This window comes from Hyla sarda, assembly GCF_029499605.1.
Source record: "Hyla sarda isolate aHylSar1 chromosome 1 unlocalized genomic scaffold, aHylSar1.hap1 SUPER_1_unloc_2, whole genome shotgun sequence".
NCBI lineage: Eukaryota > Metazoa > Chordata > Amphibia > Anura > Hylidae > Hyla > Hyla sarda.
This window is the reverse complement of record NW_026607581.1, coordinates 423,274-567,452: the sequence shown is the minus strand read 5'-3', so window position 1 is coordinate 567,452 and position 144,179 is coordinate 423,274. Positions and strand designations below refer to the sequence as shown.

The following is a 144,179-nucleotide window of genomic DNA, read 5'->3' as shown; positions in this document are numbered from 1 at the left end:
CCGGTGATCCCTCCAGGTGGCGTCCTCCACCTTGAGGGATCACCGGTCATATCCTCTGCTGACTATAGTGACCTTCTTTATTGCGCTGTTACACCTTTTATTACTATTACAACAATCATCCAGTACCTATCTGATATCTGATTGGTTACAGTGTCTATTGTTTAATGCTATATGTTACATCCTCCTTGTCACTATTCCTTACCATCTGACCGCATTACTGACTGCATACGACAGTGCCTGACTGACCTAACTTGCTTTCTATCCTATATGTGTTACTGGTCATTGGTACCAGATCTTGAATATTGATAGTATTACCAATTTATGTCTACTCCCTGATGAGTCCTGCACATTACAGGATGAAACGCGTTGGAGTTCTGCCACCATCTGCTTTTAATTCCCTTACCCTATCCACATTATATTAGGAAGGGCCCATTGTAGGTAGCCAAGACTAGGTATTCACCTGTACCCTTTTCCCCATTCCCCCACATTGATGGTGATATTATGGTAACCTTATATTTGATTTATTTTATGTTTTGATTTATAAGTAAAAGTTATGTTTTATTCATTTACCTAATTGGTCTACTCTATTTGTGGATATAATTTGATTTTACACCAAGGGTGTGCATTATCTGTTAGGGCATTAGAGGGACCCTTATTATCTTCCCTTCTATATAAGATTTTAGAATAAAGAACTCAACTGAAAATATCTGTTTAAAGGACACAACAAACTCTCTGTAGTCGTAGATAATACGTTTATCAGTCTCCAAAGAGGATTCACCCGGGATAGAGCGTTATCAGTAAGGAGGGAGATCAGGAATCCTACCTTACTTCTATCATTAGGACAGGACTGCGGGACCATTTCCAGATAAATGCCCACTTGGTTCAGGGAGCCTCTACATTCATTAGGATCGCCCCCATAATGCTGGGGAAGCGGGGCAGATCCAGTAAACCCACAGGAGGCAATGGCTTCTATGGCAGCAGAAATAGTTGCCGGAGCAGGAGGGTAGGTGGCTGCCGGTTGAGGCACAGGAGGCTCTAGGGGAGACGTACGATTCTAAAGCGTCTGCATTACAAGTGCCAATTGCTCAATCCTCTGATCCTGCAGATCCATTATAGTGAAAATGTTTGGTGCTGGTGGATTGTCTGCATCATCCGGATTCATGGCCCTTGTGTAATGTCAGGAACCACAAAACCAGATGGAGATGATCAGAACAAATCACCTTTATTATATTCTCAACCGTCTCACATTCTCATCATTTATAGTTTATATTCTGACTGAATAAAGGAATATACAGCAGAAAAGACTGACAGGACACAGGGCTTAAAGGGGTACTCCGGTGGAACACAATTTATTTTATATCACCTGGTCCCCAAAAGTTCAAAAGGTTTCTAAATTACTTTTATTTAAAAATCTTAATTCTTCCAGAACTTATCAGCTGCTGTATGCTCCAGAGGAAGTTGTGTAGTTGTTTTCAGTCTGACCACACTGCTCTCTGCTGACACCTCTGTCCAAGTCAGGAACTGTCCAGAGTAGGAGACACTCCCTATAGCGAACCTCTCCTGCACTGGACAGTTCCTGACACGGACAGAAGTATCAGCAGGGAGCACTGTGGTCAGACTGAAAGAACTACACAACTTTCTCTGCAGGATACAACACCTGATAAGTACTAGAAGGATTAAGATTTTTAAATAAAAGTAATTTACAATTCTGAATAATGTTCTAGAACCAGTTGATTTAAAAAAAAAATAAATTCTATCGAAGTGCCCCTTTAAAAAATGTAATAGACAATTATTAAAGTCGGTGACTGAGCAGAATCTGTGACTGTTCTCTACATTTAGTGGTTACTACTCACCTTGGTGGTTACCTGTAAGAATGTCCTCCACATACTGCTCATCACTGCTCACATCTGTCTCTTCTTCCTTTTTGTCTGTAGCATTACTATAGATAAGATCTTTCCCCGTAGGAATGTCCTCCTTATACTGCTCATCACCGCTCACATCTGTCTCTTCTTCTTCCTTTGTGTCTGTAGCATTAATATAGATCAGATCTTTCCCTGTATAAATGTCCTCCTTATACTGCTCATTACTGCTCACATCTGTCTCTTCTTCTTCTTCTTTTACTATTATGTTTAAAGCATTAATATAGTTCAGATCTTTCCCTGTAGGAATGTCTTCTTTATACTGCTCACCACCGCTCACATCTGTCTCTGGAGCATTAATATTGTTCGGATCTTCACCCTGATTCATTAGATGTGGAAGAAATATTGTATGCTGTAAAATGTCCCAGCATTCCCAGCAGTGTCACCTCTCCAGTCATCACCAGACTCCTCCATTACTGTATAATATCCCAGCAATGTTACCTCTCCAATCATCACCAGACCCCTCCATTACTGTATAATGTCCCAGCAGTGTCACCTCTCCAGTCATCACCAGACCCCTCCATTACTGTATAATGTCCCAGCAGTGTCACCTCTCCAGTCATCACCAGACCCCTCCATTACTGTATAATGTCCAAGCAGTGTCACCTCTCCAGTCATCACCAGACCCCTCCATTACTGTATAATGTCCCAGCAGTGTCACCTCTCCAGTCATCACCAGACCCCTCCTTTACTGTATAATGTCCCAGCAGTTTCACCTCTCCAGTCATCACCAGACTCCTCCATTACTGTATAATGTCCCAGCAGTGTCACCTCTCCAGTCATCACCAGACCCCTCCATTACTGTATAATGTCCCAGCAGTGTCATCTCTCCAGTCATCACCAGACCCCTCCATTACTGTATAATGTCCCAGCAGTCTCACCTCTCCAGTCATCACCAGACCCCTCCATTACTGTATAATGTCCCAGCAGTGTCACCTCTCCAGTCATCACCAGACCCCTCCATTACTGTATAATGTCCCAGCAGGGTCACCTCTCCAGTCATCACCAGAACCAGACTCCTCCATTACTGTATAATGTCCCAGCAGTGTCACCTCTCCAGTCATCACCAGACCCCTCCATTACTGTATATTGTCCCGGCATTCCCAGCAGTGTCACCTCTCCAGTCATCACCAGACCCCTCCATTACTGTATAATGTCCCAGCAGTGTCACCTCTCCAGTCATCACCAGACTCCTCCATTACTGTATAATGTCCCAGCAGTGTCACCTCTCCAGTCATCACCAGACTCCTCCATTACTGTATAATGTCCCAGCAGTGTCACCTCTCCAGTCATCACCAGACCCCTCCATTACTGTATAATGTCCCAGCAGTGTCACCTCTCCAGTCATCACCAGACCCCTCCATTACTGTATAATGTCCCAGCAGTGTCACCTCTCCAGTCATCACCAGACCCCTCCATTACTGTATAATGTCCCAGCAGTGTCACCTCTCCAGTCATCACCAGACTCCTCCATTACTGTATAATGTCCCAGCAGTGTCACCTCTCCAGTCATCACCAGACCCCTCCATTACTGTATAATGTCCCAGCAGTGTCACCTCTCCAGTCATCACCAGACCCCTCCCATTACTGTATAATGTCCCAGCAGTGTCACCTCTCCAGTCATCACCAGACTCCTCCATTACTGTATAATGTCCCAGCAGTGTCGCCTCTCCAGTCATCACCAGACCCCTCCATTACTGTATATTGTCCCAGCAGTGTCACCTCTCCAGTCATCACCAGACCCCTCCATTACTGTATAATGTCCCAGCAGGGTCACCTCTCCAGTCATCACCAGACACCTCCATTACTATATAATGTCCCAGCAGGGTCACCTCTCCAGTCATCACCAGACCCCTCCATTATTGTATAATGTCCCAGCAGTGTCACCTCTCCAGTCATCACCAGACCCCTCCATTACCTTATAATGTCCCAGCAGTGTCACCTCTCCAGTCATCACCAGACCCCTCCATTACTGTATAATGTCCCAGCAGTGTCACCTCTCCAGTCATCACCAGACCCCTCCATTACTGTATATTGTCCCAGCAGTGTCACCTCTCCAGTCATCACCAGACCCCTCCATTACTGTATAATGTCCCAGCAGGGTCACCTCTCCAGTCATCACCAGACACCTCCATTACTATATAATGTCCCAGCAGTGTCACCTCTCCAGTCATCACCAGACCCCTCCATTACCTTATAATGTCCCAGCAGTGTCACCTCTCCAGTCATCACCAGACCCCTCCATTACTGTATAATGTCCCAGCAGTGTCACCTCTCCAGTCATCACCAGACCCCTCCATTACCTTATAATGTCCCAGCAGTGTCACCTCTCCAGACATCACCAGACCCCTCCATTACTGTATAATGTCCCAGCAGTGTCACCTCTCCAGTCATCACCAGACCCCTCCATTACTGTATAATGTCCCAGCAGTGTCACCTCTCCAGTCATCACCAGACCCCTCCATTACTGTATAATGTCCCAGCAGTGTCACCTCTCCAGTCATCACCAGACCCCTCCATTACTGTATAATGTCCCAGCAGTGTCACCTCTCCAGTCATCACCAGACCCCTCCATTACTGTATAATGTCCCAGCAGTGTCACCTCTCCAGTCATTACCAGACCCCTCCATTACTGTATAATGTCCCAGCAGGGTCACCTCTCCAGTCAGCAGCTCCATCATCTTGTTGATGAGTTCTCGGATCTTCTGTTCATCAATTTCCTCATGTATCAGGGAGTGAGGTGGGGGCCCCGGGATTGGGCTCAGGGTTCTTCCCCATTCTTCATACACAGGGGCCCGACAGCGCCCACTAGAGGACTTCTTCACTACTGTGTAATCCTGTGTATGGAGAGACACATTAATATCACTACATACACTCCCAGAATCCCTCACCTCTCCAGTCATATCCATCTGTTATTACATAGATAAGAATGAGGTCATGTGAACATCACTCCCAGAATCCCTCACCTCTCCAGTCATATCCATCTGTTATTACATAGATAAGAATGAGGTCATGTGACATCACTCCCAGAATCCCTCACCTCTCCAGTCATATCCATCTGTTATTACATAGATAAGAATGAGGTCATGTGACATCACTCCCAGAATCCCTCACCTCTCCAGTCATATCATCTGTTATTACATAGATAAGAATGAGGTCATGTGACATCACTCCCAGAATCCCTCACCTCTCCAGTCATATCATCTGTTATTACATAGATAAGAATGAGGTCATGTGACATCACTCCCAGAATCCCTCACCTCTCCGGTCATATCCATCTGTTATTACATAGATAAGAATGAGGTCATGTGACATCACTCCCAGAATCCCTCACCTCTCCAGTCATATCCATCTGTTATTACATAGATAAGAATGAGGTCATGTGACATCACTCCCAGAATCCCTCACCTCTCCAGTCATATCCATCTGTTATTACATAGATAAGAATGAGGTCATGTGACATCACTCCCAGAATCCCTCACCTCTCCAGTCATATCCATCTGTTATTACATAGATAATAATGAGGTCATGTGACATCACTCCCAGAATCCCTCACCTCTCCAGTTATATCCATCTGTTATTACATAGATAAGAATGAGGTCATGTGACATCACTCCCAGAATCCCTCACCTCTCCGGTCATATCCATCTGTTATTACATAGATAAGAATGAGGTCATGTGACATCACTCCCAGAATCCCTCACCTCTCCAGTCATATCCATCTGTTATTACATAAATAAGAATGAGGTCATGTGACATCACTCCCAGAATCCCTCACCTCTCCAGTCATATCCATCTGTTATTACATAGATAAGAATGAGGTCATGTGACATCACTCCCAGAATCCCTCACCTCTACAGTCATATCCATCTGTTATTACATAGATAAGAATGAGGTCATGTGACATCACTCCCAGAATCCCTCACCTCTCCAGTCATATCATCTGTTATTACATAGATAAGAATGCGGTCATGTGACATCACTCCCAGAATCCCTCACCTCTCCAGTAAGCCGGAAGAGTATCTGTAGGGTGAGGTTTATGATCCTGTCGGCCATCTTGTTCCTGTCTCTCTCCATGGTTGATGGGTCATCCAGGAGAATTCTCTTATATAGAAGATATCAGCAGAGGATCCTGGATTGGAGAAACCTGAAGGGAAGAAGAGGAGACGATGAGAAATGGCGGCTGCTAATAGAAACAACAACAGAGAAAGAAAGAGACAAATACACAGAAAGTTCTGGATCTTGTGATCTTCTTCGTTAAGTCATAAAATTTTGTAGACCTGAAGGGGTTAATAGAAATGTCCCCTCCCCCAGCGTTCCTGATGTCACCACAACCGTATATACCTCCACCTGCAGACTGTACAGGAGCCGTGAGCTTACAGGACCTGCGATGATGTCACCGTCATGCGATCAGTCACATGGAGGAGGAGGAGTCACATGATCAGGGGCTGCTGCTCTAGGCTCCTCTGCTCAGTGTATGCAGGACTCTGCTGTGCTGGTTGTGATCGCTGCTGGATGAGCTGAAGTTATGTGTATGCAGCAGAGCTGTGTGTGTGTGATGTGCGTGGTGCAGAGCTGTGTATGTGTGTGTTATATATGTCTGCAGCAGAGCTGTGTGTAATGTGCATGTAGCTGAGCTGTATGTGTACACAGTAGAGCTGTATATGTGTAATGTGCATGTAGCTGAGCTGTATGTGTACACAGTAGAGCTGTATATGTGTAATGTGCATGTAGCTGAGCTGTATGTGTACACAGTAGAGCTGTATATGTGTAATGTGCATGTAGCTGAGCTGTATGTGTACACAGTAGAGCTGTATATGTGTAATGTACATGTAGCTGAGCTGTATGTGTACACAGTAGAGCTGTATATGTGTAATGTACATGTAGCTGAGCTGTATGTGTACACAGTAGATCTGTACATGTGTAATGTACATGTAGCTGAGCTGTATGTGTACACAGTAGAGCTGTATGTGTAATGTACATGTAGCTGAGCTGTATGTGTACACAGTAGAGCTGTATATGTGTAATGTGCATGTAGCTGAGCTGTATGTGTACACAGTAGGGCTGTATGTGTGTAATGTACATGTAGCTGAGCTGTATGTGTACACAGTAGAGCTGTATATGTGTAATGTACGTGTAGCTGAGCTGTATGTGTACACAGTAGAGCTGTATATGTGTAATGTACATGTAGCTGAGCTGTATGTGTACACAGTAGAGCTGTATATGTGTAATGTACATGTAGCTGAGCTGTATGTGTGCACAGTAGAGCTGTGTGTAATGTACATGTAGCTGAGCTGTATGTGTACACAGTAGAGCTGTATATGTGTAATGTGCATGTAGCTGAGCTGTATGTGTACACAGTAGAGCTGTATATGTGTAATGTACATGTAGCTGAGCTGTATGTGTACACAGTAGAGCTGTATATGTGTAATGTACATGTAGCCTGAGCTGTATGTGTACACAGTAGAGCTGTATATGTGTAATGTACATGTAGCTGAGCTGTATGTGTACACAGTAGAGCTGTATATGTGTAATGTACATGTAGCTGAGCTGTATGTATACACAGTAGAGCTGTATATGTGTAATGTGCATGTAGCTGAGCTGTATGTGTACACAGTAGAGCTGTATATGTGTAATGTGCATGTAGCTGAGCTGTATGTGTACACAGTAGAGCTGTATATGTGTAATGTACATGTAGCTGAGCTGTATGTGTACACAGTAGAGCTGTATATGTGTAATGTACATGTAGCTGAGCTGTATGTGTACACAGTAGAGCTGTATATGTGTAATGTACATGTAGCTGAGCTGTATGTGTACGCAGTAGAGCTGTATATGTGTAATGTACATGTAGCTGAGCTGTATGTGTACGCAGTAGAGCTGTATATGTGTAATGTACATGTGAGCCTGTATGTGTACGCAGTAGAGCTGTATATGTGTAATGTACATGTAGCTGAGCTGTATGTGTACAGCAGTAGAGCTGTATATGTGTAATGCTACATGTAGCTGAGCTGTATGTGTACACAGTAGAGCTGTATATGTGTAATCGTACATGTAGCTGAGCTGTATGTGTACACAGTAGAGCTGTATATGTGTAATGTACATGTAGCTGAGCTGTATGTGTACACAGTAGAGCTGTATATGTGTAATGTACATGTAGCTGAGCTGTATGTGTACACAGTAGAGCTGTATATGTGTAATGTACATGTAGCTGAGCTGTATGTGTACACAGTAGAGCTGTATATGTGTAATGTACATGTAGCTGAGCTGTATGTGTACACACTGTATATGTGTAATGTTCATGTAGCTGAGCTATGGGGCGCAGGGTGTAAATGTACCACATGTTCTTAAAGAAGTTCTGTAGTAAAAAAATAACCAACATATAGGGGACAAATTATAGATCGCGGGGGTCTGACTGCTGGGACCCCCTGCGATCTCTTGTACGGGGCCCCGACAGTCCGCAGGAAGTGGGCGTGCCAACCCCTGCACAGAGTGGCGGCCAAAACGCTTCGGTGCTTTAGCAGCGGCTTCCTGTGGGGGGGTCGGATCGCCTGCTTCCTGCAAACTGATGGGGCCCCGTACAGGAGATAGCGGGGGATCCCAGCAGTTCCACCCCCGCAATCTATAACTTATCCCCTATACTTTGGATAGAGGTTGTCACTGCAATAGTCTTTTAAGGGTTAATAACAAACATCCCCAATAATCCTGATCTGATGGTGACCGCACACACATACCTGTATCTGTAGAGGAGCCGTGTGCTTACAGGACCTGCGATGATGTCACCGTCATGTGATCAGTCACATGATCAGGGGCTGCTGCTCTGAGAGATCCCCACACACAACAGCAGTGACTGTCCCACCAGGACCTGCTCTGTATCTGTTACATGCTGGAGGTGTAGGACCTGTGATGATGTCACAATCATGTGACCAGTACATTTGGGGGGGGGAAAGTTTAGCAGTAAAGAAGTGACTGTGGCTGAAGGACCTGTGTGACATGAGTGGGCGGGGCTCAGCAGAGTTGTCGAGAAGATATTGTAGTTGAAGGACCTGTGATAATGGTCATGTGACAGTAGAGTCCTGCATACACTGAGCAGATGAGCCTAGAGCAGCAGCCCCTGATCATGTGACTCCTCCTCCATGTGACTGATCACATGACGGTGACATCATCGCAGGTCCTGTAAGCACACGGCTCCTCTACAGATACAGGTATGTGTGTTCTCTCCCTGTCAGGATTCTCTTACCTCCCTCCAGCAGCACAGATGGTATATTCCTCCCCCCGCACATTGGTATGACCCATGCATTGTACTGACAATAAAACCTTACAAGGGTTAATCGCACCCCCTCCCCTATATAGAGGCCGATCCCCTCATCCTGTGATTTCTCCTTTGGGGATTATTTTTATGTATTTTTGTGTTTTTTACTTTAATATTATTTTATCTTTGCTCCTGGTGATAGAAGGGTTAATATATTGTCTTGTTTCTGCTGCTGTTTGTGTTATTCCGCCATCTTTACTCATTTCCTATATCTCCGCCCAGTTGGCCCCCAGCTAGAAGCCCCGCCCTCCTGTCCTTGTGGCCCTATTCCTGTTATGTCTTTACCTCTAATATGTCAGGTTCTTCTTCTCCTTCTGGTTCTCTCCCCGCGGTGTCCACATGTCTCCCCGGCCGCCGCCATCTTGTAGAAGGAGGTTTATGGAGAACTGGGCCGACTCCTCTATGGATCCAGGCTCTGCCGACACCCCCCCTCCCATAGACATGAATGGAGGGGGTGTGGCTGTGACATCACGAGGGTGTGTGGCTGTGACGTGACACAATGAACCCCTATAAAGGTGACTCCGCCCCCAGACATCTTCTCCTCTCTCTGGGGGAGGGGACAGACATTGATCTATAGATAAAATATAGTAAAATGATACATTAACCCTTCATCTCCCACATCCTATAAATCTTCCCATCTCCTCCGGCTCTGGTGTCCAAGGTGATAGATTAGTCGCCATCCATGAGTCTCATGATAGATTCTACCAGACGTGGCCCCCGTGGATGTGATTCCAGGATACTGTGGAGTCGCCGTCCTGTTGTGTCCTCCAGCGTGTTCTCTGCTATATTGCTGGGTCATGTGATTGGTCGTCCATTCCCGCCTTATGCTCCTCCCCCCCTTGTTTCCCTTCACCCTCTATCCTCCCTTTTCCTTCTCTTTTCTTTACGTTTACCTTCTTGTCTTTCTTTTCGTGTTCTCGGTGTTTGTTGTTCTGTATTTGATTTTTTGCCGCCAAAGATTCTGAAAGATTTTCTGGTAATTTCCGAGGACGTCATCATAGAGGAGAACTCATCCGAAATCATTGTGACTATAATGTCTCCTCAGATGTTTCCCCAGATTATTTCCAGGAAATGGATTTTATTTCTCCATAGAATCTGGTGCGGTTTATCATCGTCTCCTCTTCTTCCCTTCAGGTTTCTCCAATCCAGGATCCTCTGCTGATATCTTCTATATAAGAGAATTCTCCTGGATCACCCATCAACCATGGAGAGAGACAGGAACAAGATGGCCGACAGGATCATAAACCTTACCCTACAGATACTCTTCCGGCTTACTGGAGAGGTGAGGGATTCTGGGAGTGATGTCACATGACCTCATTCTTATCTATGTAATAACAGATGGATATGACTGGAGAGGTGAGGGATTCTGGGAGTGATGTCACATGACCTCATTCTTATCTATGGAATAACAGATGGATATTACTGGAGAGGTGAGGGATTCTGGGAGTGATGTCACATGACCTCATTCTTATCTATGTAATAACAGACGGATATGACTGGAGAGGTGAGGGATTCTGGGAGTGATGTCACATGACCTCATTCTTATCTATGTAATAACAGATGGATATGACTGGAGAGGTGAGGGATTCTGGGAGTGATGTCACATGACCTCATTCTTATCTATGTAATAACAGATGGATATGACTGGAGAGGTGAGGGATTCTGGGAGTGATGTCACATGACCTCCTTCTTATCTATGTAATAACAGATGGATATGACTGGAGAGGTGAGGCATTCTGGGAGTGATGTCACATGACCTCATTCTTATCTATATAATAACAGATGGATATGACTGGAGAGGTGAGGGATTCTGGGAATGTATGTAGTGATATTAATGTGTCTCTCCATACACAGGATTACACAGTAGTGAAGAAGTCCTCTAGTGGGCGCTGTCGGGCCTCTGTGTGTGAAGGATGGGGAAGAACCCTGAGCCCAATCCCGGGGACCCCACCTCACTCCCTGATACATGAGGAAATGGATGAACAGAAGATCCGAGAACTTATCAACAAGATGATGGAGCTGCTGACTGGAGAGGTGACCCTGCTGGGACATTATACAGTAATGGAGGGGTCTGGTGATGACTGGAGAGGTGACCCTGCTGGGACATTATACAGTAATGGAGGGGTCTGGTGATGACTGGAGAGGTGACACTGCTGGGACATTATACAGTAATGGAGGGGTCTGGTGATGACTGGAGAGGTGACACTGCTGGGACATTATACAGTAATGGAGGGGTCTGGTGATGACTGGAGAGGTGACACTGCTGGGACATTATACAGTAATGGAGGGGTCTAGTGATGACTGGAGAGGTGACACTGCTGGGACATTATACAGTAATGGAGGGGTCTAGTGATGACTGGAGAGGTGACACTGCTGGGACATTATACAGTAATGGAGGGGTCTGGTGATGACTGGAGAGGTGACACTGCTGGGAATGCTGGGACATTATACAGTAATGGAGGGGTCTGGTGATGACTGGAGAGGTGACACTGCTGGGACATTATACAGTAATGGAGGGGTCTGGTGATGACTGGAGAGGTGACACTGCTGGGACATTATACAGTAATGGAGGGGTCTGGTGATGACTGGAGAGGTGACACTGCTGGGACATTATACAGTAATGGAGGGGTCTGGTGATGACTGGAGAGGTGACACTGCTGGGACATTATACAGTAATGGAGGGGTCTGGTGATGACTGGAGAGGTGACACTGCTGGGACATTATACAGTAATGGAGGAGTCTGGTGATGACTGGAGAGGTGACCCTGCTGGGACATTATACAGTAATGGAGGGGTCTGGTGATGACTGGAGAGGTGACCCTGCTGGGACATTATGCAGTAATGGAGGGGTCTGGTGATGACTGGAGAGGTGACACTGCAGGGACATTATACAGTAATGGAGGAGTCTGGTGATGACTGGAGAGGTGACACTGCTGGGACATTATACAGTAATGGAGGGGTCTGGTGATGACTGGAGAGGTGACACTGCTGGGACATTATACAGTAATGGAGGGGTCTGGTGATGACTGGAGAGGTGACCCTGCTGGGACATTATACAGTAAATGAGGGGTCTGGTGATGACTGGAGAGGTGACACTGCTGGGACATTATACAGTAATGGAGGGGTCTGGTGATGACTGGAGAGGTGACACTGCTGGGACATTATACAGTAATGGAGGGGTCTGGTGATGACTGGAGAGGTGACACTGCTGGGAATGCTGGGATATTATACAGTAATGGAGGGGTCTGGTGATGACTGGAGAGGTGACACTGCTGGGACATTATACAGTAATGGAGGGGTCTGGTGATGACTGGAGAGGTGACACTGCTGGGACATTATACAGTAATGGAGGGGTCTGGTGATGACTGGAGAGGTGACACTGCTGGGAATGCTGGGACATTATACAGTAATGGAGGGGTCTGGTGATGACTGGAGAGGTGACACTGCTTGGACATTATACAGTAATGGTGATGACTGGAGAGGTGACACTGCTGGGACATTATACAGTAATGGAGGGGTCTGGTGATGACTGGAGAGGTGACACTGCTGGGACATTATACAGTAATGGAGGGGTCTGGTGATGACTGGAGAGGTGACACTGCTGGGAATGCTGGAACATTATACAGTAATGGAGGGGTCTGGTGATGACTGGAGAGGTGACACTGCTGGGACATTATACAGTAATGGAGGGGTCTGGTGATGACTGGAGAGGTGACACTGCTGGGACATTATACAGTAATGGAGGGGTCTGGTGATGACTGGAGAGGTGACACTGCTGGGACATTATACAGTAATGGAGGGGTCTGGTGATGACTGGAGAGGTGACACTGCTGGGACATTATACAGTAATGGAGGGGTCTGGTGATGACTGGAGAGGTGACACTGCTGGGAATGCTGGGACATTATACAGTAATGGAGGGGTCTGGTGATGACTGGAGAGGTGACACTGCTGGGACATTATACAGTAATGGAGGGGTCTGGTGATGACTGGAGAGGTGACACTGCTGGGAATGCTGGGACATTATACAGTAATGGAGGGGTCTGGTGATGACTGGAGAGGTGACACTGCTTGGACATTATACAGTAATGGAGGGGTCTGGTGATGACTGGAGAGGTGACACTGCTGGGACATTATACAGTAATGGAGGGGTCTGGTGATGACTGGAGAGGTGACACTGCTGGAACATTATACAGTAATGGAGGGGTCTGGTGATGACTGGAGAGGTGACACTGCTGGGACATTATACAGTAATGGAGGGGTCTGGTGATGACTGGAGAGGTGACACTGCTGGGACATTATACAGTAATGGAGGGGTCTGGTGATGACTGGAGAGGTGACACTGCTGGGAATGCTGGGACATTATACAGTAATGGAGGGGTCTGGTGATGACTGGAGAGGTGACACTGCTGGGACATTATACAGTTATGGAGGGGTCTGGTGATGACTGGAGAGGTGACACTGCTGGGACATTATACAGTAATGGAGGGGTCTGGTGATGACTGGAGAGGTGACACAGCTGGGACATTATACAGTAATGGAGGGGTCTGGTGATGACTGGAGAGGTGACACTGCTGGGACATTATACAGTAATGGAGGGGTCTGGTGATGACTGGAGAGGTGACACTGCTGGGACATTATACAGTAATGGAGGGGTCTGGTGATGACTGGAGAGGTGACACTGCTGGGACATTATACAGTAATGGAGGGGTCTGGTGATGACTGGAGAGGTGACACTGCTGGGACATTATACAGTAATGGAGGGGTCTGGTGATGACTGGAGAGGTGACACTGCTGGGACATTATACAGTAATGGAGGGGTCTGGTGATGACTGGAGAGGTGACACTGCTGGGACATTATACAGTAATGGAGGGGTCTGGTGATGTCTGGAGAGGTGACACTGCTGGGACATTATACAGTAATGGAGGGGTCTGGTGATGACTGGAGAGGTGACACTGCTGGGACATTATACAGTAATGGAGGGGTCTGGTGATGACTGGAGAGGTGACACTGCTGGGAATGCTGGGACATTATACAGTAATGGAGGGGTCTGGTGATGACTGGAGAGGTGACACTGCTGGGAATGCTGGGACATTATACAGTAATGGAGGGGTCTGGTGATGACTGGAGAGGTGACACTGCTGGGAATGCTGGGACATTATACAGTAATGGAGAGGTCTGGTGATGACTGGAGAGGTGACACTGCTGGGACATTATACAGTAATGGAGGGGTCTGGTGATGACTGGAGAGGTGACACTGCTGGGACATTATACAGTAATGGAGGGGTCTGGTGATGACTGGAGAGGTGACACTGCTGGGACATTATACAGTAATGGAGGGGTCTGGTGATGACTGGAGAGGTGACCCTGCTGGGACATTATACAGTAATGGAGGGGTCTGGTGATGACTGGAGAGGTGACACTGCTGGGACATTATACAGTAATGGAGGGGTCTGGTGATGACTGGAGAGGTGACACTGCTGGGAATGCTGGGACATTATACAGTAATGGAGGGGTCTGGTGATGACTGGAGAGGTGACACTGCTGGGACATTATACAGTAATGGAGGGGTCTGGTGATGACTGGAGAGGTGACACTGCTGGGACATTATACAGTAATGGAGGGGTCTGGTGATGACTGGAGAGGTGACACTGCTGGGAATGCTGGGACATTATACAGTAATGGAGGGGTCTGGTGATGACTGGAGAGGTGACACTGCTGGGAATGCTGGGACATTATACAGTAATGGAGGGGTCTGGTGATGACTGGAGAGGTGACACTGCTGGGAATGCTGGGACATTATACAGTAATGGAGGGGTCTGGTGATGACTGGAGAGGTGACACTGCTGGGACATTATACAGTAATGGAGGGGTCTGGTGATGACTGGAGAGGTGACACTGCTGGGAATGCTGGGACATTATACAGTAACACCACTGGAGGGGTCGGGGTGATAACAGTATCATTATGTGTCAGGTTCCTATAAGGTATCAGGACGTGGCGGTCTATTTCTCCATGGAGGAGTGGGAGTATGTAGAAGGACACAAGGATCAGTACAAGGATCAGGTCATGATGGAGGATCAGCAGCCCCTCCCATCACCAGGTAATAGACATGACTATATACACACGTCCTCTCATTATTTGTATGTAAAGAATGAATTCAGTCTCTGTATGTGTTCCCTACAGTCAGATCCAGTAAGAGAACAGCACCAGAGAGGTGTCCCCGTCCTCTTGATGAGAAGAATATGGAGGACATTCCTACAGGGAAAGATCTGGCCTATATTAATCCTACAGATATAAAAGATGAAGATACAGATGTGAGCGGTGATAAGCAGTATAAGGAGGACATTCCTACAGGGGAAGATCTCATCTCGTTTAATGCTACAGACATAAGGGAAGAAGAAGAGACAGATGTGAGCAGTAATGAGCAGTATAAGGAGGACATTCATACAGAGAAAGATCTGATCTATATTAATATGACAGATATAAAGGAAGAAGAGTCAGATGTGAGCGGTGATGAGCAGTTTAAGGGGGACATTCCTACAGGGAAAGATCTGATCTATATTAATGCTCCAGACATAATAGTAAAAGTAGAAGAAGAGACAGATGTGAGCGGTGATGAGCAGTATAAGGAGGACATTCCTACAGGTAACCGCCCAGGTGAGTAGTAACCACTAAATACAGAGAAGGGTCACAGATTCTATTCAGTCACCGGCTGCAATAATATTTTTCCGAAGTATTAGTGTAACTGGAATCTTTGGGACTTCAGGGCAAACAGGTGACGTCGTTCTCTTTCCTTTTGTATGCTGAGTGGATGCATTTTGCAGTAACGCCACATAGATTCCATGTCTTTAATTGTCCTGGACACTTTCTTCTGCCCCAAAGACCCCGAAAAGCCTTAGTTCAGTTAGCCCAGCTATAGGTCCTACCAGGGGTCAGTCAGCGACAAAGAAGCTGCAAACTTATGTCCGAACCGCTACACAAGATGGCGCTGGTACCTTCCAAAGAATCCTGAGGAGAGGGGATAAGTGTCTGATCGTGGGGGGTCCGACCGCCGAGTGCAGGGATTACTGTCGACCACTGCACTAAGAGGTGCCCGACATGTCTCTCCATAAATCTCTATGGGAGAGCCGGAGATACACAAACAGGATACCAGGATGGAGATCGTGGGGGTCTCAGTGGTCGGACCCCAGTGATCAAACATATATCCCCTATCCACAGGATTCGAGGCCACCGTAGGACACCCAGCAAGTTCCATGCATGACCCTTCTTCTGATGAATGGTATGTGCACTGGCCTTTAAAGGGTTACTCCGCCTCTAATCATCTTATCTAAAGGATAGGGGATAAGATGTCTGATCACAGGGGTCCTGCTGCTGGGAGAACTATGGAAGAGCCGGAGATACATGGCCATACCCCCTCCATTCCTGTCTATGGGAGGGGGTGCGACAACACGAGAGGGAATGGCCGTGACGACACGACCACTGCTCCAGGAATCTGCCTTTTGTTTAGAATGGGGAGGTGCTGCGGGAGATTCTGGGGGCCCCAGCAGCCGAACCCCCGCAATCAGACATCTTATCCCCCATCCTTTGGATAAGATGTCTAGCAGCGGAGTACCCCTCTAAATCCCTTCATTCTTTTTCTCTGATACAGAAATGTTCCGGTTCGGGTCACCTGTGTGGGTCCAAATGGAGGTATAGGTGCGGCTGGCGAGCCGAGAGCAAAAATCATTAAAAATAAAGGTTCCCCTTTTAACTTGGTTCCTGGAAAACTTCACTAACGTTATTAGGACATAAGTCTTTCTATACGTGTAAATAGACAAAAGACAAACATTTTATACTCTCTGCCTAGACAGGATAGGTTATAAATCACGGGGAGTCCCACCCTTTGGACTCCCCGTGATCTCCTGAATGGGGCCCCAGCAGTCTGCCGGAAGCGGCCGTTCTGACCCCCACAGGATGCTGCGGCAGACATACCCCCTCCATGTATCTCTATGGGATACTTTGAGGGGGAGTGTCAGCCGCCGCTCCATGCAGGGTTTGGTCCGCCCCCTTCAAGCAGACTGCCAGGGCCCCGTTCAGGAGATCGCAAGGAGTCCCAAGCATCGGACCCCCGTGATATATAATGTATCTCCTATCCCATTGGTTCTTTATTTGCCTGAGTGCCCCTTGACAGCCCATTCCCCAAAAATTACACCCCCATATTAGAGACATTTTGTAATGATTATAGTATAATTCATATGCTTCACTTTCCTCTATAACAGACCCCTGTTCCTTTCCCTATCCCCCCCAGTCCCCCGATTTACAGGTGACTTCATCTCTAACCGGAGTTGTTTTCTTATCTTCACTATCTGGCCTAGACCGCCATGAAGATTTCTCCCATACAAGATGTTTTCACAGAACCAGACAAACAAACATTTTAGGCTCCTTTCTGCAGTACAATATCCATCTATTTACAGACTCCCCATGTTTATTGTCACACACAATAGGACCCGCTTTGCGTCCCCTTAAAGTTGTAATGCGCCCTCTGTACCCCCAAATATAGCTGTAGGCCCCAAACTGTCCCCATATATAGTTGAAGGCCACTCTCCCTCTTTGGTGTCCACTGCTCCTCTGGTCTGGGGACCTATTCCTATGGCTCAGAGCAGTAGGTCCCCGATCTGCAGGGACAGTGGAGCAACAAAGCTGATGGTAGTTCCTGCCCACAGCACCCAGTGCCCGCGCTTCCCCTTTACTGTCCTCCGCTCCTCTGTGCAGTGACGTCAGCCGACCATTTCTTACAAGGTCATCCTGACCAGTAACCAGTGGCTGTGGCTGCCATTACTGATTTTTTTTCAAGTACCCCCTGGAGAATTGCTAAGTACCCCTGGGGGAGAACCACTGCCCTATGCTTTGCCTGAATTCTCTGGCTGACATGAGGATTATAAAGGGGGCGGTTTGGATGACTGCCCCATTATAACCTGCGGGGTCAGGTGGATTGGGGGGCACAGTCATTTGGTCCCTGATCGGGCCCCATAAGTGATTTTCCCTGAGGCTGTGTCCACATGATTGTCCATGACGGATGTCCCTGCTCCTTGTAAGGCAGTGGTGTCAAACCCAGATCTTGCAAAACTTCAGCTCCCGGGCATGCTGGGAGTTAAGTTTTGCAACATTTGGAAGGCCGCAGTTTCAAAGCCACCGCACTAAGGGATACCATGAGAGGGAAGCCTTGATTTACCTTTCGAGGACAGTGTGCATCCTCTAGAGGAGGCAGACAAAACTTTTGGTGTCCAGGCATGCTGGGAGTATAAGTTTTGCAACATCTGGAGGGCCACAGTTTGATACCACTGTTGTATGGCTGCTCCGCTATCATAGCAAATATCTTTCTCCAGTTTTGCAGTAAATCTTATTTAAAAATGAAGGGTACAAAGTACTATTGCTTAGAAATGCAAAAATGTCCTGGGTTGTTAAGGAGTTAATTCTGAGAATAAAATCTGTGTTATTCTCTGCAGATTCTTGTAGCAGGAGATCAGAGGAGAATCTTCTATCTTCAGATTATAAAGCAGATGATGATATCACACAAGATACATATGAAGAACATTCCATTATCCCAGATACACCCTCAGCCCTTCACAGCCAAGATCTGTCATCTCATCCTTATATACAGGTCCTGTCTTCTCAGTCATCACAGAAAGGTCACAGAAAGGGTGTTGGACATCAACGAGCTCATACAGGAAGGAAACCATATTCATGCTCAGAATGTGGGAAATGCTTTATTTCTAAATCAAGTCTTGTTAGACATCAGAGATATCACACAGGAGAGAAGTCATTTTCATGTTCAGAATGTTGGAAATGTTTTCCTTTTGAATCAGGTCTTATTGTACATCTAAGAACTCACACAGGGGAGAAGCCATATTCATGTTCAGAATGTAGAAAATGTTTTACTCAGAAATCACATCTTGTTCAACATCTAAGAACTCACACAGGGGAGAAGCCATTTTCATGTTCGGAATGTGAGAAATGTTTTACTGATAAAGCAAATCTTTTTAAACATCAGAGATGTCACACAGTGGATAAACCATTTTCATGTTCAGAATGTGGGAAATGTTTTACTGAGAAAGCAAATCTTCTTAAACATCAAAGAACTCACATAGGGGAGAAGCCATTTTCATGCTCAGCATGTGGAAAAAGTTTTACTTACAAATCAACTCTCGTTGAACATGAAAAATCTCACACAGATAAGAAGCCATTTTCATGTTCAGAATGTAGGAAATGTTTTACTAAAATATCAAATCTTAAAAAACACCAAAGAACTCACACAGAGGAGAAGCTATTTTCATGTTCAGAATGTGGGAAATGTTATACTCGGAAACCAAACCTTATAAGTCATCAAAGAACTCACACAGGAGAGAAACCATTTTTATGCTCAGAATGTGGGAAATGTTTTACTTGGAAATCAGCTCTTCTTCAGCATCAAAGAACTCACACAGGAGAGAAGCCAATTCAGAGCAATAAATGATGCAGATAACACATCTATATATTAACCATGTACATAGGATATCTGACATTTATACATATATCATATACTGCATCTCCAAACTTGTTACCAATTGTTAATAAACATTTTCTTTTAGAACGTAGTCACCGATCCAGCGATGTCATGTCATACAGCTCAGCTCAGCTACATGTGTGTATATATATATATATATTTTTTTTTTTAAGTATTAACTTTTTTGTTTTGCATACAATAAAGAAATACAACAAGAAAGTGTAACAAGTAGAGATGAGCGAACTTACAGTAAATTCGATTAGTCACAAACTTCTCGGCTCAGCAGTTGATGACTTATCCTGCATAAATTAGTTCAGCTTTCCGGTGCTCCCGTGGGCTGGAAAAGGGGGATACAGTTTTAGGAAAGAGTCTCCTAGGACTGTATCCACCTTTTCCAGCCCACGGGAGCACCTGAAAGCTGAACTAATTTATGCAGGAAAAGTCATCAACTGCCGAGCCGAGAAGTTCGTGACGAATCGAATTTACTGTAAGTTCGCTCCTGTCTAGTAACAAGCAACAGGTGCCTCCGGAGGCCCACAGGTTAACTCCAGCACAGTGACCGGGATATCATAAACGGGAAAGGCAACTAAGCACATAAGGAAAGAGAATCCCCGGTACCTTCCAGAAGAGTCCCACACCACGAGACAAGCATTCATTCACACCCACACATCCCAATGACTCCAAAAGCCCCCCTATAATATTAATATCCTGTTATAGGGAACCTAATGGACCACTCTAGACGGCTGGTCAGCTGAAACATCCAATAAAAGCCATGGAGTCCACACCCTGTCTAATTTCTTCGGGCACCTACGAGTCATATACAAGGCTTGTTACAATGGGACAAATGTATTTACCAGGTTCAGCCAGCGAGACAAAGGAGGAGGTGAAGCATCCTTCCAGGTCATTACTACCACTTTACAGGCACAGAATAGCAAGAATCGGATCAATATACGTCCATGCAAACCAGAGACTCATTTATGACTCCCAGCAAGCACACCACCGGGGTAAGCAGGAAGGGAAAATCTAGATTATCTGCCAAAAAACCCATTACTTCCCTCCAAAAAGAGGCTATAACTGGACACTCCCAAACCGCATGCAGGAAGGTACCTACCTCCACAGAACAACGAAAACATAAGTCAGACAGGGAAACCCAAATACATTTAAGCTTAGCAGGGGTTTAATATAACCTCAAAACATACCGAGACTGAATCTACAGATCCCTACTACTCACCACCGGGGAGTAACATGAGCCCTCAACTTCCTTCCACTGGCGCTCAGACAGATCAGGAATATCAGCCACCCATTTATGATAAGCATTCGAGAACGGGCTAGGCCCCAGTGTCTGAAGGAGAGCATAGGACTGGGTAAGGGGTTTAGTGAGATCTGCAGTGCCCAGGAGAATCTCCACCTCAGAAAACACAGGGGTAAATGTCAGGGAGCCAAATTATGCTTGAGCCGCCTGCCTCCGCTGAAGATACCTATAAAAGGCACTGCCAGGGACACCATAACGTTCTTTCATTTCCGCAAAGGACAAGAAATCCTGATCCTCTCGGAGCAAGTGAACCACGAACCTGACTCCATGAGAACCCCAGAATCTGGCCTCCTGTAACCCATGAAAGTGAAGTAAATGTACATTCCCCCACAGGGGTGCCCTAGGAGACAACAAAGGCTGTGGAAATTTACTCAACACCAGGGACCACACTTTAGCTATAGTTTGCAAGGGAAGAGGATAAGAGGAACGAGAATGGTACCTGTATAGTAAGTTAGTGAGAGCTTCATATGAACCCATCAGTGCTCCAGGCAAGGCAGTCATCGAGTTTGACAGATCCTGGTCAATCCACCACGCTGCACAGACCAACTGAGAGGCAAGAAAATAGTTATAGACATTGGGAGCAGCCAAACCACCCCTCTGTTTAGGAGCCTGAAGAAGAACCCGACCAAGTCTGGGAGACTTCCCCTGCCAATAGAAGGATCCCAGAGAACCACACAGTCTATTAAAATATTTCTTAGGGGGGGAGGGAGTCACAGGAGCCAGATGGAAGTAATAAAGAAATTTAGGGAAATAAATCATTAAAAAAATATTAATCCTTCCAGCTAGGGAGAGAGGACCAGGCATTCAACCGTTCAACTGTGGAGGTCAAGAACGGGTCTAAATTCAGGGTCATATATTCCTCTATAGTTGCAGAGACCTCTATCCCGAGATACCTGAAGCAGGAGACTGCCTGTACCCCTGCCGGGAGAGAGGAGGGAAGTACAATATCAGGTAAGAGTGCCATGAGAGAGGATTTAACCCAATTTACCTGCAATCCTGAAACAGAGCTAAACCTATCAAGTAGGTTAATTAAAGAAACAAAGGAGCCCTCTGCATCTGCTAAATACACCAATGTGTCATCAGCATCTATAATGGACCCCCTGGGAATGCCACAGATTGTGGGATCTCTACGTATAGCCGCCGCCAAAGGCTCGATCGCCAGCGCAAAAAGGAAGGGAGATAGTGGACACCCCTGCTTTGTCCCAGAAGGAAGGAAGCCGAAACATCTAGGTTAGTGCGAATACGAGCCCTAGGACAATCAGACAACAAGCGGACCCAGGCACAAAACAGAGGGCCAAACCCAAACATGATTAAAACTTCACTTTTAATAGTAGCTAGTAAAATAACCAAAAAAACAAACAAACAAAAGATCTAGTGCACAAAATATTAACGGACCGCCACCATTAATAAGAGATATCGCTAGTAGAAGCTCAAATATCTGCTATTGGGCAGTCCTAGAAAAATGAAGGAGTACTGTAGTCGTAGGGCTCTCCTCCAGAGGGAGGCAGAATGGACCTTTAGATTAGATACTGTCAAGCCAAAAGGGCTTAATGACTTCATTTCATATGCCTGTTTTATATAACACCTCCCCTTTCTTGTCTCTAGGCTTACCAATAGCTATTATATCTTACTGAGACAAAGATGACGAGGGCAGCAGACACTCATGGATAAAAACAACAATTTAAATGTGAAAAACAAATTAACTAATACTCAAGTGTCTTGCAATTAGTTACAAATTTAATCTCTAGATGTCACTTGCAAAGAACTAGAGTGCTGAAGTACACATATGGTTAATATATACCTGTTTGAGTAGACGGTCCCGATCGGCATCAATATCGAGATCTGAAACGCAAACCACTGGTGTCTATAGTTTCCCAAGTCAGAACGAGGTGTGAAGCGCTACCTGACGTCACATACCTCCTCCCTTTACAGCGTGATATCTCAGATCCTCGGGATGGGTCAGGGGCGCGCCTATGACGCGTATGACCCAGACTGAGGGAGTCATGTGATGTAGGGGGAGGAGCTAACCAGCTTAAAAAACAGCGCGAACGAGATATTCTTTGTACGGCCGCCACCAGAGTCGCACATACAGAAATGAGCACATGGATCAAACTATAATAAAGAGCCAAGACGTCGGTCCCTGATGATTGATGGCAAAGGAAACGCGTAGGACCCCTGCTCTGGACATGATAAGATATGTAACTATGCTGCTTTATTAATGCATTTGTTATTGGATTAGATGAAGGACAGCTGCAGCACATAGGGCTAAGTGCAATGACTATGGATGGATGTTGGAACCAATAGCTTGTACTGCTGCTTACTGCAAGTTATCTGCAGCTACTGAATTAAGTGCAATATATAACTGCTGCACAACTGAAGGGCTAAGTGCAATGATATCAATTTTGCTTTGGTGCCAACTCTATAATCTGCTGCTATATATCACTGCTGCTATGTTGGAAAGTGCAATATCTACTGTTGCAGAATTGAGTACAATGACGGTATGCTGCTAAGATATGTGCTATCTATTGCTGCTTGTTGACGCTGCTACCAGTATTTCTGCTGCTATGCTGGAAAGTGCAATACTAATTGCTGCAGAACGGAGTGTTATGATGATATGCTGCTAAGATACGTGCTATCTATTGCTGCCTATGTATGCTGCTATCAAGGCCTTGTACCACTGGGATATAGTGACTAGCAGAGTCATTACTGCACTATGACAACCACTATTTATGCTGGAAGACGCACCTTATGCATATGAATTATGGTAACATGCACCTTTGTTGAAGGAAGATCAGCAGTAGTGATCTAGTGACTATTGATACATAGTAGCCCTACGACTACAGTACTCCTTCATTTTTCTAGGACTGCCCAATAGCAGATATTTGAGCTTCTACTAGCGATATCTCTTATTAATGGTGGCGGTCCGTTAATATTTTGTGCACTAGATCTTTTGTTTGTTTGTTTTTTTGGTTATTTTACTAGCTACTATTAAAAGTGAAGTTTTAATCATATCTGCAATATAAGGTTCCCTTTCGCTTTATTGGAAGAATTTTTTTGGGAGACCTAAACCTTTAGCTAGAAGCTATATCAAGTATACCCAAACCCAAACATGCCCAAGATTTCCCAGACAAGGAAAAAGTAAAAAAAAAGGGCTCCAGTTGCGCAATAAGTCCCCTTAAGTGCTATAAATGCACTAGTCAGTCATGTACAGTAAAAAAGCTACATTTATTAGTCCATAACAAGCGCTTTCGGAGTCTGAACAACTCCTTCACGTTCAAAGACTATGATACACAAAACTCTAAATACAGAATATATACACATACACATTCAGAAAACAGCAGAAATAAAAACAATTCATTAGTGTGCACCTTAATCACGGCATTCACATGTATTGCGGCGTCCGCATGCATCGACAATTCACCAGAAGTGTGCTAGAGAAGGAGGAACTACGGAAGTTACATCACTACTCAATCATAGCAAAAATTTACATGATTCTCAAAATGCCTTAAAAAGTATATGAATCCACACGACAATGGTGTCTCATTGTATTCGCACCACTATATTTGGAATATACAAAAAAACATGACAGTGGTGCGAATACAATGAGACTTCAATTTTTGCTATGATTGAGTAGTGATGTAACTACTCAATCTACCCCCCGTAGAGGGATTAACGTATAATAGTGTTGTGGCTAACCCACAACCTATACAGGTGAGCACCCTGTTTATATACATCATATAGCTGTTTTCTAACGAAGGATAATATTCTATGAGGCGCTCCGTGTTCTCTTTTTTTGTCTTCCATATGACAAGATTTCCCAGAGATATGGCCACAGTACAGAATCAAATGCCTTATAAATATCTAGACTAAACACCATCCCTGTAGGAAAGTCTTCCCCCACCGCTGCGATATTCAACTGAAGGAGATTCACGTTAACATCAGTAGCCCTGCCCGGCATGAACCCGGTTTAGTCAGGATGAACGATAGAGCCAATGACCCCATACAGGCGAGAAGCCAGTATTTTAGCAAAGATCTTAATATCAACATTTAATAGGGAGATAGGTCTGTAACGTCAGGTAGCAACGGATCCTTCCCAGGCTTATGGAGTACCACTATCAGAGTCCGGAAGGTAGTCAGCCTCAGCCACCGAATGAAATAATTGAAGGAGTATAGGGGCCAAACGCTCCTTGTTCATCCCATACCAATCACCTATGAGCCCGTCCAAACCCAGGGTCTTCCCACTGGGAAGCTCCCTAATAGCCTGTTTCACCACCTCCAACGTAAAAGGGGTATCTAACGCATTTGCCTGAGTACGACTAAGCTTTGGGAGGGATAGGTTCTGTAGAAAAAACAGAAGTTCCCCCTGACAGGGTCTAGAAGGAGCAGATTATTGGGAGGAGTAGAAATCCCTAAAGATAGAGTTAATTAACTGAGGGTCAGACAATATGGAACCATCTAACCCCTTAATACAAGGAATAGAAGCGGCAGGGCGACTAGCCTTTGCTAGGTACGCTAGGTAGCTTCCCATTCTTATCCCCGAATGCAAAAAGCGCTGCTTCCGTATTTGCAAAATTCAATTGAATCCTATCCTTCTGGACAACCAGCAGAGATATTGTGTAGGATCCCGAATATAAGCCACCTCAAAAGCACTAACATCTTGAAACAACGTATTCTTCGTGGCCGACCTAAGCTCCCGCTACCCCCGCTATAAAAGCGCCCCTAATCCTAGCCTTATAAGCATCCCACTGAACTAGAGGATCAGGATAAGAAGCATTATGCTCCCAGTACTTACTATGGGCAACCCCTAAAGCCTCCACCACTGCCTCAGCCCTTAGCCAACCAGGGTGCATGCGCAAAATACGGGAGGGGAACTAAGACCTAGATTGAGAACTAACAATACAGCAGAGTGGTCTGAGATCCCCCTAGTGGTGTAGAAAACATCTCTTACTGCCTGGAGGAGATCCTCGGAGGCCAGAGCCAGATCAATGCGGGAGAAGGATCTATGGGCAGCAGAGTAAAAGGAGAAAGCAGAAGACGTGGGATATTTCCACCTCCAGAGGTCAGTCAAGCCCAACGCCTTGCACCAAATATTAAAAGATGAAGAACCAGGGTCAATAGCAGTGGAGCGAGGATCAGGAACAACATTAAAATCTCCTACAAGTAAAACAGGATCAGAGGGAAAAGACAAAATTTTGTTAGCAATAGAAGAATAAATGAGAAGGAGCCCAGAGAACAATGCAAAATGACAAACCTCCCAAAGTGATCACAGGCTACCTGGGAAACCACCAAGGGCAAGGACTTTGTAACTAAACTGAGACACCCCTGGTATAACTAGAATAGGAAGCACGGTAACCCTGAGCCATCCATGCACTCTACAGGGCGAGAACCTTCTGTCCCGTGATGTGAGTCTCCTGTAAGCAGATAGTATGGGGAGACTGGCGTTTCACAAAGTCTAAAAACATAAGGCCCTCTTGAACTTGGAGTTAAGCCCCCGACGTTCCAGCTAAAAACCCTTAATGTCCCAATCACTACTCACAACCAACTATATCAGCAGGAGGGAGCAAAGGAAGGCCAGGAGGAAGAAGGACGGCGCACCAGGACCACACATACCACAAAAAGACAAACAGAGCACAAACACCAACCAACAAAACACAAGCAGCAAAGCATAACAAGCTTAATATAAACATTCCCAAAAACACCCTGTCTAACACTAATCGGGACGGAGAAAATTGTTAGTCCCTGACACAGTGCAGACCTAGACCCTAAATACAACTGCTATGGGCGTTAAAAGAACGCCAAAGACGACTAAATCACAACTACTAAAACTCCCTCCCGCCACCCCCCAAGAAACTAAAGTGGCCGGTAAGTAAGGAATTACCCAGGGAGCTCCTAAGGAGACTGGAACCTGTGGATGTCCTAGGGCTACATGTATATTACATATACAGCTCTACTGTGTACACATACAGCTCAGCTACATGCACATTACACATATACAGCTCTACTGTGTACACATACAGCTCAGCTACATGTACATTACACACATACAGCTCTACTGTGTACACATACAGCTCAGCTACATGTACATTACACATATACAGCTCTACTGTGTACACATACAGCTCAGCTACATGTACATTACACATATACAGCTCTACTGTGTACACATACAGCTCAGCTACATGTACATTACACATATACAGCTCTACTGTGTACACATACAGCTCAGCTACATGTACATTACACATATACAGCTCTACTGTGTACACATACAGCTCAGCTACATGTACATTACACATATACAGCTCTACTGTGTACACATACAGCTCAGCTACATGTACATTACACATATACAGCTCTACTGTGTACACATACAGCTCAGCTACATGCACATTACACATATACAGCTCTACTGTGTACACATACAGCTCAGCTACATGCACATTACACATATACAGCTCTACTGTGTACACATACAGCTCAGCTACATGTACATTACACATATACAGCTCTACTGTGTACACATACAGCTCAGCTACATGCACATTACACATATACAGCACTACTGTGTACACATACAGCTCAGCTACATGTACATTACACATATACAGCTCTACTGTGTATACATACAGCTCAGCTACATGTACATTACACATATACAGCTCTACTGTGTACACATACAGCTCAGCTACATGTACATTACACATATACAGCTCTACTGTGTACACATACAGCTCAGCTACATGTACATTACACATATACAGCTCTACTGTGTACACATACAGCTCAGCTACATGCACATTACACATATACAGCTCTACTGTGTACACATACAGCTCAGCTACATGTACATTACACTTATACAGCTCTACTGTGTACACATACAGCTCAGCTACATGTACATTACACATATACAGCTCTACTGTGTACACATACAGCTCAGCTACATGCACATTACACATATACAGCTCTACTGTGTACACATACAGCTCAGCTACATGCACATTACACATATACAGCTCTACTGTGTACACATACAGCTCAGCTACATGTACATTACACATATACAGCTCTACTGTGTACACATACAGCTCAGCTACATGCACATTACACATATACAGCTCTACTGTGTACACATACAGCTCAGCTACATGCACATTACATATATACAGCTCTACTGTGTACACATACAGCTCAGCTACATGTACATTACACATATACAGCTCTACTGTGTACACATACAGCTCAGCCACATGTACATTACACATATACAGCTCTACTGTGTACACATACAGCTCAGCCACATGCACATTACACATATACAGCTCAACTGTGTACACATACAGCTCAGCCACATGCACATTACACATATACAGCTCTACTGTGTACACATACAGCTCAGCCACATGTACATTACACATATACAGCTCTACTGTGTACACATACAGCTCAGCCACATGTACATTACACATATACAGCTCTACTGTGTACACATACAGCTCAGCTACATGTACATTACACATATACAGCTCTACTGTGTACACATACAGCTCAGCTACATGCACATTACACATATACAGCTCTACTGTGTACACATACAGCTCAGCTACATGTACATTACACATATACAGCTCTACTGTGTACACATACAGCTCAGCTACATGCACATTACACATATGCAGCACTACTGTGTACACATACAGCTCAGCTACATGCACATTACACATATACAGCTCTTCTGTGTACACATACAGCTCAGCTACATGTACATTACACATATACAGCTCTACTGTGTACACATATACAGCTCAGCTACATGCACATTACACATATACAGCTCTACTGAGTACACATACAGCTCAGCAACATGTACATTACACATATACAGCTCTACTGTGTACACATACAGCTCAGCTACATGTACATTACACATATACAGCTCTACTGTGTACACATACAGCTCAGCTACATGTACATTACACATATACAGCTCAGCTACATGTACATTACACATATACAGCTCTACTGTGTACACATACAGCTCAGCTACATGCACATTACACATATACAGCTCTACTGTGTATACATACAGCTCAGCTACATGTACATTACACATATACAGCTCTACTGTGTACACATACAGCTCAGCTACATGTACATTACACATATACAGCTCTACTGTGTACACATACAGCTCAGCTACATGTACATTACACATATACAGCTCAGCTACATGTACATTACACATATACAGCTCAGCTACATGCACATTACACATATACAGCTCTACTGTGTACACATACAGCTCAGCTACATGTACATTACACATATACAGCTCTACTGTGTACACATACAGCTCAGCTACATGCACATTACACATATACAGCTCTACTGTGTACACATACAGCTCAGCTACATGTACATTGCACATATACAGCTCTACTGTGTACACATACAGCTCAGCTACATGCACATTACACATATACAGCTCTACTGTGTACACATACAGCTCAGCTACATGTACATTACACATATACAGCTCTACTGTGTACACATACAGCTCAGCTACATGCACATTACACATATACAGCTCTACTGTGTACACATACAGCTCAGCTACATGTACATTACACATATACAGCTCTACTGTGTACACATACAGCTCAGCTACATGTACATTACACATACAGCTCTACTGTGTACACATACAGCTCAGCTACATGTACATTACACATATACAGCTCTACTGTGTACACATACAGCTCAGCTACATGTACATTACACATATACAGCTCTACTGTGTACACATACAGCTCAGCTACATGCACATTACACATATACAGCTCTACTGTGTACACATACAGCTCAGCTACATGTACATTACACATATACAGCTCTATTGTGTACACATACAGCTCAGCTACATACACATTACACATATACAGCTCTACTGTGTACACATACAGCTCAGCTACATGTACATTACACATATACAGCTCTACTGTGTACACATACAGCTCAGCTACATGCACATTACACATATACAGCTCTACTGTGTATACATACAGCTCAGCTACATGTACATTACACATATACAGCTCTACTGTGTACACATACAGCTCAGCTACATGTACATTACACATATACAGCTCTACTGTGTACACATACAGCTCAGCTACATGTACATTACACATATACAGCTCTACTGTGTACACATACAGCTCAGCTACATGTACATTACACATATACAGCTCAGCTACATGTACATTACACATATACAGCTCAGCTACATGCACATTACACATATACAGCTCTACTGTGTACACATACAGCTCAGCTACATGTACATTACACATATACAGCTCTACTGTGTACACATACAGCTCAGCTACATGCACATTACACATATACAGCTCTACTGTGTACACATACAGCTCAGCTACATGTACATTGCACATATACAGCTCTACTGTGTACACATACAGCTCAGCTACATGCACATTACACATATACAGCTCTACTGTGTACACATACAGCTCAGCTACATGTACATTACACATATACAGCTCTACTGTGTACACATACAGCTCAGCTACATGCACATTACACATATACAGCTCTACTGTGTACACATACAGCTCAGCTACATGTACATTACACATATACAGCTCTACTGTGTACACATACAGCTCAGCTACATGTACATTACACATACAGCTCTACTGTGTACACATACAGCTCAGCTACATGTACATTACACATATACAGCTCTACTGTGTACACATACAGCTCAGCTACATGTACATTACACATATACAGCTCTACTGTGTACACATACAGCTCAGCTACATGCACATTACACATATACAGCTCTACTGTGTACACATACAGCTCAGCTACATGTACATTACACATATACAGCTCTATTGTGTACACATACAGCTCAGCTACATACACATTACACATATACAGCTCTACTGTGTACACATACAGCTCAGCTACATGTACATTACACATATACAGCTCTACTGTGTACACATACAGCTCAGCTACATGCACATTACACATATACAGCTCTACTGTGTACACATACAGCTCAGCTACATGCACATTACACAGCTCTGCTGCAGACATATATAACACACACATACACAGCTCTGCACCACGCACATCACACACACACACAGCTCTGCTGCATACACATAACTTCAGCTCATCCAGCAGCGATCACAACCAGCACAGCAGAGTCCTGCAAACACTGAGCAGATGAGCCTAGAGCAGCAGCCCCTGATCATGTGACTCCTCCTCCTCCATGTGACTGATCACATGACGGTGACATCATCGCAGGTCCTGTAAGTACACGGCTCCTGTACAGTCTGCAGGTGGAGGTATATACGGTTGTGGTGACATCAGGAGCGCTGGGGGAGGGGACATTACTATTAACCCCTTCAGGTCCACAAGGTTTTATGACAATGAAGAAGATCACAGGATCCAGAACTTTCTGTGTATTTGTCTATTTCTTTCTTTCTTTCTTTCACTGTTGTTGTTTCTATTAGCAGCTGCCATTTCTCATCGTCTCCTCTTCTTCCCTTCAGGTTTCTCCAATCCAGGATCCTCTGCTGATACCTTCTATATAAGAGAATTCTCCTGGATGACCCATCAACCATGGAGAGAGACAGGAACAAGATGGCCAACAGGATCATAAACCTCACCCTACAGATACTCTTCCGGCTTACTGGAGAGGTGAGGGATTCTGGGAGTGACGTCACATGACCTCATTCTTATCTATGTAATAACAGATGGATATGACTGGAGAGGTGAGGGATTCTGGGAGTGATGTCACATGACCTCATTCTTATCTATGTAATAACAGATGGATATGACTGGAGAGGTGAGGGATTCTGGGAGTGATGTCACATGACCTCATTCTTATCTATGTAATAACATATTGATATGACTGGAGAGGTGAGGGATTCTGGGAGTGATATCACATGACCTCATTCTTATCTATGTAATAACAGATGGATATGACCGGAGAGGTGAGGGATTCTGGGAGTGATGTCACATGACCTCATTCTTATCTATGTAATAACAGATGGATATGACTGGAGAGGTGAGGGATTCTGGGAGTGATGTCACATGACCTCATTCTTATCTATGGAATAACAGATGGATATGACTGGAGAGGTGAGGGATTCTGGGAATGTATGTAGTGATATTAATGTATCTCTCCATACACAGGATTACACAGTAGTGAAGAAGTCCTCTAGTGGGCACTGTCGGGCCCCTGTGTGTGAAGGATGGGGAAGAACCCTGAGCCCAATCCCGGGGCCCCCACCTCACTCCCTGATACATGAGGAAATGGATGAACAGAAGATTCTAGAACTCATCAAAAACATGATGGAGCTGCTGACCGGAGAGGTGACCCTGCTGGGACATTATACAGTAATGGAGGGGTCTGGTGATGACTGGAGAGGTGACCCTGATGGGACATTATACAGTAATGGAGGGGTCTGGTGATGACTGGAGAGGTGACCCTGCTGGGACATTATACAGTAATGGAGGGGTCTGGTGATGACTGGAGAGGTGACACTGCTGGGACATTATACAGTAATGGAGGGGTCTGGTGATGACTGGAGAGGTGACCCTGCTGGGACATTATACAGTAATGGAGGGGTCTGGTGATGACTGGAGAGGTGACACTGCTGGGACATTATACAGTAATGGAGGGGTCTGGTGATGACTGGAGAGGTGACACTGCTGGGACATTATACAGTAATGGAGGGGTCTGGTGATGACTGGAGAGGTGACCCTGCTGGGACATTATACCGTAATGGAGGGGTCTGGTGATGACTGGAGAGGTGACACTGCTGGGAATGCTGGGACATTATACAGTAATGGAGGGGTCTGGTGATGACTGGAGAGGTGACACTGCTGGGACATTATACAGTAATGGAGGGGTCTGGTGATGACTGGAGAGGTGACCCTGCTGGGACATTATACAGTAATGGAGGGGTCTGGTGATGACTGGAGAGGTGACACTGCTGGGACATTATACAGTAATGGAGGGGTCTGGTGATGACTGGAGAGGTGACACTGCTGGGACATTATACAGTAATGGAGGGGTCTGGTGATGACTGGAGAGGTGACCCTGCTGGGACATTATACCGTAATGGAGGGGTCTGGTGATGACTGGAGAGGTGACACTGCTGGGAATGCTGGGACATTATACAGTAATGGAGGGGTCTGGTGATGACTGGAGAGGTGACACTGCTGTGACATTATACAGTAATGGAGGGGTCTGGTGATGACTGGAGAGGTGACACTGCTGGGACATTATACAGTAATGGAGGGGTCTGGTGATGACTGGAGAGGTGACACTGCTGGGACATTATACAGTAATGGAGGGGTCTGGTGATGACTGGAGAGGTGACACTGCTGGGAATGCTGGGACATTATACAGTAATGGAGGGGTCTGGTGATGACTGGAGAGGTGACACTGCTGGGACATTATACAGTAATGGAGGGGTCTGGTGATGACTGGAGAGGTGACACTGCTGGGACATTATACAGTAATGGAGGGGTCTGGTGATGACTGGAGAGGTGACACTGCTGGGACATTATACAGTAATTGAGGGGTCTGGTGATGACTGGAGAGGTGACACTGCTGGGACATTATACAGTAATTGAGGGGGCGTGGTGATGACTGGAGAGGTGACACTGCTGGGACATTATACAGTAATGGAGGGGTCTGGTGATGACTGGAGAGGTGAAACTGCTGGGACATTATACAGTAATGGAGGGGTCTGGTAATGACTGGAGAGGTGAAACTGCTGGGACATTATACAGTAATGGAGGGGTCTGGTGATGACTGGAGAGGTGACACTGCTGGGACATTATACAGTAATGGAGGGGTCTGGTGATGACTGGAGAGGTGACACTGCTGGGACATTATACAGTAATGGAGGGGTCTGGTGATGACTGGAGAGGTGAAACTGCTGGGACATTATACAGTAATGGAGTGGTCTGGTGATGACTGGAGAGGTGACACTGCTGGGACATTATACAGTAATGGAGGGGTCTGGTGATGACTGGAGAGGTGACACTGCTGGGAATGCTGGGACATTATACAGTAATGGAGGGGTCTGGTGATGACTGGAGAGGTGACACTGCAGGGACATTATACAGTAATGGAGGGGTCTGGTGATGACTGGAGAGGTGACACTGCTGGGACATTATACAGTAATGGAGGGGTCTGGTGATGACTGGAGAGGTGACACTGCTGGGACATTATACAGTAATGGAGGGGTCTGGTGATGACTGGAGAGGTGACACTGCTGGGAATGCTGGGACATTATACAGTAACGCCACTGGAGGGGTCGGGTGATGTCTGTATCATTATGTGTCAGGTTCCTATAAGGTGTCAGGACGTGGTGGTCTATTTCTCCATGGAGGAGTGGGAGTATGTAGAAGGACACAAGGATCAGTACAAGGATCAGGTCATGATGGAGGATCAGCAGCCCCTCACATCACCAGGTAATAGACATGACTATATACACACGTCCTCTCATTATTTGTATGTAAAGAATGAATTCAGTCTCTGTATGTGTTCCCTACAGTCAGATCCAGTAAGAGAACAGCACCAGAGAGGTGTCCCCGTCCTCTTCTTCCCCAGGATGATCAGGTGGTTGGAGATATTCCCTATGATCTGTAGAAGGGCTGTGAAGCTCTTGTGGTCAGTCCCCTCACCCTCCATGACTCCTCATCTCCTGCTCATCTATAACATCCCACGTGACTTCTCCTACTGTCTGATGACTTTTACTATATTTCTTCCAAATCTTATGATCCAGGGAGAAGATATGAACAATATTAATGTTCCAGAGACAGATGTGAACAGTAATGAGCAGTATAAGGAGGACATTCTTACATGGAAAGAAAATGCCACAGACATAAAGGAAGAAGAAGAGACCGATGTTAGCGGTGATGAGCAGTATAAGGAGGACATTCCTACAGGGAAAGAAAATACTACAGACATAAAGAAAGAAGAAGAGACAGATGTTAGCGGTGATGAGCAGTATAAGGAGCACATTCCTACAGGGAAAGAAAATACTACAGACATAACGAAAGAAGAAGAGACAGATGTTAGCGGTGATGAGCAGTATAAGGAGCACATTCCTGCTGGAAAAGATCTGATCTATAGTAATACTACAGACTTAAGAGAAGGAGAAGACACAGATGTGAGCAGTGATGAGCAGTATAAGGAGGTCATTCCTACAGGGAAAGATCTGATCTATAGTAATACTACAGATTTAACGGAAGAAGAAGACACAGATGTGAGCAGTGATGAGCAGTATAAGGAGGACATTCCTACAGGGAAAGATCTGATCTATAGTAATACTACAGACTTAAGAGAAGAAGAAGAAGACACAGATGTGAGCAGTGATGAGCAGTATATGGAGGACATTCCTACAGGTAACCACTCAGGTGAGTAGTGACCACTAAATGCAGAGAACTGTCACAGGTTCTGCTTAGTCACCAACTGTAATAATTTTTTATGGGATTTTTTAAAGGGGTACTCCGAGGGGAATTTTTTTTTTTATCAACTGGTGCTAAAAAGTTATTCAGAATTGTAATTTACTTCCATTTAAAAATCTTAATCCTTACAGTACATATCAGCTGCAGAGAAAGTTGTTTTTAGTTATTATCTGTTTGACCACACTGCTCTCTGCTGTCACCTCTGCCCATGTCAGGAACCGTCCAGAGCAAGAGTTTCTCCTACTCTGGACAGTTCCTGACATGGATAGAGGTGTCAGCAGAGAGCACATCCTGTGAACACAACAGTTCAGTGTGAGAAGTGTGCGGGTGTGTCCCTGTTTGAGCTCTCCAGGACTTCTAAGAAGACTACAGAGGCAGGTGTTCTAACAGCTTTTCCCAGGAGGGTAGCAGACTCCTGGGGAGAGCCTCCTTGCATGGAGCCCCGGAAATCTCGAGCCTCCACTCCCCGTTCTTCCAGGCTGGCGGGGGGTGGAGAGAAAACTGCAACAGCCATTGTTCCGGCCGGAGATAGAAAATCTGGCAGAGTCTGCAGCAATGCAGGCTCTGCTTCCACGGCGACGGGTGCCATCCAGAGATCTGGAGGAAGCAAGGCGAGGAGGAAAAGAGTGGAGATGTGGGCAGAGAGAGGGCCCAAGGAGTCGAGCGATACATACTGCTCCCGCATGGCCGCACGCTTTGCGGAATATGACCAGTGCGGTAAGGAGCTGAGGATGGCCAGGGAGGATCTACGTGTGGCTCAGAATCTGGTGAGCACGGTGTCCAAAAAGAACAGGCCAGAGCTAAGAAAGAGGATCACAGTGAATGGAGACCGGCCATGAAATCCCCAGGTAAGGTGGAGGTGGATGATGGGAAGAGTAGTGGCGGTGAAGATAGTGATGATGGTGGTGAAGAAGAAAAGGAGGAGGAGAGGGTGGAGGAAGATGCTGTGCCTGTGGCGTCCCCCTGTTACATCCAGACCACCCAGGATAGCTACATTGATCCAGCCCAGGTGGCGCTTCCTTCCAGTGAAAGCGAGGAGGATGATGTGGAGAGTGAGGCTGGGGGCTTATTGAGGGCTATAGTCATGCAGGAGTCCCCAGCCCACCTCCAGAATTTCACCTTTGGGGATGATATATGTGATGATGTGGCAGTGAAGAGGAAAGCAAAGAAACAGAAGACACAGGAATCTGTACAGTATGTATTTGTTCCTTTCCAGCAGTCTGGGTCAGCTGCAAAGCTGGTTCAGGCTGCTGGGTCCCCCAGACTGCCAGACCCCGTTTCTGTGGTGGAACGGAGCCAGCATGGGGGGTACAGCATGGCGTCAGTAAAGGCTGTGGATGCAATAGATGTGAAGCCCACCCATCCTGCCGGTAGGGAGGGGCAGGATGGGCTCATGGTGGGCAGCTCTGGCACTACAGGACCGCCCCAGGGTGGCAGGGGGCGTGTCCAAGTGCCAGAGGCGAGCTATGCTGCCGTGTGCTCGGGGGGTGGTTCCCTGAGTGCTGTGGGCACTACCGGTGCTTCAGGGCACTCCCCTGTGAGGGGGGGGGGGGAGTGTCCGGGCGCCGGTGGCAGAGAGTGTTGCATCTGTGTGCTCTGGGGGGCGGTCCTCCCAGTACAGTGTGTTCTGCGGGCGCTGCGGGGCACTCCTCTGTGAGGGGGGGGAGTGTCCGGGTGCCTGGATCAGATGCAGAGCCCGTGCGGTCAGGCAAATTAGGCACTGGCACTGTGGGAGGAGCTGGGGTGCGCCTGGTGGGGCAGTCCCAGATTCAGGAGGAGACATCAGCCATGGAGGAGGAGCCATCAGCGCCTACCCCAGCAGCTAGACCAGGACAGAAAACCTATATTAAACCAGCAACACTACAAGTCCCAGCCAGCCCAGAATTTGTTAGGCAGGATGATAAGAGTGCAAGATGTGAGAATGATGGGTGTAGTAGTGTTGTGGATGAGAGGAATGTGTGTGGGAGTGTCAGTGGAGTGAATGTTGGTGGTAGTAGTGGTATGAATGAAGATAAAGATGATGAGAGTAGTGGTGTGAATGGTGGTGTTAGTGGTTCTGGGTCTGGGTCTGGTCTGGCTGCCCCCCGGTAATGACTATCCTAGGAGCTATGCCAATGTTGCTGTCGGGGGTTCAGGGGGGTCCTCGGCTCTGGAGGCCACTTGCAACAGCACCTCCTGGAGGCTCTACGTAGGGGCGACAGGTCGATCCAGGTAGAGGGAAGGGGTGAGGTCGACCTCTCTTTCTGGATAGAGAGGCACGGTTTGGGGGCTTTCCGAGAGCAGAATGGGGAGGTGGTCTGGTCCCTCCCGACACCCGGGCAGGACAATAACCATAGGAATGTGGTCTGTCTGATTTGGAGGGGCGAGGATGCGTGTCCACCTCGTGCTAAAGTGGTTGAGCTCCTCCTTCAGATGGAATTCAGGGCGAGTGACATCTTTGCCCTGATTCACCCCTACGGTTCGTCTGAGTTTGACGTCAGTTTCGTTCGGCCAGAGGGTCTTGAACTCTTCTGGTCAAACTATTAAATGGCGAAGAACGAGCCCGGCTGGCGGGATTTCGCTGTAAAGGCGATTTCCCGTCAGAACTCAGTCAAGAAAGTGACCGTTTTGACCCGTAACAAGTCGCTTTCTTGTTATGACATCATGACCTGGCTCGGACGGTATGGGGATGTGACGGACATGCCCAAGAAAAACTTTGATGAGCACGGGATCTGGTCCGGGGCCTGGACGATTTCCCTCAAACTCAAGCGTTCAGGGAGTACGGTTGCCCACATTCCGTCAGCCGCCTTCCTTGGACGTGATAGGATCCAGGTCTTCTATCAGGGGCAACCTAAGGTCTGTCACAGGTGTGGCAGCCCCACCCACTTTAGCGCAGCCTGTAATGTGCAGGTCTGCGCTTTGTGTGGTGGGGTGGGTCATCTGGCCGCATCCTGTCAGCAGATCCGGTGCCACCTGTGTGGTGTCCTTGGACACCCTTTCAGCCGTTGTCCTAGCGCCTTCGCCCGTGCAGTGGCCGCTCCAGCTGAGGAGAGCTGTGAAGTTGCCTCGGCTGGGGAGGGTACAGGCAGGGATGGGAGTGCAACAGGGCTAGTGAGGAGGAAAAAGGGCCCTGCCAAACTAAGGCGGGAGGAAAATCTGAGGAGGAGTAGGGAGCTGGAGAGTGCCCAGGTGGCGGATGTAGCTTCAGTCCCTGCTCCTGAAGCTGGCCCTGTAACTGCTGAAGCCCTGGAGGAGAATGTGCTGGATGAGGAGATGAGGAGACTTCACAGAGAGGATGGCAATATGGCCGACCCTTCCGATTCCTCCCACTATGAAAGTGTGGATGAGGAGAGTGGGGTGAGGCCCAAAAAGAAAGTTAAGGGCAAAAGGAAAGGGTGAAAGAAGAGGTCAGAGCCCTCTGAAGCTCCTGGTACTACGGGCCAGGTCCAAAGCGGAAGCCTGGCTGCCCCCCCCCCCCCCCCTCTGATTGACCTGTCAAACCGGTACCTCGTCCTCGATACCATCTCCTCCCCCTCCTTGGAGAGGGAAGGTGAGGGCGAGGTGCCTAGGGAGAAAGAGCCTCTGGGGGAACCTGGGCCCTGTCCTGTTGAGGCACCTTCCTCGGAGGGCAGTGCTAGACCGGGGCCGGAAGGAGACGGGGACCATATGGATCTATCAGAGTCCAAAAAAAGATCAAAGAGTGGTCCTGCCCCCTCATCTTCTTCAGAGGATGAGGGGACCAAAAAGAAAGGAAAGAAAAAGTAAATGGTGTGGCCGTCTAATTCAATCACCCTGTATGGCGGCACTCACCCCATTGACGCTGGCATCTATTAATTGTGCCAGCATAAAGTCAGATACAGCTAGATTTGCAGCCTTTGATTTTCTCGGCCGTGTTGAAGCCGACATTTTCTTTTTACAAGAGACCAGGTTGTCAGATCTAGCCTCTCTGGTAAAAGCCGGAAGAGAGTGGAGGCGCGGTCAATCCCACTGGTCTCTTGCGGCTGAGCCGTATAGTGGAGTGGCGGTCCTTTTAACCGCTTCTGTTGAATGCCGACGGGTTATTGAATTAGAAATGGGAAGGTGATTTTAGATGTCCTCATGAAGGGACAGGAGCTCCGGCTCATTAACATCTACGCCCCACAAACTAAGCAGGGCCGTAAAGATCTCTTTATGAGGATTAAGCCCTTTCTTTTTACAAGTTGGCAAGTGATCTTTGGAGGGGACTTCAATAATGTCACGAGGTCCCAAGATAGGAGATGCTCCAATGGTCCGCTGACTTGCGATTGCTGCTATCTATCTGCTGCTATCCATATTATTGCTGCTATTTGCCTGTTGGTTGTTATTGCTTATTGTTAGCACCATACTGGGTGACCCAGGTAATATTTCCCTTTTTGGGTTGCATGTTCAGGTCCTTGCCCACTTCATTTGCACGGTAATTTTTTGCACTAGTTGTAATTCATTTGAGTGTTGTGTTTTACTTGTTAAATTTTTTTCTGCCTTGGCTATTAATTAACAATTTCATCACATATAATTGGTTGTCCTCACTGGCTGTTGCGTGGTATTTAATTCCACAAGTATTGCACATTTTGTTTGCGCATATCCAACACGACGTCCTTTCCTCTCCCCCCCCCCCCCCCTTTTCCCTTACCTTGTGCATGCAACCCCTGTAGATATTAATTTATTTATAATTATCAATTTATTTATTTATAACCCTTAATTGCAGCTCACTACTAGCACCGTGACATCCCAAGGAACTTTTTTTTATCTCTTCACCTATTCTATTGGCATACAGGCTTTCTCACCCCAGTATCCACCCTATATTTTATTCTTTTATATATATATATATATATATATATATATATATATATATTATTTATTTTTATACTACCCTTTATGAATTGATTCTGTGATTTCATATATACGTATATGTATTTTTTAAACTATATATTTCAATAAAATTATTTTTATACATGATCATACTTGTCATAAGTTACTTTTAACTGGGGTATATTCACCATTTTGTTGTGTGGTCTTCCACACCTGTAGGTTGTTGTTTTAGTTGCTCTTTTAGTGAATAATAAACCCCCTACCCCATCTATATTATATTATTCTATTTTGAGCCCTTGAGGAAAGTTTTTTTCGGTTACACACTGACTTGCGATTGTGTGGCACTGATTAGCATAGCTAGAGAAGCTCGCCTAGAGGACGCCCGCATCCGGAGCCCCTCAGGCCAGGCGGGTTTCACCTATCATCAAGGTAGTCGCAGGTCTAGGATAGATAGGTTTATTTCACCCCTTAACGACCACGGAAGAGTATAGACGTCCAGGTTGGCGGGCGTTCCGGCACCTGGACGTCTATATTCGTCAATTATTCTCGTGGGTGCTGCCCAGTGCACCTACGAGATTGCGGCAGGGACTTGGCTGTATCACACAGCCGGGACCCTGCTGCACTGCCGGGACCGAAGTAAACTTCGGTCCCGGCAGTTTTAACCCTTACAGCCGCGGTCGGAAGTGACCGCGGGCTTTAAGTGTAATGACAGAAGGAGGGAGCTCCCTCTGTCCCCCCTGCAGTACCCTGCAGACAACTTCGGTCCCGGCAGTTTAACCCTTAAAGCCGCGGTCGGAAGCTACCGCGAGCTGTAAGAAGTTTTGACAGAGGGAGGAGGCTCCCTCTGTCTCTCTCCTGTAGCACCCCGCAACTATCGCAGGGCGCTGCTGCTTACCTGGTCACCTGGGGGTCTTTACAACGACCCCAGGTCTGCCCCGGAGGCACGTCCTGATATGCTGCCTGCTAGTGTAAAACTAGCAGGCAGCATATATCTGCAATGCTTTGGAATACTAAGTATTCCAAAGCATTAAGAAAAAGTGAAAAAATAAAATAAATAAAAGTGTATAAAAACAAGAAGTATAAAAAAGAAGTGTAAAAAAATACATAAAAAAAAAGTGTAAACAAAAAGTGTGAAAAAATAAATTAAAAAAGTGTGAAAAAGTGTAAAAAAAATAATAAAAACACATGTATTAAATAAATATAGTAAAAAATAAAAATGTATAATGTGTAGGATCACACGGCGCACATCCCATATTACATGCTGTGGATGCCCGGCAACAGTCACAATAATGAGCTCCCTGCTGCGGCTGGGTAGCTTTGTGTGTCCACTAATAGCGGTGGATTTCCCGCCAGCAGTCATGAGCGGACACACTGAGCTACCCAGCCACAGCAGTGATCTTGCCCTTGTGACTGCCGGGGGCATCCACGGTGTGAAATATGCTGCGGATGCGCTCTATGTGACCCTACACTGCGTCCCATTCATACTGCGTTTCCGCAGTATTAGAGGTATCCTTCAGCATCACGTCAAAAAGAGTGATGCTGACGTATACTGTAGCAGCTCCATTCATTTCTGAAGGAGACTGCTACAATATACATTGGCATCCCTTTTTTGACATGACAACGGACACCGATACTGCAGAAACGCAGTATTCATATAATGATGCCCTGAAAGCCAAAGGGGGCTCCTCTCCTTCTGGGTCCTACCACGCGGCCAAGGGACCAAATATGGCCTAAGCGGGGGTTAATGCATGTGCCTGTTTTTTTTAACCCCTTAAGGACTCAGGGTTTTTCCGTTTTTGCACTTTCGTTTTTTCCTCCTTACCTTTTAAAAATCATAACCCTTTCAATTTTCCACCTAAAAATCCATATTATGGCTTATTTTTTGCGTCACCAATTCTACTTTGCAGTGACATCAGTCATTTTACCCAAAAATTCACGACGAAACGGAACAAAAAAATCATTGTGCGACAAAATCGAAGAAAAAACGCCATTTTGTAACTTTTGGGGGCTTCCGTTTCTACGCAGTGCATATTTCGGTAAAAATTACACCTTATAATTATTCTGTAGGTCCATACGGTTATAATGATCCCCTACTTATATATGTTTGATTTTGTCGCACTTCTGGAAAAAATCATAACTACATGCAGGAAAATTTATACGTTTAAAAATGTCATCTTCTGACCCCTATAACTTTTTTATTTTTCCACGTACAGGGCGGTATGAGGGCTCATTTTTTGCGACGTGATCTGAAGTTTTTATCGGTACAATTCTTGTTTTGATCACTTTTTATTCATTTTTTAATGGTATAAAAAGTGACCAAAATATGCTTTTTTGGACTTTGGAATTTTTTGCGCGTACGCAATTGACTGTGCGGTTTAATTAACAATATATTTTTATGGTTCGGACATTTACGCACGCGACGATACCACATATGTTTATTTTAATTTACACTGTTTTATTTTTTTTATGGGAAAAGGGGGGTGATTCAAACTTTTATTGGAGAAGGGGTTAAATGACCTTTATTAACACTTTTTTTTTACTTTTTTTTTTTGCAGTGTTATAGGTCCCATAGGGACCTATAACACTGCACACACTGATCTCCTATGCTGATCACTGGCGTGTATTAACACGCCTGTGATCAGCATTATCGGCGCTTGACTGCTCCTGCCTGGATCTCAGGCACGGAGCAGTCATTCGCCGATCGGACACCGAGGAGGCAGGTAAGGGCCCTCCCGCTGTCCTGCAAGCTGTTCGGGATGCCGCGATTTCAACGCGGTGGTCCCGAACAGCCTGACTGACTAGCCAGGATACTTTCACTTTCTCTTTAGAAGCGGCGGTCAGCTTCGACCGCTGCTTCTAAAGGGTTAATACCACACATTGCCGCGATCGGCGATGTGTGGTATTAGCCGCGGATCCCGGCTGTTGATGAGCACCGGGACCGACGCGATGTGATGCGGGGTCGCAGCGCGACCTCGCTTCATATCGCGGTAGCCGGCGCAGGACGTAAATATACGTCCTGCGTCGTTAAGGGGTTAAAGTTGATATGGTAAGAAGGGCTTACAGGTGACCAAACTTGGGCCTAAGGTGGTTTGGGTTCAGTATGTATATGTTAGTATGTACAAGTTTGTGTGTAAGTTGGTTGGGAGGAGTGCTAGGTGGGGAGGGTGTTTTTTTTTGTGGGTGGTGGTGTTTTGCTTTTCTTTTGGGGACCTGACATGGATCAGTTAGGGACAGGACTTTGTGTATGAACAGTATGGACTCTGACCCATGTGCAGGAGGGGTGGTGTGGGAGAGGGTACAGTTTTAGTGTAGGGATTTTGGTAGGGTGTTCTATTGTTTTTGTAGGTTTTTCTCTAGTGTATATATTTATTTTTAGTTAAATACTATATTATTATGTTCATGTGATTTTGTATGTATATATATATATATATATATATATATATATATATATATATATATTTTTTTTTTTATAGCATTACAGCAGTTATGGCAGTCGGACCAGTTATTATGTTGTTACGTGGTTTATTTGGTTTATTTCAGTTTATTTGGTCTAGTTTTTTATTTATTTATTTTGTTTTGTTTTTAGGCAGGCAGTGCAAAATTTTATGTTTTATGTTTATAAAATTTCTGTATTGCACCTAAATTTCTGCACCTAAATTTCTGTATTGTATTATTCTAATTGTTACACATCCACACCGTTTATCTGGTGTAGGATTCTATTGTGGCACTTGTAGTCCGCTGCAGGCATCCTCCATTGTATGCATTTTTATGCTGGGGATCGCCCCTAGCAATGGACTACTAGGGCAGGATCTGCTCCCCCAGTATAAATGCATAACTGCATTTGGGGTTGAGCACCTCCAGCCATTTGAGACCACGTTTTTTGTTGTTGTATGTTTATATTTTGCTAAGCCAAGTTGTGCTATTTTTTTTTTTTTTTTTGTAGTGGTGTGCTTGTTATATTTTCTGTCTTGTTTTCTCGTTGTGTTTCCCGAGTATGGATGTTTTTGAGTTGTAGCCAGGTAGTGCTAAATTTTATTTTCATATTTTGATAAGCCAAGTTGTGCTATTTTTATGTTCATTTTGGTATGCGTGTGAGTGTGTTGTTTGGTTTGGTTAGGTGGGTTGGCATATTTTCGGTTTTTGTAAAGCTGGGCTGGCCGGTTAGGCAGGGTTTTGTTTTTGTGTTTTGTATTTCTTATTTATGTTATAGCTGGTTAAGCTTGTTTTGTGTTTTTGTATAAGTTTTGTACTTTTATAATAAAAAAAAGTGTCTGCAGAGAGCACTGTGGTCAGACAGAAAAGAACTACACAACAGCAGCTGATAAGTACTGGAAGGATTAACATTTTTAAATAAAAGTAATTTACAAACCTGTTGAACTTTTGGGGACCAGGTGATTTAAAAAAAAAAAAGAGGTGTTCCACCGGAGTACCCCTTTAAGCCCTGTGTCCTGTCAGTCTTTTCTGCTGTATATTCCTTTATTCAGTCAGAATATAAACTATAAATGATGAGAATGTGAGACGGTTGAGAATATAATAAAGGTGATTTGTTCTGATCATCTCCATCTGGTTTTGTGGTTCCTGACATTACACAAGGGCCATGAATCCGGATGATGCAGACAATCCACCAGCACCAAACATTTTCACTATAATGGATCTGCAGGATCAGAGGATTGAGCAATTGGCACTTGTAATGCAGACGCTTTAGAATCGTACGTCTCCCCTAGAGCCTCCTGTGCCTCAACCGGCAGCCACCTACCCTCCTGCTCCGGCAACTATTTCTGCTGCCATAGAAGCCATTGCCTCCTGTGGGTTTACTGGATCTGCTCCGCTTCCCCAGCATTATGGGGGCGATCCTAATGAATGTAGAGGCTCCCTGAACCAAGTGGGCATTTATCTGGAAATGGTCCTGCAGTCCTGTCCTAATGATAGAAGTAAGGTAGGATTCCTGATCTCCCTCCTTACTGATAACGCTCTATCCCGGGTGAATCCTCTTTGGAGACTCATAAACGTATTATCTACGACTACAGAGACATTTCATCTCCCTGTCCGTTCTCCCTCTGCGGCAGAGCAGCTCATGTCCATGTAACGGGACGAGAACTGTGGCCAAGAATTCAATAGAGTTCTGTATTGTAGCAGCAGAAGTGTGCTGGGATAAGGAAGCGCTGGTGGACACGTTCTCTCGTGGACTCTCCCATATTATACAAGATGAGATTGTGGCCTCCTGGATCATCTGAAAGGGTGAAACCAATGCAGCTCAGGACCACCCCCCTTTCCGTGGAGGAGAAGGAATATATTAGGGGGGAGGGGATGTGTCTTTATTGTGGCCCTTTGCTCGGATCATGCCAAACCTGGTGAGGAAACACTTGGGGTCCTGCTAGAGACAGATATTGGGTGGGCTTTCTTCATCCCCAGAGTTCCACAAAGACAAAGCTATGATTAGGATTATCCTATCATGGTATATTTCCTCTGTGATCACGCAGGTCCTCGTGGTCTCCAGTGCTGATGGGTATTTTAAGGATCATGTGTTTGTAGCCAAAAACTCTATCCCACTCCAGCTTTGGGTCCTCTGGCCATGGAAGTGATTTATAGAAGACCCTTACAGCCCCCTCACCTTATCCATGAGACAGTTCCATTGTCTGTGGTGTTGGGGGCACTTTACCAGGAGACCCTCTAGTCCCAGGTGATTATCTCTCTGCATTATCCTGTTGTGCTCGGTTCTCTTTGTTTCCAGAGACATAATCCCCGTTTGGACTGGGTCACAGCTGAGGTTTGTCTTGGTCCCCTCAGTTTGCTTTTACCTGTATATATAGATCGGTTTGGTTGGTTTGTATCTCCTCGGTCTGTGGGATAATTGTACACGACAAAGATCTTCTCTTCCTAAAGTATACCAGGAGTACCGCAATGTGTTTGATAAGATGTAGGCGGGGGGCACTACCTCCCCACAGACCCCATGATTGTACCATTGAGCCTCAACCAGGTGCTATACCTCCAAAGGGCCGAGTCTACCCTCTGTTTGTGGCAGAGAACCAAACCATAGAGGAGTATGTTACAGATGGACTGTCCCAGGGGTTCATCCAAACATCTAGTTGAGGCCCCTGAGATTGGTGAGTTGGGGCCCCTGGGATTGGTGAGTTGGGGCCCCTGGGATTGGTGAGTTGGGGCCCCTGGGATTGGTGAGTTGAGGCCCCTGGGATTGGTGACTTGAGGCCCCTGGGATTGGTGAGTTGAGGCCCCTGGGATTGGTGAGTTGAGGCCCCTGGGATTGGTGAGTTGAGGCCCCTGGGATTGGTGAGTTGAGGCCCCTGGGATTGGTGAGTTGAGGCCCCTGGGATTGGTGAGTTGAGGCCCCTGGGATTGGTGAGTTGAGGCCCTGTATCAATTGTAGGGGCCTCAATCACATTACAGTCTTATCCAACATAACTTATAGAGAATCTGACCCCTTGTTCTCCACACTAAAGCCAATATACTGGGTTATAGTGGGGTAAACAGCTTTACAAAGAGGGGTCACTTACTCAGAGCCTTTTAGTATATGCAGAGTTCCGGCGCTATAATCTTTAGCTCCCAGCTCTATCTGTATACTGCTGCTGTCTTTATGGGATCAGTTTATATAGAAGTTAAACACCTCCCCATTAGCTCTATCTGTATACTGCTGCTGCTATCTGTATGGGATCTGGATATATAGTAGCTATACATCTCCCCTCCAGCTCTATCTGTATACTGCTGCTGCTATCTGTATGGGATCTGGATATATAGTAGCTATACATCTCCCCTCCAGCTCTATCTGTATACTGCTGCTATCTCTATGGGATAAGGATATATAGTAGTTATACACCTCCCCTGTGTTCATACATTACATATTTTCCATGATTTTCCAAATTTGCTTTAAAAATTATGCTATTCCCATAGTTGCGCAAATTGCAGAAAAAACATGTAACCATGGAAACGTGTGAACTATTCTAAAGACTTCAAATCTACAGAAAACAACTAAATTGTGAATATAGGTAAAGTTTTGCCTCGTGGCGATATTTCTCCAGAAAACACCTTGAATAAGAAAGTGTCCTGATAAGTTCCATAAGGTATGGGGGGGGCGGTGTGGTCCTCCATCCTTACTCTCCCTCGGCTTTCACCTCTTTTCTGTCCTCCTCACTCTTGGCTCCTCCTTTTAACTCTTTCCTCCTCTGTCTTTCTCCTTCCTTTCTTCCCCCACGATCAGACATTTTATCCTTCGGATAGTGGATAAGATGTCTGTGGGCGGAGTACCCCTTTAAGGTTCCCGGTTTAGGTTGTATTGTGTCTGTAGTCAGTGACTGTGTTATGCAGCTGTCCTCACTCTGTACACATCATGCTGTGCTGAATGGGATTTTGTCATAGACTTCCATGGTCTGTACTTACACTGTACGGCTCTTTACTCACTTTTTAGTAAAATAAGTTTAAATAAGAAAAACGGAGTAAAAGATAACACTTTGTTATACATACCGATCGTACCAACCTGATCTATGAGGAGAACAAGTCTATTTTCCGGCACATAACATGATTGCTAGGACTCTGTCACTGCCGGGACTCTGCTATTGATACAGCCTGTCTATGGTCGGATATTCCTGTGATCGTATGGACCGGACTTATATTTTAATGCACAGTTAATACAATGTAAGATCCGTCCCACAAAAAACAAGCTCTAAAATGCAGTGTAAATGGAAAAATAAGAGTTATGGCTATGAGGAGCGGAGGAAAGAATGAAAACACAAAAGCTTAAATTTCCTGGGTTTTTAAGGGGTTAATACTGATACTAAAATCTGTTTTATTCTCTGCAGATTCTTGTACCAGGAGATCAGAGGAGAATCTTATATCTTCAGATTATAAAGCAGATGATGATATCACACAAGATACATATGAAGAACATTCCATTATCCCAGATACACCCTCAGCCCTTCACAGCCAAGATCTGTCATCTCATCCTTATATACAGGTCCTGTCTTCTCAGTCATCACAGGATGTTCAGCATAAAGAAAGTCATAGAAGGGGTGTTGGACAACAACGAGCTCATACAGGAAAGAAACCATATTCATGCTCAGAATGTGGGAAATGTTTTACTAAGAAATCAAATCTTGTAGTACATCAGAGAACTCACACAGGAGAGAAGCCATTTTCATGTTTAGAATGTAGAAAGTGTTTTACTGATAAATCAAGTCTTCTTAGACATCAAAGAACTCACACAGGGGAGAAGCCATTTTCATGTTTTCAATGTGGGAAATGTTTTACTCGGAAATCAAGTCTTGTTCAACATACAAGAACTCACACAGGGGAGAAGCTGCTTTCATGCTCAGAATGCGGGAAATGTTTTACTAAGAAATCACATCTTGTTCAACATACAAGAACTCACACAGGGGAGAAGCCATTTTCATGTTCAGAATGTGGAAAATGTTTTACTGACAAATCAAGTCTTGTTCAACATCAAAGAATTCACACAGGGGAGAAGCCATTTTCATGTTCAGAATGTCGGAAATGTTTTGCTTCGAAATCAGATGTTAATCGACATCAAAGAACTCACACAGCGGAGAAACCATTTTCATGTTCAGAATGTGGGAAATGTTTTCCTGGGAAAACAAATCTTTTTAAACATGAAAGAACTCACAGGATGGAGAAGCTATTTTCATGTTCAGAATGTGAGAAATGTTTTACTAATAAATCAGGTCTTGTTGTACATAAAAAAACTCACACAGGGGCAAAGCCATTTTCATGTTCAGAATGTGGGAAATGTTTTACTAAGAAATCACATCTTGTTCAACATCAAAGAACTCACACATGGGAGAAGCCATTTTCATGTTTACAATGTGGGAAATGTTTTACTCGAAAATCAGACCTTGTTGTACATCAAAGAACTCACACAGGAGAGAAGCTATTTTCATGCTCAGAATGCGGGAAATGTTTTAGTAAGAAATCACATCTTGTTCAACATAAAAGAACTCACAGGGGAGAAGCCATTTTCATGTTCAGAATGTGGAAAATGTTTTACTTGCAAATCAAATCTTGTTACACATCAAAGAACTCACACAGGGGAGAAACCATATTCATGTTCAGAATGTAGAAAGTGTTTTCTTGACAAATCAAGTCTTCTTAGACATCAAAGAACTCACACAGGGGAGAAGCCATTTTCATGTTTAGAATGTGGTAAATGTTTTACTCGGAAATCAGACCTTGTTGTACATCAAAGAACTCACACAGGGGAGAAGCCAATTCAGAGCAATAAATGATGCAGATAACACATCTATATATTAACCATGTACATAGGATATCTGACATTTATACATATATCATATACTGCATCTCCAAACTTGTTACCAATTATTAAAGGGGTACTCCGGTGGAAAACTTTTTTTTTAAATTAACTGGTGCTATAAAGTTAAACAGATTTGTAAATTATTTTGATATAAAAATTGTAATCCTTCCAGTACTTATTAGCTGCTGAATACTACAGAGGAAATTATTTTCTTTTTGGAACACAGAGCTCTCTGCTGACATCACAACCACAGTGCTCACTGCTGACACCTCTGTGCCTTTTATGAACTGTCCAGAGTAGGAAAAAATCACCATAGCAAACATATGCTGCTCTGGACAGTTCCTAAAATGGACAGAGATGTCAGCAGAGAGCACTGCTAGTGATGTCAGCAGAGAGCTCTGTGTTCCAAAAAGAAAATAATTTTCTCTTTAGTATTCAGCAGCTAATAACTACTGAAAGGATTACGATTTTTTATTTTAAGTAATTTGCAAATCTGTTTAACTTTCCGGCACTAGTTGATTTGAAAAAAAAAAAAGTTTTCCACCGGAGTACCCCTTTAATAAAAGTTTTCTTTCTTATATTATTTATTATTCTTATATCCATCTCCGCACACTGGACTTATAATAAATGTAATATTGTCCCTGACGTTGTATATAGGGAATGTAACGCGTCAGTGTTGTCCCCGCCCCCTTCTCATTATGATTATAGAGACTTTAATTCAAGGCATCAGACAGGATCCGCGCGTCTCCCTTGAAGATCGTCTCTTCTGAACATAAGACGCTGCAGATACTTTTATTCATCACAAACCCTAGACCAGCGTTTCCCGTCTTGACGTCTATTTTCGGTCTCAAATCATAAAATCCATTTTTCTATATGAGAAGTCGTCAATATGTCAGCGTCCCCCGGGTTCAGTAAACATCGGTGTAATTATTTTCCTTTTCTTTGTCCTCCCCGGGGTATAAAATCCCTAGAGATCTGATCACATCTGGTACAAGATCTCTTTACTTCACACTTTGCGCCATTATTACACGGATTGAAGACCCAGTTACACGCTCGTAAATTCCCATATATGTCGTGGATTGGAAGGGAAAAGGTTCTTAAATCTTATATTTACCAATAATATTTTATATTTTTACAGTCCGTCCCTATCATAGTTCGGAATTGTTATTTTTCTTCTATCCGATGGTTATTTAGTAATTTTGTTATGATTCAGAAGAGACCACGTGTCCCGTATAGACGCTCACCCTGAAGACATTAGACGGCGGTTTTGTGTTTCCGGATTTACACACTTATTATAAAGCTTTTCCTTCGTCTGGATTATTAGAGCTCGTTCGCTCTTCTTTTTTTCATCCTCCCCTTTATATTCCTCCTCATGTGGATATGGAATTCTCCTCAGTCCCTCCTTCTATAGGGCCCATTTTGTGGCCCCCGCACTCCTCCTTGGCCTCTCTAGTTCTTTCCTCTTTTATATATAACTTTGTCGGTATTACGAGACTGCTCTACGACTGATTCTGATTTCCCTTCTCCCCTAACCCCACTTTCTTTACTCCCTATGGTTATTACTAAACACATTTTCCCTCTTCCCCTTTGTGGGAACGTTTACATTCTTTTACGTTACGAGATTTATATTCTTCTACTAAGACTTTGGCCATAGAGGAATCTCAGGCTTTCTTGGGTTTATAAGTAAATTTATCTTTACTCTCCAATGTTTTAAGCGTTAAACTAACATACGTCCCTGAAATTGGTTAGAGAGATTGTATTTATTTCCTAAATAATAATATCTAAGCTTTATTCTTATCTGATTTCTTCTGCTCCTAATAGTAATCAAAATGCATCTTATATGAGAAGAGGAGCTGAATATCCAACTCGCTGAAGAACAGTGCGGATTTATCTCTAGCGCTCACATGGCTCCTCCCCCTGTATTCGTATACAGGAGAGTTCATATAAGTTATATTGTCGGGGGTATCGGACTCCTCCTCTCCTTTTGTCACATGGTATTCCAGAATCTTCTCAATGTTGGAGGTGTGGGATTGAGTTGTGGACTCTTTTACATATACAGGGGTCTTGCTTGAAAATGTTATCTCTCTGGCGGGAAGATATTTCAATTACCGTATATACTTGTGTATAAGCAAATTTTTTCATGGTGAAAATTCCCCCCTCGGCTTAAACTCGAGTGAAAAAAAAAATTTGCACTGACATCAGTCCAGGCATACAGATGGTGGTGGTCTGGGTCGGCCATCTTCACCCGGAGGCCCCCCTTCTCCGCTTTGGGCTGGCCCTGGACTCATCCATGGTAGGGACTGTCTGCACAGGGACCGTCCGCATACCGGTGGGAAAAGTGAGCTGATCTTGTCCCTCCATCCGGCCCCTGACTAGTGATGTTGGGGTAGGGTCGCCGCCACGCAGGGATTCCCCTGATGTCACGGACCTCTCCCTTTCCCGGCTGCCAGACAACAGGAAAAGACCTGCCGCCGCCGAGAGCTACAACTGGGGAGGTGATTAGACGATAAGAGAGGGGGATGGATGATGACAGGAAGGGGGATGGGTGTTTGTTGCAGTGGGTAATGATAGGCTTATACTCGAATTAATAGATTTTCCCCAGGTTTTTGTGGTAAAATTAGGGGCTTCGGCTTATACTCCTGTATATACGGTATTTTCTTGGTTACAACAAAAAGAGAAATTTTACTCTGGAAATGGTTCTTCTTGCGGTTACTTCTTCGGATTTCTGTCCTATGTCGACTTGCTGAATCACACACCTACTATTGGTGACTAGACGCTTATTCCGATATACTAGAGATCTTCTACCCCCTCCAACCATCGGTGCAAAAAAAGTTCCCAGTTCAAAATTTGAGAAACCTTTTTCATGGCAAAAGTTCTTAAGAAATTCCTTGGAGACTTGTTTTCCTTAGATTACTTTTAGAACCTTTTCATTAAGTAATTATGTTTTATGCTAGACGTCAGGTTTATCTATTTCTTTTCCTATCTATTTCTATCGTTCTTTATTTTTTTTCTAAAGTTCTAAAGAGTTTATTATTTAGAGTTTGTAATTTCTGTATTATTGCGGCAATATGAATATTATTGTGGTGTAACGATGATTTGTTACTATCACGCAATGCAAATTATTTAGGAAAATTTGGGTTAATCTTAAAAGAATTTGTCATATAAAAAATAATCTTAGTTTTACACCGGTGTGGTTTAACCCTAGGTTGAAGGAATTTAATGAATTTCAAGATACTAGTTCTTGGATTAAGGTCGGGGTAAGATTAATTGAACACATTTTTGTGAAAGGGAAAACTTGCACTTTTGAAAAATTAAAAGGGTATTCCAGGCCAAAACTTTTTTTTATATATCAACTGGCTCCGGAAAGTTAAACAGATTTGTAAATTACTTCTATTAAAAAATCTTAATCCTTCCAATAGTTATTAGCTTCTGAAGTTGAGTTGTTGTTTTCTGTCTAACTGCTCTCTGATGACTCACGTCCCGGGAGCTGTGCAGTTCCTTTGAGGATATTCTCCCATCATGCACAGCTCCCGGGACGTGTCATCATCATTGAGCAGTTAGACAGAAAACTTCAGAAGCTAATAACTATTGGAAGGATTAAGATTTTTTAATAGCAGTAAGATTTTTTAATAGAAGTAATTTACAAATCTTTCCAGAGCCAGTTGATATATATATATATAAAAAAGGTTTTGCCTGGAATACCCCTTTGAAAGTAAGATGTAATATCGGTGAATCCTATAGATTCAGATATTATCAAATATATCACATGTATAAATGCACTGTAGATAAAACACTATTTCAGGTTGATTCACATAATATTATTGAATTTTTGGGGAATGGGTTCTATAATAAAAAAAAGATATGACCCAAATATACCAAAAATTATTGGTGGAAATAAAGAGAATTTACATAGAGTAGAAGGGAGGTGGATGAAAAATTTCAGTGTAAAAATGAAGATTTTTGGGGTCGTGTGTTTAAGAATGTTAATAGGGTTTCAAATAATAGGGATCACAGATTTATCCAGTGGAACATTTTGTGGAAAACTCCCCTGGCTCCGGATGATTTGGGGAGATTTGGATATAGGCTTGACGCAGAATGACCAAGATGCCAGCTAAATGAGGCGGATTACACCCATATTATTTGGGCGTGCAGAAAAATTCAGAAATATAGGGAAATAATATATCAAGAACTTAAAAAGAGATTGGGGATAGATATAGCATTTACATTTGAGGTAGTTATTTTGGGAGATAATACGGAAATAAATAAGAATTCAGAACTTTGCTTGAAATTCCTCTTTTATGCTAGATTATTAATTGTAAGATTGTGTCTTTCAGAGGTGGTCCCAGATATAAGGACTTGGATAAATCTAATAAATAGAGAGATATGAGTTACTGGCAAACAAAGGATCCGCTAGGGAAGGGAAAAGACTGGTGGTGACATGGGAGAAATGGACAGATTAAAACAGCATTAAAAGTTTATTAAAATAATTTTTTTCCTTCTCTTTGGTCTCTCTTCGGTCTCTCTTTATGTGGGGGGGGGTTGGGATGTTATGGGGTATTAACATAGAATGTAATTATTGTTATATATGATGTGATAAAAATAAATTTTTACTAAAAAAAAAGCAATGATTTGTAACTTTTTTTAATCTTTTGTTAACAATAAAAGAGACATTGGGAAAACAAAAAAGGTTCTTTTATAACGTAGTCACCGATCCAGCGATGTCATCTCTATAATTTTACATGGGAGGTAAAGAGTCTCATATATGGCTACAAGGTAACAGGACATGAGCAGATTAGACATATAAAATCACTTCTATCTTCTGGCTTCTAGGACATTCTGATCCTATAGGTGTTAGATTAGTGGGGTCTCCTACTCTACACAGGGTCCTTCCTTAGGTTATAGAGGGAAGAATAAGTTGTATTCAGCCGAAGTGCGGAGAAGAATTAACCAGGTGACTCTATGGTTGGTTCCCAGCTCTCTGAGGGGCTGAAGCCAGCTGTGCGCTCTCCGTTCAAGGAAAGGACTTGTAAGACGTCATTTGGTCATTTAAAGCTCATGGCATCTGGAACAACATGGCTGAATAACACATATTCTCTCACATTTCCATCCATAGGTCATGCTCCTCCCAGTTCCCCCATTAAAGGGGTACTCCGGTGCTCCAGCGTTCTGAACATTTTGTTCGTGATCATGACATTACAGCAATGCCCCTTGTGATGTCACGCCACGCCACTTCCATTCATGTCTATGGGAGGGGGCGTGTCAGCAGACATGCCCCCTCCCATAGATATGAATGGAGGGGCGTGGTGTGACATCATGACCACTGCTGCAGGAACCCGGTGTTTGTTTAGAACACCCGGTGCTGCGGGAGATCGCAGAGAGCCCCAGCAGCGGGACCCACGTGATCAGACATCTTATCTCCTATCCTTTGGATAGGTGATAAGATGTCTAGCAGCAGAGTGTCCCTTTTAATGGTCTCACTTTTGGCAAATTCCCACAGTATAACTTCTAACAAACCGAACCGGTGAGAAGGAAAACCACTATTCCCTAAGTTAGTGAAGACAATGTCCTTCTCTTAGTGCATACAGGAATACTTAGGGGATAATAGTATTATAAGTGATAGCCAGCAGGGGTTTACTAAGGATAGTCAAACACGGCAGTAGTGGATCCGCAGGGCCTGTATGGAAGATGATGTGGGCTGTGCCACGGAGCAGAGTCTAAGGTGCTGCTGGTTTTCACCAGAGCCCGCCACAATGCAGGATGGACTTGCTGCGGCAGGCGGCACCCAGCTCGCTACCCCTGGCACAACTCGTCTACACAGGTTGCTGAGATGTAATGTGGTACAGGAGGCATACTGCAACTCGTGGTTAGGATAGCAGAAGGTCAGGGCTGGCAGCACAGGTGAGTGGTCAGGAACGTGGCAAGAGGTCAATAGGCAGGTGGCACTGGAGCAAGGTCAGGTCACGGAACAAAAGGTCAGGAACAACGTATGTCAAAGACAGAATGCTTTCTCTAAAGCACAATGGCAAACAAAGATCCGGCAGTGAGTTGGGGGTGGTGCAGACACTTATAACAAAGGTGCAGGTGTCACTCCTAATTAAGGGCGCACTGGCCCTTTAAATTCTAGAGCACCGGCGCGTGCGCGCCCTAGGAGGCTAGGGCATGCGCGCCGGAGCTGTGAGAGCACAGAAGGGACAGCAGAGAGCGGAGGTGAGTGACGAGCTGGGATTCGCATGCAGGCGCGTCCCACGATGCGAATAACGGCCCCACCGGGTGAGGAGGACAGAGAAGAAAAGCGCTCATGGTCAGCTTGTCTGTCCGGAGCACTGAATGTAACAGAGAGAAGTCAAACCAACCTAATTTGCTTTTATGAAGATGTGAGTAGAAGCCTTGACAGAGGAATGGCTGTGGATATAGTATTTTTGGATTTTGCTAATCGTCTCATAGACGTCTGATAGGTAAGTTAAGGTCTTTTGGTTTCGGAACTGTAGTTTGTAACTGGATTGAAAACTGGTGTAAGGATTTTACCCAGAAAGTGGTGGTCAATGATTCATACTCTGGTCCCCGGTTATTAGTGGTGACCCCAAGGTCTCAAACTCTAATTATCTGGGGGCCACTGGAGGGAGCTGGGTGAGGCTGGGCCGCATGTGTCCCGTACATATAATGCCCCCATTATGCGCCCCTCACATATAATGACCCCATCATGCGCCCCTCATCATCCACCAGCAACATCCCCCACCAGCAGTAGCACCCGCATCATCCACCAGCAACCCCCCCATTCCCCCTACCCCCGTGTGCTAATAGCATGAGCTGACGGTGCTACTTCTGGGGGTTCCCCACATTAGGTAGGCAACAGGTTCCCCACATTAGGTAGGTAGTAGCAGTTTCCCCACATTTGGAAGCAACAGGTTCCCCACAACAGGTAAAAGTAGGTTCCCCACATTAGGTAACATTGTCTCCCCCCCCCCCGACTCTCTCACACACACACAGACAGACACCCAAACATGCACACACACACAGACACACTTACCTGTCCTGCGCTGCGCTTCTCTCTGGCGGTGGCCTGACGAGTGACGTCACTGACATCCTTCTGTGCAGGTTTGCAGAGGGACGTCGCGTACGCAACGTCCCTCATCAGATACAACCGGAGACGCGGAGGAGGGCGGGGTAAGTGAAGCCTTCAGCATTTAGCGCTGCTTGCCCGAAGCAGGGATAAATGCCTGAAGAAACCACCTGCCTGGTGCCCGGAACTGCATGTCCCGGGCGTTGGGCAATACAAATCCCAAATTCCTGGTTCTGCGGGCCGGGAGTTTGAGACTCCTGCATTAAGAGCTCTGTTTCTATCTTTGCAGATGACACCAAGCTTTGTAGCACGGTACAGTCTATAGAGGATGTGTATATAGAGGGGGGCAGTGTATATAGAGGGGGGGGGCTGTGTATATATAGAGGATGGTAATAACAGCTCTGTTTCTATCTTTGCAGATGACACGAAGCTTTGTAGCATGGTACAGTCTATAGAGGATGTGCATAAGTTACAAGATGACTTGGATAGACTAAGTGTCTGGGCATCCACTTGGCAAATGAGGTTCAATGTGGATAAATGTAAAGTTATGCATCTGGGTACTAATAACCTGCAGCATCGTATGTCTTAGGGGGGCTGTGTATATAGAGGGGGGCTGTGTATATAGAGGGGGGCTGTGTATATAGAGGGGGGGCTGTGTATATAGAGGGGGGCTGTGTATATAGAGGGGGGCTGTGTATATAGAGGGGGGGCTGTGCATATAGAGGGGGGCTGTGCATATAGAGGGGGGGCTGTGTATATAGAGGGGGGCTGTGTATACTAATAACCTGCAGCATCGTATGTCTTAGGGGGGATTAAACTGGCAGAGTCACTGGTAGAGAAGGATCTGGGTGACTTGTAGATCACAGACTACAGAATAGCACAATGTCAGGCTGCTGCTTCCAAAGCCAGCAGGATATTGTCATGTATAAAAAGAGGCATGGACTCAAGGAACAGGGACATAATACTCCCCCTTTATAAATCATTGGTACGGCCTCACCTGGAATATGCTGTTCCGTTTTGGGCACCAGTCCATATAAGGGACATTGTGGGGCTGGAAAGGGTGCAGAGACGCGCGACTAAACTAATATGGGGCATGGAACATCTAAGCTATGAGGAAAGGTTAAAATAATTACATTTGTTCAGTATTGAGAAGAGACATTTAACCCCTTAAGGACACATGACGTACTGGAACGTCATGTGTCCGCTCCCGATCTATAACGCGGGGCCACGGCTAATAGCACGCGGCATTGATCGCGGTGCCGCATGCTATTAACCCTTTAGACGCGGCGTTCAAAGTTGAACGCCGCGTCTAAAGTGAAACTGAAACCATGCCGGTAAGCTCAGTGGGCTGTTCGGGATAGCCGCGGTGAAATCGCAGCATCCCGAACAGCTGACAGGACAGCGGGAGGGCCCCTTCCTGCCTCCTCGCTGTCCGATCGCCGAATGACTGCTCAGTGCCTGAGATCCAGTCATGAGCAGTCAAGCGGCAGAATCATCGATCAGTGGTTTCCTATGAGAAACCAGTGATCAATGTAAAAGATCAGTGTGTGCAGTGTTATAGGTCCCTATGGGATAACAATGATCAGTGTAAGAGATCATTGTGTGCAGTGTTATAGGTTCCTATGGGATCTATAACACTGCAAAAAAAAAAGTGAAAAAAAAGTGAATAAATATCATTTAACCCCTTCCCTATTAAAAGTTTGAATCACTCCCCTTTTCCCATAAAAAAAAGCACAGTGTAAATAAAAATAAACATATATGGTATCGCTGCGTGCGGAAATGTCTGAATTATAAAAATATATAGTTAATTAAATCGCACGGTCAATGGCGTGCGCGCAAAAAAAATCCAAAGTCCAAAATAGTGCATTTTTGGTCACTTTTTATATCATGAAAAAATGATCAATAAGTCCTATCAATGCAAAAAGTTATACCATTAAAAACTTCAGATGACGGTGCAAAAAATGAGCCCTCATACCCCCCCATACACGGAAAAATAAAAAAGTTATAGGGGTCAGAAATGACAATTTTAAACGTATTAATTTTCCTGCATGTAGTTATGATTTTTTCCAGAAGTCCGACAAAATCAAACCTATATAAGTAGGGGATCATTATAATCGTATGGACCTACAGAATAAAGATAAGGTGTCATTTTTACCGAAAAATTTACTACGTAGAGACGGAAGCCCCCAAAAGTTACAAAACTGCGGTTTTTTTTTCAATTTTGTCGCACAATGATTTTTTTTTCCGTTTCACCGTCGATTTTTGGGCACAATGACTGACGTCATTACAAAGTAGAATTGGTGGCACAAAAAATAAGCCATCATATGGATTTTTTGGTGCAAAATTGAAAGAGTTATGATTTTTAAAGGCAAGGAGCAAAAAACGAAAATGCAAAAACGGAACCCCCCCGGTCCTTAAGGGGTTAAGGGGGGATATGATCAATGTATATAAGTATATAAATGGCCCATACAAAAAAGTATGGAGAAAAATTGTTCCAGGTTAAACCCCTCAGAGTACAAGGGGGCACTCCCTCCGTCTGGAGAAGAAAGGTTTGGTCTAAAGGAGCGACACGCCTTCTTTACCATAGGAACTTATGGAACAGTCTACCTCAGGAACTGGTCACAGCAGGAACAGTTGAAAGCTTTAATATAGGGTTAGATACATTCGTAGAACAAAATGACAATAATGCTTATACATGCAGAAATATAAAACCCCATCCCTTCCCCTTCATCCCACCATCCCCTTCCATTCCTTGGTTGAACTTGATGGACGTCTGTCTTTTTTCAACCATACTAACTATGTAACAAATCAGTTTTTGATAGAAGGATTTGAATTCGGGATCTCCTCATCTCCTGGTGCCGTACATTCATAGTAATGTTCATTGTTTCCGATGTTCGGCTTATTTAATCGATCGCTTGTTGATTTAGTATCTCTGCCGAGCCCCCAGCAGCAGATTTATTATAGTACAGTAACCTACGAGTATAAATACATTCAGTCCCATCACTATAGCTATGAGTCCCTTCAACCAGGAGAAGATATTCCTCAACCAATCAGGGAGAAGGTCCAAAAGCCAGGACCACCAATCACCGCTTACATCTTGCTTGATACCGGAGGCTGTCTGTCTGTATGGATGTAGAACAGATTAAAGGGGTACTCCACTGCCCCAGCGTCCAGAACATTTATTTCCCAATGCTGGGTGTGGGCTGCGAGGGTCATGATGTAACGGCCATGCCCCTCATGATGTCATGATCATGCCCCTTGTGATGTCATGGCACACCCCCTCCCATAGATTTGCATTGAGAGGGCATGGTGTGACGTAAAGAGGGGCGTGGCCATGACATCACGACCCCCGCATCACGAACTATATGTTCCCAACGCTGGGGCAGTGGAGTTCCCCTTTAAAACAACCCAGGTCCCCTACTTCTTCACGGCCATGGTTATACAGCTAATAATTTCGGGCGGCCCTATTCTTTAGAGCTGCATTTCTATTAGTTTGTATATCAGATAACAATAGAAGTGGGATTAATGCCTCTGATTTTACCACAGGTCATTTACTTCTAGGCCGAGCATTATATACTACACGACCAGGAGGATGGATTCAGGACTCTTTGTGTCTTTGTCCTTGCGACCTCCATCACTATCAATAACTTCTGGAACTACCTACCATATCCTTCACAATCTGCCCTGCTGCCATCTTTACATCGCCATTTCTCCCCGAATATGCCTTATGCCAACCTGAAAAGAGATCCACACACACCAAAAAGTATTCATACCCTCCTCACAAGGAGAGCTGAATATAGTCTATCTGCAGTCGCCAAGACGGGTAAATACGCCACGTTTAGGAGGCGCCGGCACATAATCTATAATAATATCCTAACTGGTAGATAGAAATGTGAGGCCAGACGTGCACCCACATTGGGTCACCTATTGTCACCCAGTCTTTTCTCTATTTCTCCCGAACGTGTCCCCACATGGCTAAGACATACGGACTCATTTACATAATATATAATAACATCTGACAATCCGGTGATGTGATACACTACGGGTTATTTCCCTTATTTCATGTACTGACTGTCAATTCCAATATGGCGGTTGTACCACTACCCCTCTCATAGTTAGAATTAGGAAACATTTCTCCCACACTCCATACTTTACACTGGAAATGTCTCGGCAGTGTCCGCTCACTGTGCACAATATCATTCAGACAATACAACCGCACTACAAGTACAGGGAATAGAACGAGTCAGACTTTACCCAAAAAGTATTATCCCCGGAGATATTGTGGATCATGACTCTTGTACACGGGTCCTGAATGGGCTGAATATAAGAGCGGATCCTTATTACACCACTCATTTCTTCCTGCACTTTAGTCGTATGTTATATATGTATTTCTCTTCTATTATGTATACTACAGTATTTCTAAGAATGTGAAGGGTTAAATGACCTGGTGCAGGTGTTTTCCATCTCCCCCGGGTCATTTTCCTTATTAAACTGGTGAAATTCAGTGTAAACGTTGTATGACTAAGGAGAAGTTTACACTTTTTTTTTATTTTTTACACCTTAAAAAATAGCAGAAAAACCGCCAGTTTTGCCAGTTTTTTCAGGCGTTTTTTCCGGTGAGTGGAAACAGCCAATTTTGTACCCTGTGGCAGCTTTTTTACTGTCTTCAGGTACCACTCTGTGGGTCGGATGCTGAGCACCCGCTCCATGGAGTGTAAGGAGGTGATGAGTGATGTATAGCGTCACTACTCACCCCCCCCCCCGCGGTATAGTATAAAGGGGGCATAGTGTACACGTGTATATTATACAGGAGCCGGGAATACTGTCACCAGACTGATAGGACTCCCTGCTCCTATAGGCCCTTTGGGCGGTATACAGAATATACAGCTATCTATAGAAAACTGTATATAGATGAGGTCCAATTACCTTCCTCACTCCCTGTCCCCGTCGGGTTAGTGTAGCTCCGCCCCCTAGTGATGACGTCTTTATGACAGACGGGAGGCAGAGTAGTAAGTCCGAGGCTCTGTTCACATTGTCCATTTTGTATAATGTGAACAGACCCTTCTGGCAGTGTCTACCCAGACAGGGAGACTCCAGCTGTTGCTAAACTACGACTCCCAGTGGAGAGCGCCAAAAATGTACTAACAAATTTTTTGTGTTTTTTTTTTCTTCTTGCTTCAGATGCGTGTATGTAGAGGATTGCTGTGGATTTGTGGATTACAGCGATGAACTTGATTTTTTTTCTTTTAATAAAATGGCTAACGAGGGCGGTGTGGGAGTGTTTTTTTAAGTAAAATCATTTTTCCAATATTTCCTGTTTTTCTTAAATTGAATTTTCAGGCATAGTAGTTGAATCTGTCTCTTTGACGGAATCCATTACTAAGCTGGAGCTTAGCGGTTAGCCCCAAAAACAGCTAGCGCTAACCTCCAATTATTACCCTGGTACCCACTGCCACAGGTGTGACGGGAAGAGCCGGTATCAACAGGCCCGGATCGTTAAAGATGGTGCTCCTGGGCCTAGGCGGTAACAGGCAGGCATTATTTAGGCTGGGGAGGACCAGTAACAATGGTCCTCACCCACCCTGGTAACATCAGGCTGTTGCTGCTTGGTTGGTATCTGGCTGTGAATAAAAATACGGGAACCCTGTGTTTTTATTTATTTATTTCCCTAGCGGGGAAACACTCGTCTAGGGTTTGTGATAAATAAAAGTATCTGCAGCGTCTTATGTTCAGAAGAGACGATCTTCAAGGGAGACGCGCGGATCCTGTCTGATGCCTTGAATTAAAGTCTCTATAATCATAATGAGAAGGGGGCGGGGACAACACTGACGCGTTACATTCCCTATATACAACGTCAGGGACAATATTACATTTATTATAAGTCCAGTGTGCGGAGATGAATATAAGAATAATAAATAATATAAGAAAGAAAACTTTTATTAACAATTGGTAACAAGTTTGGAGATGCAGTATATGATATATGCATAAATGTCAGATATCCTATGTACATGGTTAATATATAGATGTGTTATCTGCATCATTTACTGCTCTGAATTGACTTCTCTCCTGTGTGAGTTCTTTGATGTTCAACAAGATGTGAATGCTGAGTAAAACATTTCCCACATTCTGCACATGAAAATGGCTTCACCCCTGTGTGAGTTCTTTGATATTTAACAAGACCTGATTGATGAGTAAAACATTTCCCACACTCTGCACATGAAAATGGCTTCACCCCTGTGTGAGTTCTTTGATGTTGAACAAGATTTGATTTCTCAATAAAACCTTTCCCACACTCTGCACAGAAAAATGGCTTCTCCTCTGTGTGAATTTTTATATGTATAACAAAACTTGATATGTCATTAAAACATTTTCCACATTCTGAACATGAAAATGGCTTCTCCCCTGTATGAGTTCTTTCATGTTTAACCAGATTTGATTTGTCAGAAAAACATTTCCCACACACTGAACATGAATATGGTTTCTCCCCTGTGTGAGTTCGCTTCTGTTTAACAAGACTTGATTTCCCCCTGTGTGATCTTTTTGATGTTGAACAAGAATTGATTTCTCAGTGAAACATTTTCCACATTCTGAACATGAAAATGGCTTCTCTACTTTGTGAGTTCTGTGATGCTTAAGCAGATGTGATTGCTGAGTAAAATATTTTCCACATTCTGAGCATGAAAACAGCTTCTCCCCTGTGTGAGTTCTTTGATGTTTAACAAGATCTGATTTGTCAGTAAAACATTTTCCGCATTCTAAACATGAAAATGGTTTCTCCCCTGTGTGAGTTCTTCGATGTTGAACAAGATGTGATTTCTTAGTAAAACATTTCCCACATTCTGAGCATGAATATGGTTTCTTTCCTGTATGAGCTCGGTGATGTCTAACACCCCTTCTGTGACCTTTATTTTTTTTAACATCCTGTGATGACTGAGAAGACAGGACCTGTATATAAGGATGAGATGACAGATCTTGGCTGTGAAGGGCTGAGGGTGTATCTGGGATAATGGAATGTTCTTCATATGTATCTTGTGTGATATCATCATCTGCTTTATAATCTGAAGATATAAGATTCTCCTCTGATCTCCTGGTACAAAAATCTGCAGAAAATAACACAGATTTTATTATCAGTATTAACCTCTTAACAACCCAGATAATTTTAAGCTTTTGCATTTAAATTTTTTTCCCCTCTCCTCAGAGACATAACTCTTATATTTTTACATAATTTGAGATCTTGTTTTTTGCGGGACCGATCTTTCGTTGTTATGACACCCTTCATTCATTGTGTGGTAAAATTATTTTTCAGGTGACTACGATCACAACGATATCTAATTTACATAGTTTTCTTTATGCTTTACTGCTTTTCAATAACAATTACAACAAAAAAATTATTATTGAGGAGGGGGTTTAGTCATTCGATGGCTCATACAAATGAATGCAGCATAAATGCATGCACTGCACTGACCCATTAGATCCGACCATAGACAGGTTGTATCAATAGCAGAGTCCCGGCAGTGACAAAGGCTTCGGGCTGACATAATAATGGATCACATTGCTGTGATTCCTTCGCGAGAAGCCAATTTGGTGTGAGGTGTAAACTTGCGCCCCATGTAAACTTTCTTCAGCTCCTCCCCTCAGATTTCCGAAACTAGAGCTGGGGGGAGGGAAGAGCGAAGACAGAGCGGAGAGATACGCGCCCCCCTCATCTCCCCTCCCTCTGCTCCACCTCAGAGAACGCAGGTTTGCACGGGCAGAGCAGGGGGAGAGATCAGGTACATATGACCCCCTCCTCATCTCCCCTTCTCAGCCCCGCCTGAATTCTCCCGACGCAGGTTTCCATGGGCTGTGAGGAGGTAGTCATATGTACCTCCTCTCTCCTCCTGCTCTGCCCGTGCAAACCTGTGTTTTCCCAAAAACACTTATGGAAATCATCCCCAGTTCTTCACCTCCCTTCCCCCGCTCCTTGATGTAGATTTTGACAGCTGTGAAAATCTCTGTTCAGGGGGCTGTGGGAATTCCTCTCCTCCTAAAGGAGTTGCATGAATATCTATATCCAGGAGCAGGCCTGTGGGAATCCCTCTCCTGCCGGGGGAGGTGCATGAGAATCTACATCCAGGAGCAGGCCTGTGAGAATCCATCTCCTGCCGGGGGAGGTGCATGAGAATCTACATCCAGGAGCAGGCCTGTGAGAATCCCTCTCCTGCCGGGGGAGGTGCATGAGAATCTACATCCAGGAGCAGGCCTGTGAGAATACATCTCCTGCCGGGGGAGGTGCATGAGAATCTACATCCAGGAGCAGGCCTGTGAGAATCCCTCTCCTGCCGGGGGAGGTGCATGAGAATCTACATCCAGGAGCAGGCCTGTGAGAATCCCTCTCCTGCCGGGGGAGGTGCATGAGAATCTACATCCAGGAGCAGGCCTGTGAGAATCCATCTCCTGCCGGGGGAGGTGCATGAGAATCTACATCCAGGAGCAGGCCTGTGAGAATCCATCTCCTGCCGGGGGAGGTGCATGAGAATCTACATCCAGGAGCAGGCCTGTGAGAATCCCTCTCCTGCCGGGGGAGGTGCATGAGAATCTACATCCAGGAGCAGGCCTGTGAGAATCCATCTCCTGCCGGGGGAGGTGCATGAGAATCTACATCCAGGAGCAGGCCTGTGAGAATCCCTCTCCTGCCGGGGGAGGTGCATGAGAATCTACACCCAGGAGCAGGCCTGTGAGAATCCCTCTCCTGCCGGGGGAGGTGCATGAGAATCTACACCCAGGAGCAGGCCTGTGAGAATCCATCTCCTGCCGGGGGAGGTGCATGAGAATCTACATTCAGGAGCAGGCCTTTGAGAATTACTCTCCTGCTAATGGAGGTGCATGAGAATCTACATCCAGGAGCAGGCCTGTGAGAATCCATCTCCTGCCGGGGGAGGTGCATGAGAATCTACATCCAGGAGCAGGCCTGTGGGAATCCCTCTCCTCCTAATGGAGGTGCATGAGAATCTACATCCAGGAGCAGGCCTGTGAGAATCCCTCTCCTGCCGAGGGCGGTGCATGAGAATCTACATCCAGGAGCAGGCCTGTGAGAATCCATCTCCTGCCGGGGGAGGTGCATGAGAATCTACACCCAGGAGCAGGCCTGTGGGAATCCCTCTCCTCCTAATGGAGGTGCATGAGAATCTACATCCAGGAGCAGGCCTGTGAGAATCCATCTCCTGCCGGGGGAGGTGCATGAGAATCTACATCCAGGAGCAGGCCTGTGAGAATCCCTCTCCTGCCGGGGGAGGTGCATGAGAATCTACATCCAGGAGCAGGCCTGTGAGAATCCATCTCCTGCTGGGGGAGGTGCATGAGAATCTACATCCAGGAGCAGGCCTGTGAGAATCCCTCTCCCGCCGAGGGAGGTGCATGAGAATCTACATCCAGGAGCAGGCCTGTGAGAATCCCTCTCCCGCCGAGGGAGGTGCACAGCCGCTCACACAGCCCCGCTCACACAGCCACTGGACGTAGATTTTCACAGCTGTCAAAATCTACTTCCAGGAGCTGGGGAGGGAGGTGCAGAACTGCGTCCTGCACAACTTTGCCTTCCCCCTTCCCCCGCTGTATGTTCGGAAATTTCTGGACAGCTGTAGGGAGGGGCCGACCCAAAAATTTAACCTCACACCGGAACATTGCTCCACCAATGACACTTACTAAAGCTGCATAAATGCTGCTGCTAGCTTTGACAGCAGCATCTAAGTGGTTAATAGCCAGCATCAGAGATTGCTCCGTGTCAGCTATTAGCAGCGGCCCTCAGTTGTTGAATGTAGCCAAGAGTCACCAGGTATAGAGGAGTTTGAGTCCTGAGCCCTCCCCATACACTGTTAAAGGGGTACTCCGCTGCCCCAGCGTTCAGAACATTTTGTTCCAAATGCATGGAGCAAGCGGCGGGGGTCGTAACATAACACCACGCCCCTTGGGATGTCATGCTATGCCCCCTCAATGAAAGTCTATGGAAGGGGGGGTAAGGGACTATAACATGTAATCTTTAGATTGCATACACTGATCAGTGCTTCTCCATAGGAGAACATTGATCAGTGTTATCGGTACTCAATTGCTTCAGCCCAATCGGCGATGTCCGGCATTAGCTATGGGTCCCAGTTGCTGATAGCTTCATACAGCGGGGGCCCGCAGTGGACTTAAATATACGTCCTTTTGCGGTAAGGGGTTAATTTCAGAATCTGATGTGATGATGTTATCCTGTAGTTCAGAGTAAGTCATTAAAATAAATAAACAAACAACTATTTAAATTGGGTATAGTTGTAATCGTGCTGACCCAAAGAATCAACCAGAGTGGATGTCATCCATGTAATCACAATCAGGAACAACAGAAACGCGCTTTGAGATCAGACTGCCTCTGCCTTTATGTGGTCTCTGAACTATTGCAGTTAAATAGCCAGGACCCAGCAGGGAAGGGGCTGGCTGATTATAGGTAGCCAGGGAAATAAGGAGCTATCACTAATATCAGCTGAGGTTTTGCTGTAAATGTGTTATGCCGTTCTCTTATATTCGTTGTATTCCCGCCGCTCTGCCCACCCAAGATCTGTCCCTGGCAGGACCTCAGGTGCAAGTGTTTCCTGACTCGGTTAGGCATAATCCGAGCAAAGGGCCCAACTTGCCATACTAAAGACAAAACCCCTCCCTCCTAATATAATCCTTCTCCACGGAAAGGGGGATGGTCCTGAGCTGCATTGGTTCGACCCCTTCAGATGTTTTGGAACCAGGAGGTATGGGAGGTGAGGGGAGGTGAGAGGGGCATGGGAGGTGAGGGAGGCATGGGAAGTGAGGGGAGGCATGGGAAGTGAGGGGAGGAATGAGAAGTGAGGGAGACATGGGAGGTGAGGGAGACATGGGAGGTGAGGGGGGCATGGGAGGTGAGGGAGGCATGGGAGGTGAGAGGGGCATGGGAAGTGAGGGGAGGCATGAGAAGTGAGGGGAGGCATGAAAGGTGAGGGAGGCATGAGAGGTGAGGGAAAGAATTAGGATGGTGGAAGACAAAAGCTCCTTGAGATCTCTGACCACAATTTCATCTTGTATAATATCGGAGAGTCCACGAGAGAACGTGTCCACCAGCGCTTCCTTATCCCAGCACACCTCTGCTGCTAGAATACAGAACTAAATTGAAAATATCTGTTTAACCCCTTAAGGACTCAGCCCATTTTGGCCTTAAAGACCCATCAAATTTTCCTTTTTGCACTTACGTTTTTCCTCCTCCCCTTCTAAAAACACTTTCAATTTTGCACCTACAGACCCACATAAGGGCTTGTTTTTTGTGTCACCAATTTTACTTTGTAGAGACATCACTTATTTTATAATATCTGCAGCAAAACAAACACAAAACTTATTTGTGGGGTGAGTTAAAAAAAAACTGCCATTTTGTAACTTTTGGGGGCTTCCGTTTCTACACAAGGCACTTTTTTTTGTAAAAATGAAAAGATCTTTATTCTGTAGATCCATACAGTCACAAGGATACCTAATTTATGTAGGTTTTGTTTTATTTTACAAAAAATATAACTACATTCACCAAAATTTTTATGTTCAAAATTGTCCTCTTCTGATTCCTATAACTTTATTATTTTTCTGCATACAGGACTATATGAGGGTAATTTTTTTTGCACCCTTGTCTATAGTTTCTATTGGTACTTTTTGATCGCTTTAGATTTTTTTTTTTATGGTGACCAAAAATGCACACTTTTGGACTTTGGTATTTTTTTACGTGTACGCCATTGACCGTGCGGTTTAGCAAACCTTATATTTTAATAGTTCGGACATTTACGCAAGTGGCGGTACCACATGATTTTACATTTTTATTACATTATTTTATTTAAATAAATGGGAAAGGGACGTGGATTCAAACTTGTATTAGGGTAGGGGCTTATTCACATTCATTATAATTTTTTTTTTTTTTACACTTTTTACAGTATTTTTTGCCCCCATAGGAGGCTATACAATGCAATCTTCTGATTGCATACACTGTTATGTGCCATAGCATTGATCAGTGTTATCGATCCGATCGGACAGCGAGAAGGGAGGTAAGGACCCTCCCACGGTCCTCTCCTCTGATCGAGACATCGCGATTTCGTTATGATAATCCCGATCAGGTCCGTTGAACTGCCGGGTCAGTTTCATTTTAAATGCAGCAATCAACTTTGATCGCAGCGTCTAAAGGGTTAATGCAGGGCATCGGCCCAATCAGTGATGCCCAGCATTAACCCTGGGTCCTGGCTGCTGATAGCAGTCAGGACCCACCGGGTTTAAAGTGTGCTCTGCTGGTGAGCGCACTTTAAACCCCGGTAACAGGACTCGGCAAACATGTACACCCTTAGTCCTTAAGTGGTTAAAGGACACAACAAACTCTGTAGTCATAGATAATGTTTATTAGTCTCCAAAGAGGATTCGCCCGGGATAGAGCGTTATCAGTAAGGAGGGAGATCAGGAATCCTACTTTACTTCTATCATTAGGACAGGACTGCGGGACCATTTCCAGATAAATGCCCACTTGGTTCAGGGAGCCTCTACATCCATTAGGATCGCCCCCATAATGCTGGGGAAGCGGGGCAGATCCAGTAAACCCACAGGAGGCAATGGCTTCTATGGCAGCAGAAATAGTTGCCGGAGCAGGAGGGTAGGTGGCTGCCGGTTGAGGCACAGGAGGCTCTAGGGGAGACGTACGATTCTAAAGCGTCTGCATTACAAGTGCCAATTGCTCAATCCTCTGATCTTGCAGATCCATTATAGTGAAAATGTTTGGTGCTGGTGGATTGTCTGCATCATCCGGATTCATGGCCCTTGTGTAATGTCAGGAACCATAAAACCAGATGGAGATGATCAGAACAAATCACCTTTATTATCATAATGGAAAATACAAAAATAACAAACAATAGAAGAATCCAGGGACCTGGTCAGATACACAGAAAGGGATCAGGACCTAAAGTAGGTAATAAGGAAAAGCCCAAGTCAGGAGAAAGGAAAGAAGTGTAGTCAGAAGTCAGGACCAGGATCAGGAACAATAGTAGATGTTGGACAGCCCAGGGTCATACACAGGTCATCACAATAAGGAACAACAGGAGCATGCATGGAAATAAAAGAATACACAAAGGCAAAGCCTTGCAGTACTGAAGCAGATTAAATAGCCAGGGCCCCGCAGGGAAGATGCTGGTGAATTAGATGGTAGCCAGGGAAACGCAATGCTGCTTATTAATAACAGCTGACGTGTTTTCGTCAGCTGAGAAACAAGTAGTGGAGCGGGGGAAGGGAGAGAATCCTAGTTATGTCACTACATTCATCCTCCAAAGACTCTTCTGTTATCTGGTATATGTCTCCATGTTGTGTATTGTGTTATCTGGTATATGTCTCCATGTTGTGTATTGTGTTATCTGGTATATGTCTCCATGTTGTGTATTGTGTTATCTGGTATATATCTCCATGTTGTGTATTCTGTTATCTGGGATATGTCTCCATGTTGTGTAATGTGTTATCTGGTATATGTCTCCATGTTGTGTATTGTGTTATCTGGTATATGTCTCCATGTTGTGTATTGTGTTATCTGGTATATGTCTCCATGTTGTGTATCGTGTTATCTGGTATATGTCTCCATGTTGTGTATCGTGTTATCTGGTATATGTCTCCATGTTGTGTATCGTGTTATCTGGTATATGTCTCCATGTTGTGTATCGTGTTATCTGGTATATGTCTCCATGTTGTGTATCGTGTTATCTGGTATATGTCTCCATGTTGTGTATCGTGTTATTTGGTATATGTCTCCATGTTGTGTATTGTGTTATTTGGTATGTCTCCATGTTGTGCATTGTGTTATCTGGTATATGTCTCCATGTTGTGTATAATTCGCTGTCCTGTGTGGACAATGACTGAACCGTACCAGGGAGCGGAGTCTAAGATGCCGCTGGTTTTCACCAGAGCCTGCCACATAGCGGGATGGACTTGCTGCGGCAGGCAGCACCCAGGTCACTACCCCTGGCACAATCCGTCCATACAGGTTGCCCAGATGTAACTTGGCACGGAGAATGAAGCGTAGTCAGACGTAGCACGGGTCAGAAGGCAGGCAGCAAAGAAGCGTAGTCGGGTCACAGGCACAAGGTCAGGAGGCAGGCGGCAAAGGAGCAAAGTCAGGTCACAAGCTGGAGGTCAGAAACGCTAATATGGCACACACACAGTAACGCTTTCTCTAGGGCACTAAGCACAAAGATCCGGCACCATGATAAGGAGGTGCCGGACTAATATAGGTTCCACCCAGCAGGGAAACAATTAAAGGCGTACTGACCATTTAAATCTAGCAACGCGGGCACGTGCGCGCACCCTAAGGAAAGTGGATGCACGCGCCGGCTATGCAGAAGACAACGGGTCATTGTGGTCCCACAGCGGGGTAGCCCACAGCGGGGTAGCCAAGGATTTTCCAGAGAGAAGGCTGATGACAAATGCCAGAAGGGTTGCGCTAACAGCTGAACAGAACGGCCAGAGCGTTACCCATAGCAACGCCCAGAACACCCGTGCAGGAGCGTCCCACACCGCGAGTCCTGGAGCCAGAGATGATAGGAGAGAGGCAGCGCTCGCGGCCAGAATGAATGGCCGGAGTGCTGCCCATATCACTACAGTGCATACGCTTTGTGTTACCAGGGGCGCAAGCACGTATATCTCACAGTTGCTCGTTTGGCGCATGTGCTCCATAGGACTACGGGCGCCCATTGCCTAAAGTCGCGCACGCGCATATAGTATGTGTTACTATCCCAGCCGAATACACTATACGCTTGCGCTCAAAGAGATCGCGGCCATCTCTGTTAGGGGCAAAGTTGTACTCAATATAAGTATATACAACCAAAGTATGAGTTGAACGAATATAAGACGCCCAAACACACATACACCCCCAAATCCTAGTATAATACAATTAGTACATAAGTGCTGCATCCATACATAACAATAAATAACCAGCTTCAGATACCATAATAATTACTGCATAAATTCCATTATATTAAATAAGTGCATGTATATAAACGCGCATATATAAAGGTGTATATATATAACCATACCACAAAAATCATTCAAATAATGACATCCTAAACAATTACATTATAGTGAACAAGTGCAGAAATATAAATGTGTTAACCTATTCTGTACTAAAACCACATGATCATTTATGTACAATTTAGACCACATGATCATTTATGTAAACTTTTTATAATAAACATTATACATATAATCACTATGGTTCTTGTAGATACCAGGGAGGCAACAACATATTTTATGAGCACCGGTAGATATATGATTTTATTCTACTACAGGGGATAGATGGCTGTTTGCTGCAGTGATCACTTCAGCTGGGCCCATCACAAGGCTCCTCAATGTACGTGCCTAGAAAATCATATGATCTATATACAATGTAAATTCAAGAATGACATAGAAAAGAAAAGACTTATAAATTGTTAATAAACATGTCTCTCCACCTATATGTCTGGACCCATATGCATTAGGGACTATATTACGACCCTATGTACAATGTTTAACCCCTTAAGGACAATGGACGTACTCCTACGCCCCCATTTCCGAGTCCTTAAGGACCGAGGACGTAGGAGTACGTCCTGTCCTTTCCCGGCCCCCTGCCGCTAGCCGGAGGGGAGCCGGTGCCCGATGCCTGCTGAAATCGTTCAGCAGGCATCGCGGCATATCGCCCAGGGGGGTCATTATGCCCCCCCATGTCGGCGATGGCCGCAGATCGCTGGACAATTCAGTCCAGCGATCTGCGGCGATTCCGGGTCAATCAGGTCTCCAGTGACCCGGTGACCCGGAATTACTGGCTGATCGGGGCCGTCAGAGACGGCCCCGAACAGCCAGAGCCTGCAGGGATGAGGTGGCACTGGTGCCACCTCACGATCGCCCTGATTCGTCGGCCGGATTACCGGCCGACGAATCAGGGCGCCTGCTGCGGGTGTCACTCCCGCACCCGCTCCGCCCCTCTTCCGGAGGACGTGAGCGGGTGCGGGACGTGCACCCCTGGTGCTGGGGACCCCGATCCCCGGCGTTAATGTTGGGATCGGGGCCCCAGGAGCGACGACTGCGGCGGCGGGACTGACCTGTGCGGCGATCAAGCAGCAGCAGGAGGTGAGTGACTGCTTAGCAACAGCTCCCAGCATGCAAAAAGGGCATGCTGGGAGCTGTAGTTATGCAACCGGAGGAGGCAGACCACCACAACTCCCAGCATGCACTTATGGGCATGCTGGGACTTATGGTTTTGCAACAGCTGGAGGCACATTCTTTCTATGGAAAAGTGTACCTTCAGCTGTTGTGTAACTACAACTCCCAGCTTGCACAAACAGCTTAAGGGCATGCTGGGAGTTGTAGTGGTGCATCTGCTGGTTGCATAACTACAACTCCCAGCATGCCCGTTGGCTGTCGGTGACTGCTGAGAGTTGTAGTTTTGCAACAGCTGAAGGCACACTGAGTTAAGTAGCAAACCAGTGTGTCTCCAGCTGTTGCATAACTACAATCCCCAGCATCCCCAGCCAAAGTAGTATGCCTCCGGCTGTTGCATAACTACAACACCCAGCATGCCCTTCCGCTGTCCGTACATGCTGGGGGTTGTAGCTTTTGCAACAGCTGAAGGCACACTGGTTGCAAAACACTGAGTTTGTTGTCAAACTCGGTGTTTCACAACCTGTGTGTCTCCAGCTGTTGCAAAACTACAACTCCCAGCATGCACTGATAGACCGTACATGCTGGGAGTTGTAGTTTTGCAACAGCTGGATGTCCCCCCCCCCCCCCCAATGTGAATGTACAGGGTACACTCACATGGGCGTAGGATTACAGTAAGTATCCGTCTGCAAGTTTGAGCTGCAGCAAATTTTCTGCTGCAGCTCAAGCTGCCAGCGAGAAACTACTGTGAACCCCCGCCCGTGCGACTGTACCCTAAAAACACTACACTACACTAACACACAATAAAATAAAAAGTAAAAAAACACTACATATACACATACCCCTACAATAAAAATGAAAAACGTCTGGTACGCCACCGTTTCCAAAAACGGAGCCTCCAGCTGTTGTAAAACTACAACTCCCAGCATGCACTGATAGACCGTACATGCTGGGAGTTGTAGTTTTGCAACAGCTGGATGTCCCCCCCCAATGTGAATGTACAGGATACACTCACATGGGCGGAGGATTACAGTAAGTATCCGGCTGCAAGTTTGAGCTGAGGCAAATTTTCTGCCGCTGCTCAAACTGCCAGCGAGAAACTACTGTGAACCCCCGCCCATGTGACTGTACCCTAAAAACACTACACTACACTAACACACAATAAAATAAAAAGTAAAAAACACTACATATACACATACTCATACACAGCCCCCCTCCCCTCCCCAATAAAAATGAAAAACGTCTGGTACGCCACTGTTTCCAAAACGGAGCCTCCAGCTGTTGCAAAACAACTACTCCCAGTATTACCAGATAGCCACTGACTGTCCAGGCATGCTGGGACTTTTACAACAGCTGGAGGCACCCTATTTGGGAATCACTGGAGTAGAATACCCCTATGTCCACCCCTATGCAATCCCTAATTTAGGCCTCAAATGCGCATGGCGCTCTCACTTTGGAGCCCTGTCGTATTTCAAGGCAACAGTTTAGGGTCACATATGGGGTATCGCCGTACTCGGGAGAAATTGTGTTACAAATTATGGGGGGTATTTTCTGCTATTACCCTTTTTAAAAATCAAAAATATTTGGGAAACCAACATTTTAGGTAAAAATTTTTTTTTTTTTTTTTTACATATGCAAAAGTTGTGAATCACCTGTGGGGTATTAAGGTTCACATTACCCCTTGTTACGTTCCCCGAGGGGTCTAGTTTCCAAAATGGTATGCCATGTGTTTTTTTTTTTTTGCTGTCCTGGCACCATAGGGGCTTCCTAAATGCGGCATGCCCCCAGAGCAAAATTTGCTTTCAAAAAGCCAAATGTGACTCCTTCTCTTCTGAGACCTGTAGTGCGCCAGCAGAGCACTTTTCACCCCCATATGGGGTGTTTTCTGAATCGGGAGAAATTGGGCTTCAAATTTTGGGGGGTATTTTCTGCTATTATCCTTTTTAAAAATGTAACATTTTTGGGAAACCAAGCATTTTAGGTAAAACATTTTTTTTTTTTTTTTTTTTTTACATATGCAAAAGTCGTGAATCACCTGTGGGGTATTAAGGTTCACTTTACCCCTTGTTACGTTCCCTGAGGGGTCTAGTTTCCAAAATGGTATGCCATGTGTGTTTTTTTGCTGTCCTGGCACCATAGGGGCTTCCTAAATGCGGCATGCCCCCAGAGCAAAATTTGCTTTCAAAAAGCCAAATGTGACTCCTTCTCTTCTGAGACCTGTAGTGCGCCAGCAGAGCACTTTTCACCCCCATATGGGGTGTTTTCTGAATCGGGAGAAATTGGGCTTCAAATTTTGGGGGGGTATTTTCTGCTATTATCCTTTTTAAAAATGTAACATTTTTGGGAAACCAAGCATTTTAGGTAAAACATTTTTTTTTTTTTTTTTTTTTACATATGCAAAAGTCGTGAATCACCTGTGGGGTATTAAGGTTCACTTTACCCCTTGTTACGTTCCCTGAGGGGTCTAGTTTCCAAAATGGTATGCCATGTGTGTTTTTTTGCTGTCCTGGCACCATAGGGGCTTCCTAAAGGTGACATGCCCCCCAAAAACCATTTGACGCTCCTTCCCTTCTGAGCCCTCTACTGCGCCCACCGAACAATTAACATAGACATATGAGGTATGTGCTTACTCGAGAGAAATTGGGTTTCAAATACAAGTAAAAATTTTCTCCTTTTTACCCCTTGCAAAAATTCAAAAATTGGGTCTACAAGAACATGCGAGTGTAAAAAATGAAGATTTTGAATTTTCTCCTTCACTTTGCTGCTATTCCTGTGAAACACCTAAAGGGTTAATACACTTATTGAATGTCATTTTGAATACTTTGGGGGGTGTAGTTTTTATAATGGGGTCATTTATGGGGTATTTCTAATATGAAGACCCTTCAAATCCACTTCAAACCTGAACTGGTCCATGAAAAATAGCGAGTTTGAAAATTTTGTGAAAAATTTCCAAATTGCTGCTGAACTTTGAAGCCCTCTGGTGTCTTCCAAAAGTAAAAACTCATAAATTTTATGATGCCAACATAAAGTAGACATATTGTATATGTGAACCCAAAAATGTTTTATTTGGAATATCCATTTTCCTTACAAGCAGAGAGCTTCAAAGTTAGAGGATTTGGGGATTTTTCACCAAGAAAGGATGCAAGTTACCATAACATTTTACCACTATGTTAAAGTAGAATATGTCACGAAAAAACAATCTCGGAATCAGAATGATAACTAAAAGCATTCCAGAGTTATTAATGTTTAAAGTGACAGTGGTCAGAATTGCAAAAAACGCTCCGGTCCTTAAGGTATAAAATGGCCTGGTCCTTAAGGGGTTAAACATTTCCCAATTTCCTACCTCCTGGACACTCGGTACAATATTTACTATATTCACATGTTTCACCTCCTGGAACTATTTACAATGGGGCACAGTAAGGCACAAGGATTGCTGACCAGAGCTTTCTATAAACTGAAATGTCTGCCACCCCTCAAATTGGAACATTTATATAGTTCGGTTTACGTTCTGTTTGCACCCCATACCCCTACATACACAACTGATTTCTCAGTATAACATTTTCCACATTCTGAGCATGGAAATGGCTTCTCCTCTGTGTGAGTTCTTTGATGTGTAACAAGACCTCATTTCTCAGTATAACATTTTCAACATTATGAACATGAAAATGGCTTCTCACCATTGTGAGCTATTTGATGTTTAATAAGATGTGGTTGCTGAGTAAAACATTTCCCACATTCTGCACATGAAAATGGCTTCTCCCCTGTGTGAGTTCTTTGATGATTAACAAGATTTGATTTCTCAGTAAAACATTTCCCACACTCTGCACATGAAAATGGCTTCTCCCCTGTGTGAGTTCTTTGATGATTAACAAGACTTGATTTCACATTAAAACATTTCCCACATTCTGCACATGAAAATGGCTTCTCCCCTGTGTGAGTTCTTTGATGACTGACAAGATTTGATTTCTCAGTAAAACATTTTCCACACTCTGCACATGAAAAAGGCTTCTCCCCTGTGTGAGTTTTTTGATGATTAACAAGACTTGATTTCTTAGTAAAACATTTCCCACACTCTGCACATGAAAATGGCTTCTCCCCTGTATGAGTTCTTTGATGCACAACAAGACTTGATTGCTGAGTAAAACATTTCCCACATTCTGAACATGAAAATGGCTTCTCTCCTGTGTGAGTTCTTCGATGTACAACTAGACATGATTTAAAAGTAAAACATTTCCCACATTCTGAGCATGAATATTGTTTCTTTTCTGTATGAGCTTGTTGACCTTCTGTGACCTTCTTTTTGCTGAACATCCTGTGATGAGTGAGAAGACAGGACCTGTATATAAGGATGAGATGACAGATCTTGGCTGTGAAGGGCTGAGGGTGTATCTGGGATAATGGAATGTTCTTCATATGTATCTTGTGTGACATCATCATCTGCTTTATAATCTGAAGATATAAGATTCTCCTCTGATCTCCTGCTACAAGAATCTGCAGAGAATAACACAGATTTTATTATCAGTATTAACCCCTTAAAGCCCATTTTGACCTTAAGTACCAGGCCATTTTTTGCACATCTGACCACTGTCACTTAAGCATTAACCCCTTAAGGACCCAGCCCATTTATGCCTTAAATAGGCACTGTCAGATATAAAAACTTTTGTCAATACAACATAGACAATATAGATAAGTCTGGCACTGAGTGCAAATAGAGGTATGTAATTCTGCCTTTGGATCACGGCTATTGTAGGTAGAGAACAATGTGGTGCTCAGACGAAAATGAGTGCAGGTAAATCATCATAAGTGTGGAATAATGCAGTCGGCACTCACCATATTCTTCAGTCTTCAGGTCTTTATTAACATATGCTCATGTATACATATAACAGGACGAGAGACGGGGCATGGAAAGGGGGGGGGGGGTACCACCAGGCTACAGCACTGTTTCTTTCCTTGCAGAGCTTCACCGGGCCTGTGGTGACCCCCCCCCCCCCACCCTTTCCATGCCCCGTCTCCCATCCTGTTATATGTATACGTGAGTATATGTTAATAAAGACCTGAAGAATATGGTGAGTGCCGATGATGATATAAAAACTTTTGATATGTTGTACAGAATGTATAACCAATAGATTTTGCAATTGCTTTCATTAGAAAATTTTCAGTATTTCATACAGAAAAAAAAAGTCAAACAACTGCCCCCCCTGCCTCCTGGGATGCATTCAGTGCTCCTGTCTACACTGCTTCGTCCTGGACTCCAGGACGTTTTGGAGGGGGGAGAGGCTGTACACACTGCAGAGACTCATGTGAAGAGAAGGGGAGGAAGACTGCTGCCGGCACTCACACAGCAGACATCAGTGAGAGAGGCAGAAACATGCATTGCAGATGAAAAAGTAAGTGTCCCTGCATGTATGTGTGTGTGGATATATATATATGTATGTGTGTATATAAGTGTGTCTTTCTAATGTGTATGTGTAAGAATATATGAACCCAGTGTGTGTGTGTGTGATAAATGGGTACTACAATCATACCCTCCAGCTTTTGCAAAACTAAAACTCCCAGCATGCCTGCACAGCCAAATCATGTGTGGGCATGCTGGGAGCTGTAGTTTTGCAACAGCTTGAGGCACCCTGGTTGGGAAGCACTGGACTGAGGAGAGGGAGGGGGAGTGGTTATCACAGTGAGTCCCCACCCCCCTGCTTCTGGTGGACAAAATTACGGTATTTCAGAAATAAAGCTAATTCTGATAGAAATGTAGGTCACAGATAAAGAGGTACATGTACATGATCAGGATGAGATACTGAGCAATATATAACAGTTTTGTTTTTTGAGTGATCTAACGGGTACGCTTTAAGGACCCGGCCATTTTTTGCACATCTGACCACTGTCACTTTAAGCATTAATAACTCTGAGATGCTTTTACCTTTTATTCTCATTCCGAGATAGTTTTTTCCTGACATATTCTACTTTATGTTAGTGGTAAAATTTTGTCGATACTTGCATCATTTCTTGGTGAAAAATTAGCATTTTTTTTTACTTTGAAGCTCTCTGCTTATAAGGAAAATGGATATTCCAAATAAATTATATATTGATTCACATATACAATATATCTACTTTATATTTGCATCATAAAGTTGAGATGTTTTTACTTTTGGAAGACATCAGAGGGCTTCAAATTTCAGCACCAATTTTTCAAAAATTTCTAAACCGGAATTTTTCAGGGACCAGTTCAGTTTTGAAGTGGATTTGAAGGGCCCTCATATTAGAAATACCCCACAAATGATCCCATTATAAAAACTGCACCCCTCAAAGTATTTAAAATGACATTTAGTAAGGGTGTTAACCCTTTAGGTGTTTCAAAGGAATAACAGCAAAGTGAAGGAGAAAATTCAAAATCTTAATTATTTACACCTTCGCATCTTTGCATGCTCTTGTAGACCCAGTTTTTGAATTTTCACAAGGGGTAATAGGAGAAAAAGACCCCCAAAATTTGTAACCCCATCTCTTCTGAGTATGGAAATACCCCATGTTAGGATGTAAAATGCTCTGCAGGCGAACTACAATGCTCAGAAGAGGAGAAGTGCCATTGAGCTTTTGGAGACAGAATTTGTTTGGAATGGAAGTCAGGGGCCATGTGCGTTTACAAAGCCCTCATAGTGCCAGAACAGTGGACCCCCCCTCCCACATGTGAATCCATTTTGGAAACTACATCCCTCACAGAATTTAATAAGGGGTGCAGTGAGTATTTACACTCAAATTACATTTTTAATTTTCACGGATCACTGTTCCAGAAATCTGCCAGACACCTGTGGGGCATAAATGCTCACTGTACCCCTTATTACATTACGTGAGGGGTGTAGTTTCCAAAATGGGGTCACATGTGGGGGGGTCCATTGTTTTGGCACTATGGGGGCTTTGTAAACACACGTGGCCTTCAGTTCTGGACAAATTTTCTCTTCAAAATCCCAATGGCGCTCCTTCTCTTCTGAGCATTGTAGTTGGCCCGCGGAGCACTTTACATCCACATATGGGATATTGGGTTACAAATTTTGGGGGTCTTTTTTCCTTGTGAAAATGAAAAATTTAGGGTAACACCAGCATTTTAGTGAAAACATTTTTTTTTTCCCCCATTTTCCGATCCAAATTTAACGAAAATTTGTCAAACACCTGTGGGGTGTTAAGGCTCACTATAACCCTTGTCACATTACGTGAGGGGTGTAGTTTCCAAAATAGGGTCACATGAGGGTATTTATTTTTTTCGTTTATTTCACAGCCGCTGTAAAATCAGCCACCCCTATGCAAACCACCAATTTAGGCCTCAAATGTACATAGTGCACTCTCACTCCTGAGCCTTGTTGTGCACCCGCAGAGCATTTAACGCCCACATATGGGGTATTTCCGTACTCAGGAGAAATTGCGTTACAAATTTTGGGGGTCTTTTTTTCCTTTTACCGCTTGTGAAAATAAAAAGTATGGGGCAACACCAGCATGTTAGTGTACATTTTTTTTTTTTTTTTTTACACTAACAGACTGGTGTAGCCCCCAACTTTTCCTTTTCATAAGGGGTAAAAGAAGAAAAAGCCCCCCAAAATTTGTAGTGTAATTTCTCCCGAGTACGTAAATACCCCATATGTGGCCCTAAACTGTTTCCTTGAAATACGACAGGGCTCTGAAGTGAGAGAGCACCATACTCATTTGAGGACTAAATTAGGGATTGCATAGGGGTGGACATAGGGGTATTCTACGCCAGTGATTCCCAAACAGGGTGCCTCCAGCTGTTGCTAAACTCCCAGCATGCCTGGACAGTCAGTGGCTGCCAGGAAATGCTGGGAGTTGTTGTTTTTCAACAGCTGGAGGCTCCGTTTTGGAAACACTGCCGTACAATACGTTTTTCATTTTTATTGGGGGGGGGGGGACAGTGTAAGGGGGTGTATATGTAGCGTTTTACCCTTTATTATGTGTTAGTGTAGTGTTTTTAGGGTACATTCGCACTGGCGGGTTACGGTGAGTTTCCCGCTAGGAGCTTGCGCTGCGGTGAAAAATTTGCCGCAGCTCAAACTTGAAGCAGGATTCTCACTGTAAACCTGCCTGTGTGAGTGTACCCTGTACATTCACATGGGGGGGTGTCACGATCACACCCTATCGGTCCAGCCGAGACGCTAGAGAGAGTGTGGTGGTGCAAGGGTTAAAGCCGCCAGACCTCTGGGTATCCACTACTAGTCCCAGCAAGTCACTGTCTTGCACTCTTTTTGTATGTCTTTTAAACCAGCACTGAGCTCTGTCTTTGGAATTTACACACAAGAAGATGTATGCAATTTCTTTTTAGTGCTAAGATTTCCCTACAGGTAAAATCCAGCAAGCACTAAAAATCTCTAAATATGTCCCGACGCTGCCACCAGTTGTCACGATCACACCCTATCGGTCCAGCCAAGACGCTAGAGAGAGTGTGATGGTGCAAGGGTTAAAGCCGCCAGACCTCTGGGTATCCACTACTAGTCCCAGCAAGTCACCAAATTAACCCTTAGATAAACGTGTCTCACCCGAGCTGCCTTCAGAAAGGTGAGCTCATATATTTAGAGATCAAAGACCAGAGATGATTAATTAAACATTTAATCTGATAAAAGGTATCACAGTGCTATGCATAAAAATAAACAAATGACATACAGTTATAAGAATATATATAAGAGTTTAGCAATCAAGTTCAGAAAAGTAAAAATGAAGTTCTTACAGCGTAATAGTATAGCAGTCCATGAGAGAGGGTCTCCAGCTGTTCTTAGGATGGTCTTGTCAGCTTGGGGCATAGATCTTAACAACTGACTCTAGCATTGTTACATATTATATATCTCCTTTTTGGAGGGACTCCATTCCCCCCTCCCCTCTGGTCCCACCAGGGGGGGGGGGGCATCTCTTATCTCATATATGGGACCAGAGACCCCTTACATCCTGCTACAACAAAAAAAAACTCCTGACTTCAAACAAACAACCAGCCAGGCCTCAATAAACTGCAATACACAAAAACAAATGATACACCATCTGAATGACCCATGTCCTGGATAATACATTACACACAGTACAATTATAATACACATATATGATTTAATACTCAGGCCTGGGCCTGACAGGGGGGGGGGGGGCAAACCTCTAGCTGGTTCAAAACTACAACTCCCAGCATGTACTGACAGACCGTGCATGCTGAGAGTTGTAATTTTGCAACAGCTGGAGGCACACAGGTTGGAAACCTTCAGTTAGCTTCTGTTACCTAACCCAGTATTTTCCAACCAGTGTGCCTCCAGCTGTTGCAAAACTACAACTCCCAGCATGTACTGATCGCCGAAGGGCATGCTGGGAGATGTAGTTATGCAACAGCTGGAGGTACGCAACTACAGCTCCCAGCATGGCGAGACAGCCGTTTGCTGGGAGTGGTAGTTTTGCAACATCTGGAGGGCTACAGTTTAGAGACCACTGTAGAGCTAGGCAACTCACCAGCTTTCGTAGGATCCAGCTGCACAACATCGCCGCCCGCTGATCTCCGCAGCCGATCGCCACCCGCAGCCTCTGCCGATGGGTAAGTGGACTTCGGCGCCGGTCCCTGTCGTTTCCCCGTTCTGCCCCGCCTATTGTGGGTGGGCAGAACGGGGAAACCGAAAGTTAACCCCCCCCACCCCCGATCTGCTATTGGTGGGCGTGTCTATACGACCAATACCAGGGATAGGAGGGGTGGCACCCATGCAACCTCACTCCTATTCCTTCAGGGGGATCGTGGGTGTCTTGGACAACCAGTTCACCCTTATTTTCCGGGTCACCATTGACCCGTATGACCCAGAATTGCGCAAATCTCCAATGTGAATTCACCGGCGATTTGCGCTGTTTGCCAACATGGGGGGGGTCTGATGACCCGCCTGGGCATTTGCGCGGGGTGCCTGCTGATCGATATCAGCATTCCTCCCGGTCCAGGTCCCCGCCGAGCGCCCGGAATTCCCACGGACGTACGCGTACGTCATGGGTCCTTAACTACCAGGGTCCCATGACGTAGCGGTACGTCGAGGGTTCTTAAGGGGTTAATAGAGGACCCTGTCTGCGCTCCGGAAGCGATCCTGCAATTTGAATTGCCCGCCCCTAATTCCGCCATCCCCATCAGAAGTGACGTCAGATGCCGACCTCGTGACCAGACCCAGTGCACAGCTCAGCAGGGATCATTCCCCGGGCCCAGAATGAAGGCCCCGTGCGACACTGATCACAGAACGGGAGCGGAAGAGAAGCCAGCACCCTGATCCTCTCCCCATCGCTGCATCAGCCCGCCTGGACACCGCAGCAGTAGGTAGAAATAACATAAAAAAGTAAAACTGTCTCGCTGGATCATCTCCCGCACATCTCAGGTTGCCTGACCGGATCAGGACAGGGAAAAACACTGAAGGGGAGAGGAAGGGGAGGGTCTTTTAACCTCTCAGTGTTTTTCCTTGTCCAATCAGGTGGAGGCAATCTCAGGGTGCTGTCATGGAGACGACCAGAGAAACAGTGAAAACAAGGACTTTAAAGACAACACGCACGCTCAGTATCAGTGAGTGTGCATACCATATATCACACTCCACTCAGGGAAACATTATTATACCCTAGGATAGGGGATAAGTGTCTGATCAAGGAGGGGTCCGTTTGCTGGGACCCCCGCAATCTACTGCAAAGGACCCTGGATTTCCCCAGGAGAGAAGCATGTCGACCCCCCCACGAAGTGGCAGATGACAGGCCCCCATCATGTATCTCTATGGGAGAGTCAGAGATAGCCGAACGCTGTATCCCTGGCTCTCCCATAGGGGTATTGGCTGCCACTTTGTGTGGGGTCAAAACGCCTCGTTCCGGGGATGAATAATACCCAGGGTCCCGTGCAGGAGATCGTGGGAGGGTCCCAGCGGTAGGACCGCCTGTGATAAGTTGTCCTGCATGATAGTATTCCTTTAAAGAATTCCACACAAAAATGTTGCAGCCGATGACTGAGTAGAATCTGTGACTGTGCTCTTAATTTAGAGGTTACTACTTACCTGGGTGGTTACCTGTAGTAATGTCCTCCTTATACTGCTCATCACCGCTCACATCTGTCTCTTCTTCTTCCTTTATGTCTGTAGCATTAATATAGATCAGATCATTCCCAGTAGTAATGACCTTCACATTCTGCTCATTAAGAGGACGGGGACACCTCTCTGGTGTTGTTCTCTTACTGGGTCTGACTGTAGGGAACACATACAGAGACTGAATTCATTCTTTACATACAAATAATGAGAGGACGTGTGTATATAGTCATGTCTATTACCTGGTGATGTGAGGGGCTGCTGATCCTCCATCATGACCTGATCCTTGTACTGATCCTTGTGTCCTTCTACATACTCCCACTCCTCCATGGAGAAATAGACCGCCACGTCCTGACACCTTATAGGAACCTGACACATAATGATACAGTCATCACCCCGACCCCTCCAGTGGTGTTACTGTATAATGTCCCAGCATTCCCAGCAGTGTCACCTCTCCAGTCATCACCAGACCCCTCCATTACTGTACAATGTCCCAGCATTCCCAGCAGTGTCACCTCTCCAGTCATCACCAGACCCCTCCATTACTGTATAATGTCCCAGCAGTGTCACCTCTCCAGTCATCACCAGACCCCTCCATTACTGTATAATGTCCCAGCAGTGTCACCTCTCCAGTCATCACCAGACCCCTCCATTACTGTATAATGTCCCAGCAGTGTCACCTCTCCAGTCATCACCAGACCCCTCCAATACTGTATAATGTCCCAGCAGTGTCACCTCTCCAGTCATCACCAGACCCCTCCATTACTGTATAATGTCCCAGCATTCCCAGCAGTGTCACCTCTCCAGTCATCACCAGACTCCTCCATTACTGTATAATGTCCCAGCAGTGTCACCTCTCCAGTCATCACCAGACCCCTCCATTACTGTATAATGTCCCAGCAGTGTCACCTCTCCAGTCATCACCAGACCCCTCCATTACTGTATAATGTCCCAGCAGTGTCACCTCTCCAGTCATCACCAGACCCCTCCATTACTGTATAATGTCCCAGCAGTGTCACCTCTCCAGTCATCACCAGACCCCTCCATTACTGTATAATGTCCCAGCAGTGTCACCTCTCCAGTCATCACCAGACCCCTCCATTACTGTATAATGTCCCAGCAGTGTCACCTCTCCAGTCATCACCAGACCCCTCCATTACTGTATAATGTCCCAGCAGTGTCACCTCTCCAGTCATCACCAGACCCCTCCATTACTGTATAATGTCCCAGCAGTGTCACTTCTCCAGTCATCACCAGACCCCTCCATTACTGTATAATGTCCCAGCAGGGTCACCTCTCCAGTCAGCAGCTCCATCATCTTGTTGATGAGTTCTCGGATCTTCTGTTCATCCATTTCCTCATGTATCAGGGAGTGAGGTGGGGGCACCGGGATTGGGCTCAGGGTTCTTCCCCATCCTTCACACACAGGGGCCCGACAGCGCCCCCTAGAGGACTTCTTCACTACTGTGTAATCCTGTGTATGGAGAGACACATTAATATCACTACATACATCCCCAGAATCCCTCACCTCTCCAGTCATATCCATCTGCTATTACATAGATAAGAATGAGGTCATGTGACATCACTCCCAGAATCCTTCACCTCTCCAGTCATATCCATCTGTTATTACATAGATAAGAATGAGGTCATGTGACATCACTCCCAGAATCCCTCACCTCTCCAGTCATATCCATCTGTTATTACATAGATAAGAATGAGGTCATGTGATATCACTCCCAGAATCCCTCACCTCTCCAGTCATATCCATCTGTTATTACATAGATAAGAATGAGGTCATGTGACATCACTCCCAGAATCCCTCACCTCTCCAGTCATATCCATCTGTTATTACAGAGATAAGGATGAGGTCATGTGACATCACTCCCAGAATCCCTCACCTCTCCAGTCATATCCATCTGTTATTACATAGATAAGAATTAGGTCATGTGACATCACTCCCAGAATCCCTCACCTCTCCAGTCATATCCATGTTATTACATAGATAAGAATGAGGTCATGTGACAACACTCCCAGAATCCCTCACCTCTCCAGTAAGCCGGAAGAGTATCTGTAGGGTGAGGTTTATCATCTTGTTCCTGTCTCTCTCCATGGTTGATGGGTCATCCGGGAGAATTTTATTATATAGAAGATATCAGCAGAGGATCCTGGATTGGAGAAACCTGAAGGGAAGAAGAGGAGACGATGATAAACCGCACCAGATTCTATGGAGAAATAAAACCCATTTCCTGGAGATAATCTGGGGAAACATCTGAGGAGACATTATAGGAGTTTTCAGATTTCTCCATAAAACAAAATACATTGGGGGAGATTTATCAAAACCTGTGCAGAAGCAAAGTTGCCCAGTTGCCCACAGCAACCAATTAGCTCGCTTCTTTCATTTTTCAGAGGCCTTGTTAAGAATTTAAGAAGTAAGCTGATTGGTTGCTATGGGCAACTTTGCTTCTGCGCAGGTTTTGATAAATCTCCCTCATTGTCCGAGGGCTGTAAAATAAGAGACTAGAGCGCACTCCCCTCTCCCGTCCAGTGGTGGCGCTCTGGTCCTCCAGGTCTTCTGAGGTCGCTCTCCCTGCTCTGCTGAAGACGTTGTGAATCCATTTCTCCTAATCTCTGAGGCTGCGGTGTATTCAGAACGTCTTCATCAGAGCAGGGAGAAGAATAGAGGGATTCAATATGACATTGTCCAATGAAGAATACTGAAATGTGTCCACTAGGGGGCACAATATACATCACAATTACATCAGGATTTTATGTGAATTGTGATATGTCCCCCCGGAAGAACCTGCTATTACCTGCAGCAGAGGCCGAGCATCATATACCGTTACACACGCAGGGTCTGGGCCACCACCGGAGTCAGTGTTTCCCAAGCAGGGTGCCTCCAGCTGTTACAGCATTTGGCTGTCAGGGCATGCTGGGAGTTGTAGTTTTACAACAGCTGGAGGCACGCTGGTTTGGAAACACTGTCTATAGTAATAATAGGGGCACAGGAGAAACTTAAAAAACCTGATGGTTACATAGTCCTGTATGGAAGAAGTGGCTGATACCCGGAGAAAAGAGACTGACCAGGTGACAGGATGGGCGGGTAAGTGACCTGATACCTTCACTGAAAGGTTCTCTGTCTACTCAGTACCCCTGGTACTAGGTCCAATTTGGCTTAAGGCTTGTACTGGCCAGGAGAGCGTCTTGTCAGGTGTAGAAAAAATACATGCACACAAGATGCCCTCTAAGTACGCTCTATTTTACTATTTGCCAACGTTTATATATATATATATATATATATATATATATATATATATATATATATATATATATATACCATGGTTGCTTAATAGTTACAAGTCAGCAGAACACAAGAACAGGATGTACGTGCACAACAGTTAGGAATCAGCAGTTGAGAAAACGAGAAGTACGGTACGAGCCTTGCGGTTACAAAAGGCAGAATTAAGATATATATCATACAAGATTACAGATCTGTATTATTTTATCAAGACCCTTGTATCCTTCATTCACCATCCAGACATCCCCTGGGGGCAGTATAGGCAGGAAATCAGGCAAACATCCGCTGGTCGGCACGACGCTCCCTAGAAAAACAACCGCACAGCGCCATGTCTAAGCCACGCCCACCTACATTATTGTATTACAAAAATGGGATATAAATATATTAGGGGAGGGGCTTCTATTACAAACCCTGAATAACGCTCTGCCATAGTGATCAGTGTTATCGGTGCTCGGCTTATACAGGCTGTGGAGGTGTCTGTATACTTAGAGCACCGATCTGAGCACAGAGCATGGTAAGGGGCCCTCCGACCGTCATCTCAGCTGATCTAGACTCCGCCCCCCAAACAACTGCATTTTACTCATTTTAGATCCTGCAATCGACTTTGATCATGGAATACAAAGGGTTAATGGCGATGAGCATCATTGGTGGTGAGTCCTGAGCTCGCTTCTAAGTCCCATAGAGGGTGCAGAGTGTCATTATATACTGTGTCCTTAAGGGGTTAATAATAAACATTCCCAATAATCCTGATCTGATGGTGACCGCACACACATACCTGTATCTGTAGAGGAGCCGTGTGCTTACAGGACCTGCGATGATGTCACCGACATGTGATCAGTGACATGGAGGAGGAGTCACATGATCAGGGGCTGCTGCTCTGAGAGATCTCCACACACAACACAACAGCAGTGACTGCCCCACCAGGACCTGCTCTGTATCTGCTACATGCTGGAGGTGTAGGACCTGTGATGATGTCACAATCATGTGACCAGTACATTTGGGGGGAAAAGTAAGTTTGTCAGTATAGATGTGATTGTGGCTAAAGGACCTGTGGGGAGGATCATGTGACAGGAGTGGGCGGAGCTCAGCAGTGCAGGATAGAAGAGATTGTGATTGAAGGACCTGTGATAATGGTCATGTGACAGCAGAGTCCTGTATACACTGAGCAGATGAGCCTAGAGCAGCAGCCCCTGATCATGTGACTCCTCCTCCTCCATGTGACTGATCACATGACGGTGACATCATCGCAGGTCCTATAAGCACACGGTTCCTGTACAGTCTGCAGGTGGAGGTATGTGTGTGGAGCGTTGTCAGATGTTTTTTGTACTATTAACCCCTTCAGGACTCAACAGTTTTGAGTTTTAACCCCTTAAGGACACAGCGATTTCTCTTTTTAATGTTTTCCTCCTCGCCTTCTAATAGACATAATGATTGCAATTTCCTCTTAACAAACCCATATGAGGCTTTTTGTTCTTGTTTTTTGCACATCAGATTTGTACTTTGTAATTTTACCTCAAAATCTACAACAAGGGCAAAAAAAAAATTATAAATTTGTTGTTGGGTGAAAAAAAAGAAGCAATTTTTAAAATGTGGGTTCTTCTGTTTGGACGCAGTGCACATTACGGTAATAATTCTCTTTATTCTGTAGGTCCAAACGATTACAATGATAAATGATTTATATAGGTTTTATTTTAACACTTTTAAAAGATAAAAAAGTTCTAACTTTTTGTACAATATTGAGTCTGTATCAGATTGTTCTACCTTGTCCCCTATAACTCTCTTATTATTCCGTATACGGGGATGTATGAAAGTCATTTTTTGCGCTGTGATCTGTAATTTTTATCGGAACCACTTTAGTTTTGATGAGACTTTTTGATCGCTTTTTAAGTCTTCTCTTTTGGCCCATGAAGTTGTATTTTTTTACGTTTACGCCATTGACCGTGCGGTTACACATATGTTTAGATTTTTTTTGGTTTACATTATTTTATTTAAAACAAATTGGTAAATGGTGAAGATTCAATCGTTTATTAGGGGAGGGGCTTATTCACATTAAGTTAATGTTCTTTTTACCTTATTCCCAGTTTTTTAGTCCCTGTAGTAGACTATAACATGGAATCTATAGATTACATACACTGATCAATGCTGTGATGCTGAGGCTGCCTGCAGGATTGGAGCGTCGTTCAGACAGCGTGGAGTGAGGTTAGGGACCTCCACCCGTTCTCTCAGCTGACCGGGACCCCGCTATTTCACTGTGGGTGTCCTTATCAGCTCCACTGAGCTACCGGAAATAGATTTTTGGCATTGGTGATGTCCGGCATTAGCAATGAGTCCCAGATGCTGATAGCAGGTAGGTCCTAGGGGCTATGAATCGTGCTGAACTCCTGACTGTGCGTCATAGACTGGCAGCAGCCTCCCTCCCCTCCAAATCTTATCACTTTAATGACAGGAGTCCCTGCTCTGAAAGGGGTTTCCTGCACAAGAGCAGAAGATATGTCAGATTTGATGCGTCTCCTGCCCCGGAGCTGGGCCCATGGCTATACATTATATACCTCCTGCCCAGTCAGCCATGAAGGAGTTAAATGGTGGTGATGCATTGACACTTAACATTTCTGGGGCCACACACTATACAGATAGCTGTTAATTGTCCCTTCTACTCACTAGGATAAGAACAACCAGTCTAACTAGGGTTAAGTGGCGCACAGCACTGCCAATTCTATCCTTAGGGGCCAGACAGTAAGCAGCCATCTATATAGTCCCGGGGGAGGGGAGCAGTGATACTATGAAATATCACTTAACTCCTTACACTCCATGGGACGGGCACTTTGTGTATAATGATCTGAACTGACAGCTGGATCATCAGACTTGCAGTCAGTTCAGGACATGTGACCATAATATAGAGGATCTGCCCCGACAAGTATTCACCTCATCATCCGAGAGCAAGAAGATAAATCATGTGCAGGAATATCCCCTCAAATGTCTCCATATAACATCCTGGAATTGTATAGAATTAAATGTTTATTCACAATACAGGTTCCTATAAGGTGTCAGGACGTGGCGGTCTATTTCTCCATGGAGGAGTGGGAGTATGTTGAAGGACACAAGGATCAGTACAAGGATCAGGTCATGATGGAGGATCAGCAGCCCCTCACATCACCAGGTAATAGACATGACTATATACACACGTCCTCTCATTATTTGTATGTAAAGAATGAATTCAGTCTCTGTATGTGTTCCCTACAGTCAGATCCAGTAAGAGAACAGCACCAGAGAGGTGTCCCCGTCCTTTTGATGAACAGAATATGGAGAATAATACTACAGGGAAAGATCTGATCTATAATAATGCTACAGACATAAAAGAAGAAGAAGAGACAGATGTGAGCAGTGATGAGCAGTATAAGGATGACATTTCTACAGAGAAAGATCTGATCTATAATAATGCTACAGACATAAAGGAAGAAGAGACAGATGTGAGCGGTGATAAGCAGTATAAGGAGGACATTCATACAGGGAAAGATCTGATCTATATTAATGCTCCAGACATAATAGTAAAAGCAGAAGAGACAGATGTGAGCAGTGATGAGCAGTTTAAGGAGGACATTTCTACAGGTAACCACCCAGGTGAGTAGTAACCTCTAAATACAGAGAAGGGTCACAGATTCTATTCAATCACTGGCTACAATAATATTTTGGGGGAAGTAGTGGTGTAACTAGACTCTCTGGGACTACAGGACAAATTTTGGAATACCATCCCCATCCCCCAAAACATATCTCAGGCTGGGGGCCTCCCAGCTCTCTCTAGACACAAGTGACTTCCGCTCCGTGCAGGGATTACTGTCAACCACTGCATGAAGAGGTGCCCGACATACCTCTCTATAAATCTCTATGGGAGATATACAAACGGGATGCCAGGCAGGAGATCGCGGGGTCTCAGTGGTCGGACCCCTCATGATCAGTCATTTATCCCCCCAGGATTCTGTGACTAGGGGATAAGTACTCAAGTACTAGAGTTTTCCTTTAACATGATAACGACCATGGACGAGTATACATGTCCAGGGGGATGCACGTTCCTGCACCTGGAAGAGTATACACGTCCATGGTTCTCGTGGGTACTGCCCAGTGTAACACACAGCCGGGACCCTGCCGCACTGCCAGGACCGACGTAAACTTTGGTCCCAGCAGATTAACCCTTACAGACCGCGGGCTGTAAGTTTTGTAACGGAGGGAGCTCCCTCTGTCTTCCCTGCAGCACCCGCAGCGCGATCGCGGGCTACTGTGTGTAATCCCTGGCAGGGCTGTGACATCACAGGGGTGACTGGCTGCTGATAGGCTGCATGCTGCATGTGATTCAGGGTCATCCCGCCTACCCTTGTTCCCGCCTTCCCATGATTCCTTGTCCCATGTCCTCACATGTGGATCCACCATTTTAGATGCCCTGGAGCCTGGACCGCACTAAATGGAGTCTAATGAAGCTCTCTAAGTGCGTTACTGTTGTTCCTGATTGTGATTCCATTTATAACCCTGGCCTGGCTGACATCCACTCTGGTTCCTAATCCTGGTTCTGACTTTTGGGTGTCCTGACTTTGGCTATTCCTGGGTACCAGCTTTGGTTCCTGACCCCTGGCTGTGTGTTTGACCTGGTATCTTCTATAGTTTATTTTTGTATTTTTTTATTATTTTAACCATTTAATGATGCAGAGAATTTTCATTTTTGCATTTTTTCCTCCTCGCCTGTTAATAGACATAGTATAATGTCTCCGCTGTCTCGTGGACACAGCTTCACATCAAGTTTATACCGAATCTCAAGGAAAGACACGCTGGTTTGCTTAACTGATGTAATCTTTACTGAGATATAATGAACACGCGGTAAAACTGTAAAACAAACATATGAAAGACAAATATAAGCATGGCTATTCAAGGGCCTTACATTATGCATAGCTAATACATAGATAGGGTCTAACATGTGCTCACTTACTACACACTGAAAACACATTCTCTATCTACAAATGCCTAGCATCTCTCTACACAAGATAACTAACAATTCCTTACTCACAGGCTTTGGTATTTATCAGATTTGCAGTCTGTATTAGCTTCAAGAAGTCCTGTGGATCTTATCACTGTGGTATCTGGAGCTGGAATGAATGAGACGTGCCGGGGCTAGCCCTAGGCTTTAGAAAGAAGGCCCGCCTCTAGGCTTCAAAAAAAATGGAGGGTCTTAAAGGGACAGACCCTGCTGAGAGCCAAGCATGTAAAATACATTGCGAAGGCAGCACACTCCCCACCTGGTATACTTTTTGTTATGCCACTAACCCTTGGACAGGAGTAAAACTACTTCAGAAATTGGCCTTCCATACACTTTGGGAATGCCCTGTCTAACAATCCTAACTTCAACCTTTCTAACTCTAGCATCACTACTAGGATCAGTCCCCACAATGAGTCCAATAGGCCACTCGTTCCTGTGGGCCTGAGAGTCTTTCAGTAGGACAACGTCTCCAACTTGTAAATTGGGCTTGTCATCTTGCCATTTCTTGCGTGGCTGGAACATTATCAGGTATTCCTGTCTCCACCTCTTCCAGAAAATGTCCGCAAGACTTTGAACTTGTTTCCATTGCTTGGTGTACAAGTCCTTGAGCGAATTGTGTTGAGAAATATCTTCCTTTTTCAGAAGGCCTTGGATTTCTTCTTTAAAGACTTCCTGTTGGATACATCTGATGATCGTGACCTTGGCTTGTTCAAGGTGGTCATTGCTACGCTGATCAGTATTGATAGCTCTGCAGGAGGATCTGGCTAGACAGATAAGTTTTCCGATTGCACGGGTCAGCGACTTCCAGCTGGAAAACCTTTCAAATCTATGAGCGCCCAGACTGTCTCTTGTAACTAAAGTCCTACAAAATGCAACTTGAGGTCTTACCTCTTGGTCTTGATCTGGTTCTATGAGCTGAAAGGCCTCTACCTGAGTAGTTTCTTTGGTTTCTGGTTTACGAAGAAAAGATGGACCTACGAACCAGTTAGTTTGCTTGAGCGCAGCGGCTGGCACTAGTCTCGTCCCATGATCAGCTGGGTTCTTGTCTGTGCTGATGTGATGCCACTGTTCTGGACTTGTAGACTTTCTGATACGTGTCACTCTGTTGGCCACGTATGTATAAAATTTTCTTGAAGCGTTGTGAATATATCCTAACACAATCTTGCTGTCTGTATAAAAGTTAATTGCATGGATCTCGATGTCCAGTTCTGTTGTAATCATGTCTGCCACTTCTACAGCTAAGACAGCAGCACAAAGTTCTAGACGTGGGACAGTGTGAGCCGGTCTGGGAGCCAGCTTAGATTTTCCCATGAGGAACCCAACATGGCTTTGTCCCTCAGTGTCTATTACCCTAAGATAGGCGACAGATAGCCATAGTGGAGGCATCAGAGAATATGCATATTTCTCTTCTCTTTGTAGCAGACAAGGAAACAGATACGTATGGTCTAGGGATGTTGAGTTGTTCAAACTCTAACAATGAGTCTTTCCACAACTTCCACTGCATTTCCTTCTCTTCAGGTAGTGGTACGTCCCAGTCACTTTGTTCTTGCTCAGTAGTGATCTGTCTCAAAAGAGCTTTACCTTGCATGATGATTGGTGCTACGAACCCCAGGGGGTCGTAAAGACTGTTGACTGTAGATAGGACACCTATTTTTGTGAATGGCTTCTCTTCTCTGGAGACCCTGAAGGTGAAACTGTCAGTCTTCAGGTCCCAACTAATCCCAAGACTTCTTTGCAAGGGTGGTGATTCTGTTCCTAGATCCAAGTCTTTGAGGTCTTTAGCACAGTCTTCCATTGGAAATGCTTCCATGACTCTGTTGCTGTTGGAAGCTACCTTGTTCAGTCTTATGTTGGATTCTGCCAACATTTCTCTTGTACTTTTCAGGACGTTGATAGCTTCTTCGTTGCTGGAGAAAGAAGCAAGTCCATCATCTACGTAGAAGTTCTTCATGACGAACTGTGTGGCTTCTTGACCATGTCTTTCATCTTGCTGTGCTGCTCGTCTCAGGTTGTAGATAGCTACAGCTGGAGAAGGGCTGTTTCCAAACACATGTACCTTCATCCTGTACTCTGTGATTTCTTTGTTAAAGTCGTTGTCTGTATACCACAGGAACCTTAAGTAGTCTCTGTGATCTTCACGAACAAGGAAACAGTAGAACATCTGTTGTATGTCTGCTGTCACTGCTACGAGTTCTTTTCTGAACCTGATGAGTACTCCAAGGAGTGTGTTGTTCAGGTCAGGTCCGCTGAGAAGGACATCATTTAGTGAGATGCCTTTGTGCTTCGCACTAGAGTCAAATACTACGCGTATCTGGCCTGGTTTCTGAGGAGGGTACACCCCAAATATTGGTAAGTACCAGTGTTCTTGGTTCTCTTGTAGTGGTAGTGCCCTTTCAGCTTGATTGTTGTCAAAGATCTTCTGCATGAAGGCTTGGAAGTGTTTTTTCATATTTGGCTTTCTTTGTAGCATGTGCTGCAACGAAGTGAAGCGTTTTTCTGCTTGTACCCTGTTGTCTGGAAGGCGATGGCGTGGTGACCGGAAGGGTAGAGGGGCTACCCAGCTGCCTGATTTATCTCTGAAGACTTCTCTGTCCATGATCTCAAGGAAGAGAGTATCTTCCACCGAGGGTGCTAGTTTGTCGTCATCTCGTGTTCTTTCAAATACCTTACAGCCCAGTTCATCTGTATCTCCAGTTGAGGCTAAGTCTTCCATGCACCTCTGGATACTCCGATGATGTGTTGGGTTTACTAGTCTCTCTTTAATGTGTAGACTGTTGGTACATGGGCAAAGACAAGATGTACGACCATTCTGTAACAGATGTGTTCTGTAGACATTTACCTTTTCTGGTTTGTGGAGTCCGTCTAGACATACTTCGCCAATGATGACCCATCCGAGATCAAGGCGTTGTGCAAATGGTGCATTGTGTGGCCCATTGTACTGTTCTCTGACTTTGTACACTCTGAGGATATCTCTCCCAAGTATAAGGATGATTGCAGCATCTGGATCTAGTGCTGGTATCTGGTCTGCTATTCGCACCAGATGGGGGTGATGACGAGCAACTTCAGGTGTGGGGATCTCTGACCTGTCGTCTGGTATCTCATCACATTCTATGAGGGTAGGAAGAGTCACCTTTGTCTTTCCATCTAATGACTCAATGATGTAGTTGTTTGCTCTTCTCCCTGTTGTCTCTACAACTCCAGAACAAGTCTTCAGGGTGTATGGAGTTGGACTTCCTTTGTCACCGAAGAAGTCAAAGAACTCTGTTTCAGAGATCTGTTACTCTGTTCATCCAAGACTATGTACATCTTGATTGCTTTTTCTCTGAAGCCTGCAGGATACACCTTGACTAAGCATATCTTGGAACATGATCTGGGGCGGCCCTGCTCTGTACAGATCTCAGTACACTTTGAGGTTACTGCTGGCGTTGTACTCTCGCCTTGCTCCCCACCATGATCTTCTTGAGTTGCTGGAACTTCTTGTTTCTGTCACGATGCCGGCTGGCAGGTAGTGGACCCTCTGTGCCAGAGAGGGATTGGCGTGGACCGTGCTAGTGGACCGGTTCTAAGCCACTACTGGTTTTCACCAGAGCCCGCCGCAAAGCGGGATGGTCTTGCTGCGGCGGTAGTGACCAGGTCGTATCCACTAGCAACGGCTCACCTCTCTGGCTGCTGAAGATAGGCGCGGTACAAGGGAGTAGGCAGAAGCAAGGTCGGACGTAGCAGAAGGTCGGGGCAGGCAGCAAGGATCGTAGTCAGGGGCAACGGCAGAAGGTCTGGAAATACTGGCAAGGGACACACAAGGAACGCTTTCACTGGCACTAAGGCAACAAGATCCGGCAAGGGAGTGCAAGGGAAGTGAGGTAATATAGGGAGTGCACAGGTGATAACTCTAATTGGAACCACTGCGCCAATCAGCGGCGCAGTGGCCCTTTAAATCGCAGAGACCCGGCGCGCGCGCGCCCTAGGGAGCGGGGCCGCGCGCGCCGGGACAGAACAGACGGGGAGCGAGTCAGGTAGGAGAGCCGGGGTGCGCATCGCGAGCGGGCGCTACCCGCATCGCGAATCGCATCCCGGCTAGCAGCAGGATCGCAGCGCCCCGGGTCAGAGGACGTGACCGGGGCGCTGCAGCGGAGGAGGTGAAGCGAGCGCTCCGGGGAGGAGCGGGAACCCGGAGCGCTCGGCGTAACAGTACCCCCCCCCTTGGGTCTCCCCCTCTTCTTGGAGCCTGAGAACCTGAGGAGCAGACTTTTGTCAAGGATGTTGTCCTCAGGTTCCCAGGATCTCTCTTCAGGACCACAACCCTCCCAATCTACTAAAAAAAAATTTTTTCCTCTGACCTTTTTGGCAGCCAAAATCTCCTTGACCGAGAAGACGTCCGAGGAGCCGGAAACAGGAGTGGGAGGAACAGATTTGGGAGAAAAACGGTTGAGGATGAGTGGTTTGAGAAGAGAGACGTGAAAGGCATTAGGGATACGAAGAGAAGGAGGAAGAAGAAGTTTATAAGAGACAGGATTAATTTGACACAGAATTTTGAAAGGACCAAGATAGCGTGGTCCCAACTTGTAGCTAGGGACACGGAAGCGGACATATTTAGCGGAGAGCCATACCTTGTCTCCAGGGGAAAAAACGGGGGGAGCTCTTCTTTTCTTATCCGCGAACCTCTTCATGCGTGAAGAAGCCTGTAAGAGAGAATTTTGGGTCTCTCTCCATATAATGGAAAGGTCACGAGAAATTTCATCCACAGCGGGCAGACCAGAGGGCAAGGGGGTAGGGAGGGGGGGAAGAGGGTGACGGCCGTACACCACGAAAAATGGGGATTTGGAGGAAGATTCAGAGACCCTGAAGTTATACGAGAATTCGGCCCATGGAAGGAGATCTGCCCAGTCATCCTGGCGGGAGGAAACAAAATGTCGCAAATAATCACCCAGGATCTGGTTAATTCTTTCTACTTGTCCATTGGACTGGGGATGATATGCAGAGGAAAAATTTAATTTAATCTTGAGTTGTTTACAGAGAGCTCTCCAGAATTTAGACACGAATTGGACCCCTCTATCCGAGACAATCTGCGTAGGCAACCCGTGAAGACGAAAAATGTGTACAAAAAATTGTTTAGCCAACTGAGGCGCAGAAGGAAGACCAGGAAGAGGAATGAAATGTGCCATTTTGGAGAATCGATCAACGACCACCCAAATAACGGTGTTGCCACGGGAAGGGGGTAAATCAGTAATAAAATCCATACCAATCAGAGACCAAGGCTGTTCGGGGACAGGCAGAGGATGAAGAAAACCAGCGGGCTTCTGGCGAGGAGTCTTATCCCGGGCACAGATAGTGCAGGCTCGCACAAAGTCCCCAACATCCGTCTCCAGAGTTGGCCACCAATAGAAGCGGGAGATGAGTTGCACAGATTTCTTGATGCCCGCATGACCTGCGAGATGGGAGGAGTGACCCCATTTGAGGATTCCGAGGCGTTGGCGTGGAGAAACAAAGGTCTTTCCTGGAGGAGTCTGTCTGATGGAGGCAGGAGAAGTGGAGATCAGGCAGTCAGGTGGAATGATGTGTTGCGGAGGGAGATCAACTTCTGAGGCATCCGAGGAACGAGAGAGAGCATCGGCTCTAATGTTCTTATCGGCAGGACGAAAGTGAATCTCAAAATTAAATCGGGCAAAGAACAGAGACCACCGGGCCTGGCGAGGATTCAGCCGTTGGGCCGACTGGAGGTAGGAGAGGTTCTTGTGGTCGGTGTAGATAATAACAGGAAATCTTGATCCCTCCAGCAGATGCCTCCATTCCTCAAGTGCTAATTTAATGGCTAGAAGTTCTCGATCCCCGATGGAGTAGTTCCTCTCCGCTGGAGAGAAGGTCCTAGAGAAAAAACCACAAGTGACAGCATGCCCGGAAGGATTTTTTTGTAGAAGAACAGCTCCAGCTCCTACTGAGGAGGCATCAACCTCCAATAGGAAGGGTTTGGAAGGGTCAGGTCTGGAGAGCACGGGAGCCGAAGAAAAGGCAGACTTGAGTTGTTTAAAGGAGTCTTCTGCTTGAGGAGGCCAGGACTTGGGATCAGCATTTTTCTTGGTTAAAGCCACGATAGGAGCCACAATGGTAGAAAAATGTGGAATAAATTGCCTGTAATAATTGGCGAACCCCAAAAAGCGTTGGATAGCACGGAGTCCGGAGGGGCGTGGCCAATTTAAGACGGCAGAGAGTTTGTCTGGATCCATCTGTAGTCCCTGGCCAGAGACCAAATATCCTAGAAAAGGAAGAGATTGGCATTCAAACAGACATTTCTCAATTTTGGCATAGAGTTGGTTGTCACGAAGTCTCTGAAGAACCATACGGACATGCCGGCGGTGTTCCTCTAGATTGGCAGAAAAAATTAGGATATCGTCCAGATATACCACAACACAGGAGTATAATAGATCACGAAAAATTTCATTGACAAAGTCTTGGAAGACGGCAGGGGCATTGCACAGTCCAAAGGGCATGACCAGATACTCAAAGTGTCCATCTCTGGTGTTAAATGCCGTTTTCCACTCGTCCCCCTCTCTGATGCGGATGAGGTTATAGGCGCCTCTTAAGTCCAATTTAGTGAAGATGTGGGCACCTTGGAGGCGATCAAAGAGTTCAGAGATGAGGGGTAAGGGGTAGCGGTTCTTAACCGTGATTTTATTAAGACCGCGGTAGTCAATGCAGGGACGTAGGGAGCCATCTTTTTTGGAGACAAAGAAAAATCCGGCTCCGGCAGGAGAGGAGGATTTACGGATAAAGCCCCTTTTTAGATTCTCCTGGACGTATTCGGACATGGCAAGAGTCTCTGGGGCAGAGAGAGGATAAATTCTGCCCCGGGGTGGAGTAGTACCCGGGAGGAGGTCGATAGGGCAATCATAAGGCCTGTGAGGAGGTAGAGTCTCAGCTTGTTTTTTGCAGAAAACATCCGCGAAGTCCATATAGGCCTTGGGGAGACCGGTTACTGGAGGAACCACAGAGTTACGGCAAGGGTTACTGGGAACCGGTTTTAGACAGTTCTTGGAACAAGAGGACCCCCAACTCTTGATCTCCCCAGTGGACCAATCCAGGGTTGGGGAATGAAGTTGAAGCCAGGGAAGTCCAAGGAGAATCTCCGAGGTGCAATTGGGGAGGACCAAAAGTTCAATCCTCTCATGATGAGATCCGATGCTCATAAGAAGGGGCTCCGTGCGGAAACGTATGGTACAGTCCAATCTTTCATTATTTACACAATTGATGTAGAGGGGTCTGGCGAGACTGATCACTGGGATGTTGAACCTGTTGACGAGAGAGGCCAAAATAAAATTTCCTGCAGAACCAGAGTCCAAGAAGGCCACTGTAGCGAAGGAGAAGGCAGAAGCAGACATCCGCACAGGCACAGTAAGACGTGGAGAAGCAGAGTAGACATCAAGGACTGTCTCACCTTTGTGCGGAGTCAGCGTACGTCTTTCCAGGCGGGGAGGACGGATAGGACAATCCCTCAGGAAGTGTTCGGTACTAGCACAGTACAGGCAGAGGTTCTCCATACGGCGTCGTGTCCTCTCTTGAGGTGTCAGGCGAGACCGGTCGACCTGCATAGCCTCCACGGCGGGAGGCACAGGAACAGATTGCAGGGGACCAGAGGAGAGAGGAGCCGAGGAGACGAAACGCCTCGTGCGAACAGAGTCCATATCTTGGCGGAGTTCCTGACGCCTTTCAGAAAAACGCATGTCAATGCGAGTGGCTAGGTGAATAAGTTCATGTAGATTAGCAGGAATTTCTCGTGCGGCCAGAACATCTTTAATGTTGCTGGATAGGCCTTTTTTGAAGGTCGCGCAGAGGGCCTCATTATTCCAGGACAATTCAGAAGCAAGTGTACGGAATTGTACGGCATACTCGCCAACGGAAGAATTACCCTGGACCAGGTTCAACAGGGCAGTCTCAGCAGAAGAGGCTCGGGCAGGTTCCTCAAAGACACTTCGGATTTCCGAGAAGAAGGAGTGTACTGAGGCAGTGACGGGGTCATTGCGGTCCCAGAGCGGTGTGGCCCATGACAGGGCTTTTCCGGACAGAAGACTGACTACGAAAGCCACCTTAGACCTTTCAGTGGGAAACAGGTCCGACATCATCTCCAGATGCAGGGAACATTGGGAAAGGAAGCCACGGCAAAACTTAGAGTCCCCATCAAACTTATCCGGCAAGGATAAGCGTATCCCAGGAGCGGCCACTCGCTGCGGAGGAGGTGCAGGAGCTGGCGGAGGAGATGACTGCTGAAGCTGTGGTAGCAACTGTTGTAGCATAACGGTCAGTTGAGACAGCTGTTGGCCTTGTTGCGCAATCTGTTGTGACTGCTGGGCGACCACCGTGGTGAGGTCAGCGACAACTGGCAGAGGAACTTCAGCGGGATCCATGGCCGGATCTACTGTCACGATGCCGGCTGGCAGGTAGTGGACCCTCTGTGCCAGAGAGGGATTGGCGTGGACCGTGCTAGTGGACCGGTTCTAAGCCACTACTGGTTTTCACCAGAGCCCGCCGCAAAGCGGGATGGTCTTGCTGCGGCGGTAGTGACCAGGTCGTATCCACTAGCAACGGCTCACCTCTCTGGCTGCTGAAGATAGGCGCGGTACAAGGGAGTAGGCAGAAGCAAGGTCGGACGTAGCAGAAGGTCGGGGCAGGCAGCAAGGATCGTAGTCAGGGGCAACGGCAGAAGGTCTGGAAATACTGGCAAGGGACACACAAGGAACGCTTTCACTGGCACTAAGGCAACAAGATCCGGCAAGGGAGTGCAAGGGAAGTGAGGTAATATAGGGAGTGCACAGGTGATAACTCTAATTGGAACCACTGCGCCAATCAGCGGCGCAGTGGCCCTTTAAATCGCAGAGACCCGGCGCGCGCGCGCCCTAGGGAGCGGGGCCGCGCGCGCCGGGACAGAACAGACGGGGAGCGAGTCAGGTAGGAGAGCCGGGGTGCGCATCGCGAGCGGGCGCTACCCGCATCGCGAATCGCATCCCGGCTAGCAGCAGGATCGCAGCGCCCCGGGTCAGAGGACGTGACCGGGGCGCTGCAGCGGAGGAGGTGAAGCGAGCGCTCCGGGGAGGAGCGGGAACCCGGAGCGCTCGGCGTAACAGTTTCCATGGTGGTGGTCCTGGGTGTAGTGCTGTCAGGTGTTTGTCACTGTTGCACTCTGTGCATTGTATTGTTTTTGTACAGTCTTTTGCAAGATGCTGAATTGAAGCGCAACATCTGAAACAAATGTGATTGTCTTTAAGGTAAGCTTTGCGCTCTTCTAATGTCTTACTTCTGAAACTGCGACATTTTCTTAGTGGATGAGGCTTGTTGTGGATGAGACATATTTTGTCTGGCTCCTCAACTTTCTTACTTGCGCTGTCTTCCTGATTGACTGCAGACTCAGGCGAGACTTCTGTCTTCCGTACAGAAACTGTTGCTCTGCGTTCTTTGCAAGGCGTTGGATGTTTTTGCTCTACCTTTGGGGAGCTTGCAGTTCTCTTGTTCAGGAAAGCAAAGCTTGGATCATTGCGTGTTTCAACTTGGTCTACGATGAATTCAGCAAGGAAGGCGAATGGTGGAAATGCGACTCGATGATCTTTCTTGTATCTTGATGCTTGAGTGACCCACCTTTCTTGCAAGTTGAAAGGAAGTTTCTCGATTATGGGATCAACTCCACGTGCTGTATCTAAGTATGAGAGACCTGGCAGGTATCCACTAGACTTAGCGGCTTCTATTTCTAAGAGTAGGTCCCCAAACCCTCTCAGCTTTTGATTGTCTTTGTTTGTCATTCTTGGATAGTTTTCTATCCTCTTCAGAAGAGCATCTTCAATCACTTCAGGTGACCCATAGCAGTGTTCTAGTCTCCTCCACACCATTGCAAGTCCTGCTGCTGCGTCATGAAAATGTACTGATCTTTGGGGTTGCTCAGTGGACTCTGGTCCTAGCCATTTGACGAGCAGATCAAGCTTTTCTCTGTCTGTCAGATCTAAGTCTTGGGTACCGCTTAGGAAAGATGACTTCCAGGCCCAGTAGTTTTCTGGACGGTCGTCGAATTTCATGAGACCAGCGCTCACTATCTCACGGCGCATCAGGAATCTTGCTACCTCTGTAGCTCTTGCTGCATCTGGTGAATACTTCCTGGGTGTAAACTCAGGGTATGGGTGCGGCTGGTAAGGCTGATGAGGTAATTGACTAAGTCTGCTTTGTTCTCCTCTGTTGTAAGTCTTTCTGCTATAATCCAGACTTGTATTTGCTTGAGGAGGGAGTACATCAGCATCCGTTTGCACTCTTGTCAGGTTGGCAGATTGGTCTCTGAGCATGCGACCACTTGACTTCCTACCCTGAGGTTCTGATTCAGTCTTGCAGTGTTGCGTAGAATCAAAGTTGCTTATTGCTGGTGGAGTCAATGATGGTCTTGGTGTGTCATTGAACTGCTGGTCAGTGTACACGATTGCTTGTGACTTAATGTACTCACGGGTACATTGGCTTGCGCTGAGGGGTGACATCCGGGTTTCTATGTGTGCGAACTGAGCTTCAGCAGCCCTTGTGAGAACTTCTGCCTCGGCTAAGGCTGCTGCAGCGTTTTTCTGCTGATGCAGTAAGTGTAAAGATGCTTGCACTTCTGCTTTTCTTCTAAGTGCTTCAGATTCACTTTTTGCTTGTTCTTTCATCAATTCAGCTTCCTGCTTTGCATAGGACGCCATTGCACAAGCTGCCTCTGCTTTCGCTCTTGCCTTAGTTGCTATGGCGCTAGCAGATGACAGGCTGGTGGTGCTTGAGTGTCTAGAACTATGGCGTTTAAATCTTCTGCATCGGCGCTAATCGAAGTTAGATTTGTTTGACTGGACGCTCTAGACAATGTTGTGCACCTAGATCTACTTCTTGGCAAGGTGCCTTCCTCTTTATAGGAGCATTGAGGGTTAACTGTCAGAGTGCTGTTCTCTGGGTTCTGCAACTTGATTTAGCTGGCAGCGTAGATAATGATGATGACTGGACACAGCACAGCGGTGTTATAGCACGTGAGAGAATTAGTTTCACTTTCTAGTGCTTCGCGCCTTGACTCCGACACAGACTGCAGGGCACAGGATTTATGAGTCTGAGGCTGCGGACGATTCAAAGCTGATTAACTGCTTCTGATAATGTTTTAAAAGCCTTTTTACTATAATGTCTCCGCTGTCTCGTGGACACAGCTTCACATCAAGTTTATACCGAATCTCAAGGAAAGACACGCTGGTTTGCTTAACTGATGTAATCTTTACTGAGATATAATCAACACGCTGTCTTCCCTGCAGCACCCGCAGCGCGATCGCGGGCTACTGTGTGTAATCCCTGGCAGGGCTGTGACATCACAGGGGTGACTGGCTGCTGATAGGCTGCATGTGATTCAGGGTCATCCCGCCTACCCTTGTTCCCGCCTTCCCATGATTCCTTGTCCCATGTCCTCACATGTGGATCCACCATTTTAGATGCCCTGGAGCCTGGACCGCACTAAATGGAGTCTAATGAAGCTCTCTAAGTGCGTTACTGTTGTTCCTGATTGTGATTCCATTTATGACCCTGGCCTGGCTGACATCCACTCTGGTTCCTAATCCTGGTTCTGACTTTTGGGTGTCCTGACTTTGGCTATTCCTGGGTACCAGCTTTGGTTCTTGACCCCTGGCTGTGTGTTTGACCTGGTATCTTCTATAGTTTATTTTTGTATTTTTTTATTATTTTAACCATTTAATGATGCAGAGAATTTTCATTTTTGCATTTTTTCCTCCTCGCCTGTTAATAGACATAGTATAATGTCTCCGCTGTCTCGTGGACACAGCTTCACATCAAGTTTATACCGAATCTCAAGGAAAGACACGCTGGTTTGCTTAACTGATGTCATCTTTACTGAGATATAATGAACACGCGGTAAAACTGTAAAACAAACATATGAAAGACAAATATAAGCATGGCTATTCAAGTGCCTTACATTATGCATAGCTAATACATAGATAGGGTCTAACATGTGCGCACTTACTACACACTGAAAACACATTATCTATCTACAAATGCCGAGCATCTCTCTACACAAGATAACTAACAATTCCTTACTCACAGGCTTTGGTATTTATCAGATTTGCAGTCTGTATTAGCTTCAAGAAGTCCTGTGGATCTTATCACTGTGGTGGCTGGAGCTGGAATGAATGAGACGTGCCGGGGCTAGCCCTAGGCTTTAGAAAGAAGGCCCGCCTCTAGGCTTCAAGAAAATGGAGGGTCTTAAAGGGACAGACCCTGCTGAGTGCCAAGCATGTAAAATACATTGCAAAGGCAGCACACATAGACATGTGTTTTTTGCAGGATCAACTGTACTTGATAATGATTTCCTTCATTTCATCATTTTCCATAAAATATTTAGTAAATCTGGAGAAAATTATTATTTATGAGGTGAAATTGAAAAGAAAATGCATTTTTGCTAATTTGATTCTTAGGTGTATGTGATTTCAATACCCAGTTTAAAATGTTTTTTAATTCATTTCAAAAAATGATATGCTTTAAAAAGTAGCTGCCACCAAATAAACTTTGCTAAACTAACTCAGGCTATGTTCCCTAACTACTCCTAACACCCCTCCCATCCTTTAAAAAAAAAAAAACCAGAGCTTTAACCCCTTAAAGGAGTACTCATGTGTAAACCTTTTTTTTTTTTTTTAATCAACTGGTGCCAGAAAGTTAAACAGATTTGTAAATTACTTCTATTAAAAAATCTTAATCCTTCCAATACATTACACAGAGGAAATGCTTTTCTTTTTGGATTTCTCTGATGTCATGACCACAGGGCTCTCTGCTGACCTCTGCTGTCCATTTTAGGAACTGTCCAGAGCAGCATATGTTTGCTATGGGGATTTTCTCCTGCTCTTGACATTTCCAAAAATGTACAGCAGAGGTCAGTAGAGAGCACTGTGGTTGTGACATTAGAGAAATCCAAAAAGAAAAGCATTTCCTCTGTAGTATACAGCCCCTATAAAGTACTGGAAGGATTAAGATTTTTTAATAAAAGTAATTTACAAATCTGTTTAACTTTCTGGCACCAGTTGATTAAAAAAAAAAAAAAATTTCCACAGGAGTACCCCTTTAAGGACTGGACCATTTTTTCATTTTTGCACTTTCGTTTTTTTCCTCCCCATCTTCTAAAAATGATTACGCTTTAAAGGGGTATTCCAGGAAAAAACTTTTTTTATATATCAACTGGCTCCAGAAAGTTAAACAGATTTGTAAATGACTTCTATTAAAAAATCTTAATCCTTTCAGTACTTATGAGCTTCTGAAGTTAAGGTTGTTCTTTTCTGTCTAAGTGCTTTCTGATGACACGTGTCTCGGGAAACGCCCAGTTTAGAAGAGGTTTGCTATGGGGATTTGCTTCTAAACTGGGCGTTTCCCGAGACAGGTGTCATCAGAGAGGACTTAGACAGAAAAGAACAACCTTAACTTCAGAAGCTCATAAGTACTGAAAGGATTAAGATTTTTTAATAGAAGTAATGGACAAATCTGTTTAACTTTCTGGAGCCAGTTGATATATAAAAAAAAGTTTTTTCCTGGATAACCCCTTTAAATTTTCCACCTACAGAACTATATAGGGGCTTTTTTTTTTTTTTTTTTTGCGCCACCAATTTTACTTTTTAATGACATCAATCATTTCACCACAAAATCTAAGGCGAAACCAGAAAAAAAGATATTTGTGGGGCATAATTGAAAAAAAAAAAATTTTGTACAATTTGGGGGCTTTTGATTCTACACAGTGCAATTTCGGTAAAAGTGACACTTTATCTTTATTCTATAGGTCCGTATGGTCGCAAGAATACCCAATTTATATAGGTTTTATTTTATTTCACTACTTAAATTTTTTTAACTACATGCACCAAAATTAGTATGTTTAAAATTATCATCTTCTGATCCCTATAACTTTTTTTATTTTTCCACATACGTATGAGGGCTCATTTTTTGCGCCGTGATCTGAAGTTGTTATTGGCGCAAGCGCAGATCCTTCCTAAGCATGTCCATTACTGTCTGCCAAGTACATACTAAAATCACCTTATGGTGGAGAACCCCTTTAATACTGATAATAAAATCTGTGTTATTCTCTGCAGATTCTTGTAGCAGGAGATCAGAGGAGAATCTTATATCTTCAGATTATAAAGCAGATGATGATATCACACAAGATACATATGAAGAACATTCCATTATCCCAGATACACCCTCAGCCCTTCACAGCCAAGATCTGTCATCTCATCCTTATATACAGGTCCTGTCTTCTCAGTCATCACAGGATGTTCAGCAAAATAAAGGTCACAGAAGGGGTGCTGGACATCAACAAGCTCATACAGGAAAGAAACCATATTCATGCTCAGAATGTGGGAAATGTTTTACTTTTAAATCAGGTCTTGTTACACATCAAAGAACTCACACAGGAGAGAAGCCATTTTCATGTTCAGAATGTGGGAAATGTTTTACTCTGAAATCAGACCTTGTTGTCCATCAAAGAACTCACACAGGAGAGAAGCCATTTACATGTTCAGAATGTGGGAAATGTTTTGCTCTGAAATCAGTTCTTGTTAAACATCAAAGAACTCACACAGGGAAGAAGCCCTTTTCATGTTCAAAATGTGGGAAATGTTTTACTCAGAAATCATGTCTTGTTGTACATCAAATAATTCACTCAGGAGAGAAGCCATTTTCATGTTCAGAATGTGGGAAATGTTTTGCTCTGAAATCAGTTCTTGTTAAACATCAAAGAACTCACACAGGAGAGAAGCCATTTTCATGTTCAGAATGTGGAAAATGTTTCACTCAGAAATCAGACCTTGTAGTACATCGAAGAATTCACACAGGAGAGAAGCCATTTTCATGTTCAGAATGTGGGAAATGTTTTGCTCAGAAATCAGATCTTGTTAAACATCAAAGAACTCACACAGGGAAGAAGCCATTTGCATGTTCAGAATGTGGGAAATGTTTTGCTCAGAAATCAGTTCTTGTTAAACATCAAAGAACTCACACAGGAGAAAAGCCATTTTCATGTTCAGAATGTGGGAAATGTTTTACTTTTAAATCAGGTCTTGTTGTACATCAAAGAACTCACACAGGGGAGAAGCCATTTTCATGTGCAGAATGTGGGAAATGTTTTACTCGGAAATCAACTCTTCTTCAGCATCAAAGAACTCACACAGGGGAGAAGTAAATTCAGAGAAATAAATGATGCAGATAACACATCTATATATTATCCATGTACATAGGATATCTGACATTTATACATATATCATATACTGCATCTCCAAACTTGTTACCAATTGTTAATAAAAGTTTTCTTTCTTATATGATTTATTATTCTTATATTCATCTCCGCACACTGGACTTATAATAAATGTAATATTGTCCCTGACGTTGTATATAGGGAATGTAACGCGTCAGTGTTGTCCCCGCCCCCTTCTCATTATGATTATAGAGACTTTAATTCAAGGCATCAGACAGGATCCGTGCGTCTCCCTTGAAGATCGTCTCTTCTGAACATAAGACGCTGCAGATACTTTTATTTATCACAAACCCTAGACCAGCGTTTCCCGTCTTGACGTCTATTTTCGGTCTCAGATCGTAAAATCCATTTTTCTATATGAGAAGTCGTCAATATGTCAGCGTCCCCCGGGTTCAGTAAACATCGGTGTAATTCTTTTCCTTTTCTTTGTCCTCCCCGGGGTATAAAATCCCTAGAGATCTGATCACATCTGGTACAAGATCTCTTTACTTCACACTTTGCGCCATTATTACACGGATTGAAGACCCAGTTACACGCTCGTAAATTCCCATATATGTCGTGGATTGGAAGGAAAAAGGTTCTTAAATCTTATATTTACCAATAATATTTTATATTTTTACAGTCCGTCCCTATCATAGTTCGGAATTGTTATTTTTCTTCTATCCGATGGTTATTTAGTAATTTTGTTATGATTCAGAAGAGACCACGTGTCCCGTATAGACGCTCACCCTGAAGACATTAGACGGCGGTTTTGTGTTTCCGGATTTACACACTTATTATGAAGCTTTTCCTTCGTCTGGATTATTAGAGCTCGTTCGCTCTTCTTTTTCTCATCCTCCCCTTTATATTCCTCCTCATGTGGATATGGAATTCTCCTCAGTCCCTCCTTCTATAGGGCCCATTTTGTGGCCCCCGCACTCCTCCTTGGCCTCTCTAGTTCTTTCCTCTTTTATACGTAGAACAAACAGGAGCAAAAATACCAATGAGGCCCAATAAGATAAAACGTGACTTTTACTGCTACATTAGAATATTACAAAAATACACAATATAGAATTTACAGTAAATGGAAATACAGATACATCAAATGTCAACAAATGTATAATAGTAGTAACAATGAATGAAATTATGCCATCAATAAAGAATCAATAGGGGGTGGGGGCAGGGGTACAGGTGACCATCCCTAATCTCCGCCCACTAGAGGCTATCCCTACCTAACCGATACTTACCCTTACCTAATATAATGTGTGGAAGGGTATAGGGAAGTTAGTATTGAGTGGTTATATGGTCTCCGAGATAACTATATGGTTCATACAAAACCGTATCACTAAATCTCTGACTCCTTCTTCCAACGTGTTTCTCTCATAATACCATTTGTGTTCATCAGGGATGGAGGAGATATACATAGAACTGTATACAATGTGAGTGGAGAACATACACAAAAAACATACAATAGACTATTATACAAAAACATAGGAATATTGAAGATTATTAGTAAATAACCATCATGTGAATACATTTCCTGTAATTAGATACTAATGAGGACATAAGATCGGTAACAAATGATCATTGGTGAAGATTCCATCCAGTATTCATAGTATGGTCCAGTATATAAGAATTAAGAGCCAGTGCAAAAAGGTAGAATATATTATTCCCAAATCCTTATTAACCCCTTCAGGACCAAGCCCATTTTGGCCTTAAGGACCGGAGCGTTTTTTGCAATTCTGACCACTGTCACTTTAAACATTAATAACTCTGGAATGCTTTTAGTTATCATTCTGATTCCGAGATTGTTTTTTCGTGACATATTCTACTTTAATACTTTTGTGGTAACTTGCATCCTTTCCTTGTGAAAAATCCTAAAATTTGATGAAAAATTTGAAAATTTTGCATTTTTCTAACTTTGAAGCTCTCTGCTTGTAAGGAAAATGTATATTACAAATAAAAAACATTTTTATTCACATATACAATATGTCTACTTTATGTTTGCATCATAAAAGTGACGAGTTTTTACTTTTGGAAGACACCAGAGGGCTTCAAAGTTCAGCAGCAATTTTCCAATTTTTCACAAAATTTTCAAACTCACTATTTTTCAGGGACCAGTTCAGGTTTGAAGTGGATTTGAAGGGTCTTCTTATTAGAAATACCCCACAAAAGACCCCATTATAAAAACTGCACCCCCCAAAGTATTCAAAATGACATTCAGTCATCATTTTAACCCTTTAGGTGTTTCACAGGAATAGAAGCAAAGTGAAGGAGAAAATTCACAATCTTCATTTTTTACACTCGCATGTTCTTGTAGACCCAATTTTTAAATTTTTACAAGGGGTAAAAGGAGAAAATGTATACTTATATTTGTAGCCTGATTTCTCTTGAGTAAGGACATACCTCATATGTCTATGTAAAGTGTTCGGCGGGCGCAGTAGAGGGCTCAGAAGGGAAAGAGCGATAAGGGGATTTTGGAGAGTACGTTTTTCTGAAATGGTTTTTGGGGGGCATGTTGCATTTAGGAAGCACTTATGGTGCCAGAACAGCAAAAAACCCTCACATGGCATACCATTTTGGAAACTAGACCCCTTGAGGAACATAACAAGGAATAAAGTGAGCCTTAATACCCCACAGGTGTTTCACGACTTTTGCATATGTAAAAAAAAATATTTTTTTTTCACTAAAATGTGTGTTTCCCCCCAAATTTCACATTTTTCCAAGGGTTAATAGCAGGAAATACCCCCCAATATTTGTAACCCCTTCTCTTCTGAGTATGGAGGTACCCCATAAGTTGACCTGAAGTGCACTATGGGCGAACTACAATGCTGCGAAGAGAAGGAGTCATATTTGGCTTTTTGAGAGCAAATTTTGCTCGGGGGGCATGTCACATTTAGGAAGCCCCTATGGTGCCAGAACAGCAAAAAAAAAACACATGGCATACCATTTTGGAAACTAGACCCCTTGAGGAATGTAATAAGGAATAAAGTGAACCTTATTACCCCACAGGTGTTTCACGACTTTTGCATATGTAAAAAAAAAAAAAAAAAATTCCACTAAAATGTGTGTTTCCCCCCTAATTTCACCTTTTTGCAAGGGTTAATAGCAGAAAATACCCCCCAAAATTTGTAACCCCATCTCTTCTGAGTATGGAGGTACCCCATAAGTTGACCTGAAGTGCACTATGGGCGAACTACAATGCTCAGAAGAGAAGGAGTCATATTTGGCTTTTTGAGAGCAAATTTTGCTCGGGGGGCATGTCGCATTTAGGAAGCCCCTAAGGTGCCAGAACAGCAAAAAAAAACACACATGGCATACCATTTTGGAAACTAGACCCCTTGCGGAATGTAACAAGGGGTACAGTGAGCATTTGCCCCCCACTGGTGTCTGACAGATCTTTGGAACAGTGGGCTGTACAAGTTTTCATTTTCATGGACCACTGTTCCAAAGATCCGTCAGACACCTGTGGGGGGTAAATTCTCACTGCACCCCTCATTACATTCCGTGAGGGGTGTCGTTTCCGAAATGGGGTCACATGTGGGGTTTTGTTTTTTTTGCGTTTGTCAAAACCGCTGTAACAATCAGCCACCCCTGTGCAAATCACCTCAAATGTACATGGTGCACTCTCCCTTCTGGGCCTTGTTGTGCGCCCCCAGAGCACTTTGCGCTCACATATGGGGTATCTCTGTAGTCGGGAGAAATTGCGTTACAAATTTTGGGGGGCTTTTTTCCCTTTTACCTCTTGTGAAAATGTAAAGTATAGGGCAACATCAGCATGTTAGTGTAAAAAATAAAAAAATTTACACTAACATTCTGGTGTAGACCCCCACATTTCCTTTTCATGAAGGGTTAAAGAAGAAAAAGCCCCCCAAACCTTGTAACGCAATTTCTCCCGAGTACAGCGATACCCCATATGTCGCCCTAAACTGTTGCTCTGAAATACGACAGGGCTCCAAAGTGAGAGCGCCATGTGCATTTGAGGCCTAAATTAGGGATTTGCATAGGGGTGGACATAGGGGTATTCTACGCCAGTGATTCCCAAACAGGGTGCCTCCAGCAGTTGCAAAACTCCCAGCATGCCTGGACAGTCAACGGCTGTCCGACAATACTGGGAGTTGTTGTTTTTCAACAGCTGGAGGCTCTGCTTTGGAAACAGTGGTGTACCGGACGTTCTTATTGGGGGAGGGGGCTGTGTAAGGGTATGTGTATATGTAGTGTTTTTAACTTTTTATTTTATTTTGTGTTAGTGTAGTGTAGTGTTTTTAGGGTACAGTCACATGGGCGGGGGATTACAGCGAGTTTCCCAGCGCAAAATTTGCTGCATCTCAAGATGCGAGAAACCCACTGTAAAAGCCTCGCCCATGTGAATGTACCCTGTACATTCACGGGGGTGGCGGGGCGGGGGGGGGGCTGGTGGGGCGGGGGGGGGGGGGGGGGGGGGGCTTGCATCAGCTGTTGCAAAACCACAACTCCCAGCATGCATGGTCTGTTAGTGCATGCTGGGAGTCATAGTTTTGCAACAGCTGGAGGCACACAGGTTAGGAAACACTGAGTTAGAAACAGACAATGTTTCCCAACCAGTGTGTCTCCAGTTGTTGCAAAACTACAACTCCCAGCATGCCCAGACAGCTGAAGGGCATGCTGGGAGTTGTAGTTCGGCAACATCTGAAGGGCCAGATGTTGCTGAACTAAAACTCCCAGCATGCCTGGACAGTCAGTGCATACTGGGAGTTGTAGTTTTGCAACAGCTGGAAGAGCACAGATTGGAGACCATTATACAATGGTCTCCAAACTGGGGCCCTCCAGATGTTGCAAAACTACAACTCCCAGCATGCCCAGACAGCCAAAGGCTGTCTGGGCATGCTGGGAGTTGTAGTTTTCAGACTCCTAGAAGCAGCAGTGAAGATCTTCACTGCTGCCTCTGAGGACCACATACTTACCCGTCGCTGCTCGTCCACGTGGCCGGTCCCGCGCTGCTCCTCGGTCCCGCTGCTGCTCCAGGTAAGTCCGCCGGTCCCCACGTGTTCCCCCCGAATGCCGCAGGTCCCCGCGAGCCCCTGCAGCCTTCGTCCCCCGTTCTGCCCGACTTCCAGGGGCGGGCAGTGCGGGGGATCTGAACTTTCACCCCAGATCACTGTGATTGGTCCACAGGGACCAATCACAGTGATCGCTGACCAGGACCATCAATTGATGGTCCTGGGGGTGAAGCAGAAGTTGTCCCCTGCTGGAAACAGCGGGACTTCTGCCAGTTAACCCGTGCGATGCTGCGCATCGCCGGGTTAACTGAATGTCATTTATAAGCGCCGGGATGCGCGAACGCACTGCACAACCCGGCGTTTATATATGACATTCTGCGGGAAGGGGTTAATAGAACCTTAGGATATAGAGAGAATAATACCAAGTAGTTCTCATATATCCCAAGTAGAGGAATATTCCACAATAGGAACAATCTGCAGCCGCTATTCCTGCAATTCCTTATTATGGTTCCCACATAGTGATAGAGGCTCCGCACAAACTCACAGAAGTGATGGAGTATAGAGAGGTATATGGGAAGAAAGACGCCATTAATGAGGAGACAATATATAGAGATCCTGAAGTCACAGGATAGTGGGAATAGATAGATGGACAAATAGTAAGAAGAAAACAACAATATCAAGGACTCAGGGGATGTTAGGGACCAAACTGCTAAATATAAGATGTACAGGAATAGTGGATGGAATAGATAGAAATGATGGGAGCCACCTGAGAAATGGGAAGGACCATAGAAAATGTCCCAAAAATACATCATGATGGACCTGAGGACACATTACACATATACAGCTCTACTGTGTACACATACAGCTCAGCTACATGTACATTACACATATACAGCTCTACTGTGTACACATACAGCTCAGCTACATGCACATTACACATATATAGCTCTACTGTGTACACATACAGCTCAGCTACATGTACATTACACATATACAGCTCTACTGTGTACACATACAGCTCAGCTACATGTACATTACACATATACAGCTCTACTGTGTACACATACAGCTCAGCTACATGTACATTACACATATACAGCTCTACTGTGTACACATACAGCTCAGCTACATGCACATTACACATATACAGCTCTACTGTGTACACATACAGCCCAGCTACATGTACATTACACATATACAGCTCTACTGTGTACACATACAGCTCAGCTACATGTACATTACACATATACAGCTCTACTGTGTACACATACAGCACAGCTACATGTACATTACACATATACAGCTCTACTGTGTACACATACAGCTCAGCTACATGTACATTACACATATACAGCTCTACTGTGTACACATACAGCTCAGCTACATGCACATTACACATATACAGCTCTACTGTGTACACATACAGCTCAGCTACATGTACATTACACATATACAGCTCTACTGTGTACACATACAGCTCAGCTACATGTACATTACACATATACAACTCTACTGTGTACACATACAGCTCAGCTACATGTACATTACACATATACAGCTCTACTGTGTACACATACAGCTCAGCTACATGTACATTACACATATACAGCTCTACTGTGTACACATACAGCTCAGCTACATGTACATTACACATATACAGCTCTACTGCGTACACATACAGCTCAGCTACATGTACATTACACATATACAGCTCTACTGTGTACACATACAGCTCAGCTACATGCACATTACACATATATAGCTCTACTGTGTACACATACAGCTCAGCTACATGTACATTACACATATACAGCTCTACTGTGTACACATACAGCTCAGCTACATGTACATTACACATATACAGCTCTACTGTGTACACATACAGCTCAGCTACATGTACATTACACATATACAGCTCTACTGTGTACACATACAGCTCAGCTACATGCACATTACACATATACAGCTCTACTGTGTACACATACAGCCCAGCTACATGTACATTACACATATACAGCTCTACTGTGTACACATACAGCTCAGCTACATGTACATTACACATATACAGCTCTACTGTGTACACATACAGCACAGCTACATGTACATTACACATATACAGCTCTACTGTGTACACATACAGCTCAGCTACATGTACATTACACATATACAGCTCTACTGTGTACACATACAGCTCAGCTACATGCACATTACACATATACAGCTCTACTGTGTACACATACAGCTCAGCTACATGTACATTACACATATACAGCTCTACTGTGTACACATACAGCTCAGCTACATGTACATTACACATATACAACTCTACTGTGTACACATACAGCTCAGCTACATGCACATTACACATATACAGCTCTACTGTGTACACATACAGCTCAGCTACATGCACATTACACATATACAGCTCTACTGTGTACACATACAGCTCAGCTACATGTACATTACACACATACAGCTCTACTGTGTACACTTACAGCTCAGCTACATGTACATTACACATATACAGATCTACTGTGTACACATACAGCTCAGCTACATGTACATTACACATATACAGCTCTACTGTGTACACATACAGCTCAGCTACATGTACATTACACATATACAGCTCTACTGTGTACACATACAGCTCAGCTACATGTACATTACACATATACAGCTCTACTGCGTACACATACAGCTCAGCTACATGTACATTACACATATACAGCTCTACTGTGTACACATACAGCTCAGCTACATGCACATTACACATATACAGCTCTACTGTGTCCACATACAGCTCAGCTACATGTACATTACACATATACAGCTCTACTGCGTACACATACAGCTCAGCTACATGCACATTACACATATACAGCTCTACTGTGCACACATACAGCTCAGCTACATGTACATTACACATATACAGCTCTACTGTGTACACATACAGCTCAGCTACATGTACATTACACATATACAGCTCTACTGTGTACACATACAGCTCAGCTACATGTACATTACACATATACAGCACTACTGTGTACACATACAGCTCAGCTACATGTACATTACACACATACAGCTCTACTGTGTACACATACAGCTCAGCTATATGTACATTACACATTGTGAGAAGGTGAAAGGGATCATAGTGGATGGACGCTATGTGTCACCAAGGCTCCTGTCCTTGGTGAAGTAAAGCCGAGTTTTTCTCTAGTGTCTGCTGATGCAGCTGGACACTAGGGCTGTCGTGTGGCTGGAAGGCCAATATGGGACGGCTTTACTGGGAATGACCAAGTGTAGGGTGGGGGTCATTCCCCACAATCCAGGCCAGCTTTTTCCTGGCTTTAAAAGGTAGCCTACCTCACCAGGTGAGGGGGATTGTCTTTTGGCAGCTGACACTGCATGGAGAGGCTGTGTGTGGAGCTCTGCTCTGGAGGTCAGGAAAAGCCCTTGCTGTGTGCCACACAGCACAAACCCCAGTTGTGAACAAACACCAAAGAGAGTGAAGGTGAACTTTGTTATGCTGTTTTCCTTTATCCTACATTAAAGACTGTGTTTGCTGTTTATTTAAGTGTCAATAAAACACTGGACTTTGATTTAAAAACGCTGTCTCCTTACCTCAATATTGCAACCGCATCTATTTGCAAGAGCGAGTCTTCACATTTGGTGGAGGATGCGGGCAATGCAGTGAGGCCAGCGTTGAAGTTGCAGTACGCTGTTGACAAGAGCCACTGATGGTGTTGCTAGGGCCAACTGCATGATAAAGACACTGCAATTTAATTCTGTGGACATTTAGAAGGCCAGAAGCGTATGTCCTGGGTGAAAGCTGCTGCTGCACTTCAGGGCCCATCCAACACCATGGAAGAGGCGATTAGACAGCTGATACAAGCACAACAGCAGTCCATGGCACTCCAGCAGGAGACCACCAGGCAACACCAGCAGACCATGGCAAAACAACAGCACACCTGCATGAGACCAACCAGCTACTGTTGCAGCAGATGATGGCGCTGCAGACCGCAGCAACGACAAGGACCTACCCTGACGCCCGGAAGGCTGTACGGATGTCGATGCCAAAGATGACAGCGGCCAATGATGTAGAGGTTTATTTGGCAGTGTTCGAGAGAGTGGGCTGAGAGGGAGACGCTACCCCATGACCAGTGGGCTGAGGTCATCACCCCCTTCCTGACTTCTCAGTCCCAGCAGGCCTACTTTGATTTGCCAGATGACCAAGCGGCAGACTACAGCACGGTGAAGGGTGAAATACTCGCAAGACTGGGGGTTACTGTGTGGGTCTGGGCCCAGCGTGTGAGGGAATGGGAATATAAGCTGGCTGAACCTGCCCGGCCACAATACTATGACTTGTTGCAGCAGCTCCAGAAGTGTCTACAGCCAGTGGTCCTGCTGTCCCCCTCTGCTATGCTTGACCATTTCCTGGCCGACATGTTCTATAGGGCTTTGCCCACTCCCCTCCGGAGTTGGGTTGGCCAGATATCCCCTAGCAATGCCCTGGGCATGGTGGATTTGGTGGAAAGGTATGAGGCCACCACCAGACTGTGGGAGGAGGCGGTTAAACCCCGGAGGACCCCATCCTTGCCCAAGATGTCACTAGTCCCTAGGGTTCCCCGGGAGGTATTACCTAAAAACCCTGCCCCGTTGCTGTGTTGGGGCTGTCATGAACCGGGACATGTCAAGGCCAATTGTCTTAACCTGGGAGAACCTATGGACGTGAACTTTGCCCACTGCCCCTCCATGTATGCCCAGAGACTATGTGCCGCAGGAATCCCCAAGGCAGGAGAGTCGGGACACCTGTGCAGGGTGGAGTTGGGAGGGCGTGAGGTGGAGGCACAACTGGACTTGGGCAGCATGGTGACTCTGGTGAGGTCGGAGTTGGTACCCAGCATAGACTATACAGGATGTGCATACTCAGGGACTTGAGAGACTACCCCACCGCCCTGGTGACTGTAGCACCCGCATCCGGCCAGTGGACCCATGAAATGGCTGTGGCTACAAAACTCCCTCACAAACTGATCATTGGGAGAGACTTTCCAGGTTATGTGTTTTTGTGGCCCCAGATAAAAGTCCCCCAAACCTGTGAGGCAGGTGCTGTCCCCAATAGATTGGCCTTATTCAGGGATGACCCCAGAACCTTGGGAATCTGATCCTGATGTACCCATGGTAGGGGTGACCACTCACAGAGAAGAAGACACACGAGCGTCTCCCTTGCATGTAATGGTGGGAGATGTAGAGGAGCTGCCTCCAGGGGCCGAGTTGGCAGACCTCAACGTCTCTGGGGGCCATTTTGGTACTGCCCAACACCAAGACCCAACATTGTCTCGGGCCTGGGAAAATGTCTTAGTGGTGGAAGATGCACCCCAACAACCGGGGGCCGAGACGGTATATCCCCATTTTGTGGTTCACCAAGGGATGGTGTACCGGGTAAATCAGGTACAGGGTGAGAATGTGGAACAGTTGGTGGTAAAACAGCTACGGACCTCGGTGTATCACCCCCAGACAGATGGCCTGGTAGAAAGGTTCAACCAAACATTAAAAAATATGTTAAAGTGAGTGGTGGCTAAAGATGGGAAGAATTGGGATCTTTTGCTGCCCTATCTCATGTTCGCAGTGCGAGAAGTGCCCCAGGCCTCTACTGGGTTCTCTCACTTTGAACTGTTATACGGCAGACATCCACGTGGACTATTAGACATAGCTAAAGAAGCATGGGAACAACAGCCTACCCCGCACAAAAGTGTAGTTGAATATGTCACTCAGTTACGGGAACGAATGGAAACAGTGTTGCCCTTAGTCAGGGTTACATATGGAGGCCGCTCAGCGAGCTCAGAGCAGGGTTTATAATCGTCAGGCTAGGGTATGGAATTTTAACCCAGGAGATCGGATTCTGGTTCTCGTACCAACGGTTGATAGTAAGTTCCTGGCTAAGTGGCAGGGTCCCTACGAGGTGGTTGAAAAGGTAGGGGAAGTAACCTACAAGGTACACCAGCATGGATGAAGAAAGCCAGAGCAGGTATACCATGTAAATCTCCTAAAACCTTGAAAAAATAGGGAGACTGGTGAGAATGACAGCTGCCGGCCAGACTTATTAGGGGTAGAGGTTCCTGTCCCTCAGTCTTGTGCAAGGGAAGCGGAGGCCACAGTAAATATGGCTGACAGCCTTTCCACTGCACAAACTCTGGAGGTCATGGAGTTCGTCAGTAGGAACACCGATGTGTTCTCAGATCTCCCGGGATGTACTTCTGTCATCGCCATGACATTGTCACTGAACCTCAGGTGAAAATACGGTTGAAACCGTATCGGGTACCTGAGGCGCGGTGACAAGCCATCGCGGAGGAAGTACAACAAATGTTGAAGTTGGACGTTATTGAGGAATCGAAAAGTGAGTGGGTTAGCCCGATAGTCTTAATACCCAAACCAGACGGTACGTTATGGTTCTGTAACGATTTCCGGAAACTGAATAAAGTTTCCAAGTTTGATTCGTATCCCATGCCCAGAGTGGATGAGCTTATTGAGAAGCTGGGAACAAGCCCGGTAAATTTCTGTTTTGGACCTCACAAAAGGGTACTGGTAGGTACCCTTGATGGAGGCTGCCAAGGAGAAAACCACATTTGTTACACCAGAGGGCCTGTTCCAATACAAGGTGTTACCCTTTGGTCTACATGGCGCTCCCCCTACGTTCCAAAGGTTAATGGACATTGTGCTCCGACCACATCGTCAGTATGCTTCAGCCTACCTGGACGATATTGTCATTTACAGAGCAGATTGGGAAAGTCATCTTCCAAAAGTGCAGGCCGTGGTAGACTCCCTAAGGAAAGCTGGGTTAACGGCTAACCCAAAAAAATGTGCCATTGGTCTGGAAGAGACCAAATACCTGGGGTACATCATTGGGCGTGGGGTTGTTAAACCTCAGGTAAACAAAGTGGAGGCCATACGGAATTGGCCACGTCCTGTCACTACCCGACAAGTGAGTTCATCCCCATTTCGCTACAGTTGCTGCGCCCTTAACGGACCTCTTGAAAGGACGCAAGTCGGTAATGGTGAGGTGGAATGAACAAGCAGAGCAGGCTTTCTCCGCTTTAAAGCCGGCCCTATGCGGGTCTCCGGTTCTGGTGACTTCCGACTTCAAAAAGGAGTTTATAGTGCAGTCCGATGCCTCTGAGGTAGGTCTCTGTGCTGTACTCTCACATGAAGTCAATGGGAAGAACATCTCGTTGTCTTCCTCAGTCGCAAACTTGCCCCGGCCGAGACCAGGTATAGTATAGTGGAGAGTACCTGGCCATTAAGTGTCTGGCCACAAAATTTTAAATTCACAGTTGAGCACAGGACTCGGTTGCTTGGCAATGCCGATACCATGTCCCGGGTACACTGTTGCATGAGTGTTCACCCCCTCAGGCTTGAACAAAGTGGGGAGGTGGGGGGGGAGGGTGATTGATGGACGCTATGTGCCACCAGGGTTCCTGGCCTTGGTGAAGTAAAGCCACATTTTTTATCTAGTGTCTACTGCGGTGCAGCTAGTCGATAGTTCTGTAGTGTGGCTGGAAGTGTGGCCAACCTGGGACGGCTTTACTGGGAATGAGTAGGGTGGGGGTCATTCCCCACAATCCTGGCTTTAAAGCCTGGCTCTCTCACCAGGGGCGGGGGATTGTCCAGTTCGGCAGCTGACAGAGCAAGGAGAGGCTGTGTGAGGAGCTCTGCTCTGGAGTCCAGGAAAAGCCTTCACTGTATATACCACACGGCACAAACCCCGGGTGTGAACAAACACCAAAGAGAGACAAGGTGGACTTTGTTATGATTTATCTCTTTTTTCCTGCTTTAAAGACTGTGTTTGCTGTGTACTAAAGTGTGAATAAAACACTGGACTTTGATTTAAAAAGCTGCCTCCTTACCTCAATACTGCAACCGCACCTCACTACAACACTGAGCTGTATGTGTACACAGCAGAGCTGTATATGTGTAATGTACATGTAGCTGAGCTGTATGTGTACACAGTAGAGCTGTATATGTGTAATGTGCATGTAGCTGAGCTGTATGTGTACACAGTAGTGCTGTATATGTGTAATGTACATGTAGCTGAGCTGTATGTGTACAGTAGAGCTGTATATGTGTAATGTACATGTAGCTGAGCTGTATGTGTACACAGTAGAGCTGTATATGTGTAATGTACATGTAGCTGAGCTGTATGTGTACACAGTAGAGCTGTATATGTGTAATGTGCATGTAGCTGAGCTGTATGTGTACACAGTAGAGCTGTATATGTGTAATGTGCATGTAGCTGAGCTGTATGTGTACACAGTAGAGCTGTATATGTGTAATGTGCATGTAGCTGAGCTGTATGTGTACACAGTAGAGCTGTATATGTGTAATGTACATGTATCTGAGCTGTATGTGTACACAGTAGAGCTGTATATGTGTAATGTACATGTAGCTGAGCTGTATGTGTACACAGTAGAGCTGTATATGTGTAATGTACATGTAGCTGAGCTGTATGTGTACACAGTAGAGCTGTATATGTGTAATGTGCATGTAGCTGAGCTGTATGTGTACACAGTAGAGCTGTATATGTGTAATGTACATGTAGCTGAGCTGTATGTGTACACAGTAGAGCTGTATATGTGTAATGTACATGTAGCTGAGCTGTATGTGTACACAGTAGAGCTGTATATGTGTAATGTGTATGTAGCTGAGCTGTATGTGTACACAGTAGAGCTGTATATGTGTAATGTACATGTAGCTGAGCTGTATGTGTACACAGTAGTGCTGTATATGTGTAATGTACATGTAGCTGAGCTGTATGTGTACACAGTAGAGCTGTATATGTGTAATGTGCATGTGGCTGAGCTGTATGTGTACACAGTAGAGCTGTATATGTGTAATGTGCATGTGGCTGAGCTGTATGTGTACACAGTAGAGCTGTATATGTGTAATGTACATGTGGCTGAGCTGTATGTGTACACAGTAGAGCTGTATATGTGTAATGTGCATGTGGCTGAGCTGTATGTGTACACAGTAGAGCTGTATATGTGTAATGTGCATGTGGCTGAGCTGTATGTGTACACAGTAGAGCTGTATATGTGTAATGTACATGTGGCTGAGCTGTATGTGTACACAGTAGAGCTGTATATGTGTAATGTGCATGTAGCTGAGCTGTATGTGTACACAGTAGAGCTGTATATGTGTAATGTACATGTAGCTGAGCTGTATGTGTACACAGTAGAGCTGTATAAGTGTAATGTACATGTAGCTGAGCTGTATGTGTACACAGTAGAGCTGTATATGTGTAATGTGCATGTAGCTGAGCTGTATGTGTACACAGTAGAGCTGTATATGTGTAATGTACATGTAGCTGAGCTGTATGTGTACACAGTAGAGCTGTATATGTGTAATGTACATGTAGCTGAGCTGTATGTGTACACAGTAGAGCTGTATATGTGTAATGTACATGTAGCTGAGCTGTATGTGTACACAGTAGAGCTGTATATGTGTAATGTACATGTATCTGAGCTGTATGTGTACACAGTAGTGCTGTATATGTGTAATGTGCATGTAGCTGAGCTGTATGTGTACAGTAGAGCTGTATATGTGTAATGTGCATGTAGCTGAGCTGTATGTGTACACAGTAGAGCTGTATATGTGTAATGTACATGTAGCTGAGCTGTATGTGTACACAGTAGAGCTGTATATGTGTAATGTGCATGTAGCTGAGCTGTATGTGTACACAGTAGAGCTGTATATGTGGAATGTACATGTAGCTGAGCTGTATGTGCACACAGTAGAGCTGTATATGTGTAATGTACATGTAGCTGAGCTGTATGTGCACACAGTAGAGCTGTATATGTGGAATGTACATGTAGCTGAGCTGTATGTGCACACAGTAGAGCTGTATATGTGTAATGTACATGTAGCTGAGCTGTATGTGCACACAGTAGAGCTGTATATGTGTAATGTACATGTAGCTGAGCTGTATGTGTACACAGTAGTGCTGTATTTGTGTAATGTGCATGTAGCTGAGCTGTATGTGTACACAGTAGAGCTGTATATGTGTAATGTACATGTAGCTGAGCTGTATGTGTACACAGTAGAGCTGTATATGTGTAATGTACATGTAGCTGAGCTGTATGTGTACACAGTAGAGCTGTATATGTGTAATGTACATGTAGCTGAGCTGTATGTGTACACAGTAGAGCTGTATATATGTGTAATGTACATGTAGCTGAGCTGTATGTGTACACAGTAGAGCTGTATATGTGTAATGTGCATGTAGCTGAGCTGTATGTGTACACAGTAGAGCTGTATATGTGTAATGTACATGTAGCTGAGCTGTATGTGTACACAGTAGAGCTGTATATGTGTAATGTACATGTAGCTGAGCTGTATGTGTACACAGTAGAGCTGTATATGTGTAATGTACATGTAGCTGAGCTGTATGTGTACACAGTAGAGCTGTATATATGTAATGTGCATGTAGCTGAGCTGTATGTGTACACAGTAGAGCTGTATATGTGTAATGTACATGTAGTTGAGCTGTATGACATAGCTGCATAAGTTTCAAAAGAAAACTTTTATTAACAATTGGTAACAAGTTTGGAGATGCAGTATATGATATATGTATAAATGTCAGATATCCTATGTACATGGATAATATATAGATGTGTTATCTGCATCATTTATTGCTCTGAATTGGCTTCTCTCCTATGTTAATTCTTTGATGCTGAAGAAGAGCTGATTTCCAAGTAAAACATTTTCCACATTCTGAGCATGAAAATGGTTTCTCTCTTGTGTGAGTTCTTTGATGACTAATAAGTTTGGTTTCCAAGTATAACATTTCCCACATTCTGAACATAAAGATGGCTTCTCCACTGTGTGAGATTTTTCATGTTCAACGAGACTTGATCTGTAAGTAAAACTTTTTCCACATGCTGAGCATGAAAATGGTTTCTCCCCTGTGTGAGTTCTATGATGTTGAACAAAACTTGATTTCCCACATTCTGAACATGAAAACAGAAGAGAAGCCATTTTTAAATCAAGTCATTTTGTACATCAAAGAACTCAGGAATTAGTAAAACATTTCCCACATTCTGAGCATGTATATTGTTTCTTTCTTGTGTGAGCTTCTCAATGTCCAACAGCCCTTCTGTGACCTTATTTTTTTTCTTAACATCCTGTGATGAATAAGACGACCGGACCAAGGTTTAATGTATAATATTCTAGTACCTGGTGACATATATACAGATGTGTTATTTGGATTCTATTTGCATTTTGCGTAACAGACATTTCTGTAGGTGTATAACAAGATGTGCTTTCCGAGTAAGACATTTCCCACATTCTGAACATGGAAAGGGCTTCTCACCTGAGTGAGTTATTTGATGTGCAACAAGATGTGCTTGCTGAGTAAAACATTTTCCACATTGTGAACATACAAATGGCTTCTCTCTTGTGTGACTTCTCTTATGTCTAACAAGATCTGATTTAGCAGTAAAACATTTCTCACATTCTGAACATGAAAATGGCTTCTCTCCTGTATGAGTTCTCTGATGTACTACAAGACTTGATTTCTGAGTAAAACATTTCCCACATTCTGAGCATGAATATGTTTTCTTTCCTGTATGAGCTCGTTGATGTCCAACACACCTTCTATGACCTTTATTTTTCTGAACATCCTGTGATGACTGAGAAGACAGGACCTGTATATAAGGATGAGATGACAGATCTTGGCTGTGAAGGGCTGAGGGTGTATCTGGGATAATGGAATGTTCTTCATATGTATCTTGTGTGATATCATCATCTGCTTTATAATCTGAAGATATAAGATTCTCCTCTGATCTCCTGCTACAAGAATCTGCAGAGAATAACACAGATTTTATTATCAGTATTAACCCCTTAACAACCCAGTGCATTTTTGCATTTATAAGCAATAGTACTTTGTAAATCCATCTCTCATTTTTAAGTAAGATTTACTGCAAAACTGAAGAAAGATAGTTGCTATGATAGCGGAGCAGCCATACAACAGTGGTGTCAAACTGTGGCCCTCCAGATGTTGCAAAACTTCAACTCCCTGCATGCCTGGACACCAAAGGTCTGTCTGCCTCCTCCAGAGGATGCACACTGTCCCTGAAATGTAAATCAAGGCTTCCCTCTCATGGTATCCCTTAGTGCAGTCATCTTCAAACCGAGGCCCTCCAAATGTTGCAAAACTTCAACTTCCAGCATGCCCTGGAGTTAAAGTTTTGGAACATCTGGAGGGCCACAGTTTGACACCACTGCCTTACAAGGAGCAGGGACACCTGTCTTTGACAATCATGTGGACACAGCCTCAGGGAAAATCACTGCTATGGGGCCCGGTCAGGGAACAAATGACCCAATCCACCTGACCCCGCAGGTTATAATGGAGCAGTCATCCAAACCGCCCCCTTTATAATCCTCATGTCAGCCAGAGAATTCAGACAAAGGATAGGGCAGTGGTTCTCCCCCAGGGGTACTTAGCAATTCTCCAGGGGGTACTTGAAAAAAATCAGTAATGGCAGCCACAGCCACTGGTTACTGGTCTGGACCACCTTGAAAGAAATGGTCGGCCGACGTCACTGCACCGAGGAGCGGAGGACAGTAAAGGGGAAGAGTGGGCACTGGGTGCTGTGGGCAGGAACTACCATCAGCTTTGTTGCTCCACTGTCCCTGCAGACCGGGGACCTACTGCTCCGAGCCATAGGAATAGGTCCCCAGACCAGAGGAGCAGTGGACACCAAAAAGGGACAGTATGGGGCCTACAACTATATATGGGGGCAGTATGGTGGCCTACAACTATATATGGGGGCAGTATGGTGGCCTACAACTATATATGGGGACAGTATGGTGGCCTACAGCTATATATGGGGACAGTATGGGGGCCTACAACTATATATGGGGACAGTATGGGGGCCTACAGATATATATGGGGACAGTATGGGGGCCTACAACTATATATGTGGGCAGTATGGGGGCCTACAACTATATATGTGGGCAGTATGGGGGCCTACAACTATATATGGGGACAGTATGGATGCCTACAACTATATATGGGGACAGTATGGTGGCCTACAGCTATATATGTGGGCAGTATGGTGGCCTACAGCTATATATGGGGGCAGTATGGGGGCCTACAACTATATATGGGGACAGTATGGTGGCCTACAGCTATATATGGGAACAGTATGGGGCCTACAGCTATATATGGGGGCAGTATGGGGGCCTACAGCTATATATGGGGGCAGTATGGGGGCCTACAGCTATATATGGGGACAGTATGGAGGCCTACAACTATATATGGGAACAGTATGGGGCCTACAGCTATATATGGGGACAGTATGGGGGCCTACAGCTATATATGGGGACAGTATGGTGGCCTACAGCTATATATGGGGACAGTATGGGGGCCTACAACTATATATGGGGGCAGTATGGTGGCCTACAGCTATATATGGGGACAGTATGATGGCCTACAGCTATATATGGGGGCAGTATGGTGGCCTACAACTATATATGGGGACAGTATGGGGGCCTACAACTATATATGGGGACAGTATGGGGGCCTACGACTATATATGTGGGCAGTATGGTGGCCTACAGCTATATATGGGGGCCTACAACTATATATGGGGGCAGTTTGGGGGCCTACAGCTATATATGGGGGCAGTATGGTGGCCTACAACTATATATGGGGACAGTATGGTGGCCTACAGCTATATATGGGGACAGTATGGTGGCCTACAACTATATATGGGGACAGTATGGGGGCCTACAGATATATATGGGGACAGTATGGGGGCCTACAACTATATATGTGGGCAGTATGGGGGCCTACAACTATATATGGGGGCAGTATGGGGGCCTACAACTATATATGGGGGCAGTATGGGGGCCTACAACTATATATGGGGGCAGTTTGGGGGCCTACAGCTATATATGGGGGCAGTAAGGTGGTCTACAACTATATATGGGGACAGTATGGTGGCCTACAACTATATATGGGGACAGTATGGTGGCCTACAACTATATATGGGGACAGTTTGGGGGCCTACAACTATATATGGGGACAGTATGGGGCCTACAACTATATATGGGGGCAGTATGGTGGCCTACAACTATATATGGGGACAGTTTGGGGGCCTACAACTATATATGGGGACAGTATGGGGGCCTACAACTATATATGGGGACAGTATGGGGGCCTACAACTATATATGGGGACAGTATGGTGGTCTACAACTATATATGGGGACAGTACGGTGGCCTACAGCTATATATGGGGACAGTTTGGGGGCCTACAACTATATATGGGGACAGTATGATGGCCTACAACTATATATATGGGGACAGTTTGGGGGCCTACAACTATATATGGGGGCAGTTTGGGGGCCTACAACTATATATATATGGGGACAGTTTGGGGGCCTACAGCTATATATGGGGACAGTTTGGGGGCCTACAACTATATATATGGGGACAGTTTGGGGGCCTACAACTATATATATGGGGACAGTTTGGGGGCCTACAACTATATATAAAGAAGAAAATGTCCAGCGCAGAAGGTGCAGTGAAAACTCGCTTTATTTTCTTTGACAAGAAGACACAGTGCAAATCAGGAACGTCTGACGCGTTTCGCACCAGCCGGTGCTTAATCGTAGTTAAAATAACCAAATACAAGGGTCACATGTATCAATACCTCACAATTAGAGATGAGCGAACTTACAGTGATTCGATTTGTCACAAACTTCTCGGCTCGGCAGTTGCTGACTTTTCGGCATAAATTAGTTCAGCTTTCAGGTGCTCTGGGGGCTGGAAAAGGTGGATACAGTCCTAGGAGAGAGTCTAATAGGACTGTTTCCACCTTTTCCAGCCCCCAGAGCACCTGAAAGCTGAACTAATTTATGCAGGAAAAGCCATCAACTGCCGAGCCGAGAAGTCCGTGACGAATCGAATCACAGTAACTTCGCTCATCTCTAGTCACAATGAAATCCTTACAATAACCAGACATGGATATACGGATTGTGTCCTTCTTGTGAACCCATTCATTGGTTTTCTCTGAACAAGAAGATATTTCCATGACTTCAGACAAGCGGCTCATTAGACCTGAGAACTTCTCATTTCTTTTACCTGTAATCACCTGTATATTCATATGGAATCCTGTAGGAAATCTAGATTCATCCTGACAGATTACACACAACCCGACCATATACAGACCAGAAAAGGATCAGACAGATTTTATATATTACAGTCACTGTTTATTATTTACAATACTTCTTATCAATTACCATTGGGATTAATGTATTTATATGTAATGTAATCAGGACTGGGGTAATGTAATATATTCCAGTGTACATCAGGGTATATACCAACCTCAGCTGAATGCGGGAAACGTTCCTTATCAATTACCATTGGGATTAATGTATTTATATGTAATGTAATCAGGACTGGGGTAATGTAATATATTCCAGTGTACATCAGGGTATATACCAACCTCAGCTGAATGCGGGAAACGTTCCTTCTTATCAATTACCATTGGGATTAATGTATTTATATGTAATGTAATCAGGACTGGGGTAATGTAATATATTCCAGTGTACATCAGGGTATATACCAACCTCAGCTGAATGTGGGAAACGTTCCTTCTTATCAATTACCATTGGGATTAATGTATTTATATGTAATGTAATCAGGACTGGGGTAATGTAATATATTCCAGTGTACATCAGGGTATATACCAACCTCAGCTGAATGCGGGAAACGTTCCTTATCAATTACCATTGGGATTAATGTATTTATATGTAATGTAATCAGGACTGGGGTAATGTAATATATTCCAGTGTACATCAGGGTATATACCAACCTCAGCTGAATGTGGGAAACGTTCCTTCTTATCAATTACCATTGGGATTAATGTATTTATATGTAATGTAATCAGGACTGGGGTAATGTAATATATTCCAGTGTACATCAGGGTATATACCAACCTCAGTTGAATGCGGGAAACGTTCCTTCTTATCAATTACCATTGGGATTAATGTATTTATATGTAATGTAATCAGGACTGGGGTAATGTAATATATTCCAGTGTACATCAGGGTATATACCAACCTCAGCTGAATGCGGGAAACGTTCCTTCTTATCAATTACCATTGGGATTAATGTATTTATATGTAATGTAATCAGGACTGGGGTAATGTAATACATTCCAGTGTACATCAGGGTATATACCAACCTCAGCTGAATGTGGGAAACGTTCCTTCTTATCAATTACCATTGGGATTAATGTATTTATATGTAATGTAATCAGGACTGGGGTAATGTAATATATTCCAGTGTACATCAGGGTATATACCAACCTCAGTTGAATGCGGGAAACGTTCCTTCTTATCAATTACCATTGGGATTAATGTATTTATATGTAATGTAATCAGGACTGGGGTAATGTAATATATTCCAGTGTACATCAGGGTATATACCAACCTCAGCTGAATGTGGGAAACGTTCCTTCTTATCAATTACCATTGGGATTAATGTATTTATATGTAATGTAATCAGGACTGGGGTAATGTAATATATTCCAGTGTACATCAGGGTATATACCAACCTCAGCTGAATGCGGGAAACGTTCCTTCTTATCAATTACCATTGGGATTAATGTATTTAATATGTAATCAGGACTGGGGTAATGTAATATATTCCAGTGTACATCAGGGTATATACCAACCTCAGCTGAATGCGGGAAACGTTCCTTCTTATCAATTACCATTGGGATTAATGTATTAATATGTAATGTAATCAGGACTGGGGTAATGTAATATATTCCAGTGTACATCAGGGTATATACCAACCTCAGCTGAATGCGGGAAACGTTCCTTCTTATCAATTACCATTGGGATTAATGTATTTATATGTAATGTAATCAGGACTGGGGTAATGTAATATATTCCAGTGTACATCAGGGTATAAACCGACCTCAGCTGAATGCGGGAAACGTTCCTTCTTATCAATTACCATTGGGGTTAATGTATTTATATGTAATGTAATCAGGACTGGGGTAATGTAATACATTCCAGTGTACATCAGGGTATATACCAACCTCAGCTGGATGCGGGAAACGTTCCTTATCAATTACCATTGGGATTAATGTATTTATATGTAATCAGGACTGGGGTAATGTAATATATTCCAGTGTACATCATGGTATATACCAACCTCAGCTGAATGCGGGAAACGTTCCTTCTTATCAATTACCATTGGGATTAATGTATTTATATGTAATGTAATCAGGACTGGGGTAATGTAATATATTCCAGTGTACATCAGGGTATATACCAACCTCAGCTGAATGCGGGAAACGTTCCTTCTTATCAATTACCATTGGGATTAATGTATTTAATATGTAATCAGGACTGGGGTAATGTAATATATTCCAGTGTACATCAGGGTATATACCAACCTCAGCTGAATGCGGGAAACGTTCCTTCTTATCAATTACCATTGGGATTAATGTATTAATATGTAATGTAATCAGGACTGGGGTAATGTAATATATTCCAGTGTACATCAGGGTATATACCAACCTCAGCTGAATGCGGGAAACGTTCCTTCTTATCAATTACCATTGGGATTAATGTATTTATATGTAATGTAATCAGGACTGGGGTAATGTAATATATTCCAGTGTACATCAGGGTATAAACCGACCTCAGCTGAATGCGGGAAACGTTCCTTCTTATCAATTACCATTGGGGTTAATGTATTTATATGTAATGTAATCAGGACTGGGGTAATGTAATACATTCCAGTGTACATCAGGGTATATACCAACCTCAGCTGGATGCGGGAAACGTTCCTTATCAATTACCATTGGGATTAATGTATTTATATGTAATCAGGACTGGGGTAATGTAATATATTCCAGTGTACATCAGGGTATATACCAACCTCAGCTGAATGCGGGAAACGTTCCTTCTTATCAATTACCATTGGGATTAATGTATTTAATATGTAATCAGGACTGGGGTAATGTAATATATTCCAGTGTACATCAGGGTATATACCAACCTCAGCTGAATGCGGGAAACGTTCCTTCTTATCAATTACCATTGGGATTAATGTATTAATATGTAATGTAATCAGGACTGGGGTAATGTAATATATTCCAGTGTACATCAGGGTATATACCAACCTCAGCTGAATGCGGGAAACGTTCCTTCTTATCAATTACCATTGGGATTAATGTATTTATATGTAATGTAATCAGGACTGGGGTAATGTAATATATTCCAGTGTACATCAGGGTATAAACCGACCTCAGCTGAATGCGGGAAACGTTCCTTCTTATCAATTACCATTGGGGTTAATGTATTTATATGTAATGTAATCAGGACTGGGGTAATGTAATACATTCCAGTGTACATCAGGGTATATACCAACCTCAGCTGGATGCGGGAAACCTTCCTTATCAATTACCATTGGGATTAATGTATTTATATGTAATCAGGACTGGGGTAATGTAATATATTCCAGTGTACATCAGGGTATATACCAACCTCAGCTGAATGCGGGAAACGTTCCTTCTTATCAATTACCATTGGGATTAATGTATTTATATGTAATGTAATCAGGACTGGGGTAATGTAATCCATTCCAGTGTACATCAGGGTAAATACCAACCTCAGCTGAATGCGGGAAACGTTCCTTCTTATCAATTACCATTGGGATTAATGTATTAATATGTAACGTAATCAGGACTGGGGTAATGTAATATATTCCAGTGTACATCAGAGTATATACCAACCTCAGCTGAATGCGGGAAACGTTCCTTCTTATCAATTACCATTGGGATTAATGTATTAGTATGTAACGTAATCAGGACTGGGGTAATGTAATATATTCCAGTGTACATCAGGGTATATACCAACCTCAGCTGAATGCGGGAAACGTTCAGGGATATTGTACCCGATTCTCTATGGAGATTCCCATCTGCTATGTCAGTCTGTCATAATGAGGTCTCGCCTCCTGTTCACACCTTGTAGATGTCTGGTGTGGAGGAGAAACATCCGGTAAGTCTCCCTATTGATGAGTCTCCTAACATCTCCCCCTCTTACACCTATTTTAACTGTTTCCGCACCAGACATGTGCAAAGAATCCATGATACCCACATGTACTTACCTAAAATGCCGGACAACATTGATAATATATCCACAAGGTGTGAACAGGAGGCGAGACCTTATTATGACAGACTGACATAGCAGATGGGAATCTCCATAGAGAATCGGGTACAATATCCCTGAACGTTTGCCGCATGCAGCTGAGGTTGGTATATACCCTGATGTACACTGGAATATATTACATTACCCCAGTCCTGATTACATTACATATAAATACATTAATCCCAATGGTAATTGATAAGAAGGAACGTTTCCCGCATTCAGCTGAGGTTGGTATATACCCTGATGAGAAAGTAGCATCCGGCTCCCAGACTGGATAAAATACTGGCTTTATTGGAAAATTTTAAAAACCAAACTGGAACATAATGTGGATAAGAACAAACGAAACGTTGTTACCATGATTAAGACTTGTTAACAGGTCGAAACGCGTTGGTTGCGTTTCGTTTGTTCTTATCCACATTATGTTCCAGTTTGGTTTTTAAAATTTTCCAATAAAGCCAGTATTTTATCCAGTCTGGGAGCCGGATGCTACTTTCTCCTCTGCTTAATTGCCGCACCTGGGAACACGGCCCTTGCCTCACTCCGAGTCTTCCAACTGGAGAGGTGTGTTACCATATACATGATCTGGGTCTGAGAACTACAACGGTGAGCTGAATTTTTCTATATTTCCCTGTGATATATACCCTGATGTACACTGGAATATATTACATTACCCCAGTCCTGATTACATTACATATTAAATACATTAATCCCAATGGTAATTGATAAGAAGGAACGTTTCCCGCATTCAGCTGAGGTCGGTATATACCCTGATGTGCACTGGAATATATTACATTACCCCAGTCCTGATTACATTACATATAAATACATTAATCCCAATGGTAATTGATAAGGAACGTTTTCTGCATTCAACTGAGGTTGGTATATACCCTGATGTACACTGGAATATATTACATTACCCCAGTCCTGATTACATTACATATTAAATACATTAATCCCAATGGTAATTGATAAGAAGGAACGTTTCCCGCATTCAGCTGAGGTTGGTATATACCCTGATGTACACTGGAATGGATTACATTACCCCAGACCTGATTACATTACATATAAATACATTAATCCCAATGGTAATTGATAAGGAACGTTTCCCACATTCAGCTGAGGTCGGTATATACCCTGATGTACACTGGAATGGATTACATTACCCCAGTCCTGATTACATTACATATTAAATACATTAATCCCAATGGTAATTGATAAGAAGGAACGTTTCCCGCATTCAGCTGAGGTTGGTATATACCCTGATGTACACTGGAATATATTACATTACCCCAGTCCTGATTACATTACATATAAATACATTAATCCCAATGGTAATTGATAAGAAGGAACGTTTCCCACATTCAGCTGAGGTTGGTATATACCCTGATGTACACTGGAATATATTACATTACCCCAGTCCTGATTAAATTACATTTAAATACATAAATCCCAATGGTAATTGATAAGAAGGAACGTTTCCCGCATTCAGCTGAGGTTGGTATATACCCTGATGTACACTGGAATATATTACATTACCCCAGTCCTGATTACATTACATATAAATACATAAATCCCAATGGTAATTGATAAGAAGGAACGTTTCCCGCATTCAGCTGAGGTTGGTATATACCCTGATGTACACTGGAATATATTACATTACCCCAGTCCTGATTACATTACATATAAATACATTAATCCCAATGGTAATTGATAAGAAGGAACGTTTCCCGCATTCAGCTGAGGTTGGTATATACCCTGATGTACACTGGAATATATTACATTACCCCAGTCCTGATTACATTACATATAAATACATTAATCCCAATGGTAATTGATAAGAAGGAACGTTTCCCGCATTCAGCTGAGGTTGGTATATACCCTGATGTACACTGGAATATATTACATTACCCCAGTCCTGATTACATTACATATAAATACATTAATCCCAAAGGTAATTGATAAGGAACGTTTCCCGCATTCAGCTGAGGTTGGTATATACCCTGATGTACACTGGAATATATTACATTACCCCAGTCCTGATTACATTACATATTAAATACATTAATCCCAATGGTAATTGATAAGGAACGTTTCCCGCATTCAGCTGAGGTTGGTATATACACTGATGTACACTGGAATATATTACATTACCCCAGTCCTGATTACATTACATATAAATACATTAATCCCAATGGTAATTGATAAGAAGTATTGTAAATAATAAACAGTGACTGTAATATATAAAATCTGTCTGATCCTTTTCTGGTCTGTATATGGTCGGGTTGTGTGTAATCTGTCAGGATGAATCTAGATTTCCTACAGGATTCCATATGAATATACAGGTGATTACAGGTAAAAGAAATGAGAAGTTCTCAGGTCTAATGAGCCGCTTGTCTGAAGTCATGGAAATATCTTCTTGTTCAGAGAAAACCAATGAATGGGTTCACAAGAAGGACACAATCCGTATATCCATGTCTGGTTATTGTAAGGATTTTATTGTGACTTTTGATACATGTGACCCTTGTATTTGGTTATTTTAACCATGTTATATCTGGAACTTAGTCTACGATTAAGCACCGGCTGGTGTGAAACGCGTCAGATGTTCCTGATTTGCACTGTGTCTTCTTGTCAAAGAAAATAAAGTTTTAGCTGCACCTTCTGCGCTGGACATTTTCTTCTTTGGACTTTGTCTATGAAACCGGGGCGGGGCCGACAGGTCCGATGGCGCAGGTGTCAGCTTAACCCCTTAAGGACCAGGCCATTTTATACCTTAAGGACCGGAGCGTTTTTTGCAATTCTGACCACTGTCACTTTAAACATTAATAACTCTGGAATACTTTTAGTTATCATTCTGATTCCGAGATTGTTTTTTCGTGACATATTCTACTTTAACTTAGTGGTAAAATTTTATGGTAACTTGCATCCTTTCTTGGTGAAAAATCCCAAAATTTGATGAAAAAAATGAAAATTTTGCATTTTTCTAACTTTGAAGCTCTCTGCTTGTAAGGAAAATGGATATTCAAAATATATTTTTTTTGGGTTCACATATACAATATGTCTACTTTATGTTTGCATCATAAAATTTATGAGTTTTTACTTTTGGAAGACACCAGAGGGCTTCAAAGTTCAGTAGCAATTTTGAAATTTTTCACAAAATTTTCAAACTCACTATTTTTCAGGGACCAGTTCAGTTTTGAAGTGGATTTGAAGGGTCTTCATATTAGAAATACCCCATAAATGACCCCATTATAAAAACTACACCCCCTAAAGTATTCAAAAAAACATTCAGTAAGTGTATTAACCCTTTAGGTGTTTCACAGGAATAGCAGCAAAGTGATGGAGAAAATTCAAAATCTTCATTTTTTACACTCGCATGTTCTTGTAGACCCAATTTTTGAATTTTTGCAAGGGATAAAAAGGAAAAAAATTTTACTTGTATTTGAAACCCAATTTCTCTCGAGTAAGCACATACCTCATATGTCTATGTTAATTGTTCGGCGGGCGCAGTAGAGGGCTCAGAAGGGAAGGAGCGACAAATGGTTTTTGGGGGGCATGCCGCATTTAGGAAGCCCCTATGGTGCCAGGACAGCAAAAAAAAAACACATGGCATACCATTTTGGAAACTAGACCCCTCAGGGAACGTAACAAGGGGTAAAGTGAACCTTAATACCCTACAGGTGATTCACGACTTTTGCATATGTAAAAAAAATATATCTTTTTTTTACCTAAAATGCTTGGTTTCCCAAAAATTTTACATTTTTAAAAAGGGTAATAGCAGAAAATACCCCCCAAAATTTGAAGCCCAATTTCTCCCGATACAGAAAACACCTCGCATGGGGGTGAAAAGTGCTCTGCTGGTGCACTACAGGTCTCAGAAGAGAAGGAGTCACATTTGGCTTTTTGAAAGCAAATTTTGCTCTGGGGGCATGCCGCATTTAGGAAGCCCCTATGGTGCCAGAACAGCAAAAAAAAAACACATGGCATACCATTTTGGAAACTAGACCCCTCGGGGAACGTAACAAGGGGTAATGTGAACCTTAATACCCTACAGGTGTTTCACGACTTTTGCATATGTAAAAAAATATTATTTTTTTTTACCTAAAATGCTTGGTTTCCCAAAATTTTTACAATTTTAAAAAGGGTAATAGCAGAAAATACCCCCCAAAATTTGAAGCCCAATTTCTCCCGATTCAGAAAACACCCCATATGGGTGTGAAAAGTGCTCTGCTGGCGCACTACAGGTCTCAGAAGAGAAGGAGTCACATTTGGCTTTTTGAAAGTGAATTTTGCTCTGGGGGCATGCCGCATTTAGGAAGCCCCTATGGTGCCAGGACAGCAAAAAAAAACACATGGCATACCATTTTGGAAACTAGACCCCTCGGGGAACGTAACAAGGGGTAATGTGAACCTTAATACTCTACAGGTGTTTCACGACTTTTGCATATGTAAAAAAATATATATTTTTTTTACCTAAAATGCTTGGTTTCCCAAAATTTTTACAATTTTAAAAAGGGTAATAGCAGAAAATACCCCCCAAAATTTGAAGCCCAATTTCTCCCGATTCAGAAAACACCCCATATGGGTGTGAAAAGTGCTCTGCTTGCGCACTACAGGTCTCGGAAGAGAAGGAGTCACATTTGGCTTTTTGAAAGCGAATTTTGCTCTGGGGGCATGCCGCATTTAGGAAGCCCCTATGGTGCCAGGACAGCAAAAAAAAAAAACACATGGCATACCATTTTGGAAACTAGACCCCTCGGGGAACGTAACAAGGGGTCATTTGAACCTTAATACCCTACAGGTGTTTCACGACTTTTGCATATGTAAAAAAATATATATTTTTTTTACCTAAAATGCTTGTTTTCCCAAAAATTTTACATTTTTTAAAAGGGTAATAGCAGAAAATACCCCCCAAAATTTGAAGCCCAATTTCTCCCGAGTACGGCGATACCCCATATGTGGCCCTAAACTGTTGCCTTGAAATACGACAGGGCTCCAAAGTGAGAGAGCGCCATGCGCATTTGAGGCCTAAATTAGGGACTTGCATAGGGGTGGACATAGGGGTATTCTACGCCAGTGATTCCCAAACAGGGTGCCTCCAGCTGTTGTAAAACTCCCAGCATGCCTGGACAGTCAACGGCTATCTGGCAATACTGGGAGTAGTTGTTTTGCAACAGCTGGAGGCTCCGTTTTGGAAACAGTGGCGTACCAGACGTTTTTCATTTTTATTGGGGAGGGGGGTTGTATAGGGGTATGTGTATATGTAGTGTTTTTTACTTTTTATTTTATTGTGTGTTAGTGTAGTGTAGTGTTTTTAGGGTACAGTCGCACGGGCGGGGGGTTCACAGTAGTTTCTCGCTGGCAGTTTAAGCTACGGCAGAAAATTTGACGCAGCTCAAACTTGCAGCCGGATACTTACTGTAATCCTCCGCCCATGTGAGTGTACCCTGTACGTTCACATTGGGGGGGGGGGAACATCCAGCTGTTGCAAAACTACAACTCCCAGCATGTACGGTCTATCAGTGCATGCTGGGAGTTGTAGTTTTGCAACCGCTGGAGGCTCCGTTCTGGAAACAGTGGCGTACCAGACGTTTTTCATTTTTATTGGGGAGGGGGGCTGTGTAGGGGTATGTGTATATGTAGTGTTTTTTACTTTTTATTTTATTGTGTGTTAGTGTAGTGTAGTGTTTTTAGGGTACAGTCACACGGGCGGGGGGTTCACAGTAGTTTCTCGCTGGCAGTTTGAGCTGCGGCAGAAATTTTGCCGTACCTCAAACTTGCAGCCGGATACTAACTGTAATCCTCCGCCCATGTGAGTGTACCCTGTACGTTCACATTGGCGGGGGGAGAAACATCCAGCTGTTGCAAAACTACACCTCCCAGCATGTACGGTCTATCAGTGCATGCTGGGAGTTGTAGTTTTGCAACAGCTGGAGGCACACTGGTTGTGAAACACCGAGTTTGGTAACAAACTCAGTGTTTTGCAACCAGTGTGCCTTCAGCTGTTGCAAAAGCTACAACCCCCAGCATGTACGGACAGCGGAAGGGCATGCTGGGTGTTGTAGTTATGCAACAGCTGGAGGCATACTACTTTGGCTGGGGATGCTGGGGATTGTAGTTATGCAACAGCTGGAGACACACTGGTTTACTACTTAACTCAGTGTGCCTTCAGCTGTTGCAAAACTACAACTCTCAGCAGTCACCGACAGCCAACGGGCATGCTGGGAGTTGTAGTTATGCAACCACCAGATGCACCACTACAACTCCCAGCATGCACTTTAGCTGATTGTGCAAGCTGGGAGTTGTAGTTACACAACAGCTGAAGGTACACTTTTCCATAGAAAGAATGTGCCTCCAGCTGTTGCAAAACTACAAGTCCCAGCATGCCCATAAGGGCATGCTGGGAGTTGTGGTGGTCTGCCTCCTGCTGTTGCATAACTACAGCTCCCAGCATGCCCTTTTTGCATGCTGGGAGCTGTTGCTAAGCAACAGCAGGAGGCTGTCACTCACCTCCAACGATCCAGCCGCACAGGTCAGTCCCTCGTCGTCTCCGCCGCCGCCGCTGCTCCTGGGGCCCCGATCCCAACAGGGGCGCCGGGGATCGGGGTCCCCAGCACCCGGGGTGCACGTCCCGCACCCGCTCACGTCCTCCGGAAGAGGGGCGGAGCGGGTTGCGGGAGTGACACCCGCAGCAGGCGCCCTGATTGGTCGGCCGGTAATCCGGCCAACGAATCAGGGCGATCGTGAGGTGGCACCAGTGCCACCTCACCCCTGCTGGCTCTGGCTGATCGGGGCCGTCTCTGACGGCCCCGATCAGCCAATAATTCCGGGTCACCGGTTCACTGGAGACCCGATTGACCCGGAATCCGCCGCAGATCGCTGGACAGAATTGTCCAGCGATCTGCGGCCATCGCCGACATGGGGGGTCATAATGACCCCCCTGGGCGATATGCCCCGATGCCTGCTGAACGATTTCAGCAGGCATTGGGGACCGGCTCCGCTCCAGATGGTTGCGGGGGGCCGGTAAAACACATGACGTTCTCATACGTCATGTGTCCTTAAGGACTCGGAAATGGAGACGTATGAGAACGTCATGTGTCCTTAAGGGGTTAAGGTTGGTCCAGGTGAGTGGACAAAAACAATTTCTCTGTCTACAACTATATATGGGGACAGTTTGGGGGCCTACAGCTATATTTGGGGCACAGAGGGGGCCTAACAACTTTATGGGGACGCAATGCGGGTCCTATTACTGTGTGTGACAATAAACATGGGGAGTTAGTAAATAGGTGGGTATTGTACTGCAGAAAGGAGCCTAAAATGTTTGCTTGTCTGGTTCTGTGGAGACGTCATGTACGGGAGAAATCTTCATGGCGGTCTAGGCCAGATAGTGAAGATAAGAAAACAACTCTGGTTAGAGAAGACGTCACCTGTAAATCAGGGGACTGGGGAGAGGAACAGGGGCCTGTTATAGAGGAAAGTGAAGCATATGAATTATACTATAATCATTACAAAATGTCTCTAATATGGGGGGACAATTTTTTGGGAATGGGCTGTCAAGGGGAACTCAGGCAAAAAAAGTTGAGAACCACTAGGATAGGGGATACATTATAGATCACGGGGGTCCGACCCTTGGGACTCCTTGCGATCTCCTGAACGGGGCCCTGGCAGTCTACATGAAGGGGGCGGACCAACCCCTGCATGGAGCGGCGGCTGACACTCCCCCTCCATGTATCCCATAGAAATACATGGAAGCAGTGTTTCGGTCCGCTTCCGGCAGACTGCTGGGGCCCCGTTCAGGGGATCGCGGGGAGTCCCAAGGGTCGGTCCCCCGCGATCTATAACCTATCCCCTATCCTGTCTAGACAGACAGTTTCACATTTTTTGTCTTTTGTCTATTAATGTGTATAGAAAGACTTATGTCCTAATAAAAGTTATTGACATTTTCCTGGATCCAAGTTAAAAGGGGAACCTTTATTTTTAATGATTTTGGCTCACGACTCGCCAGCAGCACCTATACCTCCATTTGGACCCACACAGGTGACCCGAACCGGAACATTTCCGTATCAGAGGGAAATAATAAAGGGATTTAAAGGGCTACTCCACTGCTAGACATCTTATCCATTATCCAAAGGATGGGGGGATAAGATGTCTGATCGCGGGGGTCTGACTGCTGGGGCCCCCCAGGATCTCCCGAAGCACCCCGCATTCTAAACAAAAGCCAGATTCCAGATCACTGCTGGTATCTACTGCTATATGGTCTCTATATGGAGTAATATTAGTCTGTATATAATGTGTTTGATTCATAAACAGTATGGCGGTATTATTCAGTCACTATGTAGTGGTGATGGTATCAAGTCGACTGCTATAGAGTCAATATAGAGGGGGAGGGGGATAGTATTTGCCCTGGAGATTCTAGTTACACCAATACTTCCCGAAAATATTATTGTAGCCGGTGACTGAATAGAATCTGTGACTATTCTCTATATTAAGTTGTTACTACTCACCTGGGCGGATACCTATAGGAATGTCCTCCTTATACTGCTCATCACCGCTCACATCTGTCTCTTCTTCTACTTTTACTATTATGTCTGGAGCATTAATATAGATCAGATCTTTCCCTATAGGAATGTCCTCCTTATACTGCTCATCACTGCTCCTATCTGTCTCTTCTTCTTCCTTTATGTCTGGAGCATTAATATAGATCAGATCTTCCCCTGTAGGAATGTCCTCCTTATACTTATCATCACTGCTCAAATCTGTCTCTTCTTTCTTTATGTCTGTAGCATTAATATAGTCCAGATCTTTCCATGTAGTAATGACCTCCATATTCTGTTCTACAAGAGGACGGGGACACCTCTCTGGTGCTGTTCTCTTCCTGGATCTGACTGTAGGGAACACATACAGAGACTGAATTCATTCTTTACTTACAAATAATGAGAGGACGTGTGTATATAGTCATGTCTATTACCTGGTGATGTGAGGGGCTGCTGATCCTCCATCATGACCTGATCCTTATACTGATCCTTGTGTCCTTCTGCATACTCCCACTCCTCCATGGAGAAATAGTCCGCCACGTCCTGACACCTTATAGGAACCTGACACATAATGATACAGTCATCAGCCCGACCCCTCCAGTGGTGTTACTGTATAATGTCCCAGCATTCCCAGCAGTGTCACCTCTCCAGTCATCACCAGACCCCTCCATTACTGTATAATGTCCCAGCAGTGTCACCTCTCCAGTCATCACCAGACCCCTCCATTACTGTATAATGTCCCAGCAGTGTCACCTCTCCAGTCATCACCAGACCCCTCCATTACTGTATAATGTCCCAGCAGTGTCACCTCTCCAGTCATCACCAGACCCCTCCATTACTGTATAATGTCCCAGCAGTGTCACCTCTCCAGTCATCACCAGACTCCTCCATTACTGTATAATGTCCCAGCAGTGTCACCTCTCCAGTCATCACCAGACCCCTCCATTACTGTATAATGTCCCAGCAGTGTCACCTCTCCAGTCATCACCAGACCCCTCCATTACTGTATAATGTCCCAGCAGTGTCACCTCTCCAGTCATCACCAGACCCCTCCATTACTGTATAATGTCCCAGCAGTGTCACCTCTCCAGTCATCACCAGACCCCTCCATTACTGTATAGTGTCCCAGCAGTGTCACCTCTCCAGTCATCACCAGACCCCTCCATTACTGTATAATGTCCCAGCAGTGTCACCTCTCCAGTCATCACCAGACCCCTCCATTACTGTATAATGTCCCAGCAGTGTCACCCCTCCAGTCATCACCAGACCCCTCCATTACTGTATAATGTCCCAGCAGGGTCACCTCTCCAGTCAGCAGCTCCATCATCTTGTTGATGAGTTCTAGGATCTTCTGTTCATCCATTTCCTCATGTATCAGGGAGTGAGGTGGGGGCCTCGGGATTGGGCTCAGGGTTCTACCCCATTCTTCACACACAGGGGCCCGATAGCGCCCACTAGAGGACTTCTTCACTACTGTGTAATCCTGTGTATGGAGAGACACATTCATATCACTACATACATTCCCAGAATCCCTCACCTCTCCAGTCATATCCATCTGCTATTACATAGATAAGAATGAGGTCATGTGACATCACTCCCAGAATCCCTCACCTCTCCATTCATATCCACCTGTTATTATAGATAAGAATGAGGTCATGTGACATCACTCCCAGAATCCCTCACCTCTCCAGTCATATCCATCTGCTATTACATAGATAAGAATGAGGTCATGTGACATCACTCCCAGAATCCCTCACCTCTCCAGTCATATCCATCTGTTATTACATAGATAAGAATGAGGTCATGTGACATCACTCCCAGAATCCCTCACCTCTCCAGTCATATCCATCTGTTATTACATAGATAAGAATGAGGTCATGTGACATCACTCCCAGAATCCCTCACCTCTCCATTCATATCCACCTGTTATTATAGATAAGAATGAGGTCATGTGACATCACTCCCAGAATCCCTCACCTCTCCAGTCATATCCATCTGTTATTACATAGATAAGAATGAGGTCATGTGACATCACTCCCAGAATCCCTCACCTCTCCAGTCATATCCATCTGTTATTACATAGATAAGAATGAGGTCATGTGACATCACTCCCAGAATCCCTCACCTCTCCAGTCATATCCATCTGTTATTACATAGATAAGAATGAGGTCATGTGACATCACTCCCAGAATCCCTCACCTCTCCAGTCATATCCATCTGTAATTCCATAGATAAGAATGAAGTCATGTGACATCACTCCCAGAATCCCTCACTTCTCCAGTCATATCCATCTGTTATTACATAGATAAGAATGAGGTCATGTGACATCACTCCCAGAATCCCTCACCTCTCCAGTAAGCCGGAAGAGTATCTGTATGGTAAGGTTTATGATCCTGTCGGCTATCTTGTTCCTGTCTCTCTCCATGGTTGATGGGTCATCCAGGAGAATTCTCTTATATAAAAGATATCAGCAGAGGATCCTGGATTGGAGAAACCTGAAGGGAAGAAGAGGAGATGATGATAAACCGCACCAGATTCTATGGAGAAATAAAATCCATTTCCTGGAGATAATCTGGGGAAACATCTGAGGAGACATTATAGTCACAATCATGGAGGCTGTAAACCTAGTCAGGGGATCCATCATAGTCTGGGGCAGAGTCATGGGGGATGGGTAGAATATGGAGACAGAAATCCAATGCTGTTTAGTTCTTACTGACGTGTCTATTTGGGGGGGAGGGGGGGTTAGGTTTTTGGCTTTTTAACTATATTTTTTCCTGGCAACAGGAACTTTCGCTTTCTCTTTCCTGCATTCTACACAGGATCCGGCCCGTTGTCTTCTCCGAGCTCCAGGAACAGGACCTCACTTTCTCTGTTGGACGGTGATCACATGGGGGATGAGAAGGGATTAATGGACATTTTAGATTAAAATCAATTTTGGTAATCGCTGTCGACGATTTCCTTTACCAATAAATTGTGCACCAATTAGTTGTTTCAGAAATCCTCAAAAGTAGAGCGCAGCATACCACGATGACATCATCATTACGGATGACCATTGGGGCCGTACGGCTGGGCTTATGATCTAGAAGAAATGCCAAGTCAGGGTTAATGACTATTTCCCAGTTTCGGGAGGCGTCTCCACTCCCCCTCAATGTCCTCTATCTCACCAGGATACAGAGCACGATGATAATCCTGGAGTTACGGGAGACGGTCGGGCGATGACTTTCATCAGGACTTGATCACTGGATATAACGGTCATATTGGGTAAACGGCGCTGACATCTGTCCTGTATTATAACAGCGTTTACCACATTGTCCTCCTCAGTTATTGACGCGGTCACATGACACTTCTCTGTGCTTTTCGTACTCGGATTCACATAAAGCGTTAGTGGGATCATAGTTTAATGGATCCGCGTCACACTGGGAATTATTGTCCCGGAATGTTATTGAATTGTCCAGAATCCAGGCAGAAAGCCAATCTGGTCTCCAGGGTTGGTACGACACTATGTCGGGAGTTTGAATCCTGACGGGGATGTTGTCCCTCCAGGAACCCACATTATGGACCCTTTTCATCAAGAACACATTGGCCCTCATTTACTATTCTAAACCCGACTTCTTTTGTCGGGTTTTTTTGGCGCATCTTTGTCTGCGCCATGTCGCAGACATCGTGTGCCAGTCTGCAACACGATACAACATTTTTTCCCAACGGACCCGATGTGGATTCTCCCAAACCCGAAAAAGGGGCGTAACCCGACAATTCTGAGATTTCCCACGTATTTATAAAGGTTTCCAACCCGAATTTGTTGAATTGTTGTGGATTTTTTCCCGACAGCTCAGAGGAGTTGGAAACCAAAACCTACAAAACCCACGTGCGACAAACAGGATGCGACATAATAATAAATACCAGGGGAAAAAT

At 44.7% G+C, this 144,179-nt stretch overlaps 6 protein-coding genes and 1 long non-coding RNA gene across 7 annotated transcripts in view; 3 read left to right on the top strand and 4 right to left on the bottom strand.

The window, feature by feature from the left end:
• The window catches only part of LOC130298080 (oocyte zinc finger protein XlCOF22-like), a 14,647-nt gene extending 9,895 nt beyond the window's left edge, over positions 1 to 4,752 (bottom strand). Inside the window, 2 exon segments of the mRNA XM_056550974.1 lie at positions 1,854 to 2,238; positions 4,577 to 4,752. Of these exon segments, the coding sequence (XP_056406949.1) occupies positions 1,854 to 2,238; positions 4,577 to 4,600 (409 nt within the window). The 5' untranslated portion in view covers positions 4,601 to 4,752.
• A 6,474-nt stretch (positions 4,753 to 11,226) lies between these two features.
• Positions 11,227 to 16,971, top strand: LOC130298067 (oocyte zinc finger protein XlCOF7.1-like). The gene is made up of 4 exons (XM_056550963.1): positions 11,227 to 11,262; positions 15,201 to 15,327; positions 15,411 to 15,884; positions 16,876 to 16,971. Exons 1-4 carry the CDS (start codon positions 11,239 to 11,241, stop codon positions 16,920 to 16,922), a joined length of 672 nt encoding a protein of 223 aa, XP_056406938.1. The 5' UTR covers positions 11,227 to 11,238; the 3' UTR covers positions 16,923 to 16,971.
• A 14,469-nt stretch (positions 16,972 to 31,440) lies between these two features.
• LOC130298075 (uncharacterized) lies at positions 31,441 to 32,407 on the top strand. The gene is made up of 3 exons (XR_008849736.1): positions 31,441 to 31,563; positions 31,654 to 31,801; positions 32,300 to 32,407. It is a non-coding gene; the product is annotated as an uncharacterized LOC130298075 (long non-coding RNA).
• Positions 32,408 to 34,487: 2,080 nt separating this feature from the next.
• LOC130298079 (oocyte zinc finger protein XlCOF7.1-like) lies at positions 34,488 to 107,691 on the top strand. Its single transcript, XM_056550973.1, is given in 8 exon segments — positions 34,488 to 34,594; positions 34,678 to 34,742; positions 34,909 to 35,542; positions 48,211 to 49,366; positions 49,368 to 49,641; positions 90,292 to 90,412; positions 90,496 to 90,873; positions 106,384 to 107,691. Coding segments are annotated over 8 exon segments (3,804 nt in total). The 5' UTR covers positions 34,488 to 34,506; the 3' UTR covers positions 107,472 to 107,691.
• On the bottom strand, positions 62,934 to 84,098 carry LOC130298061 (oocyte zinc finger protein XlCOF22-like). The gene is made up of 3 exons (XM_056550955.1): positions 83,934 to 84,098; positions 76,584 to 77,397; positions 62,934 to 63,836 (listed from the first exon to the last, which is right to left on the bottom strand). The coding sequence occupies exons 1-3, from the start codon at positions 83,973 to 83,975 to the stop codon at positions 63,067 to 63,069; spliced, it is 1,626 nt and encodes a 541-aa protein (XP_056406930.1). The 5' UTR covers positions 83,976 to 84,098; the 3' UTR covers positions 62,934 to 63,066.
• A 15,520-nt stretch (positions 107,692 to 123,211) lies between the features above and the next one.
• LOC130298070 (gastrula zinc finger protein XlCGF67.1-like) lies at positions 123,212 to 123,535 on the bottom strand. The gene has a single exon (XM_056550966.1). The coding sequence runs from the start codon at positions 123,533 to 123,535 to the stop codon at positions 123,212 to 123,214; it is 324 nt and encodes a 107-aa protein (XP_056406941.1).
• A 212-nt stretch (positions 123,536 to 123,747) lies between these two features.
• LOC130298065 (oocyte zinc finger protein XlCOF7.1-like) lies at positions 123,748 to 141,700 on the bottom strand. Its single transcript, XM_056550960.1, has 4 exons — positions 141,571 to 141,700; positions 140,702 to 140,828; positions 140,238 to 140,618; positions 123,748 to 124,358 (listed from the first exon to the last, which is right to left on the bottom strand). The coding sequence occupies exons 1-4, from the start codon at positions 141,628 to 141,630 to the stop codon at positions 123,757 to 123,759; spliced, it is 1,170 nt and encodes a 389-aa protein (XP_056406935.1). The 5' UTR covers positions 141,631 to 141,700; the 3' UTR covers positions 123,748 to 123,756.
• Between the last annotated feature and the right edge of the window lie 2,479 nt (positions 141,701 to 144,179).

Coding starts and splice junctions, on each gene's coding strand:
- LOC130298067 (XM_056550963.1), top strand. CDS start 11,239: ATGATGGAGCTGCTGACTGGAGAG. Junction 11,263..15,200: donor TGGAGCTGCTGACTGGAGAG/GTGACCCTGCTG, acceptor ATTATGTGTCAG/GTTCCTATAAGGTATCAGGA. Junction 15,328..15,410: donor GCAGCCCCTCCCATCACCAG/GTAATAGACATG, acceptor TGTTCCCTACAG/TCAGATCCAGTAAGAGAACA.
- LOC130298061 (XM_056550955.1), bottom strand. CDS start 83,975: ATGAGCAGTATAAGGAGGACATTACTACAGGTAACCACCCAG. Junction 77,398..83,933: donor TACTACAGGTAACCACCCAG/GTAAGTAGTAAC, acceptor TATTCTCTGCAG/ATTCTTGTAGCAGGAGATCA. Junction 63,837..76,583: donor ACATCAAATAGCTCACAATG/GTGAGAAGCCAT, acceptor TATTTTCTGCAG/ATTTTTGTACCAGGAGATCA.
- LOC130298070 (XM_056550966.1), bottom strand. CDS start 123,535: ATGGCTTCTCTTCTGTTTTCATGTTCAGAATGTGGGAAATCAAGTTTT.
- LOC130298065 (XM_056550960.1), bottom strand. CDS start 141,630: ATGGATGAACAGAAGATCCTAGAACTCATCAACAAGATGATGGAGCTG. Junction 140,829..141,570: donor TGGAGCTGCTGACTGGAGAG/GTGACCCTGCTG, acceptor ATTATGTGTCAG/GTTCCTATAAGGTGTCAGGA. Junction 140,619..140,701: donor GCAGCCCCTCACATCACCAG/GTAATAGACATG, acceptor TGTTCCCTACAG/TCAGATCCAGGAAGAGAACA.